Here is a 127,585-nt window from a genome sequence, read left to right as displayed (position 1 = left end):
GAGATAGTGGTGTGTGTAATAGAGAGAGAGAGATAGTGGTGTGTGTAATAGAGAGAGAGAGATAGTGGTGTGTGTAATAGAGAGAGGAGGTGGTGGGTAGGTGGTAATGTGTGTAATAGAGAGATAGCACTGTGTGTAGTAGAGATAGTGGTGTGTGTAATAGAGAGAGGAGGTGGGTAGGTAGTAATGTGTGTAATAGAGAGATAGTGGTGTGTGTAATAGAGAGATAGCACTGTGTGTAATAGAGAGATAGCACTGTGTGTAAAAGAGCGAGGAGGTGGGTAGGTGGTAATGTGTGTAATACTGAGGTAGCACTGTGTGTAATAGAGAGATAGCACTGTGTGTAATAGAGAGAGGAGGTGGGTAGGTGGTAATGTGTGTAATACTGAGGTAGCACTATGTGTAATAGAGTCAGAGGCGTGTTGTAGAGAGAGGAGCTGGTGGGTAGGTGGTAATGTGTGTAATAGAGAGATAGTGGTGTGTGTAATAGAGAGATAGTGGTGTCACTGGTGTGTGTAATAGAGAGAGGAGGTGGGTAGGTGGTAATGTGTGTAATACTGAGGTAGCACTGTGTGTAATAGAGAGAGGAGGTGGGTAGGTGGTAATGTGTGTAATACTGAGGTAGCACTGTGTGTAATAGAGAGAGGAGGTGGGTAGGTGGTAATGTGTGTAATAGAGAGATAGTTGTGTGTGTAATAGAGAGATAGCACTGCGTGTAATAGAGAGGTAGTGGTGTGTGTAATAGAGAGGTAGTGGTGTGTAGTAGAGAGAGGAGGTGGAGGGTAGGTGGTAATGTGTGTAATAGAGAGATAGCACTGTGTGTAGTAGAGATAGTGGTGTGTGTAATAGAGAGAGGAGGTGGGTAGGTGGTAATGTGTGAATAGAGAGATAGTGGTGTGTGTAAAAGAGCGATAGCACTGTGTGTAATAGAGAGATAGCACTGTGTGTAATAGAGAGAGGAGGTGGGTAGGTGGTAATGTGTGTAATACTGAGGAAGCACTGTGTGTAATAGAGAGATAGCACTGTGTGTAATAGAGAGAGGAGGTGGGTAGGTGGTAATGTGTGTAATACTGAGGTAGCACTATGTGTAATAGAGAGAGGAGGTGGGTAGGTGGTAATGTGTGTAATACTGAGGTAGCACTGTGTGTAATAGAGAGATAGCACTGTGTGTAATAGAGAGATAGCACTGTGTGTAATAGAGAGATAGCACTGTGTGTAATAGAGAGAGGAGGTGGGTAGGTGGTAATGTGTGTAATACTGAGGTAGCACTGTGTGTAATACTGAGGTAGCACTGTGTGTAATAGAGAGATAGCACTGTGTGTAATAGAGAGATAGCACTGTGTGTAATAGAGAGATAGCACTGTGTATAATAGAGAGATAGCACTGTGTATAATAGAGAGATAGCACTGTGTGTAATAGAGAGATAGCACTGTGTGTAATAGAGAGAGGAGGTGGGTAGGTGGTAATGTGTGTAATACTGAGGTAGCACTGTGTGTAATAGAGAGATAGCACTGTGTGTAATAGAGAGATAGCACTGTGTGTGATAGAGAGATAGCACTGTGTGTGATAGAGACATAGCACTGTGTGTAATAGAGTCAGAGGCGTGTTGTAGAGAGAGAGGGATGGGAGTGATTTGATGCCCGAGGAGGAAGCCATGTTCCCATGATGCAGCTTTGGTTACACCTGTCCTGTATGTATACATCTTCCTATAGGATCGCTCTGTGTACCACGCTCGGCCGCTGTTGTGCTATGACGCCCACGGAGCGAAGGCTCGATCACTGCGCTGATATGGAGCTTTTAGCATGATTCACCCCTGTACTGGGAGGTCACTGTTCTGCTGCTTAATAACACTCAGCAATCATCTATCTCCTGTGGCACTGGTAATTATGTGCTCCGGCGCCTCTTATCAGTATGTCACCCTCCACGCAGGTCACCATCATGGGAGTCACAAATTATCAGCACAGAACGCTGCGATGAGTGACGGCGCATGCACGGAGGAGTCAGCGGCCGCGGCGGAACACTGCGAGGAGAAACAAGAGCTCCACAGCCAACTCATCAGCTTAAAGGATAAGGGAAATCACAACAAAAAATAGGAAATCACCCCGATTGCTCCATAACCAGGGACTGATTTTCCATAAGGCACTGTAGGCTCATGCCTAAAGGCGACAGAGGGCGGAGAGGCAGCTCACTCCCTTCCCCAAGTGACCCCCACCTCTGACCACTGATGAGACGTCCCTTTAGCTGTGTGTCCAGCATCCCGTCTCCATGGTTACAGCGGCATCTCTCATCATGTAAGACGCCAGTACTTGCTGGCAGATCACATTAGGGGCTTGATTCACTAAACCGTGATAACTCAAATATTACACCTTATCAAAGCTCACACTTTATGAAAAGATATCACACCTTATGAAAAGATATCACACCTTATCAAAGATATCACGCCTTATCAAAGTTAACACGCCTTATCAGAGTAGCATAGCGAGCGCTACAAACTTATGCCTGCTAACTGGCAATGGCACTCGTCCTGCCCTGAGCCCCTGCGGGTTTGTATGCTACTCTGATAAGGTGTGTTAGCTTTGATAAGGTGTGATATCTTTCATAAGGTGTGATATCTTTGATAAGGTGTGATATCTTTGATAAGGTTGGATATCATTTATAAGGTGTGATATCTTTGATAAGGTGTGATAACTTTGATAAGGTGTGATATTTTTGATAAGATGTGATAACGTTGATAAGATGTGATATCTTTGATAAGGTGTGATATATTTGATAAGGTGTGATATCTTTGATAAGGTGTGATATATTTGATAAGGTGTGATATATTTGATAAGGTGTGATATCTTTGATAAGGTGTGATATATTTGATAAGGTGTGATATTTGAGTTACCATGGTTTAGTGAATCCAGCCCGTAGAGTGACACACTGTAGCCAAAGAGGGGATGCTGGATGTGAGTTTGCAGGGAGAGTCAGTGGAATGCCAAGAGACGGGTGGGTAACCTACATTTAAACTTTGCTGGATGACTCGGAATAGGGAGGGAGGGAAAGGCACATCTCTTAGGCCTTGTTTACACTATAGGTGCTGCCGTGTGGATTTCGGCAGCACGTATGGTGTGCGATCAGCAAGAACAACAGAAGTGCATAGACATCCCTTCTGACGTTCAGATTATGCGCGCTGATCAGCAGTGCGATGCGCTATCGCACTGCTGCACGCATTTTTGGCAAATTGCATTGCTTATCCCATTCACTGTAATGAATGGGATGAGCAGCGCAAAGCACAGCAACGCAAATGGCGTGCGATCAGGTGCGCTTGCATTGCCTAAAGTGAACGAGGCCTAACATATACTGGGGGGAACTGCCTAGAGACGCTTAATCTGCTACCTGTACCAAAAGAGGTGGGGGAGGGGAGGGCATGGGTGACTTAGAGGACAACCGAGGTGACATGTGACATGATGAGATGGACATGTGTATTTACAGTGCCAAGCACACTAATAGGTATCGAAGCTGAAAAAACAAAAACAAAAAACACCCGGACTCCGGGAGCCCGATCTGGTGTGATATCGTCTTGGTTGGTTTTGGGTGAAGAAAGTCTTGTGTGTTTATACTCACAAACAGGGGCGTTCCTAGGGTCCTTGGAGATCAGTGGCACCTGGGGGCACAAGGTGGGGGCTATGTGCGGCTCGCGTAGCGCGCCGCGGCAAAAATGGGCGTGGGCATGCAGTGAGTGGGCGTGGCCATGGGTGGGGCCAATCGTACATTAGATTAGGACAGTGGTGGTGAACTTTTTGAAGGCCCAAACTCCAACCCACAAGTCACTTATCTATCGCAAAGTGGCAACAGCAATTTAAACTAAATACTATACAAACGTTTTAACACATACATGAACATTATAGAAAATCCAAGTTGAAAAACTGAAAAGATAAACAATTTCATCCATCCGACTCCTGAAAAAATATATTCATTTTTTTAGAACCTCCCAGTTTTATTTTCTGTTTTAAAAAGCTAAAAAAGTAGGTTTAATGCTATTGTCTCATATGATGAGGATTCAGCTTTTCCTATAGTCTCGCAGTTACCAATCATGTGACCCCCAACAAGACAAATTCAGCAATCATGAGGCCCCTATCAAGACAAATTCACCAATCATGAGGCCTCCAACAAATCATGTGACCCCCAACAAGACAAATTCAGCAATCATGAGGCCTCCAACAAGACAAATTCAGCAGTCATGAGGCCCCCAACAAGACAAATTCAGCAGTCATGAGGCACATAAATAGACAGCATTTCACATAAATAGGCAGAATGCCCCCTTAATATGGTAGACACCTCTCACCTGGCTTCTGAATTCTCCTCTACTGGCTGCTGTGCCTGGCTGGCAATACTGGTTTTGGCTGGATTGGGGATGATGTGTGAGCTGAAAGGCCTGGCAGTGATGCTGTGGCCTGGCTGGCGGTGATGCTGTGGCCGATGTTGTGGCTGGGTTGGCTGGCGGTGATGCTGGGCTGTGCTTGGCTGGTTGAAGTAAATGCTGGCCTGACTGGTGATGATGCTGTGGCCTTTTTGATAGTGATTCTGGGCTGGTTGGCTGGTGGTGATGCTGGGCTGGCTGGCCTGGATAGTTTAGGTAGCGACAGGTGCCCCCTAGTTAAGGTAGCGGCAGGTGCCCCCTAGTTAAGGTAGCGACAGGTGCCCCCTAGTTAAGGTAGCGCCAGGAGTACCCCAATTTAGGTAGTGACAGGAGACCCCCAGTTCAGTTAGTGACAGGAGCCCCCCAGTGTAGGCAGTGACAGGCCCCCCCCAGTTAGGTAGTGACAGGGATCCCCAGTTAGGTAGTGACAGCAGGGACCCCCTAGTTGGGTAGTGAGTGACAGCAGGGACCCCCAGTTGGGTAGTGAGTGACAGCAGGGACCCCCAGTTGGGTAGTGAGTGACAGCAGGGACCCCCAGTTGGGTAGTGAGTGACAGCAGGGACCCCCAGTTGGGTAGTGAGTGACAGCAGGGACCCCCAGTTGGGTAGTGAGTGACAGCAGGGACCCCCAGTTGGGTAGTGAGTGACAGCAGGGACCCCCAGTTGGGTAGTGAGTGACAGCAGGGACCCCCAGTTGGGTAGTGAGTGACAGCAGGGACCCCCAGTTGGGTAGTGAGTGACAGCAGGGACTCCCAGTTGGGTAGTGAGTGACAGCAGGGACCCCCAGTTGGGTAGTGAGTGACAGCAGGGACCCCCGTTTAGATAGTGAGTGACAGCAGGGACTGCATACTTACCATAGGCAGCAATATAGGCTTCCAGTGGAGTGTGCACACTGCACACAACTGGTACATCCTCACACACTGGCACACATACTAGTATATTGGTCCCCAGCGAGCGTGGTCAAAGGCAGCCCAATAGGAAATACTGTGCATGACTGTCAACCAGGATATAAAAATAACAGGCAAACCAAGGACAACACCAGGCCACAGGAGGTGCGCAGTAAGTCTCATGCATACATCACCACACAGCATGACTTGTAATTCAAATAAGTGCTAAGGCATCCAATAAGCTGCTGCTGTACTAGTACCAGTGACCAGTCTATTGGCAAATCATGAATGGTGATATAGTAATGCTTAGGTGACAGACAGGTGTCTGAGACAGCACAGCAGGCAGGCCCAGCCAGTCTCAGGTGCTGTTTGGCTAGTGGCTACTACTACTGGGCTGGCTGTGTGTGACTACTAGTAGCCTTTCTTGGCACAGATTAATCACGAATAACCACAGTGGTTACTCGTGATTCAAATTAGCTTTAATTGCCACAGCGAAGCAGCTAGATGCGGTGGGGTTAACTATAATGCCGCTCTCCGCTCAGCATTTTAACGAGGTGCGAGCATCCAAATGAATGCGTTGCAAGCTTTGCTATGGAGCAAATTAGGTTTGCAATGAGTCCATTTGGACGCTTGCACCTTGTTGAAACGCTGAGCGGAGAGCAGCATTAAGTGTAATTAACCCCACTGCATCTAGCTGCTCAGCTGCAGGAATTAGAGCCAATTTGAATCAAGAGTAACCACTGGTTACTCATTAATCCGTAGAGAGCAAGGCTAGTGGCTAGCTGGCTCCACTCTTCCCTCCTCCACCCCAAACCCACCACCTGGCTAGTGGCTACTACTGGGCTGGCTGCGGGGTGGCTAGCTGGCTTCATTCTACCCTCCTCCACCCCAAACCACCCACCTGGCTAGTAGCAACTACTGGGCTGGCTGAAGGGTGGCTGTGTGTGGCTAAATGGCTCCACTCTCCCCTCCTCCACCCCAAACCCCCCACCTGGCTAGTGGCTACTGCTGGGCTGGCTTCAGGGTGGCTAGCTGGCTCCACTCTCCCCTCCACCCCAAACCCCCCACCTGGCTAGTGGCAACTACTGGGCTGCCTGAGGGGTGACTGTGTGTGGCTAAATGGCTCCACTCTCCCCTCCTCCACCCCAAACCCCCCACCTGGCTAGTGGCTACTGCCGGGCTGGCTTCAGGGTGGCTAGCTGGCTCTGGCTGCAGTGCTGCACCCTCTCATCTCCCCCCTCCCCACCAAACCCCCACCACTTGCATTTGCTGGGTGCACTGCTGCCACTTACTGTGTGAAGGAAGGTGTATGACTGGCTGCGGTGTTCTGCTGGGTGTTGGCTGCAGGGTGGGGTGGTCTCTCTGTCATCTGGCTGGCTGCAGGCTTGCTTCCTTCCTTGTCCTGTCCAGTCAGTCCACTGTCTGCTGCTCTGACTCTGGAACTTGAGAGGAGGCACTGTGGGGGGCACCGGCCGGGTGATGCAGACTGAGGCGGCAAAGTCTGAGGAGGCGGCGGCCAGATAGTGGTCTGCTCTGCTGCTGCTCTGTGGTGGAGGCGCGTGGAGCAGCCTGGTGGCGAGCGGATGCTTTGTTTGGCGGGTGGCCGGGTGCGGAAGCCGGCGCCGCCAATATGACGCCATGCCATGTGCTGCCTGGGTCAGGTCTGCGGGTCAGACTCCGTGCAGGGGGCGGAGCTAGTCACGCTCCATGGCTCCAGCCCCCTGCCTTTCAATGGATCACCACGCCCCCTGCCAGGTGCTCCTCCGCTTCTGATTGGAGCACGGGGCGGCAGGGGGCGGATCAAGGCAGCGTATGCTGCCTGTCACATATCAAGTTGATTTCGGGAGCCGGAAATGTGAGCGGCCGCCGTATCGAGCGAACGGCGGCCGCGCTGAGGCCCATAACGCTGTTCGGCTGTGCCCATACATTCGGGGCACCTGTGTTGGGCACCCCGTAATCGCAGATCAGGGGCACCTTACGCCAGGTTCGTGGCACGGGCCACGAATCTACAGCGCTAGGAACGCCCCTGCTCACAAAGGTGGGTTGCTTCAAAGAGGCAACCACTCATATACACGGATGGGGAAGTGCTGTCCCCACTCGGCCTTTTCTTGGATGGTCTTAGTCGCAGCTCCAAATGAAAGAAATATTTGACTCGCCAAATATGTGACGACGAATGCCCTACCAAGTAGGGTATAATAGGTAAATTTGGATGATAGGAGGCGCCCAATTCAATATAATAGATATATAATTTTTAAGATTTTTTTCCTGAACGGAATAAATAGTATTATGCCAAAAGTTAAAGGGAAGGTCCATGGTACTAAAAAAAACAAACTTCACTTACCTGGGGCTTCTTCAAGCTCCTGGCAGTCGATCGGTGCCCTCGGCGAAGCTCCTCTCCCTCCGGGCGTCCAGCGGTGAAGAAGCTGACCTCGCCAGGTCGGCTTCCGTGCGCTCTACGGCGGGGGGTCACATGGTGTAGAGACGTCATCGGGTCTCTACTGCGCAGGCGCAGAGACCCGATGATGTCACGTACATCACGTGACCCGCACCGTGGAACGCACATGACGCCGACCCGGAAGCCAACCTGGCGAGGTCGGCTTCTTCAGCGCTGGACGCCCGGAGGGAGAGGAGCTTCGCCGAGGGCACCGATCGACTGCCAGGAGCTTGAAGAAGCCCCAGGTGAGTGCAGTTTGCTTTTTTTTCAGATGCGCAGATCTTCCCTTTAAAATATAATTTCATTTATTAGTTGCGAACAGCACAGTGACAATGCGTTCCTCGGTGTAAGCTGCTTCCTCAGGTCAAGTGTGTGCCGGCTAACCGGTTTGGGGTATCCAGAGGTGCATCTGGATACTCCGATATTTCGCATGTGCGAAATTTTGCATTGAAATTCACAATTACGTATCGTACGCTCCCATACGTGTTATTGCTACCCAAATTGCTACATATGTTAAGCAGAATAGTGAGTATAAGTCACAAAAATAATTTTTCAAAAAGACCCTGTAGTTTTTGAGAAACTCGATTTTAAAAATGCAAAGAAAAATGGTTTTTAAACCCTCGTTTTTCTAAGTTTAAAGAACATTTTTTACTTGCATTTTTAAAATCGAGTTTCTCAAAAACTACAAGGTCTTTTTGCTAAATTCTTTTCTTGACTTCTACCCACGATTTTCCTTAACATATGTAGCAATTTTGGTGTCAATAGCATGAATGGGGGCTAACTATTGACTGCTACAATGGGCAAGAAATTACCCAAAATTACACACATTTTTTTGCGAATTTACGAATGACTACACAAAATCAATTGAATTTGCAAATCGTAATTACGTATAAGCATAATTGCGAAAATGTACGTGAAACTTAGCGACATCGTAATTTTTTGATTACTAAATCCCGGCCTGTCCATAGTGATTTGGAGGTGGCCACCAGGTCTATAGGAGGTGCTCCAATACTTGGCATGGGAAGACTGGACCCCCTCTCACACCAACTCTGGGACACAACATGAGTGCCCCGGTATTATTGAAAACTGGATTGATTTATGCCCCTATCCCTCGCACGACGGATCATTTTTAATAACATTAAATTGCAGGCGGACCCTTGCTGCAGCGATGCCAATTTTACATAGCGGGATTTTCTCGTAGCTGTTTTATGTTTATGGTGAGAGTTCAGCATCAATTAGCAGAAGACGTTGCATGAACGGTGTTGGCAGGATCGGCGTTTCTCTCCGGCACGAGATGAGCAATCCCTTTAATAAAACACGTTTAGGCTGTTGGGTTTGTTTTATGGAAAACACTTCGCTTGCCTCCTCCCGGTGTCGTAGACAAGGGCCTAATTAAACCCCATTCTCATTTATATTTCAATTTCGGCATCCATCCCCCCCTTCCCTGTGACTATGAGCGTATTAAAATTTAATTATATCACAAAATATCACGCAGATGGTTTAAAAATACAGAGATGGAATAATTAACCGTGCGATAGAAAGAATGCCAGCGAGCCAAGGTGGGAACGCTGCCTGCCGGTGGAAGAAGGTGGTAATGAAAGAGTAACTCCAACCATTTCTTTCACCACTGAGGGGTTTTAACCCTTATGGACCAGAGCAATTTTCACCTGTCAGTGCTCCTCCCATTCATTCGCCAATAATTGTATCACTATTTTTCACAACAAAGTGATCTACATCTTTTTTGTTACTTTTGTTTTTTCGCCATCAATTAGTCTTTCTTTGGCTCTCCACACGCCACAATTTCTTAAGACGCGGTTGGAAAAGGATGTCCAGGAGGTCGTTATAGTGGCAACTACGTTGTTATAGTTACTGTTATTATATGTTGTATTATGCAATTTAAAATGCTATATTCTACATGTTGTTAACTGCAAGATGTACTATACAGTATTTTTGAAAAACTCAACAAACATGATTGAAAACAAAATATGTCCATAGTACAATGTATGGCAACAATATTTTATGCGGAAATTAAGGTGAATTTTTTCAGTTTTGTGACCGCCACTAATTACATGCCTTTATTTCCAAAAATAACCGTAATAACAGTAATATACCCTCATGACATACATATTCAAAAAGTTGAGTCCCTAAGGTAACTATTTATCTATTTTTTTTAAATATCACTTTTTTTTTAAACTTTTTTTTTTTTTTATACAAGTGTTTTATTTTGTTAACTATGGGAGGGGAGGTAAGGGGATCGTTTTAAAGGGGCATTTATGTATTTGTATTAAATAAATGTGTTAGGGTGTAATTTACTCTTTGGCCTCAGGTTATGTGTAAACAGTACACAGAGGAAGTTATGCGAGTGTTACTTTCACTTTTGTCAATGACCGCCGGTATCTCATTGGTACAGATGGTCATTGAGACACAGGCAGTTAGATCGTTGAACGCATACTAACGGGCAGCGACATGAACGCGGAGCGGCGATCGTGGCGAGATATGTATATCTATGCCGCTGGAGGGGTGTAGATATGCTGTAGCATAAACATTAAGTGGTTAAGCTGGGCAGTATGGCCTGTAATATGACAGTATGGCTTGTTATCAGGGGCGTAACAATAGACCCTGCAAGGTGTGCAGCCGCAGGGGGGCCCAGAAGCCACAGGGGGCCCTGTGGGGGAAAAGTTTATTTTCCCTGTCCTGAGAGACAACTAAGGGCACAGAGAGAAAAAAACATTCTGTTCTCTGCACAATTGTTCTAATGACTGCATCTGCTCAGCCACTGATAAGGTATCATACAAAATTTTGCAGACAAATATTTGTAGGCAGTCCCTATTCAGTGTGCAGCAGGGTCTTGTGGTCTTGTGTACAGCGCCCAGTCCCCAACATCTCTACCCCTCCCCAAGTGCTGTGTACTGTAGTGATGCTGGAGGAGTCTGCAGAGCCCCGCCCCAAACCTCTCCACCCCTCCCCAACTGCTCTGTACTGTATAAATGCTGGAGGAGTCTGCAGAGCCCCCCCCCCCCCCCCAGCCTCTCCACCCCTCCCCAAGTGCTGTGTACTGTAGTGATGCTGGAGGAGTCTTCAGAGCCCCGCCCCAACCTCTCCACCCCTCTCCAAGTGCTGTGTACTGTAGTGATGCTGGAGGAGTCTGCAGAGCCAGTTCTGCTCCATCAGAGGTGGACAGAGTAAGTGTAATAAGCTGAGGCTGGGAGCTCGTCTGTTGGTTTTCTGTATGCGTTTTCTGCACACCATGTGTGTCTGTGTGTGTGACATGCACGTTTTAACACAATAGCTAATGTATTTGATAGAGAAAATTCTTCCAGTGCTTCACTGCTGTCTGTTTTTATCTGCATGGGGAAAACACATTTAAGTGTGCTCTAGCCAATTGAATAACATTGGTTCTCAGTTGTTATAATGACAGTATGGCTTATAATATGGAGTATGGCTTGTATGATGGTGCAAGGCTTGTAATATGGTGTATGACTTGTAATATGGCAGCATGGCTTGTAATATGACAGTATGGCTTGTAATATGGCAATATGGCAGCCAGTTTGGCTGAGTCACTTGCTGAAATTAAAATAGCTGGCAAGAATATTAACAATCTGAGATATGCCGATGATATCACTCTGATGGCTGAAACTGGGGAAGAATTGAAGAGCCTAGTCATGAGTGTCAAAGAAGAAAGTGACAAAGCTGGTCTACTGCTCAACATCAAGAAAACTAAAGTCATGTCATCTGCTCCAATGAACCATCTACAAATAAATGGGGAAAGTACTCGTAACAGATTTCATTGTCCTGGAATGGAAGATCTCTGCAGATGGAGACTGCAGCCACGAGATTAAAGTGGATCCGAGATAAACTTTTACTCATTGCAGAATTGTGTTCCTTTCATATAGTTTATAGGGCATTCCTCAAGCCAAATACTTTTTTTGTTTTGTTTTATTACTCTAATTCCCTATAAACTAAACAAGCCTCGCCCACAGCTCCTTTTGTGCCTTGGCACTGTAGCAAGGGCTTATGGGAGATCAGTCTGGGCAGGAGGAGGAGGAAGTTACTAGCCATTGATTTCAGAGACAGAGGGGAGGAGGGAGGAGGAGAGGGGACTGAATTTACACACAGGCAAGCTGATAGCATCTCCAGCCCTCAGCCTGTGACAAACAGAACATGGCTGCTGTCATTGTATCACAGGAATAAATAATCATAAACTTTTGAAACTGTTTGAAGCTAGATTTGATGTGTAAACTATCTAAACTTTAGATAAGACATATAGACAAGTTACTTATAGTTAGTTTTTCATCTCGGATCCGCTTTAAGAGACGCTTGTTACTTGGGAGAAAAGCTATGGCAAGTTTGGACAAGATACTAATGGATAGAGATGTCACTTTACCAACAAAGATCAGGATAGTTACAGCTCTGGTCTGCCCAGTAGTAACATATGGCTGCAAAAGTTGTACTATAAATAAGTTGTACTAGAAATAAGTCCCGTGCCCCCGTGGTGTCCCCCGGTAGCCCTGGGATCAGTGAACAGGAACATGGTTCCCGATCACCGATCCGTGTACCCAGCAGAAAAACTGAAGCGCTCTTACAAGAGGCTTCAGTCTTTCTGCACATAAAAATTTCCGCATCCCCCTTGTGCTTCCGCTTAGCGAGTAGCACAAGGAGGGAAAAAAAAACTCAAGGTGGCCATCTTGTGGCCAAATAGTAAAACTACATCTACATATTTTTTACATTACAATTTACACATATAATAACGTTAAAAATTAACTGTTTATTTCCCACACCAAAATATTACACAAATAAAATTTTTAATGGAAAAAAAATGACAATTAAAAAAAAAAAAAGACATAAATAGTTACCTAAGGGTCTGAACTTTTTATAATGTAAAGATATGGAGCCAGCACCATCCAGTTGTATCATGCTCTTTTATTGTAGATTTATAGCAGTCACAAAAACGACGTTTCGGGGCGCAGCCCCTTTCTCAAGTTAGTGACAGCCTAACTGCATAAAACTAGTATACACAATATATACCCCCTCCCAGATTCAAACTAAGCCAATCCTGGGCTGAATTCAATCTCAGCCAATCAGGAGTATCGGGATACAAATCGGACCTGATAGAGAACAAGTAAATTCTGGGGAGCCCCCAATAGTACACTAAGAAGCCTACCTGTGCATACATGTCAGCAAGGAACGGATTTGTCCGCTCACCGCGATGGACGCCACCATCTGGGCACGCCCCCTCTCCCAGCAGGCAAGGGGGACGCACACATTGGCCCGCCGCGGCCGGCGGCGTCACGCGGTCATGTGACCACGAGGCCGGAGAAGATATGACGCTAGAGCCAGCGTGCAGCGCAGATGGAAAAGCGCAAGTCACACGCCGGAACGTCAGTCTCCTCCCGCAAAACTCCGCCCGCTACAGCGTAGCCATGGGGACAGCCACCCCGAGAGCAGGATCCTCCCCCCCCCCCCAGCCGGCATGTAAACACAACAACGTGCCGCATCTAGATTCCAGGACCAGGGAGGAAATATAAATATATGCAGTATCACAACCCTTATATCTGCAGAGAGAGGTTTGCCATACTTGGTCACTTATATGGAACAAGGCCTCTTTTGACGCCATGGTGCTTACAATTAATCACATCCAAATTGAAGTCCCTAAAGTGATTAAACAACTTGATGAATTGACATTCAAACTTATCGAGAAAGCAGTCGCCAACCAGCTAGAAGCCAGGCTTACAGATAACAACATCTTTGATACTTTTCAGTCAGGATTCAGGAAAAGGCACAGCACTGAAACAGCATTAGTCCGAGTAATGAATGATCTACTTACTGCAAGGGACTAGTGTTGGGCGAACATCTAGATGTTCGGGTTCGGGCCGAACAGGCCGAACATGGCCGCGATGTTCGGGTGTTCGACCCGAACTCCGAACATAATGGAAGTCAATGGGGACCCGAACTTTTGTGCTTTGTAAAGCCTCCTTATATGCTACATACCCCAAATTTACAGGGTATGTGCACCTTGGGAGTGGGTACAAGAGGAAAAAAAAATTTAGCAAAAAGAGCTTATAGTTTTTGAGAAAATCGATTTTAAAGTTTCAAAGGGAAAACTGTCTTTTAAATGCGGGAAATGTCTGTTTTCTTTGCACAGGTAACATGCTTTTTGTCGGCATGCAGTCATAAATGTAATACATATAAGAGGTTCCAGGAAAAGGGACCGGTAATGCTAACCCAGCAGCAGCACACGTGATGGAACAGGAGGAGGGTGGCGCAGGAGGAGAAGGCCACGCTTTGAGACACAACAACCCAGGCCTTGCATGAGGACAAGAAGCGTGCGGATAGCATGCTTTGTACCACCATGCAGTCATAAATGTAATAAAGATAAGTGGTTCAATAAACAGGGACCACGCGGCAACGCTAACCCAGCAGCAGCACACGTGATGGAACAGGAGGAGGCGCAGGAGGAGAAGGCCACGCTTTGTGAGACACAACAACCCAGGCCTTGCATGAGGACAAAAAGCGTGCGGATAGCATGCTTTGTACCGCCATGTAGTCATAAATGTAATAAAGATAAGAGGTTCAATAAACAGGGACCACGCGGCAACGCTAACCCAGCAGCAGCAGCAGCAGCAGCACACGTGATGGAACAGGAGGAGGCGCAGGAGGAGAAGGCCACGCTTTGTGAGACACAACAACCCAGGCCTTGCATGAGGACAAAAAGCGTGCGGATATAGCAGCAATGCTTTTTGCCGCCATGCAGTCATAAATGTAATACAGATGAGAGGTTCAATAAACAGGGACCGGAAACGCTAAACCATCCCAGATGTTCATCGGTCATGTTACTTGGTTGGGGTCCAGGAGTGTTGCGTAGTCGTTTCCAATCCAGGATTGATTCATTTTAATTTGAGTCAGACGGTCTGCATTTTCTGTGGAGAGGCGGATACGCCGATCTGTGATGATGCCTCCGGCAGCACTGAAACAGCGTTCCGACATAACGCTGGCTGCCGGGCAAGCCAGCACCTCTATTGCGTACATTGCCAGTTCGTGCCAGGTGTCTAGCTTCATGCCCGGTTTCAGGTCCAGCGGTGCCAGCCACAAATCCGTCTGTTCCTTTATTCCCCTCCAAATTTCCTCCCCTGTGTGCTGCTTATCCCCAAGGCAGATCAGCTTCAGCAACGCTTGCTGACGCATGCCAACAGCTGTGCTGCACTGCTTCCACGATCCTACTGCTGCTGGTGCTGGGTTAGCATTTCCGGATGAGGTACAGCTTTGAGATGCGTTGGAGGAGAAGGAGTCAGAGAGGTAGGTGCTGCTGTTGTTATCCAGCTGTTTGCGGCGTGGGCAACACCCGCGCCGTAGCAGGTGAGGAATCGCTGCCAGGCTCCACAAGGTTCACCCAGTGCGCGGTAAGGGAGATGTATCGACCCTGGCCGAACGCACTCGTCCAGGTGTCAGTGGTGAGGTGAACCTTGCAGGCAACGGCATTCTTCAAGCTTCGGGTTATTTAGCTGACCACGTGCTCATGCAACTCAGGCACTGCAGAGCGCGCAAAGTGGTAGCGGCTGGGAACCACGTAACGTGGGATGGCCACTGACATCATGCCCTTGAAGCTGTTTGTCTCCACCACTCGATATGGCAGCATTTCGCAGGCCAGAAGCTTGGCTATGCTGGCTGGCTGTTACTGCCACGGCCCGGGGGTCATTTGCTGGCAATTTCCTCTTGTGCTCAAACATCTCAGAAACAGACAACTCAACCGTAGCGCTGCACACCGAAGGGCTGTTGGTTGTTGTGTTTGATGAACACTGGGAGACCTCAAGAGCACTAGTCCGGAAAGTGACAGTGTCAGCATCGTCTGATGTTTGTGAATGTTGTGAACCACGCAATGGCTGGGCTACTGCTGCTGCTGAGGCGGGTCTGGTGGTGAGTCTGGTGAACCCAAGGGAGGCAGTGTTGCTGGTGGTACCCTGTCCTGCCGCGTTTGCCCACAGAGTGGGATGTTTGGATAGAATGTGGCGGCTCATGCTGGTGGTGGAGAGGTTGTTAATACTTTTCCCCCTGCTCAGGCGGGTCTTGCACACCTTGCAAATCGCCATGGTAACATCCTCAGTGCAGTCTTCAAAGAAAGCCCAGACTTTAACTGGCTGAGGACTCGGACCTCGTGCGTGATGTGCTGGTGCTGCTTAACCCACTGCTGGACGCTTGAGAGGTCATCCAAGTAATTATCTGGTCCTGTTCTTTTGGATCTGTGAGGGTTGTTGTCCTGGACAACATGGGCAGTATTGAGTGGGTTTTCTTGGGTGCTCCCCTGTGGCCTGTACGTGAACCGTCAGGGGAAACACCTCTTCCCTTGCCCCTCCCTCTTTCACCGGATTTCTTCCTCATTTCACTTATCCTTAAAGTACACGCTGACTGGCAGCAGTACAGTGGCAGTACAGAAATGCTATACAGTGGTGGGTGAGCGGTGTACCACTATTGTCAGCAGTGACACAGAGCACAATGCTATACAGTGGCGGGTGAGCGGTGTACTACTGTTCCCAGCAGACACAGAGTGGAAGTAAACACAATGCTATATAGTGTGGCTGAGCCGTGTACACAGAGTGGCATTAAACACAATGCTATATAGTCTGCTATATAGTCACCCCGAACAGGGTGATGTTCTGCAGAACCCGAACAGTGGCAAACACTGTTCGCCCAACACTACTGGGAGGGAACGCAGATTTTAGTACCTAAACACACGATACAACATGTTTTCCGGGGTCGGACTCTGAGGCACATACAGATGGTCCCGATCATCATCCTCATCATACAACTCTTCTCCTGAGTCTGACCCACCCACCACCTCTGCCACCCCAACATCCCCAGACACAGACCCCTCATCGTCCTCAACATTAACTTGGGATGCTGGCCTGAGCCAGACCTCCTCCTCCACATCAGGCCCCATCATCTCCTCAATGGCAGCCCTCATTAATCGCTCTGGCGACGGACTGATGGACACAACGTTCTCCTCCGGGGAGGGCTGCTGCTGACCACTGGCTGCTGGGGTGGATGTTATAGCTTGCGTGGGGCGTTGGCTGTTGCTGTTGTTGGGAGTGCTGCTCACAGCGGAGGTCTCTGGGGAACTCATGTTGAGCTCATATAGTGGTTGACGGTGAGTGGAGTATTACTGATCCCAGCAATATACACACTGACTGGCAGAGTACGCAATGCTATATAGTGTGGCTGAGCGAGGTACACAGAGTGGCAGTAAACAGAATGCTATATAGTGTGGCTGAGCGAGCGGTGTACCACTATTCCCAGCAGACACAGAACAGTGAACAGAATGCTATATAGTGTGGCTGAGCGAGCGGTGTACCACTATTCCCAGCAGACACAGAACAGTGAACAGAATGCTATATAGTGTGGATGAGCGAGCGGTGTACCACTATTCCCAGCAGACACAGAACAGTAAACAGAATGCTATATAGTGTGGCTGAGCGAGCGGTGTACCACTATTCCCAGCAGACACAGAACAGTGAACAGAATGCTATATAGTGTGGCTGAGCGAGCGGTGTACCACTATTCCCAGCAGACACAGAACAGTGAACAGAATGCTATATAGTGTGGCTGAGCGAGCGGTGTACTACTGTTCCCAGCAGACACAGAACAGTACACAGAATGCTATATAGTGTGGCTGAACGAGCGGTGTACTACTGTTCCCAGCAGACACAGAACAGTACACAGAATGCTATATAGTGTGGCTGAACGAGCGGTGTACCACTATTCCAAGCAGACACAGAACAGTGAACAGAATGCTATATAGTGTGGCTGAGCGAGCGGTGTACCACTATTCCCAGCAGACACAGAGTGGCAGTAAACAGAATGCTATATAGTGTGGCTGAGCGAGGTACACAGAGTGGCAGTAAACAGAATGCTATATAGTGTGGCTGTGCAAGCGGTGTACTACTATTCCCAGCAGACACAGAGTGGCAGTAAACAGAATGCTATATAGTGTGGCTGAGCGAGGTACACAGAGTGGCAGTAAACAGAATGCTGAGCGAGCGGTGTACTACTATTCCCAGCAGCGACACACAATGACTGGGGGGGACCCTGGCTAGCGTGGCTGGAGCGCGAACTACCCTGCCTGCCTACCCAAAGCTAAACCCACAGACAAATGGCGGAGATATGACGTGGTTCGGGTATTTATTTACCCGAACCACGTGACAGTTCGGCCAATCAGAGCGCGTTCGGGTCCGAACCACGTGACCCGTTCGGCCAATCACAGCGCTAGCCGAACGTTCGGGGAACGTTCGGCCATGCGCTCTTAGTTCGGCCATATGGCCGAACGGTTTGGCCGAGCACCGTCAGGTGTTCGGCCGAACTCGAACATCACCCGAACAGGGTGATGTTCTGCAGAACCCGAACAGTGGCGAACACTGTTCGCCCAACACTACAAGGGACAAGGGTGATTGCTCAATTCTGATTCTTCTTGACTTGTCAGCAGCATTTGATACTGTGGATCATGAAATACTAATCCAGCGACTGAAGAATTACTGTGGCCTAAGGGGTACTGTTCTTAGCTGGTTTCAGACCTTCCTATCTGGCAGGACACAGCAAGTATGTCTGGGCACACACTACTCTAATCCAGTGCCACTTGCCTATGGAGTTCCACAGGGTTCTGTACTATCACCATTACTCTTTGCAGTCTACATGCTCCCACTGGGCAAAATAATCCAGAACTATGGCCTAGGATACCATTGTTATGCAGATGACACACAACTGTATCTGTCCTTCAAGCCTGGCACCCAAGACCCATCAGCATCCATAAATGCGTGTCTAGTGGATTTACAAAATTGGATGAACACCAGCTGGCTGAGGCTGAACTCTGACAAAACAGAGGTATTGGTGGTAGGTGGTCCACACATGATGGATAAAGTTCAAAACGCTCACCACTTCAAACTAGCAATTGGGGGAGATACTGTACAGTATAAAGACTCTGTGCGTAACCTTGGGGTGGTCCTGGGTGGAAATCGAAACCTCAGACAGCAGATATCAGCTGTCGTCAAGTCTTCCTTCTTCCATCTAAGAAATATAGCGAAAATCAGACACCTTATCCCAGCTGAAGACCTACCTGCCCTGGTTCATGCATTTGTATCCTCCCGCCTAGACTACTGCAACGCCCTGTTAATCGAATCTACAGATAAGGTTCTGCGCCCCTTACAGCTAGTACAGAATGCTGCAGCCAGACTTCTAGCCAATGCCCCCCGCAGCTCACACATCACCCCAGTACTGCAAACTCTTCACTGGTTGCCAGTAAAATGGAGAATCAATTTTAAGATCTGCCTGCTGACATTCAAGGCTCTACACCACATGGGACCCAAATACATAGCGGATGTATTGGAACTTTATGCCCCTCCACGCACCCTCCGCTCTGCCAACAAGATGAAGCTGGTTATTCCCAGGATACACTTAACATTTGGTGCTCGGGCCTTTTCCTATGCAGCCCCTACTCTATGGAACTCACTTCCACAATCAGTACGAGAGGCTTCTTCTCTGGACAGCTTTAAAAAAAGGCTAAAAACTCACCTCTTTTCCCGAGCCTTTGAGACTGCATAATGCAGGGTCACAGCGCTTTGAGTCCCCAGGGAGAAAAGCGCTATATAAATATTATTGTTATTGTTGTTATTGTTAAACTTCAAGAGCTGCTATCTGAGGATGAATTCCAAAAAGTTAATCATGAAATTGAGGACTTCAGAAAAACAATTAAGAGCAAAACGGAAGCCACTAAAAGGCAAAAGTTTCAACGTGATGCAGCAGACTATTCTACTGGTTACGTCTATGTTTGGCAACAACCATATAAGCGACCCACTCGACCCAGAGATCCAAAACCGGGTCCACGACAGGTCAAACCTGGCAAACCTAAACCTCCAGGTCCCACACCATCTGGAGATGGGTCTTCTGATTTTTTACCCACCAGTACTCCAGAGGAATCCGCGGATCAATCAAGCCAGGACGAACACGCCGTGACGGGCGCCGAAGGAAATATTCGAGACAGGCTGTGGCAGCGGCAGAAACCCAGGACATAGAGGCGGATAATATTGTGGTCAATATTTCTACAACAGAATTGACAGAGTTGCAAATACGAGTTCTAAACAAGGGACTTTCTTTTGCACCCACCCACTGGCCAGATCCATTGCAACTTGATATCGAACTGCAGCGGTTCTTTAGACAAATTAAATTGAAGCATTATTTTAGTCAACCTAGATTTATACCAACCCAACAGGAAGACACATCTCAATTAACTTTAGGCAACACTAATTCACGGTTGAAAAGTACATTCAACCCACCTTCCTGTCAAGCTATTGACAGTTATACCACAAAGGTTATGGCAGATGTTGAGCAAATGATGCGCAAGGATACGATCCAAGTTAGACACAATCTATCTAGGGAAGAACGCCAGGCGATTGTAGAATTAGAACACAACAATGCTATCACTATTAAACCAGCTGACAAGGGGGGAGCAGTGGTAGTGATGAACACTTCTGAGTATTTGTCTGAAGCATACAGACAACTACATGATATTAATACGTACAAAATACTACCCTGCGACCCCTATCAGATATTCAGAAACAGATTAGTACTATTCTAGATAGGGCTATTAGTCAGAATATTATAGATGACAGGTTGGCAAAATATCTGCGAATGGAACATCCAAGAACACCGACATTGTATCTTTGCCCTAAAATTCATAAGAGACTTCAGCAACCACCAGACCGACCGATAGTGTCGGGCATTGACTCTATTCTGTCTCCTTTGGAGAAATACCTGGATTATTTGCTTAGGCCTTTTGTTTCTGCTCAGAAATCTTACCTAAGCCATGTTTTTGGAGAATATCTCACAATTGCATCAATTGCCAGAGGATTGTTTTCTTGTTTCAATGGATGTGGAGAGCCTCTACACCTTCATCCCACACGATGGGATTTTTTGTGTTCCAGATGGCAACTTCCACCATTATCCTTGGTCTGCCGTGGTTTCGACTTCACGCCCCTCAGATTGATTGGGCCTCTGGTCAGCTAACGAGCTGGTCTACCCGCTGCTATCATCATTGTTTGGCAAAGGTAACCATGGGTAACACCAGTATTCAGGTGGAAGGATTGCCGGAGCAGTATAAAGATTATGCTGATGTTTTTTGTCCTAAATCAGCAGACAGACTGCCCCCCCATTGTCCCTTTGATTGTCCAATTGAATTAAGATCTGGTTGTATGCCTCCTAGGGGTCACCTTTATAACTTGTCCGGGCCAGAGAAGTTGGCAATGCAGGAGTACATCAAAGAAAATGTAGCTAAGGGTTTCATTCGCCCCTCCCGGTCACCTGCGGGCGCTGGGTTCTTTTTTGTAAAAAAAAAAAAGATGGAGGCCTCCGTCCCTGCATAGACTATAGGGGTTTGAATAAGATCACTGTGAAAAATCGCTACCCGTTGCCTCTGATAGACGATTTATTCTCCCAGATCACCAACGCTAAAATGTTCTCGAAATTTGACTTAAGGGGTGCATACAACCTAGTGCGCATCAGGGACGGTGACGAGTGGAAGACAGCCTTTTATACACCCGATGGGCATTACGAGTACTTAGTGATGCCCTTCGGGTTGTGCAACGCCCCGTCCGTCTTCCAAGAGCTGATTAACGAAGTTTTCAGACCAATTTTGGGTAAATTTGCATTGGTATATCTTGATGATATACTGGTCTTTTCAGCCACTTTGGCCGAGCATCGGAAACATGTTAAGTACGTGCTGGAAAGACTAAGACAGAATCAATTATATGCCAAACTGGAAAAGTGTATTTTTGAGGTGACCTCTGTGGCGTTTCTGGGGTATGTAATATCTACCTCGGGCCTCTCTATAGACCCTGGGAAAGTCTCTGCGGTACTGGACTGGCCACAGCCTGTAGGTCTGAAGGCCCTCCAGAGATTCCTAGGATTTGAGAATTACTACAGGAGATTTATTAAGGGGTACTCTACAGTGGTTGCGCCCCTCACCAGTCTCACTAAGAAAGGGGCTGATACTCACCACTGGTCCGAGGAAGCTCTCTCGGCTTTTGATACCCTAAAGAAACTGTTCTGTTCTGCCCCTATCCTGAGACATGTCGATGTCACCTTCCCATTCATAGTAGAGGTAGACGCCTCTGAGGTAGGGGTGGGGGCTGTGCTGTCTCAGCGTTCCGGTTTGCAGAGTAAGCTTCATCCTTGCGCTTACTTCTCCCGTAGGTTTTCCCCAGCAGAGACAAACTACGATATAGGCAACCGTGAACTCCTGGCCATCAAGTTAGCCTTTGAGGAATGGCGACATTGGTTAGAGGGTGCAGAACATGTCATTACAGTTTACACGGATCATAAAAACTTGGAGTACATAGAGAATGCTAAGAGACTCAGTCCTCGACAGGCCCGGTGGTCACTGTTCTTTTCCAGATTTTCCTTTATAATTACGTACACTCCTGGTAGCAAGAACGTTAAGGCTGATGCCTTGTCCAGGTGTTTTGAGCCCGAGATGGCACAGCCCTCGGCACCCGAGACTATTCTGCCTCGGAGGGTGGTGTTGGCAGCCACAAAGACCTGGGAGGATTGGGCTACCACTCTGGCCCCATATCAGCAGGATGTCCCAGAGGGAAAGCCCGAGGGAGTGTTGTTTGTGCCCCTGCCGTTTCGTCTAAAGCTCTTACAGCTGTTTCACTCCCATAAGAATGCTGGTCATCCCGGGGCCACCAGGACACAGGATCTCCTTGCCAGGTGTGCATGGTGGCCATCTTTGGCCACGGATTGTAAGGAGTTTGTGAGGGAGTGTGCTGTGTGTGCTAGGAGCCAACCTTCCCGACAGGCTCCAGTGGGGACCCTACAGCCTTTGCTGATTCCGAATGAACCGTGGACCCATCTGTCCAGGGCCGGGCCGAGGCATAGGCTGGAGAGGCTCCAGCCTCAGGGCGCAGTGTAGGAGGGGCGCACAATTCATTCAGCTGTCATTCCTAATTGTGTATGAAGCAGAAAGAAATAAGAAAAGGGGATACATAGCAGCGACTGCAAGCCAGATAACTAGATATTAAGGTGTTGGGGAGGTTGTGGGCCCTGTGGCCCTCTTAGTCTAATAGTAATCAGTGTGTGACAGCTGAGGTGGGAGGGATGGAGGGGCGCACTTTGGTGTCTCAGCCTTGGGTGCTGGAGGACCTTGTCCCTGCTCTGCATCTGTCCATGGATTTTGTGGGTGAACTCCCCAGGTCTGAGGGCATGACTGTCATCTGGGTGGTAGTAGACAGATTCAGCAAGATGGCCCATTTTATACCTCTGAAAGGACTCCCCTCCGCCCAAGAGCTGGCTAATCTCTTCATCCAGCACATTTTCCGGCTGCATGGCATTCCGGAGAATGTAGTGTCAGATAGGGGAGTCCGATTCATTTCTAAGTTCTGGAGGGCATTTTGTCATCTTATGGGCATGGATCTTTCGTTTTCATCAGGCTACCACCCACAGACAAATGGCCAGACCGAGAGGGTAAACCAATCCATGGAGCAGTTTCTCAGGTGTTATGTGGCTGATGCACAAACCGACTGGGTAAAATGTCTACCTTTTGCGGAGTTTGCGCACAACAACCTGAAAAGTTCTTCCTCTGGCGTCAAAAGAGGCCTTGTTCCATATAAGTGACCAAGTATGGCAAACCTCTCTCTGCAGATATAAGGGTTGTGATACTGCATATGTTTATATTTCCTCCCTGGTCCTGGAATCTAGATGCGGCACGTTGTTGTGTTTACATGCCGGCTGGGGGGGGGGGGAGGATCCTGCTCTCGGGGTGGCTGTCCCCATGGCTACGCTGTAGCGGGCGGAGTTTTGCGGGAGGAGACTGACGTTCCGGCGTGTGACTTGTGCTTTTCCATCTGTGCTCCACGCTGGCTCTAGCGTCATATCTCCTCCGGCCTCGTGGTCACATGACCGCGTGACGCCGCCGGCCGCGGCGGGCCAATGTGTGCGTCCCCCTTGCCTGCTGGGAGAGGGGGCGTGCCCAGATGGTGGCGTCCATCGCGGTGAGCGGACGAATCCGTTCCTTGCTGACATGTATGCACAGGTAGGCTTCTTAGTGTACTATTGGCTCCCCAGAACTTACTTGTTCTCTATCAGGTCCGATTTGTATCCCGATACTCCTGATTGGCTGAGATTGAATTCAGCCCAGGATTGGCTTAGTTTGAATCTGGGAGGGGGTATATATTGTGTATACTAGTTTTATGCAGTTAGGCTGTCACTAACTTGAGAAAGGGGCTGCGCCCCGAAACGTTGTTTTTGTGACTGCTATGAATCTACAATAAAAGAGCATGATACAACTGGATGGTGCTGGCTCCATATCTTTACATTAAGCATCTGATTGGTCACCGGACAGCCTTGGCACATCCCTCCTGTTTCTATTGACGGTGTGCTGCATTTTGCTTATATCATGGTCTGAACTTTTTAAATATGCCTGTGAAGGGGGTATACTACAAACATTTTTTAAATTATAAGCTTTTAAATAGTGATGGACGTAAAATGGAAAAAATGCACCTTTATTTCCAAATAAAATATTGGCGCCATACATTGTGATAGGGACAAAATTTAAATGGTGTCATAACAGAGACAAATGGGCAAATAAAATACATAGGTTTTAATTATGGTAGCTTGGATTATTTTAAAGCTATAATGGCCGAAAACTGAGAAATAACGATTTTTTTCCCATTTTTTTTTTCTTATTAATCCTGTTAAAATGCATTTATAAAAAAATAATTCTTAGCAAAATGTACCACCCAAAGAAAGCCTTATTAGTGGCGGAAAAAACAAGATATAGATCAATAAATTGTGATAAGTAGTGATAAAGTTATTAGCGATTGAATGGGAGGTGAAAATTGCTCTGATGCATAAGGTGAAAAATCCCCGCAGGCTGAAATGGTTAACTATGGTAGCATGTATTATTTTAAACATATAATGGCCAAAAACTGAGAAATAATGATTTTTTTTTCCATTTTTTTCGTATTATTCCCGTTAAAATGCAGTTAGAATAAAATAATTCTTAGCAAAAAAAGTGCCCCCTAAAGAGAGCCTAATTGGTGGCAAAAAAAACAAGATATAGATTGTTTCGTTGTAATAAGTAGTAATAAAGGGCCAGATAAGTAGTAATAAAGTTATAGGCGTATTCTTGCCGCTCTCGTCGCTCCCGCCGATCTCGCCGCTGTCTACCCGCCACAGCTCACTCACTCTGTTGTCTCTTTCTGTGAGCCAGTCAGGAGCCAGTTTCATTGGCTCCTGACCCTGTCTATCAATGTAAACAACTCCCAGGGCCAGTTCTCTCATGAAGCAAGGTGAAACATTTGCATCAGGCAGCAGAGATTACAGGGACAGCATGTTTGTACTGTGTTTACACTAACAGCATGCAGTCAGAGTAGGAGGAGAAGTGATAGGACAGCGAGGTAAAGAGGTCATCATTGGGAAAAAGCAGCTTGTTGTGCTGTGTGAGGAGTCTGACAGTGAGTGAGGAGCAGGGAGGCAGGAGAGCATCATTGGGGAAAAGCAGCTTGTAGTGCTGTGTGAGGAGCCTGACAGTGAGTGAGGAGGGGGGAGGCAGCAGAGCATCATTGGGGAAAAGCAGCTTGTTGTGCTGTGTGAGGAGTCTGACAGTGAGTGCGGAGGGGGGAGGCAGGAGAGCATCATTGGGGAAAAGCAGCTTGTTGTGCTGTGTGAGGAGTGTGACAGCGAGTGCGCAGGGGGGAGGCAGGAGAGCATCATTGGGGAAAAGCAGCTGGTTGTGCTGTGTGAGGAGTCTGACAGTGAGTGAGGAGGGGGGAGGCAGGAGAGCATCTTTGGGGAAAAGCAGCTTGTTGTGCTGTGTGAGGAGTCTGACAGTGAGTGAGGAGGGGGGAGGCAGGAGAGCATCATTGGGGAAAAACAGCTTGTTGTGCTGTGGGAGGAGTCTGACAGTGAGTGAGGAGGGGGGGGGGGAGGCAGGAGAGCATCATTGGGGAAAAGCAGCTTGTTGTGCTGTGGGAGGAGTCTGAGAGTAAGTGAGGAGGGGGGGGGGGCAGGAGAGCATCATTGGGGAATAGCAGCTTGTTGTGCTGTGTGAGGAGTCTGACAGTGAGTGAGGAGGGGGATGGAGAAGAGCATCATTGGGGAAAAGCAGCTTGTTGTGCTGTGTGAGGAGTCTGACAGTGAGTGATGAGGGGGATGGAGAAGAGCATCATTGGGGAAAAGCAGCTTGTTGTGCTGTGTGAGGAGTCTGACAGTGAGGAGGAGGGGGAGGCAGGAGAGCAGCAGTGTTTCATTGACTTGCACAGCAGAAGGGAGGAGGTGGCACTGCTGTCCTGACTGAGGAGGAATGGAGTGGCTGAGGGTGAGCAGTTTGTTTGGTCATCTGAGAACATTAAATGAAGCAGAATAAATTGTCGGGTGCTGTGCGATCTTTCCAAATGACCACTCCCTTTGGTTCCAGGCTCCCTGAGGTTCCCGGCCTGCGGCGTGGACTGCGGTTGCAGCAGGTATGCATGGCGATTCGTCGGTATTCCGCCGTTTCTTGTACCAGCGGTCTCTAGTGGGGCAGAGACCGCTGGTACTTAAGTGGTTAAATCCGCTTCCGCTTTGTTTTAAGGCAGAGAAGAGGTTAGTGTTCCAGGGGCGTTGTAGGTTTACGAGAATAGCTCTGTGCCAGTCTTTCTCCATGCAACGATTATTATACAACCCGTCTTCCTATTCCCCGTCTCCCCTGCATCCCAGCTGGGGCCGGAGGTAGGTCATAATGACCCGCTGCCACCTGCTCCCATGCTGCTCTGACACCTTTTAGCAGCTTGCGCTCTGTAGCTGTCTGTCTCCCTCTCCCCTGCTTGATTATTTAAGAGTCTGATCAGGTTTCTCTGGTGTAAGGTGATGGGAGGGGGGAGAGAGAGCTCAGCTCCCGAAATAGAAACAAACTCACACGACATGCTTTCCCGCTCTCGCCTGCCTCTCCCTCACTATTGTTATTGTCATCCAGCATGCTCAGGCCAAGCTAAGAGGACAAACCTGCAGCACGGGATTCTGGGAGATCAGCCTCTGGGGTGTCACATGACACAGGGCCTACTGCAACCTGTCAGGCCTGTTTAAAGGACACCCGAGGCGAAAATAAGCGAATGAATAAATGATTGTATCTATCTTCCTTCTCTTAAAAATGACTTTTTAAGATATTCCACAGTTTTATTTTATGTCTACTTTTTAGGTTTTAACTGTTTTATTGTTTTTGCTCAGTGACACATTCATTGAAGCATGCCAGAGCTAAAATCTATGAACTATTGATCTTTTTTATCTCTTTCTTTTTCTTTTCATTTTCTGCTAGGAAAGTGTTTTATAGTTGTAATTTCTTATCAGTGAGGGTCACACTGTGGTCACCTCCTGATATAAAAGAAAATACCCTCCCAAATTGGAATCAAAATCCAACAATACTTCCAGGTTCGTTCCACCCCCACTACGACCCCAGAAATACTGCGGCTGGCCCACAAAGCAACAATTAAAGGAGAACCCATAAAGATAGATTCGCATATCAAAAAACTGGAAACAAATCGCACGCTGTAACTTACGACACAAATGTAACTCTCTTGAACCAGATAAATACTTCACGATACTTCCTCAAACAAATCCAAATCTACAGATTCACCCTAAAGAGGAACTCCAGTGAAAATAATGTAATAAAAAATGTGCTTAATTTTTACAATAATTATGTATAAATTATTTAGTCAGTGTTTGCTCATTGTAAAATCTTTACTCTCCCTGATTTACATTCTGACATTTATCACATGGCGACATTTTTACTGCTGGCAGGTGATGTCACTGGAAGAAAATTCTGCTTGCTTTTTTGGCAGTTGGACGCAGCTGTAAACAGCTGTTATTTCCCACAATGCAATGAGGTTCACAGACAGGAAACTGTCAGGACCGTGCCTGACATCATACTGTGGGAGGGGTTTCACCACAATATCAGCCATACAGCGCCCCCTGATGATCCGTTTGTGAAAAGGAATAGATTTCTCATGTAAAAGGGGGTATCAGCTACTGATTGGGATAAGGTTCAATTCTTGGTCACGGTTTCTCTTTAACGTCTCCTTAAATGATCAGATAGAGAAAGCTCCTTGTTGGACTAAAGCGAGTGCACATAAATACTGTAATAAACCAGACAAGTGGCTAAGAGCGAAACTGAGAGGACAACAAGGAATTAATAGAGTAGCTTAAATAAGAGACGCCTACGGGACAAACACTTTTCAACCCAATGCAGTACATTCAATCTTTGGTGATTATTATCAGAAATTCAGTTTTTGGTAGTACTCGCATCCCGAGTTCTTCCGAAGATGAGCAGTTCCGCACTGCATACGAGCAAGCCTGGGCTCACACATGTGCAGTACGGTTGCACCCACCTTGAGACGTACTCGGAGGTACGAATACTTCTGAAGAGTCCCGAAGGTGCATGACTTCCCCGGGGGACAACGGTAGAACGAGAGGACCAAGAAAGGACCAGGAAGGCTCTATCGGATCCAGGGCCTTGCCTCTCCATAGTGGAGTATCATTTTTTTTTTTTTTGCACTGCTTCACAGTTACACCAGCCCTTCACAATTGAAGACGCTACTGCGGCTATCAAAATACTTCAAATTTCCAAGGGCTCTAGCTGGCTTCACAGCTAAGAAATGCCTAAGCAAAATAAGCCCATACCTTGTTGAGTTTTTCATTTAACTGTGTGAAGGCAAAACCCCTAAAACTGAATTTACACAAGCAACCATCACAGTCACCCCACCTTCACAGTCCCTCCTTAACATTGATTACAAACTTTGTATAGCTTTACTTGTGTCACAAGTGGTATTGCTTGCATTAGTCCACAAGGACCAAGTAGGATTCATGCCTCGGAATCAGGAAATTTGTGCGCCTGGGGATAATGGACTTATAGGCGTCCCATAGATGCTAATGCCAAATATTGGCAATTGGGTGCCAAAAGCAGAAATTTAGGCATTCGATAAATAGCAGGCGCTGGGCACGTTCCAAATGAAATTTTTAATTTTGAAAATAATCGTTTTGATATTCGTTTTGAGAATTATCATTTTTGTAAATTATCGTTTCACATTTTTTAAATCATTTTGAAATTTGTTTTGAGAATTATAATTTTGTAAATAATCATGAAATGTTTAGTCTTAGAAATGTATCTTTTTTTTTTTGGGTTATGTTATTTGCGGCGGAGGGAGGGGGTTTTAAGGTTAGGCGTCAGGAAGAGAGTTTTAGCGTTAGGTATCAGGAATTGGGAGTTTTAGGGTTAGGCAGGAGAGAGGAGGGTGTTAGGATTAGGCACCACTGGGGGAGGTCTTAGGGCTAGGCACCATCGAGTGGGGGGGCGTCTTAGGGTGAGGCACCACCCGGGGAGGTCTTAAGGTTAGGCACCACCGAGGGGGGGGGGCAATCTTAGGGTTAGGCACCACCGAGGGGGGGGGGGTGTCTTAGGGCGAGGCACCACCAGGGGAGGTCTAGGGTTAGTCACCACCGAGGGGGGGGGGGTGTCTTAGGGTTAGGCACCACCAGGGGGGTCTTAGGTTTAGGCACCACAAAGGGAGGTTAGGGTTAAGCATCAGTAGAGTGAGGGTTCTGTGTTAGAGTAGGGTAAGGTTTAGTTGCAGTCTGGCACCCTTGTTTAATGTATGCTCATTTCTCACTACCAAGCATTAGAGAACCTCTGAAAGATTATCACCCTCTAACTGTAAGGTCTGGTGGATCTCCGACCTTCTTTTCAGTCCCTACGCCCCAATCTCCACTGTCTGCAGGAAGGAAGAGGATCGTGGGCGCGCGGGCGCTGCGCGCCACAAGGAGGTCGGGACAGGAGGTCGGGACAGGAGGTCGGGAAAGAAGGTCTTCGGCTGTAGGTGAGTAAATGGGTTTTTCTTTTCTTTTTCAGGTGGTGCTTATTGGGGTCATATCTGCTACGGATTGTGCATATTGGGGTCATATCTGCTACGGATTGTGCATATTGGGGTCATATCTGCTACAGATTGTGCATATTGGGGTCATATCTGCTACGGATTGTGCATATTTGGGTCATATCTGCTACGGATTGTGCATATTGGGGTCATATCTGCTACGGATTGTGCATATTGGGGTCATTTCTGCTACGGATTGTGCATATTGGGGTCATATCTGCTACGGATTGTGCATATTGGGGTCATATCTGCTACGGATTGTGCATATTGGGGTCATATCTGCTACGGATTGTGCATATTGGGGTCATATCTGCTACCGATTGTGCATATTGGGGTAATTTCTGCTACCAATTGTGCATATTGGGGTCATTTCTGCTACCGATTGTGCATATTGGGGTCATTTCTGCTACGGATTGTGCATATTGGGGTCATTTCTGCTACCGATTGTGCATATTGGGGTCATTTCTGCTATCGATTGTGCATATTGGGGTCATATCTGCTACGGATTGTGCATATTGGGGTCATATCTGCTACGGATTGTGCATATTGGGGTCATATCTGCTACGGATTGTGCATATTGGGGTCATATCTGCTACCGATTGTGCATATTGGGGTCATTTCTGCTACCAATTGTGCATATTGGGGTCATTTCTGCTACCGATTGTGCATATTGGGGTCATTTCTGCTACGGATTGTGCATATTGGGGTCATTTCTGCTACCGATTGTGCATATTGGGGTCATTTCTGCTATCGATTGTGCATATTGGGGTCATATCTGCTACCGATTGTGCATATTGGGGCCATATCTGCTACCGATTGTGCATATTGGGGCCATATCTGCTACCGATTGTGCATATTGGGGCCATATCTGCTACCGATTGTGCATATTGGGGTCATTGGATGTGTTTTTTGTTAAAATCTGCTCACATTACATGTATTTTCTTGAGAAAACCTGCACAATTATGTGAATTTTCTGGGGAAAGGGTCACCAAAACTTGGGCCCTCTGTCTTTGCGTTGCACTTTTAAAGGGAACCCGAGGTGAGAATAATATTTATCTCCTTTTAAGTAATACCAGCTGCCTGGCTGCCGTGTTGGTCCTCTGCCTCTAATTCTTTCAACCATAGACCCTGAACAAGCATGCAGCAGGTCAGGGGTTTCTGACAATATTGTCAGAACTGACAAGATTAGCTGCATGCTTGTTTCTGGTGTAATTCAGTTCACTACTACAGCCAAATAGATCAGCAGGGCTGCCAGGCAACTAGAATTGTTTAAAAGGAAATAAATATGGCAACCACCGTATCACTCTCACCCTGGGTTCACTTTAAATTACAGTTAGCCCCGCCCTCATCCGGTCATGACCACGCCCATTTTTTCGCCGCGGCGCGCCGCAGGTTGTAGCCACACCCATTTTTGCTGCGGCGCGCGAAGGTCGTCAGCTCCCCCAGAAATTGGTCCAGCACCTGCATAGCACCCCCTAAAAAAATTTCCTGGAGCCGCCACTGTTGACACATCAACACGGGTGGTGAAACATTGAGTGGGCATACATTTATTGGGGCAGGGACCAATCAGGTGGGATTACAAGATCCATCAGAAACAGAATAGCCAATTGGACACTCATAGCACCTTGCTTTAAAGTGACTCCGAGCTCACCCAAAAAAAGAAAGTTGTACTCACCAGGGGCTTTCTTCAGCCCAGTGCTGGTCGGGAGGTCCCACGCCAGCGTCCTGGCTCCTCTCCTTCTCCCCGCTCCGGAATGGCGTATGACGCGGATTACGTCACACGCCGGCCGCCTCGCGTCATCACGGCGGCCGGCGTGAAAGTACTGCGCATGCGCGCTTTAATCGCGCATGCGCAGTACTTTCACGCCGGCCGCCGTGATGACGCGAGGCGGCCGGCGTGTGACGTAATCCGCGTCATACGCGGAAGCTGCAGCCCGACACTCTGCTGAGTGTCGCCCGGGCTGCGGCCTGTCAGCCATTCTGGAGCGGGGAGAAGGAGAGGAGCCAGGACGCCGTCGTGGGACCTCCCGACCAGCACTGGGCTGGAGAAAGCCCCTGGTGAGTACAACTTTCTTTTTTTGGCTGAGCTCGGAGTCCCTTTAAGCACGGGCACCCACCTAAAGGGATGTGGAACTGTGCATGTACAACCTCTGGAGATGCCATGATGGGCTTCAGAAGAAGCCAGCTGTTCAAGATTGATCTCGGAATAGCCAGATTTGTCACGTGAATGTCAGCAAGTTGAGTTTGTGACATTAGCATTATGCTATTAGACTCAAAACCCCATTAGCTAGATTATCACTTGACACTCTGGCTTGGCTCATCTCCACTGTGGACACTGAACACGGGCAAAAGTCGCATTAGGTGTGACACTAACAGCCCGTTGAAAACCACTGGGCTGTTTTTACCTAATGCGGGAAATCACACCTGTTCATTTCCTCCCCCAAATCGGACTTGCAGGATTTTCCTGGAGGAGGGGCGTGTTTCTCAATAAAGCAACATGGCACCGCCCCATGACACAGGCATATTTCACATTCATACATAAGCATTATCCGGAACACTGGCCCCTAATGGAAATGTAGGGTTTTGGGGGTTCCCTTTGGCTTTCTACAAAATCCCCATCGGTTCTGCTTCTCCATAACTTCAAGTGACTCTATGATGTCCCTTACCTGAGGTCACTCGCAACGGCAGACAGTAACGTTATTTATCAATAGCACCGTTCATATGCCAAACAGCAGATGTTATTGCGCACAGTAACATTATTTATCAATAGCGCCCTACATAAGCCAAACTGCAGACGTTATTTAACTGCAAAACGGTGAATGGATTTAATGTAACACTGTCAAGGTTAGGGTTAGGCACCACCAGGGGGGTGGTTAGGGTTAGGCACCTCCAGGGGGGTGGTTAGGGTTAGGCACCACCAGGGGGGTGGTTAGGGTTAGGCACCACCAGGGGGGTGCTTAGGGTTAGGCACCACCAGCGGGGTGCTTAGGGTTAGGCACCACCAGGGGGGTGCTTAGGGTTAGGCACCACCAGGGGGGTGCTTAGGGTTAGGCACCACCAGTGGGGTGGTTAGGGTTAGGCACCACCAGGGGGGTGGTTAGGGTTAGGCACCCCCAGGGAGGTGGTTAGGGTTAGGCACCACCAGGGGGGTGCTTAGGGTTAGGCACCACCAGGGGGGTGGTTAGGGTTAGGCACCACCAGGGAGGTCTTAGGTTTAGGCACCACAGGGGGGTGGTTAGTGTTAGGCACCACCAGGGGGGTGGTTAGGGTTAGGCACCACCAAGGAGGTGTTAGGGATAGGTACAGAGAGGGTTCTGTGTGTTAACGCTAAATAACGATAAGGCTTTAACATTAAATAGCGATAAGCGACAAACAGATTAGTAGCAACACCGTGCGCCATTATTCGCAGGCGCCATTTTCAGATGGATCCCTCTTCCCTGCCGCTTTATTTTTTGGGGAAAAAAAGAACTCAAACGGATCAAAAACGTTTCCTGCAAAAGAGCAGGACGGATCCGTTTTGCGTTCCAGTTTGCGAAAGCGGGAGCCCGGACTGCGGATTGCGGTTTGCCACGGGATAGCGGCATTTTAGCAGGGGCAAACATGCCCCTGTTGAATATAAGGTAAAAAGTGATTTTTGATCTCGCTTCAGAGTCTCCTTAAAGGAATACTTAAGTCATTTAAAAAAAATGACTTTTACTCACCTTGGGCTCCCCTCAGCCCCCTGCAGCTGAACGGTGCCCTCGCCGTGTCCCTCCGATGCGGCTGGTCTCGCCGGCGGCCACTTCCGGTTTGGCCGTCACCGGCCGACAGGCTGCGAACGCGGCTGATTATCCGCGTCCCCGGACGCAATAGCATTGTAGAAGCCGCTATTGCGTCCGGCGACGCGGATAATCAGCCGCGTTCACAGCCTGTCGGCCGGTGACGGCCAAACCGGAAGTGGCCACCGGCGAGTCCAGGTGTATTGGAGGGACACGGCGAGGGCACCGTTCAGCTGCAAGGGGCTGAGGGGAGCCCCAGGTGAGTAAAAGTCATTTTTTTTAAATGACTTAAGTATTCCTTTAAAGGGAAGGTGCAGGATGAATAAAAAGTAAACATCCACTTACCTGGGGCTTCCTCCAGCCCCTGGCAACCGTCCTGTGCCCTCGCCGCAGCTCCGGTGGTTCCCGATCCCCTCAGGTGCAGATGCCGGCCTTGCCAGGTCGGCATCTGCTTGCGCTTCAGCGTGCTGCTCACAGAGTCGCACTGATGTCATCTGAACTGTACTGAGCAGGCGCAGAACTACTATGCCTGCGCAGTACAGTCCGGATGATGTCAGCGTGACTACGTGTGCCGAATGTTTCAGCGCAAGTAGGCCTTTTGTACCAGAGGGGAGCGGACCTGCAGCAAGGGACAGATCGGCTGCCAGGGGCTGGAGGAAGCCCCAGGTAAGTAGATTTTTGTTTTTTAACCCACCTCTGACCTTCCCTTTAAAGTGGATCCGAGATAAACTTTTAGGCCTGGTGCACACCAAAAACCGCTAGCAGATCCGCAAAATGCTAGCAGATTTTGAAACGCTTTTTCTTCTTTTTCTGTAGCGTTTCACCTAGCATTTTGCGGTTTTGTGAAGCGTTTTTGGTGTAGTAGATTTCATGTATTGTTACAGTAAAGCTGTTACTGAACAGCTACTGTAACAAAAACACCTGCAAAACCGCTCTGAAGTGCCGCTTTTCAGAGCGGTTTGCATTTTTCCTATACTTAACATTGAGGCAGAAACGCATCCGCAATCCCAAATCTGCAGCAGCCCGGGAGTATGCGTTTCTGCAAAACGCCTCCCGCTCTGGTGTGCACCAGCCCATTGAAATACATTAACCAGGCGTATCCGCAGCCGCAAGCGGATCGCAAACCGCAGCTGAACCGCTCTGGTGTGCACTAGGCCATCCTCATTGCATATTGTGCCCCTTTCATATAGTTTATAGGGCATTCCTCAAGCCAAATCCTTTTTTTTGTTTTGTTTTAATACTCTAATTCCCTGTAAACTAAACAAGCCACACCCACAGCTCCTTTCGTGCCTTGGCACTGTAGCAAGGGCTTATGAGAGCTCAGTCTGGGCAGGAGGAGGAGGAGGAGGAGGTTACTAGCCATTGATTTCAGAGGCAGAGGGGAGGAGGGAGGGGGAGAGGGGACTGAATTTACACACAGGCAAGCTGATAGCATCTCCAGCCCTCAGCCTGTGACAATGTGACAAATAGAAAATGGCTGCCCTCATTGTATCACTGGAATAAATAATCATAAACTGTTGGAGCTATTTGCAGCTAGATTTGCTGTGTATCTAAACTTTAGATAAGTTATATAGACAAGTTACTTGTTATAGTTAGTATTTCATCTCGGATCCTCTTTAAGGGTTCATAAACCTGACCTGAACTCAGAACTTCCACTCTGCTGTAAAAGAAAAGCAATAGCATAATAACCTTTAAAGAAAAACATTTATCTGTTACAGCTGATACAAATCCTGCAATAAATCTGCACCGTTTCTACTTCCTGCTTTCATGGAAGCAGACATATTGTGAACATCCTGTGCTTCCAAACGAAATTCCTTATCTGCCGTGGCAGTCAGCTGACACAGGGGAGAGATCAAATTACAACTTGTGATTAGACACAGATGAGGGGGAGTTAGACAGGCTAAACTCTCTAAATACATACAGGGTGCATTTCTCTGTTTTCCTTCTGTCCTGTGCAAGAGTTCAGGTCCAGTTTAACTACTATACATCCCTATCTATCTCTATATAGCTATATATCTCTTTATATCGTGTATATATGCATGCACACGCGCTCACACATCCCTCTCTGACTCATATACCATGGGAGATGTATAGAGAGTGAGGATGGAGGCAGAGACACCTGGGGACAGCCTCTTCGTCGGACGCGCACATGCTCAGTCTGACTGCACTGCGGATGATTCAAACTCCTGTTGTCGCCCCGGCAACCGCTGTCACCTAGCAATGGCTGTCTCCCCAAGTAACACTAGTCTCCTGGCAACGGGATATCGTTGCCTTCTCCGGGGATGGCACAAGGAAGAGACGGAGAGGGGGGGAGGAGAGGAGGGGGTGGGGGGAGGGAGCAATAGATTTTGCCTCTATTTTTAGACACTCTCTTGGGGGAAGAAAGCTTATAGTGATAGATAAAATGGTGTAGATATAACATATACAGGTCACCAGGCAGAAGACGAGCTCGTTTAACCCTCTGTGCGCCCAGAACAGCTGGTGCTGGGAAGCCACACGAAGGATTTCCCCGCAACGACGCTAATTGCGTTGCTGTTCTCATCATCAGCTTCTCAGCGAGCTATGAGAGAAAATTCCTATCGGCCGTCGTCTGTAAGATTCCCTTCAACGCAGAGTGCCTCACGTTTAAATGCTGACGACATTCACAAAATCTGGCTAAAATTGGGGGGGGGGGGGGGGGGGGAGGTCATGCCTGGCCACACAGCTTACAATCTGATTAAGCAATCCTTGTTCTTAAAGTTCCCATTAAAGATACCGACAGACAATCAATCGTCCAATTTGATCGTGCCCATCAATGGAAGAAAAACTGATCAGATTGGTAGAATTGATCTGTAATTTCAATATAATCCTACTATGGTAGGATTAGAGTGTGAGCTCCTCTGAGGACAGTCAGTGACATGACTATGTACTCACTACTCTGTAATGTGCTGCAGAAGATGTCAGAGCTATATAAATACATAATAATAATATGATAGGACATTACACTATGACTATGGTAGGATTAGACTGTGAGCTCCTCAGAGGACAGTCAGTGACATGACTATGTACTCTGTAATGTGCTGCAGGAGATGTCAGTGCTATATAAATACATAATAATAATATGGTAGGATATTAGACTATGACTATGGTAGGATTATAGTGTGAGCTCCTCTGAGGGCAGTCAGTGACATGACTATGACTCTGTAATGTGCTGCAGGAGATGTCAGTGCTATATAAATACATAATAATAATATGGTAGGTCATTAGACTATGGCTATGGTAGGATTAGATTGTGAGCTCCACTGAGGACAGTCGGTGACATGACTATGTACTCTGTAAAGTGCTGCAGAAGATGTCAGTGCTATATAAATACATAATAATAATATGGTAGGACATTAGACTATGACTATGGTAGGATTCGATAGTGAGCTCCACTGAGGACAGTCAGTGACATGACTATGTACTCTGCAAAGAGCTGCAGAAGATGTCAGTGCTATATAAATACATAATAATAATATGGTAGGACATTAGACTATGACTATGGTAGGATTAGAGTGTGAGCTCCTCTGAGGACAGTCAGTGACATGACTATGTACTCTGTACAATGCTGCAGAAGTAGATGTAATGCTATCACAGTAAACCTTCGCTTCTCCTCGGTACATATTATTTTACCAATCGCTTGTGCTGGGGGTAAATTCTGCTCATCAGAGAAATATCTGCCAGATCAATCTGTTAGTATGTGGCCCACATCACACTTGAGCACAGCTGCACTGCAGTCTCACTTCTCTCTCCATCACTCGCCGTCAGACCTCTCTGGGGTACAGAACTCGCTGTCAGGCGTAACCGGCTTAATTACAACATGATATCACCGCCATTGCCATAGCATCGGTAAATAGCAAGCAGCAGGTCGACCGCCAGGAGCCCAGGTGATGCCAGCTCGCCTGAATAGCCCGATTGTTGGCATTTTTTCACGACTAAATTATTCATAACATTAATCCGGACCTTTCAATGCCGCGCCCCCATAGGGAGCCTTTGTTGGGGAGTTTCTGTAGACACTGACCCCCTCCGCCTCCCCGCAGAGACCGCTGAAAACCTCCATTCTATTGGAGTTTAATAGAGATAAGATGGTCACATGCGAGTTGTCACCATGTTCCTTAGCAGTAATATTATCCGCCAGCTCAGCGTGACGATAACGGACGCCGCGTGAACCGCTGTCCTGGGAACGCGCCATTGTTCGGAGCGAAGATTACAGCCAGAGCTCTGCGAGGCGTCGCTTGCGGCCTGGCCAAGATCGGTGGCGGGCTACGCCGGCTGAAAGAGCCAGACAATGAGCGGGCTTTGCCTACAGGGGCCGGCCATCACCCTGGCACAATAGTGCGCTGCCAAGAGCGGCTGAGAGGCGCTGACAAGTGTAAGCTCTTGGGCTCAGGGCCATACGGAGTCAGCTGTAGGAACGGATAATGAAAAGCTTGGCTTTGTCTGAGGGAGGTGATCTCTCACTTTAACCCTTTTGAGTATGACTTGAACTACATTGTTCAGAAGGCTTTCGAGGATTACTAAGATTACTTTAAACATTTTTTAATGTAAAATGTGCATACAGACACAGTATATCAGTAAGGCCTGAGACTCACTAGCAACAGTGGAACGAACATTATCCAGGACTTTTTCGGGACTTCTTATGAGCATCACCTATCCTTTGGAACTCTCTCCCATAGCCTGTCCATCTTGCTCCAAGCCTGGGAACTTTCAAAGATTTTCTTAAAGGGCAACTGAAGCAAGAGCGATATGGAAACTGACATATTTATTTCCTTTTTAAAACTGCACATTGCCTGTCTTGCTGATCCTCTGCCTCTAATACACTCAGTCATAGCCCCTGAACAAGCATGCAGCAGATCAGGTGTTTCTGACATTATTGTCAGATCTGAAAAGATTAGCTGCATGCTTGTTTCTGGTGTTATTCAGGTACTACTGCAGCCAAATAGATCAGCAGGACAGCCAGGCAACTGGTATTGTTTAACAGGAAATAAATATGGCAGTCTACATATTCTTCTCACTTCAGTTCCCCTTTAAAAAACACCTCTTCAAACAAGCCTGTAATTTGCTATAGGTAGCACTGGAGGTTCACTGCCTCATCCATTAAACCCTGTGTCTCCTACCCTAATGTCATACCTACCAACTTTTTGAGATAAGAAAACCCCTGCTTCACCCCCAATGACAGCACACCCCTAATCACACCCCGTCATGCCCCTAGTCACACATACGATAAAGTTTTCATAAGAAAAATATGTTGTTTTCTAATTCAAACCACACTGGTCCTTTCTATCCTGGTGCATTTTCCTTCATATTAACGTTTGAAAATAAGAAATGTATAAATTTAAAGAGACACTGAAGCGAAAAAAAAAATGATATAATGAATTGGTTGTGTACTATGAATAATTACTAGAAGATTAGCAGCAAAGAAAATATTCTTATATTTTTATTTTCAGGTATATAGTGTGTTTTCTAACATTGCATCATTCTATAATATGTGCAGATTACACAACACTCAGCATTCAAAATTATTCTTTTAGAGCAGTCTGTGAATTAATGACCTTTCCTCTGCCAGAGAAAAAGTAAATAGATCAATAGCAGTTGAGATAATAAAAGTCAGATAACAGCCCTCTCCACGACTTTGAAAGTCGTAGAGCTTGATGGCTTGTTTGCATAGAGATAACAACTGGAATGTCTTAACTCTTCCTGTACTGGAAACAATTAGACTGATGTATCTGATCTTAACCTATTTTGGTTCCTGGACATAGAAACTACGTCTAAGAATCATGCGCACTCCTTGCCCGCGGTTCGTTAGCCAGGCAATCAGTGAATCGGGCTATGGTGCCCGATCACTGATTCCTCTCCCCCGCTGAAAAAGCGAAAGCTTCTCTCGGAAGCTTCACTTTTTTTCTGGCTGTAACGTACCCCATACGTCGCTCTAAGCGTGTGTTATGCTTAGAGTGACATCATGTAAACAAACTCATGGCCGCCATCTTGTGGCCAAAAAGTACAACTACAACTAAAAGTAAAAAAAATAAAATTCAAACACACATTTACATTATAAATCACATGTTTACATCCCACCCTCTCAAAACTACCCAAATAAAATGTTTAATATAAAAAAAAAAAACATTACAATAAAAAAACAAAAAACATGTAAATATTTACATAAGGGTCTAAACTTTTTAAATATCAATGTAAAGATGAAATACTTCTATATTTTTTTTATTTTAAACTTGTAAATAGTGATAGATGCAAAATGGAAAAAATGCACCTTTATTTCCAAATAAAATATTGTCGCCATACATTGTGATAGGGACATAATTTTAACTGTGTAATAACCGGAACATATGGGCAAATACGATACGTGAGTTTTAATTATGGAGGCATGTATTATTTTAAAACTACCGTCTTTCCCCTAATTTAAGACCTACCCCGAAAGTAAGGCCTCCCTTATATTTCAAGCATGCTTGAAATATAAGGCCTACCCCGAAAATAAGGCCTAGCTGGGGGGGGGGGGGGGGGGGGCGCTGTGTGTATGGGGAGGTGCGTGGACTCTTACCGCACCTCCCTTGTGGCTGCGTCCCCCTCCGTTCCTGGTAATTCCTCCGGTGGCAGCGGCATTGCAATGGATCTGTGAGGGCGCCCTTTGATCTTCACGCAGTACGCCAGGCCAGCTCTGCGCTGGCGCTCTCTTCCTGTCATCATGTGCGCCCGGCAGATGCGTCCCAGGCGCACATTGCGCTGCCACCGGAGGAATTACCAGGAACGGAGGGGGACGCAGCCACAAGGTAGGTGCGGTAAGAGACCACGCACCTGCCCATACACAAAGCGTCTAGCCCCTCCCACCCCCGAAAATAAACCCTAGCACACATTTCCTCCCCAAAAAGAATATAAGACAGTGTCTTATATTCGGGGAAAGACGGTATAATGGCTGAAAACTGAGAAATAATGAATTTTTTCCGTTTTTTCCCTATTCTTCCTGTTAAAATACATTTACAGTAAAGTGGCTCTTAGCAAAATGTACCCTCCAAAGAAAGCCTAATTGGTGGCGAAAAAAACAAGATATAGATCAGTTCATTCTGATAAGTAGTGATAAAGTTATAGGCTAATGAATGGGAGGTAAACATTTCTCAAGTGAAAACGACGGAACACGAATGGGTTAATGTTTTATTTCTTAGCTGTACTACACATACAAATCATAATATCATCATTTTTTTTTCACTTCAGTGTCTCTTTAAAGGATGGGAATAAAGTTTAGAGTCAATTAAACAAATTTTTCAGTAGATAAAATACATATATTTACATAGATCTGTACAGGAGTCCTGAAAGAGGGACACATGAGGAGGAAAGAGGGACAGGGCTCCCAAAGAGGGACTGTCCCTCCGCAAGTAGAACACTTGGGAGCTGTGACTATGTACAACGCTATAGAAGATGTCAGAGCTATATAAATTAAAAAAAAAATAATATTGACCCTCTGAGGGTAGTTCCTTTGTAGCGTTGCAATTGCAGAAAGATGCTGCATGCAGCCTTTTGGAGCGATCACAGAACGATCGCGCTGCAGGAATGTGGGGCAGATCCCATTCCTTCAAGATCGCTCTGGGAATTGCAATCAAAATTGTGACGTTTAGCGATTACAACAATCTCGAGTGTTTTCCAATTTTGGAAAAGTGCTTTCAGTGCATCTCGGGGCCCAAGGCGCACTGGCAGCGCTTACTAAATGCGGGGAGTGGTTAGAGGTGTTGCAGGGGGCGTGTCTTAAAATGTCCCTCTTTCTTTTTTTCAAAAAGTTGGGAGCTATGTATTCAGCGGCATAGGAATCACCACAGCAGCCATAGTGATTAGCATGAGGCCCGACGCCTGGTGGTTGTAAGGCAATTCATGGCATGCGACCTGCCCCCTCGTACATCGTATTCCACAGCATCTCCCCGCCTCTATTTCGCCTTATCCCGCTCTCTCTTGGCCATGCCTAGTGTGTCGGGCTGTGACTGGCTGACAGCGGTCAGCTGACTGAGACCTGGCCAGTTCTCTCATGAAGCAAGGTGAAACATTTGCATCAGGCGCAGAGATTACAGGGGCACCATGTTTGTACTGTGTTTATATTAACAGCATGCAGTCAGAGTAGGAGGAGAAGAGAGAGGAGAGCGAGGTGAAGAGGTCATCATTGGGGAAAAGCAGCTTGTTGTGCTGTGTGAGGAGTCTGACAGTGAGTGAGGGGGGGGGGGGGGGGGGAGGAAGGAGAGCAGCATTGGGGAAAAGCAGCTTGTTGTGCTGTGTGAGGAGTCTGACAGTGAGTGAGGTGGGGGGAGGCAGGAGAGCAGCATTGGGAAAAGCAGCTTGTTGTGCTGTGTGAGGATTCTGACAGTGAGTGAGGAGGAGGAGGCAGGAGAGCAGCATTGGGGAAAAGCAGCTTGTTGTGCTGTGTGAGGAGACTGACAGTGAGTGAGGAGGGGGGAGGCAGGAGAGCAGCATTGGGGAAAAGCAGCTTGTTGTGGTGTGTGAGGAGTCTGACAGTGAGTGAGGAGAGGGGAGGCAGGAGAGCAGCATTGGGGAAAAGCAGCTTGTTGTGCTGTGTGACGAGTTTGACAGTGAGTGAGGAGGGGGGAGGCAGGAGAGCAGCATTGGGGAAAAGCAGCTTGTTGTGCTGTGTGAGGAGTCTGACAGTGAGTGAGGAGGGGGAGGCAGGAGAGCAGCATTGGGGAAAAGCAGCTTGTTGTGCTGTGTGAGGAGTCTGATAGTGAGTGAGGAGGGGGGAGGCAGGAGAGCAGCATTGAGGAAAAGCAGCTTGTTGTGCTGTGTGATGAGTATGGCAGTAAGTGAGGAGGTGGAGGCAGGAGAGCATCATTGGGGATAGCAGCTTGTGCTGTGTGAGGAGTCTGACAGTGAGTGAGTAGGGGGGAGGCAGGAGAGCATCATTGGGGAAAAGCAGCTTGTTGTGCTGTGTGAGGAGTCTGACAGTGAATGAGGAGGGGGGAGGCAGGAGAGCAGCATTGGGGAAAAGCAGCTTGTTGTGCTGTGTGAGGAGTCTGACAGTGAGTGAGGAGGAGGAGGCAGGAGAGCATCATTGGGGAAAAGCAGCTTGTTGTGCTGTGTGAGGAGTCTGACAGTGAGTGAGGAGGGGGGAGGCAGGAGAGCATCAATGGGGAAAAGCAGCTTGTTGTGCTGTGTGAGGAGTCTGACAGTGAGTGAGGAGGGGGGAGGCACTAAATTGTCGGGTGCTGTGCGATCATTCCTCAGCAAGGAGTCTAGAACCGTCCCTGACTGACACCATTACAAACCATCATGAGCCATTGCTTCAGCCCGCTGTACGTTTGCCATCTATAATGGAGGTGAACCCCTATCAGTAGCAGTTGCCGCACAGTTTGGGAAATGCGGCACTGCAGGATCTCATTAAGCCATATAGCGGTTTTTCCCAGAGCTTCTTCTATTAGATTATGATTGGCACTTCTCTGAATAAGGTCTGGCTATTTTTAAGCAGCCGCGATTATTTCCTGACAGTTGCCAGATAGAGAGATGTAAAAAGCTGCGGTTGTGTGACTGACGTGAGATTAAACACCCACCCTGTCATTAGACGCCCCCTCACAATATAGCGGGCAGATTTAGCAGAGTCGCACAATCTCATGGTTGCTAGGCAAACTTGTACCCGGCAACCCAGCTTATTAGTGAGAGGGGCCACATACTACCAAGGCTAGACCTCGGCTACAGGCTACAAGCGGCTCTAAAGAGGACCTGTCACAGAGCTTGGCATCAGCCTCCTCCCAATTCATGGGCAGCCCCCTCTTCTATGTGTAATGTCCATGCACAGAAGCCCCCTCCCATTCCATGTGCAGCCCCCCCTTCTGCGTGTAACATGCATGCACAGAAGCCCCCTCCCATTCCATGCGCTGTCCCTTCTTCCTTGGGTAATATCCATGCATTGCAGGCCCACTCGTGATGTCACAGCATCTAATGCTGGTGGGCAGGGCAATGACAGCCTCTGCTTGAGATGTTTGAAGCTGGAAGCCCTCCCCCGACTAGCTTAATCCTTGCCCCCAGGGAGCCAGAAGCTCCGCCTCTTGTCTGCCTCTACCGTCTTTGGGTAGACAGAGTTATTTAGAACTGTTGATTGTGGAAGAACTGGCTTGTAATGGGTGGATCTCTGGATCCAGACATCCTGGGCACTGGGTCCAACTTAGTTTTCTGATGCACTTTGGCATCAGAATGAGTTGAAGGCGGGAGTGAGCCTGATGAGGGGGAGGGAGTTCCAGAGAGTAGGGGTCACCCTGGAGAAGTCCTGAGCTTCACAAGGGATGCTAATTGACATTTGTGTAATGCACAAACATTTTTCACATAGAAAAGCGAAAAGTATACACTGAGCATGCACAAGGGAGGTGAATGCGAAAACTCTGTGTGCAGAAGGTAAGCAAAATTGCAACCTACTGTGAGCACATATATGGGGCATGTCGGCCAGCGGGAATCTGAACCAATGCCTTGGGTAACACTGCAAGGCCGACACTGTACAGATGCACAATGAAGTTGTGGACAATAGGGTGGTGTGGTTACACACACCCTGGTCCGTGGAGTGCTACTCTTTAGGAGGATGGTTGCCCCTTGATATCATTCAGTAATATACAATTATCTGAGTATTTGAATGACAGTGAAGACATTTTCCTTATGCTATGCGGTCCAGGGGTCTCTGATGGTCCATCTAACTTTGTTATGGCTAGCTTTAAAATAAGTTGGATATGCTTTATGAAATGACCAGTGATATAATGCATACGATGGATTGGGATTGGTCCTAACCTAAGTGGCATTGAATTGAGGTCCTTAATCCTATGCATTTCATATGAAATACTATTAATTACCTATTGATGTGTTTTTTGTTGCTAGCTGGGATAGTGTCTGGTTTACAATGTTTTAATGAATTGCATGATATGCTTGTTGTTTCTGGTGATCGCTTGCTCCTCCCTCCAATGTTTCTCCTCCCTCCCCCTCCCGTCTTCCCGTCCCTATGTCTCTTTTCCTTCCCTGTTTTTTCCCCCCCTCTTCCCCTTTCCCCATTAGCTTTTCCCTTATTGTTTCTACCCCTCTCTCCTTCTCCTTACTTCCCCCTTTAAGATGGGCTGGAGTGATTAAAAACAGTCCAGTAGCAGTGTTACAGTGAGCCCCCAAAAAATCCAGTACTTGTAATATAGTTGTTGGCCACAGGATGGAGTCCTAGTGGGCTTGATATATTCTGGCTGGTGTGAGGGATAAGGCGGTGCGGGAGGATCACAGGTTGAGTCGTGCGCATGCGTGTAGACCACGTGAGGTGTATACAGATCACTGCTGGAGCGCATAGAGAGACGGGTGGAGCGCATTGGGAAGCTGGGGATGAAACGCACGCCAAGGAAATCATGCGCATGCGTGTAGATCACGTAAAGTGCACGTAGATCACTGCTGGAGCGCATAGAGAGACGGGTGGAACGCACTGGGAAGTAGGGGATGGAACGCACGCCAAGGAAGTAGATGCTCGGACCGGAAGTGATGGAGTATCAGTGTGGGGAAGCGTAGCTGAGGAATCAGCCTGATTAGACGATAGTGTACAGGTGAGGTGGGGGGTTTGGGGGTGGGTGGACGGGGGGAGGAGCGGGCGATACATAAGGGGAACAGCGCAGAGGGGTCGACCAGTCTTGATAAAGCCTCGATAGAGGCGAAACGATCGTCGACTCAGCACCTCCGCACCTCTCTGTGTCTGACACCCCTGTTGCTGCAATGTGATCCTTGGTGATAAGTACAATTTTATTATACTGCTTTGTGTGAATACGCAATTTTAAAGAAGATGTTGGAATAAAAGTTTGAAGTTTTATATGACAGCGCAGATGCTCCTGGAATCTTTGTTCTTGTTGATATTGTGAATAATCTAGCCTTTATCCGGAATGTGCACCGCTGTGCAGAGTACTAATGTGAAGCAAATGTGGTGTGCACTCACTCATAAATCTTCCTGCCTACATTGATCACATTGTTTTTTTTTTTTTTTCTGTTGGTGGGTTGCACCCTGTTGAAAAGTTATAGATTAATATGGCACATGCAGCACTAGAAGAGGGTCGTAGAGACACTGCTCCATTATTTGAAAGAAAAATGGACGTTTGTTGGCAGGCATTTGAAGTTCCTGTCTTAGAAAGAAAATTGTTTAAAGCTATGGAACGTGAAGTTAAAAAATACTGGACCATAGTATTTCTCAAACAATATGATGAGGTGCGGAGGGCCCCTCGGGGCATACGTGTAATTAAGAAGCTTGCTCAGGCTAGAACAAGACCCACATCGAAGGTGAAATGTGATCAACTCATGCAAGAGTTCACATTGAGATTTCAAGAATTTGTATTGGAGGAGAATGAGGAGGACTACAAGGAGATAGAAGAGGAAATTTCCAACATAAAAGCAGCCATTGTTGCAAAAATGAGTGAGTCATACCTGGAAGATTGTTTGCAGCGGTTTGCAAAACAACTAATTAGTATTCAGGAACAAGTGAAAAAGGAGAAAAATGAGAAGTTCCTCCGGGATAAGAATGACTATGAACACAAATGTGAATTCGACTGGAGACGAGGTGGTGAAGATGATAACAGACCAAGGTGGGGGTACGGGTTCAGTCCAAAAAATCCACCAAGAGGTAACCCAAAGAACCCGAGTAAACCCAGGAGACCTAGGAAAAAGAAGAACCCCCAGGAAAAACCAAAGCCCCCGAAGGAACAAGGGAAGGGGTCAGGAGATTCCTCGCCTCAATCCTGCTGGCTAGACAGCCCTAATTCTAGTGACAACAATCAGGTGTCCTCTGATGAGGAGGTCCCTTTAGAGGAAGCAGGTATGTCCGGCGGAGCAAAAGGAAAAGGAAATCCAAAGGGGGTACAAGGTGGCCGACAGGGCAAGAGTATCCTGAAGAAAAATCAAATATCTTGGGAACAAGAAGCAGTGAGGCGGTCACAGAGGAACAAAATCAAATAGGTCTTGAAATCATCAACTTATCCAATCTAGAATTGGACGAGTCGTGTGTTTCTCTTCTATGTAAGGGTCTAAATTTCTGTCCCAGTATGGAGTTTGATGAGGTGGAATTTCAAATCGAACTATTCAAAAACATTCGAAAAATAGCGTGTCATCGCCATTTTGAGTTACAAAAGAAATTGGGCTGCTATAAGGATCCACTACCCCCGACACTGATTTCTGTTCCAATGATCTTGAGTGAAGAATTTACAAATGAAGAGCAAGAATGGATAAGAGATGTGTGCGAAATGGATAATGTGAGGGCCAACATACATTCAAGAAAGGGATTGGAAGTCCCGGCCAATATAGGATCAAAATCTCGATTCAATCCTCAAGTGCCAGTGGGATCGACACTAGAAGTTTTCTACAATAAAGTAAAGAGTGAAGTGGAGGCTCTTATTTATCCAAAAGCTCGTTCAAATCTCACGTCTGGTGAACTTGCAGCATTGAAATGGTTAAAAAATCAGAAGGAAGTTTTAATAAAACCTTCAGATAAGGGGGGAAATATAGTAATATGGCCAATTGACATGTATTTGAGGGAATGTTATAGTCAGTTGGAGGATGGGGTTACATATAGACCTTTAAGAGCTGATCCAACGGAAGCGCATATGAGGAAGTTAAAGAACATCTTGAGAGTAGCAGTTGAAGAAGGGGTGATGAGTAGATCATCAGCTAACAAATTGATTCCAGAAAACCCAAGAAAGCCAGTGTGGTATTGTATACCGAAAGTGCATAAGGATATGAAATGCCCCCCAGGGAGACCCATTTGCTCAGCAATAGGCTCAGTATATGAGAACTTATCACAATTTCTTGATTACAAATTGCGGCCGTTAGTGGAAGCACTTCCATCGTTTGTCTTGGATTCGACACATGTGATCAACAAACTAAGAAATATTGAAATCAGGGAGGGATGGTCATTAGCCAGTATAGATGTAACTTCCCTATATAGTAGAATCAGACATACAGATGGCTTAAGAGCAGTGGAATCCTTCTTGCCTTTTCTACAAGAAAGTCCTGAGGAGAATCGGTTTGTGTTGTCTGGCCTGGAGGCGGTGCTGACGGGCAACTCCTTCCTCTTCGACGGTCGCTGGTACCATCAGGAGGTTGGCACGGCGATGGGAACCCCTGTGGCCCCTACCTTTGCCAACCTCTTTATGGGAAGGTGGGAACTGGAGCAGGTTTTTTCCGGGAGGGGAGGAGTTGCGCCCTTGGTCCGCCTCTGGGCCAGATACATAGACGATGTCCTAATATTATGGGCGGGAACCAGTGGCGTTCTGTTAATAGGGCGGCAGGGGGCGTGGCGCACCGGGTGTCAGCCTACAAAGGGGTGTCAAAAAGGCCAGCCCAGAGACTAGTTCATAACAGGGCTGCCAACCATCCAAATGACACTAAATTGTGTCACTCTGCGCCCCGCAGTACAGGGAGGCTGATCCACGAGCGGCTGAGCCAGAAAAAGTTCCAGGCATCCTCCTCTGTTTGTCCCTCCCTCTCTCTCTCCCGCCCTCCAATCAGCATAAGGCTCTTTTGCACAGGCACCTCTCTCCTGCCAATGAAAGAGAGGGAGACTGTGGAGTGAGCCCGCCCACTCATCCCTTACAACTTTCAGCAGCGGCAGCCAGAGAGAGTGTGTGAGCTGAGCTCCGTGGGGTCCACTATGGTGCAGTGACAGATCACCCTGTATCCTCACTAGATCACATGACTCCAGAGCAGGTATCCAGCTAACATTAATTAAAAATAGGAGGGTAAGAGTTGCCTGTAGCCTGATACATCTGGCAGAGGAACAGACTGAGAAGGAGAGGTCATTACAGGGGCTGCAGAGTTCTGCACTTTCTTACATTATGGAAGCAGAGGAAACAAAGTAGTGCAGGCTATGATCAGCTTATACATGAGTCACAGCCCTGTGAACGTCTCTGCTTCAGGTGACTTCCCTTCCCGGGTCTCCTAGTTTAAAGTTTGTTGCTGTGAGGATCAGACACGTGCTTATGTGTCTGATTACAGAAGCACAGAGAGCTGTCCTGCCAGTGCTCAGCACTGTGTAGTGAGCCATGTCCCCTCTATATGGGCAGCTTGTCACACATCCTAGCTGCAGGGAGATCTGAGCTCTGCAGGAAGGCTGCTATCTGATACTGCAGTGACCACCTGAGCTGGCCATGTGAGCAAGGACTGAATAGCTGTAATTAATGTAACCTGACTTGGGGGATGGAGACTGCTGAGTGTTCTGTATCAGCCTGGCCTGCTAGATAGCCTATACAGTCTCTCCAATCTTCCATCTTTTCCTCACTCCCCTATCCCCCTCAGCTTTCTTCTCTCTGTTTATTTTCTGGCCCCCCTAAAAATACTATGTGCCATAATAATTGTTATTGTGCTGGCATTTACGTCGAACTTTAGTCCCCTTTCACACTTATGCCGCTGCATCCTGTCACAAAAGCAGTGATAGTCCTATGTGACTATCAAACTGATTGCGGTGTAGTGTGTTGTGGCGAGTCTCATTGGGGTGACACAATAACTGCAGTGCGTCATGCGCGCAGCGCGCTTAACCTGGTGGTGAGGCATACTTTTATTGTAAAGTACGCGACACTGTATGGTCATACCGCAACAGTACCATGCGATGCAACCTTTTGGGACCATTGTGGTGCGATTGCTCTGCAGTTGTGGTGTAATTGCACCGTAACAGATTGTGCTAAGTGTAAAAGGGTCCTTACTAAGTCCCGTCCCTTACTATGCTCAGAAGAGCTCACAATCTAATCCCCACCATAGTCATAGTGTAATGCTAGGCATACACGGTGCGTTTCTTTCTTATCAATCGAGCCGCTGATGTGCTCGATTGATAATATCCGACAGGTCCGATCACGAATGGATCGATTCCTGCGGGCGGACAATGGCAGGGAATAGAGCGGAAGATAAGCGGGATGAGCAGTAATCGATTCGGGCACACGAGCGGACGCGCTGGGACGTGCCGGGAGTCGATCCGGTGACTAATCGAGCCACCGGAACGCACCGTGTATGCCTAGCATTTTTCCCTACCTTATTATCATTATGTATTTATATAGCACTGACATCTTCTGCAGCACTTTTCAAAGTACATAGTTATGTCACTAAATGTCCTCAGAGGAGCTCACACTCTAATCCTGCCATAGACTATGGCCTCAATTCACTAAGATTATCTCCTGTCTTTAATAACTCTTCTACAGTTGTTACCATGGTGATAAGGCATGTAGTACTCAGGAAACATTTTACCTCAGGCAAACCTAAAGTTAACTCTTCTGTCTTTAAGTTAACTCTTCAATCCTTAAAATAACTCCAGAGTTAAAGACAGGCTGTTAATTAACTGCATGTGAAAATAACTACAGAGGAGGTAAATTAACTACAGAGGAGGTAAATTAACTACAGAGGAGGTAAATTAACTACAGAGGAGGTAACTTAAGGAACTCTCTTGCCTTATTATCTCCAGCATGATCTTAGTGAATTGAGGCCTAGTGTAATGTCCTACCATATTATTATTATGTATTTATATAGCACTGACATCTTATGCAGAACGTTACAGAGTATATAGTCATGTCACTGACTGTCCTCAGAGGAGCTAACAATCTAATCATACCATAATCATAGTCTAATGTCCTACCATATTATTATTATGTATTTATATAGCACTGACATCTTCTGCAGCACTTTACAGAGTATATAGCCATGTCCCTGACTGTCCTCAGAGGAGCTCACAATCTAATCCTACCATAGTCCTAGTCTTATTTCCTACCATATTATTATTATGTATTTATATAGCACTGACATCTTCTGCAGCACTTTACAGAGTACATAGTCATGTCATTGACTGTCCTCAGAGGAGCTCACAATCTAATCCTACCATAGTCCTAGTCTTATGTCCTACCATATTATTATGTATTTATATAGCACTGACATCTTCTGCAGCACTTTACAGAGTACATAGTCATGTCACTGACTGTCCTCAGAGGAGCTCACAATCTAATCCTACCATAGTCTAATGTGCTTCCATATTATTATGTATTTATATAGCACTGACCTCTTCTGCAGCATTTTATAGAGTACATAGTCATGTCTATCCTCAGAAGAGCTAACAATCTAATCATACCATAGTCATAGTCCAATGTCCTACCATATTCTTATAATGTATTTATATAGCACTGACATCTTCTGCAGCGCTGTACAAGGTACATAGTCATGTCACTGACTGTCCTCAGGGGATCGTACAAGCTAATCCTACCACTGTCTAGCTGTCACGCTCACTACTTTACCTTTTTTATTTGGGGGGGGGGGGGGGGGTGTCTGTAGATATCCAGCACCGGGTGTCAAATACCCTAGGTACGCCACTGGCGGGAACACAGAGCCAGTTTGAAGATTGGGTAATACAGTTAAATGAGAATGAAATGAATTTACATTTGACCTCTAAATGGGGGGGAAAGTCACTGGAATTCCTGGACTTGAGGATCAGTTTAGAAGGTAATATGATAACCACCACAACGTATAAAAAGGATAACGCCTCGGATATGGTCCTGCATGGAGACAGTTACCATCCAAAAAAATTGAAGGACAGTCTACCATATAGCCAGATGATCCGTATGAAAAGAAACAATACACACAAGGAGGAGGGTATAAAACAAATGATGGAGGTTGGAGACAGATTCCTGAGGCGTGGTTACAATCACAATGTGGTGTTGAATTCCATGAGGAGGGCAGAGGGAAGGGAGAGAGAGCAATTACTATGTCCAAAGGTAAAGACCAAGAAGGAGGGCTTTTTTATGCACTTCACCTACTCACCGCTTAGTGAGCATATAGCAGGATCTATTAGAAGGAACTGGCCCCTCTTGCAGTCTGATCCCTTGTTGAAGGACAAGTGTACTGTGCCTCCCTGCATCTCCTTTAAAAGGTGTAGAAACCTAAAAGATAGTCTAGTTAAGAGTGAGTTTAAGAGACCGGAAACTAGGACATGGCTCAACAAAACCAAGATAAACGGGAATTACAGATGTGGTACATGTAACCACTGTCATCAGCTGCAAACTGGCAAAACCTTCTACCATCTTGGTGAACAGTACACAATTAACCACTTCTTTAATTGCAGAACGGAAATGTTAGTATATATGGTTAGCTGTCCTTGTAATTATGTATACATAGGGAAAACTACCAGGCCTATGAGGGAGAGATTCCATGAACACTATAAATCGATTGAAAAAGGCAAGGGAGCCAAGAGGCTGATTGAACATATAAGGGAAAAACATGGATCTGATCCGGAATGCCTTAGATTCTGTGGAATTGACAAAATAGTGGAGAATAGTCGAGGGGGTATTAATAAAGATTTGAAATTGCTACAGGTGGAAAATAGGTGGATTTTGAGGCTTAAGGCGGATGGTCCATCGGGATTCAATGACCGGATAGATATGGGCATCTTCCTCGGATGAGATGCACAATGAAGTTGTGGACAATAGGGTGGTGTGGTTACACACACCCTGGTCCGTGGAGTGCTACTCTTTAGGAGGATGGTTGCCCCTTGATATCATTCAGTAATATACAATTATCTGAGTATTTGAATGACAGTGAAGACATTTTCCTTATGCTATGCGGTCCAGGGGTCTCTGATGGTCCATCTAACTTTGTTATGGCTAGCTTTAAAATAAGTTGGATATGCTTTATGAAATGACCAGTGATATAATGCATACGATGGATTGGGATTGGTCCTAACCTAAGTGGCATTGAATTGAGGTCCTTAATCCTATGCATTTCATATGAAATACTATTAATTACCTATTGATGTGTTTTTTGTTGCTAGCTGGGATAGTGTCTGGTTTACAATGTTTTAATGAATTGCATGATATGCTTGTTGTTTCTGGTGATCGCTTGCTCCTCCCTCCAATGTTTCTCCTCCCTCCCCCTCCCGTCTTCCCGTCCCTATGTCTCTTTTCCTTCCCTGTTTTTCCCCCCCTCTTCCCCTTTCCCCATTAGCTTTTCCCTTATTGTTTCTACCCCTCTCTCCTTCTCCTTACTTCCCCCTTTAAGATGGGCTGGAGTGATTAAAAACAGTCCAGTAGCAGTGTTACAGTGAGCCCCCAAAAAATCCAGTACTTGTAATATAGTTGTTGGCCACAGGATGGAGTCCTAGTGGGCTTGATATATTCTGGCTGGTGTGAGGGATAAGGCGGTGCGGGAGGATCACAGGTTGAGTTGTGCGCATGCGTGTAGACCACGTGAGGTGTATACAGATCACTGCTGGAGCGCATAGAGAGACGGGTGGAGCGCATTGGGAAGCTGGGGATGAAACGCACGCCAAGGAAATCATGCGCATGCGTGTAGATCACGTAAAGTGCACGTAGATCACTGCTGGAGCGCATAGAGAGACGGGTGGAACGCACTGGGAAGTAGGGGATGGAACGCACGCCAAGGAAGTAGATGCTCGGACCGGAAGTGATGGAGTATCAGTGTGGGGAAGCGTAGCTGAGGAATCAGCCTGATTAGACGATAGTGTACAGGTGAGGTGGGGGGTTTGGGGGTGGGTGGACGGGGGGAGGAGCGGGCGATACATAAGGGGAACAGCGCAGAGGGGTCGACCAGTCTTGATAAAGCCTCGATAGAGGCGAAACGATCGTCGACTCAGCACCTCCGCACCTCTCTGTGTCTGACACCCCTGTTGCTGCAATGTGATCCTTGGTGATAAGTACAATTTTATTATACTGCTTTGTGTGAATACGCAATTTTAAAGAAGATGTTGGAATAAAAGTTTGAAGTTTTATATGACAGCGCAGATGCTCCTGGAATCTTTGTTCTTGTTGATATTGTGAATAATCTAGCCTTTATCCGGAATGTGCACCGCTGTGCAGAGTACTAATGTGAAGCAAATGTGGTGTGCACTCACTCATAAATCTTCCTGCCTACACTGTACAGACACGTTGCTAGCCTGTACTGTTGCTGTGTGGGTGGAGGGCGTGACGAAGCGTCGCGGAAGTGACGTCACGCAGCGGGTGGGCTCAGTGGGGAGAACATTACTTTCCACCAGCACTTAGCCGAATCAATCTGCCAGACAATCGGTGGCCGATTTCGTGATTTTACAGCTCGAACTCGGAATCCGCAAAATCTGGACTTCTGTACGAAATGACTGAATATGCCAATTTTGGCTATCGCTAATAATGACTATGTTTCTGTTTATTTACTTTACTGCAAAATCTGAACTGAATAAGAATCTGGCATGCTGCCCTGGATGTAGCTCATAGTCACAATTATGAGTCAGCTCCTTCGTGAAGCTAGTAAAGTATAAAATATATTAAAAAACAGTTAAAAAAAAGGGGGGGATAGTGGTGGACTTTCCTCCTTAAAGAAGACTCGATAGAGTAATTTTTAGGAACAATCGTTTATTTCTTACTCTAAAAATTGCGGCGACGCGTTTCGCTGGTCGCACACTGGCTTCCTCAGGCAAAATTCGAAAGGAGCAACTTTCATTTCGTCAGGACAAATGGAGCCCTTTGTGAAGCTATTCTGCTCTGTGTTCTGTTCAGTATTTTAGCCCGCTCTGGAGTAAACAGCGCCGCAGTGTAAGTTCCCTCTGTAGCCACTCCCTCATCCTCCCGCTTCTCTCCGCCCATTCTTTTGCATTCTTAGAGCATGCTCAGGGAAGGCTGGATTACGGTATACGTGTTTGAAAATGTATTGGGTCTAAATCGCACAAAATTGAGTTGTGAAAACTAAAACGCAGGTACTGATATGTAAACTGGGGAAAAATTGACCCATAGAAAAAATTGTAAAAATCATCATTCTTTAGAGCATAATTTTAAAGGAAATGACAAGAAGTCAAAATAAGAGAAATGATGCAAAACTTGGATAATTAAACAAAAAATTCCTTGTCCACTCTTAAAGGACACCGGTAGCCACCTAAATAAAATAATAACATAGTCACCTATGTGACTTTGCTGAAGCTCACCCAGATCATCACTGATCCTCCACCATATTTTACAGTTGGTGTAGGACACTGAAGCCCCTTTCACACTGGTGCATTTTCATTGCATTGTGTTTCCTGTTATTACCACAAGGTAACGCTAAAGCAATGAAAGTCTATGGGACATTTCATACCTGATGCAGTGCGATGTAGCGGAAATATCCGATTTGACACAAAAGCATCAGCGCGTTATGGATCAACATCCGCGGCGATGTGCGGCGACCGGGAGTCATGTGAGTCAAGTTATGTAAGTCAATGGCGCCGCAGATATTTTGAAATGTTTTGCGTTGCAGTGCGCACGCGCGGTTAAGTTTTATCAACAAAATTCTTTGCAATTCTGATTTCCACCACAGGAAGTGAGCGTTAGAGAGTCTCACTTATAGTTGGCTTGCCGCCAGGAATTACATGAAGGGTCCTTACCGCGCGTTAGTACAGGGAAATATAAAGCCTGTTTTCAGCAGTGCGACTAAAACCCCAACTAAAACGCTGGTTGCTGGTGTGAAACCGGCCCGAGGGTTATTGCATAACTCACAACTGTCCCTTTTTTGGAGGGACAGTCCCTTTTTGGAAACCAAATTTTCTGTCCCTCTTTCTCCCTCATTTGTCCCTCTTTCAGGACTCATGTACAGATCTGTGTAAATATATGTATTTTTCTACTTTATTCCCAGCCTTTAAATAGATATATTTACAAATGTTACTCTGAAGGAAAATGAACCAGGATAGAAAGGAGAAGTGAGGATTACATTATAAAACAACATATTTCTCTCATTAAAGGGGCACTACAGCGAAAAACTGTAAAATGTAAAATATGAGCAAACATATACAAATAAGAAGTATATTTTTTCCGGAGTAAAATGAGTCATAAATTACTTTTCTCCTATGTTGCTGTCACTATTACAGTAGGTAGTACAAATCTGACAGAAGTGACAGGTTTTGGACTAGTCCATCTCTTTATAGGGGATTCTCAGGGATATATTTATTTTCAAAACCACTTAGTGAATGGCAGTTGCTCTGTCCAACTGCCAAAAAACTGTGTAGGGAGCAGGGAAGCTGGCCAGCATCATTGTTTAAATCATTTTTAGGTAATATCTTTATAAAGAATAAAAGCCTTGCTGAGAATCCCCTATGAGGAGATGGACTAGTCCAAAACCTGTCACTTCTGTCAGATTTGTACTACCTACTGTAAGTGACAGCATTATAGGAGAAAAGTAATTTATGGCTCATTTTATTCTGGAAAAAAATGTACTTCTTAATTGTATGTTTGCACATACTTTAAATTTTACAGTTTTTTGCTGTAATGCCCCTTTAAATCTTTATAGGATGCGTGACTAGGGGTGTGTCAGGGTGTGGTTGGAGGTGTGGCAGGGGTGTGGCTTAAGTGTCCCTCTTTCTGATCTGAAAAAGTTGGTAGGCGTGGTTATAGGCTTCCCCAGGTCTCCATCTGACCATAAGATGAACAGATGTTGGACTGACCTGAAAAATGGATTCATCAGAGAGGCTGACCTTATGCAAGTCCGCTACTGTCGACTTCCTGCGGTTTATAACAACCTGACTCTTCTTTGCTACTCGCTGATGAGGGGCTTTTTCTGGCTTTCCATGACTTCAGCCCTGCCTGTAGGACCCTGTTTTGAACTCTTCTTGCCAGGCACGTTACCCCAATCTCAGTATGCCGCTGTGTCTGAAGCAGGTGCGGGTCTGCCATGACGCAGCCTGAGGCGCATCATTCAGGCGGCAGATTGGCTGGGGGCGGTACCAAGCACAATACTACTGGAAGACACCCACCCACCGCTATGAAGGAGGAGGACCCGGCGCTGGAGGAAGTGAGACCAGGACCTGCTGCCGGGAGAGCCACAGACACTGACACTGGAGACAGAGGGAGGTAAGTGGCGATCTGGCTGTCTACCTATACTGGAGGCACCTATACTTGGCTACCTATACTGGGGACTCCTATGCCAGGCTACCTATACTGGGGACACCTATGCCTGGCCACCTAGAATGGGGGCGCCTATGCCTGGCTAACCAATACTGAAGGCACCTGTACCTGGCTTCCTATACTTGGGGCACCTATACTTCGCTATCTATAATAGGGGCACGTACACCTGGCTACCTATACTGTGGACACCTATGCCTGGCCACCTATAATGGGGGCACCTATGCCTGGCCACCTATAATGGGGGCACCTATGCCTGACTACCTATACTGGGGGCACCTATGCCTGGTCACCTACGCCTGGCTACCTATACTGGGGGCACCTATACTTGGCTACCTATACTGGGGGCACCTATACTTGGCTACCTATACTGGGGGCACCTATGCCTGGCTACCGATACTGGGGGCACCTATACTTGGCTACCTATACTGGGGGCACCTATGCCTGGCTACCGATACTGGGGGCACCTATGCCTTGCCACCTATACAAGGGGCACCTATGCCTGGCTACCTATACTGGGGGCACCTATACTTGGCTACCCATACTGGGGGCACATACACCTGGATACCTATACTAGGGGGCACCTATACCTGGCTACCTATACTGGGGGCACCTATGCCTGGCCACCTATACTGGGGGCAACTATACCTAGCTACTTATACGGGGGCAACTATATCTGGCTACCTCTACAGGGGCACCAATACTTTAACACTGTAGTTTGTCATTCTGAAATTAGGCTCATCTTCACCATATTACCTTTGAGGAGCCTCCACATTTCACAGTTTTGCTCATTACCCTTTACACTACTCATGCCTGTGCAGCAGAGTGGACCCAATCGGGCTCACCTATCCCTGCCGCTAGGCCCGCTACAGCGCCTGCCCTGGTGCCGGGGTAGGCAAATATTACAGGCGATACTGCTGCACCTGCGCCCCAGCATCAGGCTTGTTGGATGTATTTCAGGGGCTGCCAACACTGGATCCCTGAGGCTTAGGAGGATGGGGGAAGCCTCAATAGGCAATCCCGAGGTACGTATCCCTCCGGGGAGGGGGGGGGGGGGTATTTTTCTTACAGATCCTCTTTAAAAAAATAAATCAATAAAAAATAAACATTGGATAAGAGAATCTGATTTGTGCTGATGTTACCCATTCCTCAAGCAATCGGTGAGACAATGCCTCTGGGATGGGATAGTCTGTGATATTTTTGCCGAGCAATGCTGGGATTTGTAGTTCTCCAGCAGCCGATGGGTGTCTAGTCCCATTCCCTGTAATTAGAATAGGAGATGTCTGGCCAGCACCTTCCCCCCCATGCCAGCAGCACGGTGACCCCGCTATGAATAGCCAGGGCTGGCTGGCGTCATGGTGACGCAGGAAGAGCAGCAGTCTGCACTGACTAGAATAACAATGCCCTGGGCACTGCCTGACGTCACTGCAGCCCCCGCAGCCAATCAGAGGCCTGAGCAAGAAGACTCAGCTACCGCAGCCAATCAGAGGCCTGAGCAAGAAGACTCAGCTACCGCAGCCAATCAGAGGCCTGAGCAAGAAGACTCAGCAACCGCAGCCAAAGGCCTGAGCAAGAAGACTCAGCAACCATCTTTATTCCTGGCAATCTGACTGCAAGCATGGCCCAGCAATACATAGCCTGATGTGCAGCACAGGCATACAGCTCTGGAGATAGCCTTGTAAATCATCTGAATGTTTAAAGGATACCCGAAGTGACATGATGAGATAGTCATGTGTATGTACAGTGCCTAGCACACAAATAACTAGGCTGTGTTCCTTTTTTTCTTTCTCTGCCTGAAAGAGTTAAAGTGATCCTTAAGTGTATTAAAAACAATGAGGAGGCCGCAGGATGCCGCAATAGCAGCATAGGGGGCGATATTATGGCTGGGAACGCGAAGAATCACTCGCGTTCCCATGCCTGTCGGCCTGTGACGGCCAAACCTGAAGTGGTCGCCGGTGCGTCCTGGAGCATCGGAGCGGGGCTGCGAGGGCACTGATCAGCTGCAGGGGGCTGAGGGAAGACCCAGGTAAGTAAATCTCATTTTTTTTTTAATACACTTAAGAATCACTTTAAACATCAGGTGTGCAAGTGGCTGACTCAGTCCTGACTCAAACAGGAAGTGACTCAGCGTGACCCTCACCGATAAGAAATTCCAACTATAAAACAGTTTCCTAGCAGAAAATGGCTTCTGAGAGCAAGAAAGAGGTAAAATACAATACAATACAATAACATTTCTATAGCGCTTTTCTCCCATAGGACTCAAAGGGGGAATTTCTTATTAGTGAGGGTCACACTGTATGTGAGTCAGGACTGAGTCAGCCACTTGCATACCTGATATATAACTTCTGCCTTCAGGCAAAGAAAGAAAAAAAGGAACACAGCATAGTTATTAGTGTGCTAGGCACTGTACATACACATGTCTATCTCATCATGTCACATGTCACCTCGGGTATCCTTTAACCACTTCACCCCAAGAGCAATTTTCGCCTTTCAGTGCTCATCCCTTTCATTTGCCAATAGCTTACAACAACAACAACAACAAATAACATTTGCAAAGCGCTTTTCTCCCGTGGGACTCAAAGCGCATAAGCATGGCTCAGACCATTGTGGTACAGAGGAAGAATTTTATAAGTCCGGAAATGCCAGGCTAAACAGGTGGCTTTTCAATCTGGATTTGAATACCTTCAGGGATGGTGTTGTCTTTACTGGGTGTGGCAGAGAGTTCCAAAGAGTAGCGGCAGCATAACAGAAGGCTCTGTCTCCAGATTTTTTGAGGTGCACTCTGGGAGTGACCAAGTTTATAGAACTTGCTGATCTGAGGTTGTGAGAGGTGTGGTGCAGCTTCAGCAAGTCCTTCGTGTATCCAGGGCCCAGATTGTGCAGGGATTTGAATGTCAGCAGTCCAATCTTGAAGACTATTCTCCATTCTACTGGTAGCCAGTGCAGTGAGCGAAGGATCGGTGTAATGTGACAGTGGCGAGGCTGGTTTGTTAGCAATCTGGCAGCAGCATTCTGCACTAATTGCAGGCGACGCAGGTCCTTTTTGGGGAGGCCAGCATAAAGGGCATTGCAGTAGTCCAGCCGTGATATGATAAAGGGATCCATCTGAAAATGGCGCCTGCGAATAATGGCGCACGGTGTTGCCGCTAATCCGTTTGCCGCTTATCGCTATTTAACGTTAAAGCCTTATTGTTATTTAACGTTAAAGCCTTATTGCTATTTAGCGTTAACACACAGAACACTCTCTGTACCTATCCCTAACCCCTAAAGCCCCCCCTGGTGGTGCCTAACACTAAGACCCCCCTGGTGGTGCCTAACCCTAAGACCCCCCTGGTGGTGCCTAACCTCTAAGACCCCCCCGGTTGGTGCCTAACCCTAAGACCCCCCTGGTGGTGCCTAACCCTAACCACCCCCCCGGGTGGTGCCTAACCCTAAGACCCCCCCCTGGTGGTGCCTAACCCTAAGACCCCCTGGTGGTGCCTAAGCCTAACCTCCCCCCTGGTGGTGCCTAACCCTAACCACCCCCCTGGAGGTGCCTAACCCTAACCACCCCCCTGGTGGTGCCTAACCCTAAGCACCCCCCCCAGTGGCGCCTAACCCTAACCATCCCCCTGGTGGTGCCTAACCCTAACCACCCCCCTGGAGGTGCCTAACCCTAACCATCCCCCTGGTGGTGCCTAACCCTAATCACCCCCCTGGTGGTGCCTAACCCTAACCACCCCCCTGGTGGTGCCTAACCCTAACCACCCCCCTGGTGGTGCCTAACCCTAACAACCCCCCCAGTAACGCCTAACCCTAACCACCCCCCTGGAGGTGCCTAACCCTAACCACCCCCCTGGTGGTGCCTAACCCTAACCACCCCCCTGGTGGTGTCTAACCCTAACCACCCCCCTGGTGGTGCCTAACCCTAACCTTGACAGCGTTACATTAAATCCATTCACCATTTTGCAGTTAAATAACGTCTGCAGTTTGGCTTATGTAGGGCGCCATTGATAAATAACGTTACTGTGGGCAATAACGTCTGCTGTTTGGCATATGAACGGCACTATTGATAAATATTGTTAGTGAGTGCCGTTTTTCTTCTTTTTTCCCTGAGCGCCATTATTATGCAGTACTAACGATAAATAGCGATAAGCGTATCTTTTTAATGCGGCGCCATTTCTATGCATAGGCGCTGTGCGCTATTATTCAATGATCCGGTGATGGAGGCGTGGACTAGGGTTGGAAGATCCTCTGGGGGAATCAGATGTTTAATCTTTGCAATGTTCTTCAGATGAAAGAAGGAAGATTTAACTACAGATGAAATTTTGTTTCTGAAACTCAATTCCCCATCGAATAGTACGCCAAGGCTGCGCACAAGGTTGGAGCTGTTTATGTCTGAATTCCCAATCCTGATTGGTGTTGCTTTAGGATAGAGCTGCTTAATCATTACTAATCACAATGAAATGATCTATATCTTGTTTTTTTTCACCACCAATTGGGCTTTTTGGGGTTGATATTTGTTTTTAATTACCGTATTTTTCGGAATATAAGACGCACTTTTTCTTCCCCAAAACTAGGGGGAAAAAGTGGGTGCGTCTTATATTCTAAAGGTACGGTATTTGGGCCCCAAAACATACTTACCGGTTCCTGCAGCCGCGATCCTGTCCTCCTCCGTCTGACTGCCGCCATCCAAGGGTCATCCGAGGGTCCCAGCTGTGGTCATCTGAGGGTCCCAGCCATCCCATCCAGAATCCCGGCTCTTCAGTGTCCCAGTCGCCAGATCGTCTTCACTGCAGACAGCAGCCATGCGGTAATCACGCGCTGCTGCCTCGCCGACATCCTCCATGGTAACGGCGTCCTCTTCCTAGTTACGGTGCCCCCTTCTGTGTGACGAGCGGCGCATGTGCGCCGGGTCACGCATGACTTCAGGCGCACGTGCGCCGGGGTCACGCATGACGTCAGGCGCACATGCGCTGCTCGTCACACAGAAGGGGGCACCGTAACTAGGAAGAGGACGCCGTTACCATGGAGGATGTCGGCGAGGCAGCAGCGCGTGATTACCGCATGGCTGCTGTCTGCAGTGAAGACGATCTGGCGACTGGGACACTGAAGAGCCGGGATTCTGGATGGGATGGCTGGGACCCTCAGATGACCACAGTTGGGACCCTCAGATGACCCTTGGAAGTCGGCAGTCAGGCGGAGGAGGACAGGATCGCGGCAGCAGGATCAGGTGAGATGCTGCAGGGGCAAAGTGTAGTGTAGTTTGTGTTGGGTGCAGGATTTAGTTAGTGTAGTGTAGTGTAGTTTGGGTTGGCTGCAGGGGTTAGTTAGTGAAGTGTAGTGTAGTAGTGTAGTGTAGTTTGGGTTTCTACAGGGGTTACTTAGTGAAGTGTAGTGTAGTTTGGGTTGGCTGCAGGGGTTAGTTCGTGTAGTGTAGTGTAGTGTAGTTGGTGGGGGCAGCAGGGGTAAGTGAAGTGTAGTGTAGCAGGATTTAGTGTAGATAAGCAGTTAGCTTAGATAGAGACAGTTTTGGGGGGTTTAAAGGTCCATAAGACACCCCTGCAACATAGACGCACCTAGGTTTCGTTTTTTTTTTTTTCCTGATTTTTGCCTTCTAAATCTAGGTGCGTCTTATATGCCGGAGCGTCTTATATTCCGCAAAATACGGTACTTTATTTTCTATGCATTTTAAATGGAAATATAAGGAAAAAATGAAAAAATACACTATTTCTCCAATGTTATCCCCTATGGTTTTAATATAAATACTGCTACTGTGCATAAAACCCACATATTTTATCTGCCTATTTGTCCTGGTTATCTAAAGATTTTAATTATGTCCCCTAGTACAAAGTATGGTGACAATATATCATTTGGAAATTAAGATGTATTTTTTCTTTGGGTTTTTTTTTTCACTATTTGCACGTGCACGGGAATGCACGGGAGCGCGCATAGCAGCAGCAGCAGCACTGTCTAACTTATAAAAACGCCCTGAGCCATTAGGAGGCTCTAGCAGGACATTTTTATAAGTCAGCTTGTCATTAAGTAGTTAATGGAGCCACAATAAAACATACTTTTTATATTAGGCTACTACTGAAAAAGAAAGAACAGAATTTTAGGGAAAGTCTTAGGCCCTGTTTGCACTTATAACTATTATGTATTTATAATCTCCTGCAGCACATTACAGAGTACATAGTCATTTCACTGACTGTCCTCAGAGGAGCTCACACTCTAATCCTACCATAGTCATAGCCTAATGTCCTACCATATTATTATTATGTATTTATATAGCAGTGACATCTCCTGCAGCACATTACAGAGTACATAGTCATGTCACTGACTGTCCTCAAAGGAGCTCACAATCTAATCCTACCATAGTCATAGTCTAATGTCCTACCATATTATTATGTATTTATATAGCACTGACATCTTCTGCAGCACATTACAGAGTACATAGTCATGTCACTGACTGTCCTCAGAGGAGCTCACAATCTAATCCTGCCATAGTCATAGTCTAATGTCCTACCATATTATTATTATGTATTTATATAGCAGTGACATCTCCTGCAGCACATTACAGAGTACATAGTCATGTCACTGACTGTCCTCAGAGGAGCTCACACTCTAATCCTACCATAGTCATAGTGTAATGCCCTACCATATTATTATTATGTATTTATACAGCACTGACATCTTCTGCAGCACATTACAGAGTACATAGTCATGTCACTGACTGTCCTCAGAGAAGCTCACACTCTAATCCTACCATATTATTATTATTATGTATTTATATAGCAGTGACATCTCCTGCAGCACATTACAGAGTACATAGTCATGTCACTGACTGTCCTCAGAGGAGCGCACAATCTAATCCTACCATAGTCATAGTCTAATGTCCCACCATATTATTATTATGTATTTATATAGCACTGACACCTTCTGCAGCACATTACAGAGTACATAGTCATGTCACTGACTGTCCTCAGAGGAGCTCACAATCTAATCCTACCATAATCATAGTGTAATGTCCTGCCATATTATTATTATGTATTTATGTAGCACTGACATCTGCAGCACATTACAGAGTACATAGTCATGTCACTGGCTGTCCTCAGAGAAGCTCACAAATCTAATACCTACCACTATTTTGTGGGAGAACATGCTGGCTAATGTGTGTTTATGGTGGGAACTCCATCTTGCTCTCTCTCCACCACCCTTTGTTTTCTCCTCACTCCATATTGCATTCTCTCCACCACCCTGCATTTTCTCCTCACTCCATTTTGCTCTCTCTCCACCACCTTGCACTTTCTCTTCAATCCATCTTGCTCTCTCTCCACCACCTTGCGTTTTCTCCTCACTCCATCTTGCTCTCTCTCCACCACCCTGTGTTTTCTCCTCACTCCATATTACTCTCTCCACCACCTTGGATTTTCTCTTCACTCCATCTTGCGCTCTCTCCACCACCTTGCACTTTGCCTTCCCTTCATCTTGTTCTCTCTCCACGACCCTGCACTTTCTCTTTACTCCATATTGCCCTCTCTCCACCACCCTGCGTTTTCTCCTCACTTCATCTTGCTCTCTCTCCACCACCCTGCATTTTCTCCTCACTCCATCTTGCTCTCTCTCCACCACCCTGCATTTTTTCCTCACTCCATATTGCTCTCTCTCTACCACCTTGCGTTTTCTCCTCACTCCATCTTGCTCTCTCTCCACCACCTTGAATTTTCTCTTCACTCTATCTTGCGCTCTCTCCACCACCTTGCGCTTTCTCTTCCCTCCATCTTGTTCTCTCTCCACCACCCTGCACTTTCTCTTCACTCCATATTGCCGTCTCTCCCCCACCCTGCGTTTTCTCCTCACTCCATCTTGCTCTCTCTCCACCACCTTGCGTTTTCTCCTCACTCCATCATGCACTCTCTCTACCACCTTGCGTTTTCTCCTCACTCCATCTTGCTCTCTCTCCACCACCTTGCGCTTTCTCCTCACTCCATCTTGCTCTCTCTCCACCACCTTGCATTTCCTCTTCTCTCCATTTTGCTCTCTCTCCACCACCTTGCATTTTCTCTTCACTCCATCTTGCTCTCTCTCCACCACCTTGCGCTTTCTCTTCACTCCATCTTGCTCTCTCTCCACCACCTTGCATTTTCTCCTCACTCCATCTTGCACTCTCTCCACCACCTTGCGCTTTCGCTTCGATCCATCTTGCTCTCTCTCCACCACCTTGCGTTTTCTCCTCACTCCATATTGCTCTCTCTCCACCACCTTGCGCTTTCTCTTCACTCCATCTTGCTCTCTCTCCACCATCTTGCGTTTTCTCCTCACTCCATCTTGCTCTCTCTCCACCACCTTGCGTTTTCTCCTCACTCCATCTTGCTCTCTCTCCACCACCTTGCATTTTTTCTTCCCTCCATCTTGCTCTCTCTCCACCACCTTGCGTTTTCTCCTCGCTCCATCTTGCTCTCTCTCCACCACCCTGTGTTTTCTCCTCGCTCCATCTTGCTCTCTCTCCACCACCTTGCATTTTCTCTTCACTCCATCTTGCTCTCTCTCCACCACCTTGCGCTTTCTCTTCGCTCCATCTTGCTCTCTCTCCACCGCCTTGCATTTTCTCCTCATTCCATCTTGCACTCTCTCCACCACCTTGCGTTTTCTCCTCACTCCATCTTGCTCGCTCTCCACCACCTTGCGTTTTCTCCTCACTCCATCTTGCACTCTCTCCACCACCTTGCGTTTTCTCCTCACTCCATCTTGCTCTCTCTCCACCACCTTGCATTTCCTCTTCTCTCCATCTTGCTCTCTCTCCACCACCTTGCGTTTTCTCCTCACTCCATCTTGCACTCTCTCCACCACCTTGCGTTTTCTCCTCACTCCATCTTGCTCTCTCTCCACCACCTTGCATTTCCTCTTCACTCCATCTTGCTCTCTCTCCACCACCTTGCGTTTTCTCATCACTCCATCTTGCAGTCTTTCCACCGCCTTGTGCTTTCTCCTCACTCCATCTTGCTCTCTCTCCACCACCCTGCATTTCCTCTTCACTCCATCTTGCACTCTCTCCACCACCTTGTGCTTTCTCTTCACTCCATCTTGCTCTCTCTCCACCACCTTGCATTTTCTCCTCACTCCATCTTGCACTCTCTCCACCACCTTGCGCTTTCGCTTCGCTCCATCTTGCTCTCTCTCCACCACCTTGCGTTTTCTCCTCACTCCATCTTGCTCTCTCTCCACCACCTTGCGCTTTCTCTTCACTCCATCTTGCTCTCTCTCCACCACCTTGCGTTTTCTCCTCACTCCATCTTGCTCTCTCTCCACCACCTTGCGTTTTCTCCTCACTCCATCTTGCTCTCTCTCCACCACCTTGCATTTTTTCTTCCCTCCATCTTGCTCTCTCTCCACCACCTTGCGTTTTCTCCTCGCTCCATCTTGCTCTCTCTCCACCACCCTGTGTTTTCTCCTCGCTCCATCTTGCTCTCTCTCCACCACCTTGCATTTTCTCTTCACTCCATCTTGCTCTCTCTCCACCACCTTGCGCTTTCTCTTCGCTCCATCTTGCTCTCTCTCCACCGCCTTGCGTTTTCTCCACATTCCATCTTGCACTCTCTCCACCACCTTGCGTTTTCTCCTCACTCCATCTTGCTCTCTCTCCACCACCTTGCGTTTTCTCCTCACTCCATCTTGCACTCTCTCCACCACCTTGCGTTTTCTCCTCACTCCATCTTGCTCTCTCTCCACCACCTTGCATTTCCTCTTCTCTCCATCTTGCTCTCTCTCCACCACCTTGCGTTTTCTCCTCACTCCATCTTGCACTCTCTCCACCACCTTGCGTTTTCTCCTCACTCCATCTTGCTCTCTCTCCACCACCCTGCGTTTCCTCTTCACTCCATCTTGCACTCTCTCCACCACCTTGCGTTTTCTCCTCACTCCATCTTGCTCTCTCTCCACCACCTTGCATTTCCTCTTCACTCCATCTTGCTCTCTCTCCACCACCTTGCGTTTTCTCATCACTCCATCTTGCAGTCTTTCCACCGCCTTGTGCTTTCTCCTCACTCCATCTTGCTCTCTCTCCACCACCCTGCGTTTCCTCTTCACTCCATCTTGCACTCTCTCCACCACCTTGCGCTTCCTCCTCACTCCATCTTGCACTCTCTCCACCACCGTGTTTTCTTTTCCCTCCATCTTGCTCTCTCTCCACCACCTTGCATTTTCTTTTCCCTCCATCTTGTTCTCTCTCCACCACCTTGTGTTTTCTACTCACTCCATCTTGCACTCTCTCCACCACCCTGCGCTTTCTCATAATCTCCATCTTGCTCTCTCTCTTTTTCCACCACCTTGAGCTCTCTCCACTCTCTTGCACTCTTTCCTTCTCTCTCCATCACCTTACATCTCTCTTTCTGTTTTCACCACCATCTTCTTCTCTTTCAGCCCCTTGCGCTCTCTCTCTCTCTCTCTTTCTCTCTCTCTGCCTCTTTGCTCTGTCTTTCTTTCTCCTCCGTCACTTTGCTGTCTCTCCGTCAGTTTGCTGTCACATGGTTGTCTCTCTCACCCTCACTTGCTCTGCACCCTCCGCATGTCACAAACTACAGCGCAGATTTCTCGTGAGCAGAAACAGGTACTCTTTTTCTAGTACACATGAAACTATGTATCCTGGGCTGGTGTTTCCTGGAGAGCGCCTGAGTTTGTGAATTCCCTGATGACTCTCTCCTCTCTCCGAGTGTGTCGCCCATCTGGCAGCAGCCCCCACAGGTGACAGACGTCTGGGGGACACAGAGCTGGGAGAACAGGTCATTTCCTGCCCCCCCACCCGGTGTTCCCCCAGCAGCAGTGCTGCGACTCTCAGCCCCTTGTCACGACGTGGATGACTCACTATTAGCTGAACCTGACAATGTCTTCGAGAAGCGTGACTAACGGCGCAGTATTTCTGGCTGCATGAAAGGCATTTCTATCTGTTTCACCCAACAAACTGTTCCCGGTAATTATTTTTCCCATCGCCTATCTGAGAATGCGTGAAAGGCTTCTGACAGGCTCAGGTCTACCGCCCAGTATACATATTTCACCATCCTCACGATTCATTAGGGATCTCCAGGGTTGGAGATCACCTTAAAGGAAACTATACACACAGTTTTTAACTTCTTAATTGAACCTCCCCCTAAGCCAGGGTTGCCCAAACTTTTTAGGCCAAGGGCCGCCGTTCTTCAGAGTTCTAGGGGGCCGAACTAGAGAAATGAAACACAGTTTTTGCTGATTGCAGTTAGGTACACTATGCCTGTGACATTTTGTCAAAAAAATTCCATGGGAAATAATAACCCATCTACCGTGTGCAGTTAGCACAGTGGCTGCTGCTAATCAGTGGCTGTTACTGCGGCTGGCACGGTGGCAGCTGCTAATCAGTGGCTGCTACTGCTGCTGACATAGTGGCGGCTGCTAATCAGTGGCTGTTACTGTTGCTGGCATAGTGGCAGCTGCTAATCAGTGACTGTTACTGCTGCTGGCACAGTGGCGGCTGCTAATCAGCGGCTGTTACTGCGGCTGGCACAGTGGCTGCTGCTAATCAGTGGCTGTTACTGCTGCTGGCATAGTGGCAGCCACTAATCAGTGGCTGTTACTGCTGCTGGCACAGTGGTGGCTGCTAATCAGTGGCTGTTACTGCTGCTGGCACAGTGGTGGCTGCTAATCAGTGGCTGTTACTGTTGCTGGCATAGTGGCAGCTGCTAATCAGTGGCTGTTACTGCTGCTGGCACAGTGGCGGCTGCTAATCAGCGGCTGTTACTGCTGCTGGCACAGTGGTAGTTGCTAATCAGTGGCTGTTAGGCTGGGTCCACACTAGACACAGTTGCAGGACGGACACTGCAGTCCGGATCCGGGGAAGATTAGGGGAAGTACCCACGTACTGCAAACTGATGAAAGTGCATCAGTTTTGCATCAGTTTCCGTTCAGTTTCCGTTCAGTTTTTCCCTGACAGAAAACGTCTCTATCATTAGGAAGGAGTGGGAGGATTTTTTTGGGCCAATCAAAGCTCAGGCTATCCGTTTTCACATCCGTTGTTTGCCTGTGGAGCTGGAGATGCGTTTTCTCATTGCTTTTCACTACCCCTGCAGGTATCCGTGGTCCTGATCCGTTGCGTGAAAATGCAGCAGGTCCGGACCTTCCGTACAGGTTTTGAAGACGGGTCCCCGCAAACGCAGACGGATCCGTTTTTTACTTAGGCGAGGCTGGCTGCTATTTTAAACATTAGTATCCGGGACTCCGTTTTTCATCAGGTTTGAAAAACGCAGCCACGGATACGTTTCCGGACCTAGTGTGGACCAGCTCTTACTGCTGCTGGCACAGTGGTGACTGCTAATCAGTGGCTGTTACTGCTGCTGGCACAGTGGCAGCTGCTAATCAGTGGCTGTTACTGCTGCTGGCACAGTGGTAGTTGCTAATCAGTGGCGGTTACTGCTGCTGGCATAGTGGCAGCTGCTAATCAGTGACTGTTACTGCTGCTGGCACAGTGGCAGCTGCTAATCAGTGGCTGTTACTGCTGCTGGCACAGTGGTAGTTGCTAATCAGTGGCTGTTACTGCTGCTGGCACAGTGGTGACTGCTAATCAGTGGCTGTTACTGCTGCTGGCATAGTGGCAGCCACTAATCAGTGGCTGTTACTGCTGCTGGCACAGTGGTGACTGCTAATCAGTGGCTGTTACTGCTGCTGGCACAGTGGCGGCTGCTAATCAGTGGATATTACTGCTGCTGGCACAGTGGTGGCTGCTAATTAGTGGCTGTTACTTCTGCTGGCACGGTGCCAGCCAGTGCTGGGCCGAAATTACGCATGAACGTAATTACGCATCGTAATTCAATGTAAATTTACGCGTAAGCGCTACGCGTAAATTACGGTCTTTCGCGTAATTATTTACGCGTAAGCAGTAGAGTGGTATCGTAATTACACTGTCTACCGTAATTGCTAGGTATGCGTAATTTTACGAACACTTACGCGTAATTTTACGCGTAATTACTAACGTAAAAACTCCCCTTTTCTAAGAGTAGCCAATCAGTCAACATCCTAAGCAACCAATAGTATCTTCTCCCGCCCTTCAGTATAAGCGTACGTTTTGACGCATACGAATGATATGTACGCAATAACTGTCACATTGACGGCTATTGCGTACATATCGTCTGTATGCGTAAAAAAATACGCATTAATGGGTATTACAGCACTACGCATAACATCGTAGTGTAAGCGCCTACATTACAGTATCCTTACGCGTAACTGCGTAAGTTTACGCGTAATTACAGTGATGTACCGTAGATAATTTCCTACGCCGTAACCGTAATTGCGTAATAGCGTAAAATTACGCGTAATGATCCGTAAGCATAGATTTTTCCATTACGACCAGCACTGGTGGCAGCTGCTAATCGGTGGCTGTTACTGCTGCTGGCACAGTGGCAGCTGCTAATCAGTGGCTGTTACTGTTGCTTGCATAGTGGTTGCTGCTAATCAGTGGCTGTTACTGCTGCTGGCACAGTGGTTGCTGCTAATCAGTGCCTGTTACTGCTGCTGGCACAGTGGCAGCTGCTAATCAGTGCCTGCTACTGCTGCTGGCACAGTGGCAGCTGCTAATCAGTGCCTGTTACTGCTGCTGGCACAGTGGCGTCTGCTAATCAGTGGCTGTTACTGTTGCTTGCATAGTGGTTGCTGCTAATCAGTGGCTGTTACTGCTGCTGGCACAGTGGTTGCTGCTAATCAGTGCCTGTTACTGCTGCTGGCGCAGTGGCAGCTGCTAATCAGTGCCTGTTACTGCTGCTGGCACAGTGGCAGCTGCTAATCAGTGCCTGTTACTGCTGCTGGCACAGTGGCGGCTGCTAATCAGTGCCTGTTACTGCTGCTGGCACAGTGGTTGCTGCTAATCAGTGCCTGTTACTGCTGCTGGCACAGTGGCAGCTGCTAATCAGTGCCTGTTACTGCTGCTGGCACAGTGGCGGCTGCTAATCAGTGGCTGTTACTGCTGCTGGCACAGTGGCGGCTGCTAATCAGTGGCTGTTACTGTTGCTGGCACAGTGGTTGCTGCTAATCAGTGGCTGCTACTGCTGCTGGCACAGTGGTTGCTGCTAATCAGTGTCTGCTACTGCAGCTCGCATAGTGGCTGCTGCTAATCAGTGTCTGCTACTGCTGCTGGCACAGTGGCGGCTGCTAATCAGTGGCTGTTACTGCTGCTGGCACAGTGGCGGCTGCTAATCAGTGGCTGTTACTGCTGCTGGCAAAGTGGTTGCTGCTAATCAGTGTCTGCTACTGCTGCTGGCACAGTGGCGGCTGCTAATCAGTGCCTGTTACTGCTGCTGGCACAGTGGCGGCTGCTAATCAGTGCCTGTTACTGCTGCTGGCACAGTGGTTGCTGCTAATCAGTGCCTGCTACTGCTGCTGGCACAGTGGCAGCTGCTAATCAGTGCCTGTTACTGCTGCTGGCACAGTGGCGGCTGCTAATCAGTGGCTGTTACTGCTGCTGGCACAGTGGCGGCTGCTAATCAGTGGCTGTTACTGTTGCTGGCACAGTGGTTGCTGCTAATCAGTGGCTGCTACTGCTGCTGGCACAGTGGTTGCTGCTAATCAGTGTCTGCTACTGCAGCTCGCATAGTGGCTGCTGCTAATCAGTGCCTGCTACTGCTGCTGGCACAGTGGCGGCTGCTAATCAGTGGCTGTTACTGCTGCTGGCACAGTGGTTGCTGCTAATCAGTGGCTGCTACTGCTGCTGGCACAGTGGTTGCTGCTAATCAGTGCCTGTTACTGCTGCTGGCACAGTGGCAGCTGCTAATCAGTGCCTGTTACTGCTACTGGCACAGTGACAGCTGCTAATCAGTGGCTGTCACTGCTGCTGGCACAGTGGCTGCTGCTAATCAGTGGCTGTTACTGCTGCTGGCACAGTGGTTGCTGCTAATCAGTGGCTGTTACTGCTGCTGGCACAGTGGTTGCTGCTAATCAGTGGCTGTTACTGCTGCTGGCACAGTGGCGGCTGCTAATCAGTGGCTGTTACTGCTGCTGGCACAGTGGTTGCTGCTAATCAGTGGCTGCTACTGCTGCTGGCACAGTGGCAACTGCTAATCAGTGGCTGTTACTGCTGCTCGCACAGTGGCGGCTGCTAACCAGTGGCTGTTACTGTTGCTGGCACAGTGGTTGCTGCTAATCAGTGGCTGTTACTGCTGCTGGCACAGTGGCAGCTGCTAATCAGTGACTGTTTCTGCTGCTGGCACAGTGGTTGCTGCTAATCAGTGGCTGTTACTGCTGCTGGCACAGTGGCGGCTGCTAATGAGTGATTGTTACTGCTGCTGGCACAGTGGCAGCTGCTAATTAGTAGCTGTTACTACTGCTGGCACAGTGGCAGCTGCTAATCAGTGGCTGTTACTGCGGCTGGCATAGTGGCAGCTGCTAATCAGTGGCTGTTACTGCAGCTGGCATAGTGGTGACTGCTAATCAGTGGCTGTTACTGCTGCTGGCCCAGTGGCAGCTGCTAATCAGTGACTGTTACTGCTGCTGGCACAGTGGCAGCTGCTAATCAGTAGCTGTTACTACTGCTGGCACAGTGGCAGCTGCTAATCAGTGGCTGTTACTGCAGCTGGCATAGTGGTGACTGCTAATCAGTGGCTGTTACTGCTGCTGGCACAGTGGCAGCTGCTAATCAGTGGCTGTTACTGCTGCTGGCACAGTGGCAGCTGCTAATCAGTGACTGTTACTGCTGATGGCACAGTGGCAGCTGCTAATCAGTGCCTGTTACTGATGCTGGCACAGTGGCAGTTGCTAATCAGTGCCTGTTACTGATGCTGGCACAGTGGCAGATGCTAATCAGTGCCTGTTACTGCTGCTGGCACAGTGGCAGCTGCTAATCAGTGCCTGTTACTGCTGCTGGCACAGTGGCTGGCCTTACCTCCTTCAATTGTGTTTGTGTATGCCCCCCTCATTCGTGTCATTGCTCCTCCTCTTGCCACTATCTTGGTTCCCACAAAATACAATTAAGCAGCTGACATTTTCATGGCAACCCCTCCCCGCCACAAAAAAAAATCACATTCTTACAACTCTCTAAGGGCCCTTTTCCACCAGCGCGTTTGCGCTGGCTGAATCGCAAAAACGCAAACCGCTAGCGATTTTACAATCGCTACGGTTTGGTTTTTAACATAGGAATCGCGGTAGGTCATTTCCACTACCGCGATTTGTTTTTGTCAGGAACGCGAACGCGCGGCGGAGCGATATTTGCCGCGATTTTGCTATGCAGTGCATAGCATAGCAAAATTGCGGCGGCGAACGTCGGGGAATCGCCGGTAATTGCGATTCAGCAATCGCTAGCGTTCAGCGTGAACGCTACCGATTGCAAGTGGAAAAGGGCCCTTAGGGTCCTGCGATGCCCAATGCAATTAGTGCAATTCGACTGTGAATTTTTAACTGACCCAATTGTCAACCTGCTGCATTTTTGCTGCGATCGAGCTACTATAATTTGCTATAGGAATGCAGGAAAATTGCATAGCAATTGCACAGAGGTACCGCGATTTTCCCCGTGATTCAATATTATTGCCGTTTTTATTTTTCTTTCTACAAAAGCAAAACAGACCGCAATCGTGATGTACACCCGGCGGAATTGTGCTACTGAAAAAAATTAGAGAAAAAATGCGCAATTGCGATTCACATTTCCTGTTCAGTAAGCCAACACCTATTTAGTAAGGAGACCTTGGGCAAGACCCCCTAACACTGCTACTGCCTATAGAGCGCCCCCTAGTGGCTGCAGCTCTGGCGCTTTGAGTCCGACAGGAGAAAAATGCCATATAAATGTTCTGTGTCTTGTCTTGTGGAAAAGATCCCTTATTGCAAAATGCAACCTGCGCTGTACCCGAGTGTCCTCATAAATCCAGGCCTACATTTAGAGACTCTGATTTCTAAACCGCCCACAGCGTGTTCATTTTACATTAAAATAACGCTCAGATTATTATTTGTTGTTGTTGTATTGCTTCCTTGGTCCAACCAGATGTCCAACCAGGACCCTGAACAGAAGGGAACAGACAACTCATGCCTGGAAAAGAAAAAACAACAGCACGTAAATATGGCTTCAGCAGTGAGTAACGATGATTAACAAACTGCGTATTTTTCCAAGTTCGCCTCCGATCTGAGCTTACAGGAGAAGGACAAGGTAGGGTGACCAAACGCGCTAAAAAAGAAAAGCAGAGAGACAACTGGCGCACAAATGGTGCAGTATGTCACAAGAAGAGTGGTAAAAAACAAAAAGCATTAGGCCCCTCTTACACTTAAAGAGAAACTCCGACCAAGAATTGAGCTTTATTCCAATCAGTAGCTGATACCAACTTTTACATGAGAAATCTATTCCTTTTCACAAACAGACCATCAGGGGGCGCTGTATGGCTGATATTGTGGTAAAACCCCTCCCACAAAGAAATTCTGAGTACGTCTTGGCAGTTTCCTGTCTGTGGACCCTGTTGCATTGTGGGAAATAGCTGTTTACAGCTGTTTCCAACTGCCAAAACAGCAAGCAGCAGTTACATCACCTGCCAACAGTAAAAATGTCACCGTGTGATAAATGTCAGAATATAAATCAGTGATTTAAAAGATTTTACAATGGGCAAACACTGACTAAATCATTTATACTGTACATAATTATTGTGAAAATGAAGCACTTTTTTATTACATTATTTTCACTGGAGTTCCTCTTTAAAGAGGAGCTGTCAGCCATACTATCTCAAAAAAAAACCCACACATATATAAGTAGATAAATACTTGCTCTACTTACATAACATATATTGCATTATCCTAGTTTTGATTTTAGTGATTTTTCTATAGTAAAAAAAGAGAAAAGCCTTCTTAGGATTCATCATTTTAACTGTGTCTATCTTGAAGCCAATCCTGATGTAATTTCCTCCCTAACTCTCCTCCTCTGCCTGATTGTGTATGGATTGCCTCTTACCCGTCTTCAGGCACTCCCACCCAGCTCTGCAATAGAAACTGCATCGTCTCAGCATGAGAAATATTGGCCAATCAGAGAGGAACAGAGGTGTGGGAGGGGAAAACAGGAGGGAAAGAGGCTTCAGCCAATCAGGCTGCATTAGTTAAGTCTGAGGGGAAATAAAGAAGCAAAAAAAAAGACAACCCAGCATGCCCTACAACTTCCTTTGTGCGGCAATGTACCAAATAAGAGTCAGGTAAACTGGGGAATGATCCTTAATGAACAAGAAAAGTAATATTGATTTTAACTTTTGGATTGCCTGGTTAGCAGCCTTATTACTTGTTTACCAGATAAAAATAAAGAATTGATTTTTGATTTTATGCCCGACAGTTACACTTTCATCAGTTGCTCTCAGTTATAACTAAAAGAAAATTGATTTTCAAAGTAATGCCCATGTTTTCCTATGGTACAGTTCGCACTATACACGTTTTAACTGAAAGCGTTTTCACAATGCATTGCTATGGAAAAAACGTGTACAAATGCATTAAGTGTAAAAGGACCCTTAGGGTTCTCACACAGGAAGGTTGCACAAGGGGAATCCAACCGATGAAAGCAGGTGGGGGTCTATAAACCTGACTCTACTCAGGTGTCCGGCTGGAGCTGGATGCGGTCGCACTCTTGGGAAAAACATCAAAAGGTCCCATCGAAGGCAAAGCCGCTAAGTACCAACGTACACCCCTCCCAAAAGAGGGTGGAAAGCACACGGGGTAAGAGGCACCCAGGGGTAGATAAAACAGGGTTAAAAACAGCTAAAATAGAAAAATAGATGCAACTTACCTCAATAATGACAGGTTCATTTAAATATGAAATTTAATGGTGGCTGGATAGTGTACGTGGTGGCTGGATAGTGTACTGGTTAAGGGCTCTGCCTTTGACGTGGGAGACCAGAGTTCAAATCCTGGCTAGGTCAAGTACCTATTCAGTAAGGAGTTAAAGACAAGACTCCCTAACAGTGGCGTTCTGTTAATAGGGCGGCAGGGGGCGTGGCGCACCGGGTGTCAGCCTACAAAGGGGTGTCAAAAAGGCCAGCCCAGAGACTAGTTCATAACAGGGCTGCCAACCATCCAAATGACACTAAATTGTGTCACTCTGCGCCCCGCAGTACAGGGAGGCTGATCCACGAGCGGCTGAGCCAGAAAAAGTTCCAGGCATCCTCCTCTGTTTGTCCCTCCCTCTCTCTCTCCCGCCCTCCAATCAGCATAAGGCTCTTTTGCACAGGCACCTCTCTCCTGCCAATGAAAGAGAGGGAGACTGTGGAGTGAGCCCGCCCACTCATCCCTTACAACTTTCAGCAGCGGCAGCCAGAGAGAGTGTGTGAGCTGAGCTCCGTGGGGTCCACTATGGTGCAGTGACAGATCACCCTGTATCCTCACTAGATCACATGACTCCAGAGCAGGTATCCAGCTAACATTAATTAAAAATAGGAGGGTAAGAGTTGCCTGTAGCCTGATACATCTGGCAGAGGAACAGACTGAGAAGGAGAGGTCATTACAGGGGCTGCAGAGTTCTGCACTTTCTTACATTATGGAAGCAGAGGAAACAAAGTAGTGCAGGCTATGATCAGCTTATACATGAGTCACAGCCCTGTGAACGTCTCTGCTTCAGGTGACTTCCCTTCCCGGGTCTCCTAGTTTAAAGTTTGTTGCTGTGAGGATCAGACACGTGCTTATGTGTCTGATTACAGAAGCACAGAGAGCTGTCCTGCCAGTGCTCAGCACTGTGTAGTGAGCCATGTCCCCTCTATATGGGCAGCTTGTCACACATCCTAGCTGCAGGGAGATCTGAGCTCTGCAGGAAGGCTGCTATCTGATACTGCAGTGACCACCTGAGCTGGCCATGTGAGCAAGGACTGAATAGCTGTAATTAATGTAACCTGACTTGGGGGATGGAGACTGCTGAGTGTTCTGTATCAGCCTGGCCTGCTAGATAGCCTATACAGTCTCTCCAATCTTCCATCTTTTCCTCACTCCCCTATCCCCCTCAGCTTTCTTCTCTCTGTTTATTTTCTGGCCCCCCTAAAAATACTATGTGCCATAATAATTGTTATTGTGCTGGCATTTACGTCGAACTTTAGTCCCCTTTCACACTTATGCCGCTGCATCCTGTCACAAAAGCAGTGATAGTCCTATGTGACTATCAAACTGATTGCGGTGTAGTGTGTTGTGGCGAGTCTCATTGGGGTGACACAATAACTGCAGTGCGTCATGCGCGCAGCGCGCTTAACCTGGTGGTGAGGCATACTTTTATTGTAAAGTACGCGACACTGTATGGTCATACCGCAACAGTACCATGCGATGCAACCTTTTGGGACAATTGTGGTGCGATTGCTCTGCAGTTGTGGTGTAATTGCACCGTAACAGATTGTGCTAAGTGTAAAAGGGTCCTTACTAAGTCCCGTCCCTTACTATGCTCAGAAGAGCTCACAATCTAATCCCCACCATAGTCATAGTGTAATGCTAGGCATACACGGTGCGTTTCTTTCTTATCAATCGAGCCGCTGATGTGCTCGATTGATAATATCCGACAGGTCCGATCACGAATGGATCGATTCCTGCGGGCGGACAATGGCAGGGAATAGAGCGGAAGATAAGCGGGATGAGCAGTAATCGATTCGGGCACACGAGCGGACGCGCTGGGACGTGCCGGGAGTCGATCCGGTGACTAATCGAGCCACCGGAACGCACCGTGTATGCCTAGCATTTTTCCCTACCTTATTATCATTATGTATTTATATAGCACTGACATCTTCTGCAGCACTTTTCAAAGTACATAGTTATGTCACTAAATGTCCTCAGAGGAGCTCACACTCTAATCCTGCCATAGACTATGGCCTCAATTCACTAAGATTATCTCCTGTCTTTAATAACTCTTCTACAGTTGTTACCATGGTGATAAGGCATGTAGTACTCAGGAAACATTTTACCTCAGGCAAACCTAAAGTTAACTCTTCTGTCTTTAAGTTAACTCTTCAATCCTTAAAATAACTCCAGAGTTAAAGACAGGCTGTTAATTAACTGCATGTGAAAATAACTACAGAGGAGGTAAATTAACTACAGAGGAGGTAAATTAACTACAGAGGAGGTAAATTAACTACAGAGGAGGTAACTTAAGGAACTCTCTTGCCTTATTATCTCCAGCATGATCTTAGTGAATTGAGGCCTAGTGTAATGTCCTACCATATTATTATTATGTATTTATATAGCACTGACATCTTATGCAGAACGTTACAGAGTATATAGTCATGTCACTGACTGTCCTCAGAGGAGCTAACAATCTAATCATACCATAATCATAGTCTAATGTCCTACCATATTATTATTATGTATTTATATAGCACTGACATCTTCTGCAGCACTTTACAGAGTATATAGCCATGTCCCTGACTGTCCTCAGAGGAGCTCACAATCTAATCCTACCATAGTCCTAGTCTTATTTCCTACCATATTATTATTATGTATTTATATAGCACTGACATCTTCTGCAGCACTTTACAGAGTACATAGTCATGTCATTGACTGTCCTCAGAGGAGCTCACAATCTAATCCTACCATAGTCCTAGTCTTATGTCCTACCATATTATTATGTATTTATATAGCACTGACATCTTCTGCAGCACTTTACAGAGTACATAGTCATGTCACTGACTGTCCTCAGAGGAGCTCACAATCTAATCCTACCATAGTCTAATGTGCTTCCATATTATTATGTATTTATATAGCACTGACCTCTTCTGCAGCATTTTATAGAGTACATAGTCATGTCTATCCTCAGAAGAGCTAACAATCTAATCATACCATAGTCATAGTCCAATGTCCTACCATATTCTTATAATGTATTTATATAGCACTGACATCTTCTGCAGCGCTGTACAAGGTACATAGTCATGTCACTGACTGTCCTCAGGGGATCGTACAAGCTAATCCTACCACTGTCTAGCTGTCACGCTCACTACTTTACCTTTTTTATTTGGGGGGGGGGGGGGGGGGGGTGTCTGTAGATATCCAGCACCGGGTGTCAAATACCCTAGGTACGCCACTGCTCCCTAACACTGCAGGGTGTCCTCTTGAGCGCGTCCCAGTGGCTGCAGCTCTTGAGCGCTTTGAGTCCGACAGGAGAAAAGCGCTATACAAATGTTCAGATTATTATAGATTATTAATAAGCCCAGGCAATGTGTTTCGTGGATCCGCACCCACTTCCTCTGGCCAAATAAAGTGCCAGAGTTCTATCAGAGCCAAGTACTGAGACCAGGGTGTGCTCTGATTCCCCCAACACCAGAAGGGTTGGAGATGAAATCACAAGCATAACCCCTCCCCCCCAACAAAACGTCAGTTGGGCTACCCCCCTCCCAAATGACCAGAGCAGCAGCAGTGCCTGAACTCACCTGTCTGATCCCACCTTGACGGGATTCCGTTGGTCTGTTTTCTAGCTGCATACATAATTTGCATAGAGAATCTGCATAGTCCTGCACCAACTCAGAATTTATTTTTACTGAATAAAATGGGTGTGCTGAATAATTTAACTTCCAGCTATGCGCCATTCATGTTCCTTAGGCTAAAGTGGACCTCCGTTGTGAAATCAAAAGTGAAAAAGAGCCAGAACAACACCAACTAGGACTTTTACCCCTCCTGTTTCTACCCAAAGCAACAATGGCTGACTGCAGGGCAGCACTGTGGCAGCTCTGAAATGCAACAGTGGCTGGTGCTGCACTACTACCTCCCAGAAGTCAGTTAAAAAACAAAACGTTACATACTTACCCCAGTAGGGGAAGCCACTGGATGGTCTCCCTACACCCCTCCTGCGCTGCGCTGGGACCCTCAAAATAATCTTTGACATTAAAGCGGTATTAAACTCTGACATAATATTCAATAAAAATGTGTTTTTATATTCCATACAGTTATCATATTCGCTTTTGTGCAGTTTGTGCACAAGTATTATTAGTCATTTAGAAATGACAAGTTCCCAAAGTACCGTTTGCTCTGAAAGCTGCCATTGCATTTTATTCAAAACTGGTGTATTTATATTGTAATGTACCCAGTAGTGATTTCTGAGCTGCTGTCTGTGTTCTGGACACATAAAGGTGGCCATACATTGAACGATTGTGGGCAGATTCGACCAAGAGACAAATTTATCACTAATCTAATCTGATTAGAGATAAATTTGTCTGTAGTCGAATCTGCCCATACACTGCAAGCCGATTTCAGCATGAATTCATCCAGGAATCGGCTGAGCCGCCGCGTCCGCCCCGCCGCTGCCCCCAAAATGTATAAATCTGTGTAGTGTAGTGCATTTATACATTACCTGGCCTGAAGCAGCTCGCCGGGTCCATCCGCCCATCTCGCCAGTAAGCTGCATACACGCTAACGGCGCATAGCGTCTCACGTCAGACGCTATGCGCCTTTGTGATGTCAGACATAGCGCCGCCGGCGTGTATGCGGAACCCGGCGAGATGAACGGAAACTGTGTGGAGGCTGACACCGGACAGGTAATGTATAAATGCACTACACTACATACATTTATACATTGCGGCGGGGGTTTTGTCGTCTCGTCGCTCGTTCGTAATTTGGCTGCCGTACCGCCGCACTTGGCAGCACCAATTTTCATCCAATTCGATTATAATAATCGAATTGGATGGTCGATTGGTTGGTTGGTCGGCTAATGTATGGCCCCCCTTTAGAAGGCGTTTCTGCACAATCAGGGAATGTTTACATTCCTCTCTGCTACAATTAAGTAAACACAAGATAACATTATCACCAGCTTGGATGTGGATCTCCCTGCAGGGAGCATTCTATTGAAAAAGTAAGTCCTTTGTTTTAACCCTTTGAATGCTGCTCTGCTAAAAAAAAAAAATATGGTAGTATATTATATGCTGTAAATAATATATATATGTATATGCTGTAAATAATCTTTTAGAGCATAGAAGAAGTGTTGGGTTTTATACCACTTTATTGTGTAAGATTGCTCATGGCTGTGCTCCCCGTGCCTATTAGTATGGGCGCACAGCGTGGCGCATACACGGCTCGCTCCTGCGCAGTAGTATGGAGCTGCTCGTGCACGGCTTTCTTCTCTGTGCACAAGTGGCTTTGTGTTACTGCGCATGCGCAAACTCACTGGCACCTGTGCAGTGCAGTCACACTTGTACAAGGCAAGACTTTAGGGCCGGTTCAGACGGACGCTTGCGGAGCGTTTACCGCAAGCGTTCGGAACATCGTGTTAAACGCTCCCATTCAAGTGAATGGGAGCGTTTACACTGAGCTTTTACACGAACGCGGCGTTCGGGTCCCGATTTTCGCTTGCGTTCGTGGCCGTCCTGAAGCTACATGTAGCTTCCAGAGGCGGCCAACCGCGATGGCTAGTGTCCTCCTAGGGGAATAAAAACGCCGACCGCATCCGGTTGCGATGCGAAGGCAACTGAAAGCCCGACCGCGCAGCAGCCCCCGCACATCATCAAACGCGACGCCGGCCAGACATCCGACTGAACCGGCCCTTACACACAAGTAAACAGGTGTACTTCAAAAAAAAAATTGGATGCTTACCTAAGTAGATGGAAGTCTCTGGCTGTACCACTCTGCAGCTGGCTGCACGGCCAGCGATGGTCACCTCAGTGTACAAGCGAGGCAGTACTGCGCATGTGTAAGTATGAACACACCCGCTCAGTCGCAAGTATCTGCTCATTCACACAGGGCCGTTTATGCCCATTTGGCTCCCCAGGCAAGGCACCTTTTGTCTCCCTACCCCAATCTTGAGAATAGGAAGATAACTTACATCAATTTGTTTTCTGAGAACCAATAAGAAATTGATAGTTAACTTAGAAACAACGTTGTTTCTCAAAATAAGTAATAACCGTTTTGAGGGGTATGTATCCACTTTATAAAAATTATGCTGTTTACAGAGCACCCAACCGCCCCGTTTTCGGCGGGATCGTCACGATTTTGGGGGGCCGTCCCGCTGTCCCGCGCTACCCTCCCTTTGTCCTGGCCGCTGGGGAGAGAGGGGGAAAAAAAACGATCGAGGCACCAGCCCGGGATGCGTACGCGGCATGGATGGCAGCCACCATTAAACTTCTCCCTCCCTCCCTCCTAATATGCCCCCCAGTGTCACCTTCCCCCCGCAGAGTAAACAAATGTGCAGCGGAGCAGGCTGTAACTCTTACCATTGCCTCTCTGCTGCGTACCGGGATCCCATCTGGTCTTCTTGCTTCCTGTGGTCTTGCTTCCTGTGGTCACAGGAAGCGAGAAGACCAGATGGGATCCCGGTACGCAGCGGAGAGGCAATGGTAAGAGTTACAGCCTGCTCCGCTGCACATTTGTTTACTCTGCGGTGGGAGGGGGACACTGGGGGGCATAATAGGAGGGAGGGAGGGAGAAGTTTAATGGCGGCGGCCATCCATGCCGCGTACGCATCCCCGGCCTGGTGCCTCGATCGGTTCCCCCCCCCTTCTCTGGCCACCCTCACCCTCCTCCTCCCCACCCACTGGCACCCTCATGCGCCTCCCTTTCGGGAGTAATTAATTAAAAATATTTAGTTTAAAAAATGTGGTGGGCGTGACTAGGGGGTTGGGGGTGTGGCCAGGGGTGTGGCCTAAGTGTCCCACTTTCAACACTTAAAATGTTGGGAGGTATGTGTTTATGTACAGCCTGGGTGTTTACAGGTAGGAATATTGTCCTGGAAATCCAAACCGTGTTGTAACAATCAAAACAGCAGTGCCTTTTTAGATGTTAAAAGTACTAGTCATCTCTTTCTTAATGAACCTAGCAGTTGGCTATAAGAATTCCACAAAGTACAATGTGCTGAGACGAGCTCTGTGGCACCCCCACCTACAGTGTCATCCCCAGGCATTTGCCTGGCTTGCCTATGCGTAAAAACGGCCCTGCATATACAGAAGGGAGCACTTCTACAAGACCATATGCGACAAGCTCTTGTCCAATATGTTCAGAAGGACCCTGCACATGAACGAGAGATTGGTGGTTGGATCAGGGTCATATCCATCGGCTTGCCTCTTTTTCAGTATAGGTCTTGTGTACAACCGGTATATTACTTTTTATTTCAGGCTGAGAAGAAATGATTGTGTTTGTCTGCCACCTTGTGTATATCGGGAGAACTGCAGTCAGGAATGTACATTTCCTTGCACTCATATGATTAAGAAGGCAAACTTTTTGTTTTGCATGATCAAAGAAAGTGAGAGCAGGGCCACAATCAGAAATTTTGGGGCCCCTAGCACATCATCAGGCCTGGCCCACCCACTGGTTACTGTGCCCGCCCACTAGTCACCCCACCTCGGTGTCGTGCGCTGCGGCGAAAAATGTGCATGGCTCCGACACTGAAGAAAGCGGCATGCACAGTGTGATGCGGCAAAAAGTGGGCGTGACCATGGCATGTTGTGGGTGGAGCCAAATACTAGCAAAGTACAGGTAGTCCCCGGATAACAAATGAGATAGGGACTTGTAGGTCCGTTCTTACCCTTTATCTGTTCTCTTTTGTCCCCCTCTTTTCTTCCTGTACCTCTTTTGTCCCCCTCTGTCTCACCTCAGTTTGTGCCTCTTTTGTGTCCCTCTGTGTGACCTCATGTTCCCGTCTCAACTCCTTTCTCCATGTTCCACTTTTGTCCGCCTCTATTCCCCGTGTCTCTTTTATCCCCCTGTGTTACCTCTTGTCTCCTTCTGTCTCAGTTTGTCCCCCTGCCCTAGCCAGGTATAGATGCCCCCAGTATAGGTATCCAGGCTAGGTCAGGTGCCCCCAGTATAGGTAGCCAGGTATAGATTCCCCCAGTATAAGTAGCCAGCTATAGGTGGTGCCCCAGTATAGGTAGCCTGGTGTAGATGTCCCCAGCATAGGTAGCCTGGTATAGCTGGTGCCCCAGTATAGGCCAGCAAGATACAGGTGCCCCAGTATAGGTATCAACTATAGGTGGTGCCCTGGTATACATAGCCTGGTATAGTTGTCCCCAGTATAGGTAGCCTGGTATGGGTGGATTACCAGTATAGGTTAGCCATGTACAGGTGCCCCCAGTATAGGCAGCAAACTATAGGCGCCCCAGTATAGGTAGCCAAGTATAGGTGGTGCCCTCAGTAAAGGTAGCAAAGTATAGATGGTACCCCAGTATAGGTAGCCAAGTTTATAGGTGTCCCAGTATAGGTAGCCAGGTATAGGTGGTGGCCCAGTATAGGTAGCCTGTAGCCAGATATAGGTGGTGCCCCAGTATAGGTAGCTAGGTATAGGTAGTTCCAGCCTCAGTATAGGTAGCCAGGTATAGGTGGTGCCCCAGTATAGGTAGCCAGATATAGGTGGTGCCCCAGTATAGGTAGCTAGGTATAGGTAGTTCCAGCCTCAGTATAGGTAGCCAGGTATAGGTGGTTCCAGCCCCAGTATAGGTAGCCAGGTAGAGGTGGTGCCCCAGCATAGGTAGCCAGGTATTGGTGGTGGCCCAGTATAGGTAGCCTATAGCCAGATATAGGTGGTGCCCCAGTATAGAAAGTCCGCTGTAGCGGGCTCACTCATCTGCTCCCCATGTTCAAGCGCTGATGTCACTCTCCTCTCAGTGCTGGAACGCGGTGTGCTGGTTAGTGAGCCACAGCCAGCACATGTGGCCCTTCCAGCGCTTTAGGGGGCCCGGGGCCTCTCACTGCAGTGTCAGTTGCCCCCCCCACCCCCGATGGCTGCCCTGTGTGAGAGAGACACATTTGGCGAAGCCATTATTATAAAAAGATCACGAAGAAAAGTGTCCTTTTTTACACTTTGGTAGAAAAAATCATATGATGCATGTCATCAGTAATCAAGCCAATTTGTAATTGTCCCTTTTCTGGCACATAGTGGCCGTACTGCACCCGCACAAACACAGCCACAAATGAGCAGAAGTACAGAGGCGCTCCTGCACAATCATCTCTGGCTTACTACATAGGCAGTATGGCTGAGTTTGTGGCTGGATAGTGTAAAAGTTAAAGGGAACCAGAGACTAAGTAATACAACTAATCGATACTTACCCGGGGCTTCCTCCCGCTTCATAAACACAAGCGAGTCCCTCGCTGTCCTCCCGCGGTCTGCCAGAATCAGAATCATCAGAATCATATTTATTTCGCTGAGTACAACGGGGGTTGTACCCGGAATTATTTTTGGCTCATACAGGGTCGGAGATGTTACAAACACATGCATGCAATCAACACCTACAATCAGATACAGTAGTACAAGTAAGCATATACCTATATATACATATCCCTATGACCGTAGTGAAGGACGCGTGGGGAATCTGGAGTGCTATGTGAGGGGAGTAGCCTGCCAACTACTGACGGCGCTCGCTCGCTCCACAGCAGTTCCAGCTGCCCCGCAGTGTGTCCAGGAAGAGAGTGGATAGAGAAAGAGAGAGATAAAGGATAGCTAAGAGAGACAAGAGAAGAACCAAGGCAAGAAGAGAGGGACAGAGGCAGGGACCTTTGGGGCTGCAGATCAAAAAAGACACCCCTGGGTCCGACAATCAGTCCAACTGATGTGCGTGGATCTCCCCGAGGCCGCGGCAGTGAAAGGGATCCCTCGATGGAGAAATGGGCCGAGAGTCCGCCTGGATGGCGGCCGCAAAAACCCCGACAGCCGAAGCACACAGAGCCAGGACTGGTGGAGAGAAAACCAAGCTCTCCAGGGCCCATGGGGATCCAGGGCTGCCATGTGAAAAGAAGGATCCTCCGGCCTTGGTGGACGATGCCTGCCATGTCGTATCCCACGTGCAGTGAGAGGCTAATAGCAGCAGCGGAGCCATTGAGCCGCGATCAGCCCCGGTAACAGGCTTGTCAGTCCGGGTCTACTGCGCATGTGCGGGAGGTCCGTGCATGCGCTGAAGACCCAGACTGGACCCGACTGAGCCTGTTACCGAGGCTGATCGCGGCTGAACGGTTCTGAGAACCACGGTCTGAGTTCAGGTGTGCTTTAAGGTCATGATAAAAACCGCATGCGTTGATGCGCGTTTCATAATGCGTTTCAATGTGTTGCGGTGCTTTTTTTTTTTTTTAACCGGAGCCATGCGTTTTACATGCACTTAAAAGTGTTTTTGTTCAGCATGCGTTTTGCTTATTTGATGTAGCAATTGTCAATAAAGATTTTTTTCATTTAATTTTTTTTAAATTAGGGTTTAAAAAACACATCTCTATTCGCTTGCATTGCTGTGCGCTTCACAGCTCACCGCACAGCTCACCGCACAGAAATGCCTGCAACACCACGTTTCTCAAACGGATAGTAACGCAACGCATAGATATGAATGTGGTACATTAGAATCAATGTAAAAAGCTGTACTTAGAAAAGCGCACAGGCAGGGATGAGCGGCGGATTAAAAACCGGATGAAATCCGAATAGGTTTCATTCGGATTTCATCCTCCTAATTACTGCAGCTGAGCGGCTGTGTAGGGGGGGCGGGGGTGTTAAACTTACCCAGCATACATCTTCTTTCATCCGTCCCACGGCGCCTCCTATGCTGCATTTCCAAGCCGCGTCACATGACTACAAACACTTCCTCCTTCAACCCGGAAGGAGGTATGGTGACCATACGTCCTGCTTTATCCGGGACAGGTCCTGGATTTAGTGGTCCCCTGTCCCAGGCTGCGCTATGTCCCAGGAAACGTCCCGCTTTTAGCCGCGGGACATCCCGGACTCTAATAGACGCCGCGCCAGTTCATGGCCCGCAAAGTCTTCCGACAGGCAGAGCTACGGGAAGATGGCGTCCGAAGCCCTGTACTGGAGACTATTTGTGTCTCCAGTACAGGGCTTCGAGCGCCATCTTCCCGTAGCCCTGCTATTCCTCTCAGCGCGGGAGACTGCAGGAGGATCGTCCGGTGAGCTGCGCGCCAGAGGCCGGCCGGGAGAGCAGACTTCTGTGAAAAGCGTACAGCAACGCCCCTAGTGTGAATGACACCTTAGTATGGAGACCAACGCTCTCACCGTCACGTCGCCAGCGATCCGCGAAGACGGTCAGCAGCCGAGCAGCGAAGGAGGATTATCAGCTGCCTCAGCAGAGTTTCATCTACTATATGAGCACAGAGCTTTAGAGCTTGGCAGGGAAGTGTGCCCAGTTCTTGTCAGGACCGGAAGTGTGGGAAATAAGCCCCCCACACCTTCACTCTCCTCCACTCTCAGTATCTGGCAGAGGATTCCCCCCCCGCACTGGGGCCGCTTGCTGTGATCTGCACCCACCCTGGGCAGTATCAGAGGAGACAGGGCCCGCCTGGCCGCCATCCCGGGGGAGCAGCTCGCTGTGGCGCCCCCAGCAGGGCGGGCGGAACCTCTCACAGCGGAACTATATGTGCAGTGCACAGCGGCGGGGGCGCCATAGAGGCACGGAACGCTCCAGCGCAGCAGCTTCCGGTCGCAGTGCTGATCATCTGGCGATGGTGGCCGGGGAGGGTCCGGTGTAGTGCTGGGCGCTGAGCTGTCCGAGCTCCGCCACTGTCACTGCGGGGAGTTCAGGTGTGTGACGGGGGGCCCCTGTGCTGCTGGGGAGAGGGGGGAACCTGTGCTGCTAGGGAGACCCTGTGCTGCTGGGGAGGGGGAGCTCTTCCTGTGCTGCTGGGGAGACCCTGTGCTGCTGGAGGGATCCTGTGCTCAGGAGAGGAGCCCCTGGGAGTGGAGCCCCTGTTCTGCTGGGGAGGGGGAGACCCTGTGCTGCTGGGGAGGGGGGGCCTGTGCTCAGGAGAGGAGCCCCTGTACTGCTGGGGAGGGGAGACCCTGTGCCTAGGAGGGGAGCCACTGTTCTGCTGGTGAGGGGGAGACCCTGTGCTAAGGAGAGGATCCCCGGTGCTTGCTGGGAAGGGGGATATTTTCCTGTGCTGAGGAGGGGAGACTATATGCTGCTGAGAAGGGGAGCTCCTGTGGTGGGGAGGGGGAGCTCTTGTGCTGAGGGGGGACACTCATTCGCCAAACACTTCTACAACCTTATCTTCTCTTTCCCCTTGACCTTACCTGTCCCCCGATGCTTCCCATAACCTTACCTGTCTCCCAATGCTTCCCCTAACCTTACCTGTCTCCCAATGCTTCCCCTAACCTTACCTGTCCCCAATGCTTCCCCTAACCTTACCTGTCCCCAATGCTTCCCCTAACCTTACCTGTCCCCAATGCTTCCCCTAACCTTACCTGTCCCCAATGCTTCCCCTAACCTTACCTGTCCCCAATGCTTCCCATAACCTTACCTGTCCCCAATGCTTCCCATAACCTTACCTGTCCCCCGATGCTTCCCATAACCTTACCTGTTTTCCCCGATGCTTCCCATAACCTTACCTGTTTTCCCCGATGCTTCCCATAACCTTACCTGTCCCCCGATGCTTCCCATAACCTTACCTGTCCCCCGATGCTTCCCATAACCTTACCTGCTCCCAATCCTTCCTGGTCAATGTGATGCAAACAATTCAGAGTTGTTGCAGGATTATTTAAATTTTTACTGAATTCAATAGGTCCACTTTCCAGCCGCACAAATTTCCCTACAAAATGTTCTGAATCCTACATCAACTCAGAATTATTTATATCTTATTGATCATATATAGCGGTAAACCACTGATTTTTGGAACCGGTTTGGAAACTTTAAATCTACGTATGGCTTTAGTTTGTATGATGTAAAACATTTTAACTATTTTTATTTTGTCTTGTTCTTCCCCAGTCTTGATGTTTGGCATGTATTGAAACTTGGCTGAGGCCATTCATCGGACCGGTACCTCGCAGTGTCGCACGACACATGTAGGGGCTTTCTGGAAGGAACGTGTGTGGGCCGCCCGCCTATCGGAGTCTTTGTCCTCTTTTTCCTTATTGGCTTGCAGAAACCGCTCTTTTGGAGACCTTCAGCGGAGTCTGGAAGGGGGCCGGTGGCCGGGTGCCCGCCATGGAGAAAATGGCGAGAGTCACCACGGCCCTGGGCGGCAACACCCTGACAGGCCGCACCATGTATTGCCATCTCGACGCCCCTGCAAACGCCATCAGCGTCTGCAGGGACGCCGCCCAAGTGGTGGTGGCCGGACGCAACATCTTCAAGATTTACTCCATGGAGGAGGATCACTTCGCGGAGAAGCTAAACTTGCGGGTAGGCCGGAGGCCTTCCCTGAACTTCAGCTGCGCCGACGTAGTGTGGCACCAGATGGACGAGAATCTTTTAGCCACGGCGGCCACCAATGGCGTGGTGGTGACGTGGAACTTGGGGAAACCGTCCAGGAACAAGCAAGACCAGCTGTTTACGGAACATAAGAGGACAGTAAACAAAGTCTGCTTTCACCCTACTGAAGTCTACATGCTGCTCAGCGGATCCCAAGATGGCTACATGAAGTGCTTCGATCTGCGGAAAAAGGACTCCGTCAGCACCTTTTCAGGTGACCTCTATTTCTTTGCGACCTCGATACTTCACAAGCGCGGCCGCTACTACATTAATTAACAGATGGCCCTACCTGCAGCCTCAGTCTTGTTTGTGTGTGTCTAGGTATCAAGATAAGGTACACAGAACACAACAGGGGGAGGGGGAACTTTATCACTGGAGTCTGCAAGAGAGCTAAGCAAGCAATGACTGATTCAACAGACCAGACAGCTGAGTACACATGCACAACTACTGTAATGCTGGCCATACACGGTGAGGTTTTCTTGGGCAGATTTACTTTCTGATCGTTTTTCACTTCTGTGGGAAAATCGATCAGAAAAATTATTGAAATCAGATCGGACCTGTCGGAAATTATCTAGTGAGCCATTTATCTGCCGAAAAAACTCATGTGGCATTCCCAGCATTATGCCTCTTACACACATGAGAAGTATCTCTAGAGCAGTGATGGCTAACCTTGGCACTCCAGCCGTGACAAAACTACAAATCCCATCATGCCTCTGTCTCCCCGAGTAATGCGTAGAGCTGTCAGAGTATTGCAGTGCCTCATGGGACTTGTAGTTCCACCACAGCCGGAGTGCAGAGGTTAGCCATCACTGCTCTAGAGCGATCAGGATTCGATCCCACAGTTGACAGTCGCTAGCCTGCAGTCTAGTGACACGTTCTGTGAGGCCCTGTTCACATCATGAAGCACGGATGGCTGTGCGTTCGGAACGCAACGCGTACTAACTCACGGCATCTGCGTTTCTATGCGTGGCTGAAAGTGAATGGGACAGCCGCGCGTTTTGTTAAAAAATGCGTGCAGCATGCGTTTCGCTGACCGCCCTGGTCCGGAACGCATGCAGTGTGAACATCAGGCAGTGCAGTCTATGCACTTTCTGATATCGTATATGTCTGCCTCTTGCACGCGTTCCTGAAATCCGGACGGCAATGCGTGCAGTGTGAACGGGGCCTTAATCGCTCTATGAAAAATCAAGCAATGTATGGGCATTTTAGACCATAAAAGTAATTGTAAGGCGGTGGGTAAAAATTAATCAGTGATATCCACCTGATTACCCCAACAGCAGCTTCAGTAGAGTTATCTCGTGTGAGATAAGTGCTCTGCTTTTGACCTTAAGTCGGCAGAACTCGTGCTGTAAATTCTTGGAATGCTTTTATCTCTCTCTACTAGCAGAATATATAGAACCTGAAAGCAGAAGTCCTCTGTTATTGTCTCACACTGCCCCCTAGTGACAAATGGCCATAAATACATATTACATCAGTACTAATTAGAAGCAAAGGAAATGTAACAAATAAGAAATAAAATAAAAAAAAAGTTCTAAAATAAATTGTCTTTGAGCACTTGCAAGCCTCTAAATAAATTACTGCTAAAGGTTTACAAATGGGAGGGACTGAAAATAATAAATACTATTTTTAATGCTCTGTTGTCTTCCATCCTGGTCACCAATGTAGCGTTCCATATGTGTAGAGATGCAGTGTAAACGGTCTAGCTGTCATTATTGCTTGCCTTACCGTATAATGCTATTTACAGGTCAGTCGGAGAGCGTCAGAGACGTACAGTTCAGCATCCGCGATTATTTCACCTTCGCGGCTTCCTTCGAGAACGGCAATGTACAGTTGTGGGACATCCGCAGGCCGGACCGCTATGAGCGAATGTTCACCGCGCACAATGGACCCGTGTTCTGCTGCGACTGGCACCCCGAGGACAGGCAAGTATACCCATGAGTCTCCTTTTGTGCTTACATCCAGCGTTTAAAGCAGTGGTCCTCAAATTAAGGCCCGCTGTCCGAATGTGGCCCCCTGAGGCTTTTTTACCAGCCCCCACACACAAAAATGTATTACATATAGATGCGGCAAGCTACATCTTTAAATATTGGTGGTCCACATATAGAATAGCAGTGCTGGCACCACCCATCCACATGGAAGCCAGAAAGCAGTCATTCGCTGGTTTCCAATCACATTGCACATCAGATGACACTGCTGTCCACTGCAGGTTGTTGTCACCTGGGTATGCTTCACTGTCTGGCCCACAAAGCCTTCTACATCATTTTATCTGTACTCCGGCCCCCCAGCAGTCTGAAGGATGTTGACCCGGCCCTTGGCCAAAATGTTTGGGGACCCCTGGTTTAAAGGGTACCTGAAGTGAGAGGGGCTGCCATATTTCTGTTTTTTGGCTGCCCTGCTGATCTTTTTGGCTGCGGTAGTGTCTGAATTACACACCTGAAACAAGCATGCAGCAAATCTAGCCTGACTTCTGCATGCTTGTTGAGGGGCTGTGGCTAAATTATTCTTGATTATTACTGGCAGAGGATCAGCAGGACAGCCAGGCAACTTACCTTGTTTAAAGTAAAACCGAGGTGAGAGTAAAATGGAGGCTGCCATATTTATTTTCTTATGAGCAATACCAGTTCCTGGCTATCCTGCTGATCCTCTGCCTGTAATACTTTTAGCCATAGCCCCTGAACAAGCATGCAGCAGTCTAGGTGTTTCTGATATTATTGTCAGATCTGGCAAGATTAGCTGCATGCTTGTTTCTGGTGTGATTCAGACACTACTGCAGCCAAATAGACCAGCAGGGCTGCCAGGCAACTGGTATTGTTTAACAGGAAATAAATATGGCAGCCTCCATGTACCTCTCACCTCGGGTTCCCCTTTAACCGGTTTAGAACCACCGATGGTGAAAACTACACCGCATTTGTGTCTGTCTAATGGTGCCTAATGGTGCCCATACACGGTACAGTAAAAATGTTAGATTTTCCTGTACATTCGACCAAAACGATCAAATTGAATAAAAGTAGAAAATAATATTTTTATTTTTTTTTTTTCAATAAAGAAAAACAAACGATTATCCCGTTTTTTTTTTTTTTTTTTTTTAATTAAAATCCGATCAAATTTGTTGGAAAAATCTTTATTTGATCTAATGGAATAATTGAACAAAATAATCTGAATTTTTTTTTTAGCAAATTGTAATATGTATGGGCACCATTCGCCTGATGTGGCGCAGTTTTAACGCCGGCATGGGATGCGATCACACTATCCCGCCGGCACTGAACTCACGTGTAAAGACAGCGGAGTTCTGTACATTGGTCAGGGGCAGTTTTCCTTGGTCCCAGGCCTCCTGATCACTGTGACCCAATCGCAAAAATGCAGAATTAAAAAAAGGTTCTGGTACTTGAAGGGGCCAGAGCCTGCCACCCCCAATCCGTTTTAGTGCTGAGAATTAGGAAAGAAACAACCCTGAAATATGGATGAAAAATGACAAATACTTTATTTTTGTCCACAATCTGTACAAGCAACAACTACAAGGGCCACAAGTCTAAAAACGTGTAAAATGAGTGCTCAGTCTGCCTCCGGCCCCACATCACGGTCTCTGAAATGATGCTCAATAGCCGTAAAAATAGAACAGTTTTGGGGGCCTTGTAATCAGCGTACGTGTTTTTGCGCTTCCGGTGAACCAAATGACGTCTCTCTCTGCTACCGCTCAGATTCCCGGCGGCGTTAAATACTACTCCGCCTCCAAGTGTTGCAACTCGGAGGGAGATGTAATTCGAGGTCCAGCGATCGCTGTAACTCCAAATTATCCTTATGCGCCCCATAGTGGAACCCAGCTTCGGCATTAAAGAACAAGCGACACCCATGCTAACCTAGAAATAAAAAACACATATATAAGTAGATAAATACTTCTTCTACTTACATAACAGATGTATTGTCCTATCCACGTAATGATTCCTGTGAATTTTATAAAGGAAAAGCAGAAAGTCCTATTCTAGGCAGTGGCCATCTTGCCAAGCTAATGCTGACATCATATCCTCCCTGAATCTTGTTCCCTCCTCCCTTCTCTTGCTCATTGTGTATTCATTAGCTGCCCTCCTCCCAGAGTCTTCAGACACTCCCACTGAGGTGTATACTAACAACTGCACTGTCTTATCCTCCAATCCCTGAGTCACCTCAGCCTTGCTTGTAAACACAAGTAATCAGAGGGTGTTTCAGATAAGCAGCTAGGCAGGGAAATAAATGGAAGAGGAGGAATATATTATAGATAAAAAGAACTCCCAGCATTCAACTCTTTGGCACTGTTTGGCACTAGGGCCAGTGCTCCTAAAGTATGTGATCACTACAAACCATAACAGCAGAAACTGTTTTGCAAGTTTTGAATGCAGGATTAGCATCTTTATCACTTAATACACTCAGACCAGTTGCTGTTGAAATTTGATTTTTATGGTGACAATGTCGCTTTAAATTGCTTCCTTATCTATCTTGTCATCCACACGGGCACATTTTTCTTTTCTTTCTTTAACTAGTTTAACTTGATTAAGGTACTAAAATTGAAATAGAAATTGATGCAATATAAGCTCCTCCATCTGTTCCGTTGTATGGAAAAAAAAAGTAAAAAATAAACATTGAGGATATTATGCTTAGAATATTTTGACTACACTTTGTATGGTAAATTCTTCCTGATATGTCATGTATGATTCTGGTATGTGTAACGTATCCTCAATAAAAAAAAAAATGTTGTACCCCCCCAAAAAAATGCAGAAACCACCAGCTTTGTTCTAATCCCCTCCCTCCTCCAGACGCAGAGAAATGCAGTAAAGCAGTATCTTACCTGTTCCAGTGCCGGGTCCGATCTGCTACCCTCCTTCTCCATCCTGGTCTTCAGTCATCACGCAATGTGCAGAAGACCAGGGCTGAAGTGAGGGAGATTGAGGCACTTCAGTAGAGGACTGATTGGTCGAGCAGTTAGTATTTTACCTATTCCAGCGCTGGGTCCACTCTGTCCTCTCCTGCAGCTGCCCTCCTCTATTCTGGTCTTCAGTCATCACGCAATGTGCAGAAGACAAGGGCTGAATAGAGGTAGACAGAGGGAATTCTGTAAGGGACTGATTAGACGAGCAGTTAGTATTTTACCTATTCCAGCGCTGGGTCCAGTCTGTCCTCTCCTGCAGCTGCCCTCCTCTATCCTGGTCTTCGGTCATCATGCAATGTGCAGAAGACCAGGGCTGAAGTGAGGGAGATTGAGGCACTTCAGTAGAGGACTGATTGGACGAGCAGTTAGTATTTTACCTATTCCAGTGCTGGGTCCAGTCTGTCCTCTCCTGCAGCTGCCCTCCTTCTCCATCCTGGTCTTCAGTCATCACGCAATGTGCAGAAGACCAGGGCTGAAGTAAGGGAGACAGAGGGGATTCAGTAGGGGACTGATTGGACGAGCAGTTAGTATTTTACCTATTCCAGCACTGGGTCCAGTCTGTCCTCTCCTGCAGCTGCCCTCCTCTATTCTGGTCTTCAGTCATCACGCAATGTGCAGAAGACAAGGGCTGAATAGAGGGAGACAGAGGGGATTCTGTAAGGGACTGATTAGACGAGCAGTTAGTATTTTACCTATTCCAGCGCTGGGTCCAGTCTGTCCTCTCCTGCAGCTGCCCTCCTTCTCTATCCTGGTCTTCAGTCCTCACGCAGTGTGCAGAAGACCAGGGCTGAAGTGAGGAAGATTGAGGCACTTCAGCAGGGGACTGATTGGACGAGCAGTTAGTATTTTACCTATTCCAGCGCTGGGTCCAGTCTGTCCTCTCCTGCAGCTGCCCTCCTCTATTCTGGTCTTCAGTCATCACGCAGTGTGCAGAAGACCAGGGCTGAATAGAGGGAGACAGAGGGGATTCAGTAGGGGACTGATTGGACGAGCAGTTAGTATTTTACCTATTCCAGCACTGGGTCCAGTCTGTCCTCTCCTGCAGCTGCCCTCCTTCTCTATCCTGGTCTTCCGTCATCACGCAGTGTGCAGAAGACCAGGGCTGAAGTGAGGAAGATTGAGGCACTTCAGTAGGGGACTGATTGGACGAGCAGTTAGTATTTTACCTATTCCAGCGCTGGGTCCAGTCTGTCCTCTCCTGCAGCTGCCCTCCTCTATTCTGGTCTTCAGTCATCACGCAATGTGCAGAAGACAAGGGCTGAATAGAGGGAGACAGAGGGGATTCAGTAGGGGACTGATTGGACAAGCAGTTAGTATATTACCTATTCCAGCGCTGGGTCCAGTCTGTCCTCTCCTGCAGCTGCCCTCCTTCTCTATCCTGGTCTTCAGTCATCATGCAATGTGCAGAAGACCAGGGCTGAAGTAAGGGAGACAGAGGGGATTCAGTAGAGGACTGATTGGACGAGCAGTTAGTATTTTACCTATTCCAGCACTGGGTCCAGTCTGTCCTCTCCTGCAGCTGCCCTCCTCTATTCTGGTCTTCAGTCATCACGCAATGTGCAGAAGACCAGGGCTGAAGCGAGGAAGATTGAGGCACTTCAGTAGAGGACTGATTGGACGAGCAGTTGGTATTTTACCTATTCCAGTGCTGGGTCTACTCTGTCCTCGCCTACAGCTGCCCTTCTCCTTCTCTATTCTGGTCTCCAGTCATCACGCAGTGTGCAGAAGACCACTGCTGAAGAGGGAGACAGAGGGGATTCAGTAGGGGACTGATTAGACGAGCAGTTAGTATTTTACCTATTCCAGCGCTGGGTCCAGTCTGTCCTCTCCTGCAGCTGCCCTCCTCCTTCATCCTGGTCTTCAGTCATCATGCAATGTGCAGAAGACCAGGGCTGAATAGAGGGAGACAGAGGGGATTCTGTAAGGGACTGATTAGACGAGCAGTTAGTATTTTACCTATTCCAGTGCTGGGTCCACTCTGTCCTCGCCTACAGCTGCCCTTCTCCTTCTCTATTCTGGTCTCCAGTCATCACGCAGTGTGCAGAAGACCACTGCTGAAGAGGGAGACAGAGGGGATTCTGTAAGGGACTAATTAGACGAGCAGTTAGTATTTTACCTATTCCAGTGCTGGGTCCAGTCTGTCCTCTCCTGCAGCTGCCCTCCTTCTCCATCCTGATCTTCAGTCATCACGCAATGTGCAGAAGACCAGGGCTGAAGTGAGGGAGGTCGCGGGGCTTCAGGAGGGGACTGATTGGACCCAGCGCCGAAGCAGGTAAAATGCTTACTGCGCTGCTGCTGTACTTTGCAGTCCCTGCTGTCATTCACAAATAAACTAGCTGTGAGGCTGGGCGCTGTACCGGGTGCACAGCGGTGAGAGGATACACTGTGCCCTGCCGTGTGCCTGTCGGCCTGTTCCCACTAATCACCGCTGTGCATACGTTCCCCTGTCATTGTGGTCCTGTGTGTTGCTGCTACCACCATCCCCTGGCTTTACTGCATGGGACACTCGGCCGGTGTATAGATCTGAGTCCCGGCAGAAGCTGGCTACCATTGGACTGCAGTGAGAATCCTGCCTAGCTACAGGGAGGGTTCCTCATTGGTCCGCCACTCGGTAAAACAGTGAGAATCCTCCCTGTTGTTAAAGTGGACCCAAATTAAAAATACAACATTTCAGAAATAAAATCTATTTTCTAACTTATAATAATCAATAGCAGCCTTTTTTCAGCTGCATGACGACAAATATAAAATATTTTACATTTATTGGAGGAACCCCTCCCTTCCTTTCATATTGCCGGGACAGAATCCGGCAGACTGGTGGAGGAGATAAAAAAACAAAAACAAAACACAGGCTGCTACTGATGTCACAGGGGAGGTGATCTCAGCTTGTGTGAGATTTCACATAGACGACGCCCATGAGGGAGGGTAGCGGATGACAGACACACCCATGATCTAAAACCTCCTACTAAGCTCAGAAGAAATGGCTGCCACCTGTATAACCCTAGTTATGAAAAGGGAAGGGTGAAAAGCATGCACTGAAATGCTCATCTTTGTATGTGTCAGAGTGGTGCAACTAAATATATTGAATAAAAAAAAAGTTTGGTTTGTGTCCGCTTTAAAGAGGAACTCCAGTGAAAATAATGTAGTAAAAAAAGTGCTTCATTTTTACAATAATTACGTATAAATGATTTAGTCAGTGTTTTCTCATTGTAAAATCTTTCCTCTCCCCGATTTACATTCTGACATTTATTACATGGTGACATTCTTACTGTGGGCAGGTTATGTAGCTGCTGCTAGCTGTTTTGGCTGTTAGAGACAGCTGTAAACAGCTAATTCCTGTCTGTGAACATTGTTACATTGTGGCAGTTTGCCCAGAGTACCGCGGTACTCAGAGCTGCTTGTGGGAGGGGTTTCAGCACAAAATCAGTCATACAGCGCCCCCTGATGGTCTGTTTGTGAAAAGCATTATTTTTCTCATGTGAAAGGGGGTATCAGCTACTTATTGGGATAAAGTTCAATTCTAGGTTGGAGTTTCTCTTTAAAGCGGACCCAAACCAAACATTTTTTTTAATTCAAAATACTAAGTTGCAGCACTCTGACACATACAAAGATAAATATACACTCCTTCAAGCCTATGAGCATTTCAGTGCATGCTTTTCACCCTTCTCTTTTTATATCTAGGGTTATACTGGGGGCAGCCATTAGCAATTCCTCCTTTGCTGGACACCATCTACTCCACCAGTTTGCCGGAAAAATCCCGGCAATATGAAAGGAAGGGAGGGGTTCCTCCAATAAATGTAAAATATGTTATATTTGCCATCATGCGGCTGGAAAAAGGCTGCTATTTATTATTATAATTTAGAAAATAGATTTTATTTCTGAAATATTGTATTTTTAATTTGGGTCCACTTTAAGCAGGATTCTTATTGTTTTTTTCCAATCCAATGGAAGCCTGTTTCTGCCGGGTCTCCGAGTTGACTGTCCCATGCAGTGGAGCCGGGCGCAATGACAGCAGCGGCGCAGGACCCGAGATATCCGAAGATCCAGGCGTCTATCCTTGTAGGCTGTCATTGATCCCATCAGCTTTGTCTGCAATCTGGGAAAAATCGCGCAGGTTCTAGATTTGCGTTCCGTTTGCCACAACTGATTGGTTGCAGACTGACAGGTGCTCAATGATCCTATAGATCACATAGAGCTCACTAAGATCAGCACTGTTGAGAGAGGTAAGCAATCATAACATGGAGAATTACCTTAAAGGACAACTGAAGTCAGAAGAATATAGAAGCTGCCATATGTATTTACTTCTAAACAATACTAGTTACATGGCAGCCCTGCTGATCTATTTGGCTGCAGTATTGTCTGAATAACACCTGAAACAAGCATGCAGCTAATCAAGATCTGACAATGTCAGAAACACCTGATCTACTGCATGCTTGTTCAGGGGCTATGGCTAAAAGTATTAGAGGCAGAGGAACAGCAAGATAGTTTGGCAACTGGAATTGTTCAAAAGGAATACATATGGCAGCCTCCATATCCCTCTCACTACAATTGTTCTTTAAACGACAACTATTTTTTTTTTTAATTCTCTGTATTAGGGTGCCAGGGGCACTGTATTTATTACCTCAGTTCTGTCTCATCCTTCACTGCTAACACAGCTCACAAATACTGCACTGTGTTCTCCTCACAGCAGCCAGGAGAGGCTGAGGAGGAAAGCTGATCAGAGGAGGTAACCGGTAGCTAGATGTGCAGTAATATTCATGTAATATAACTAGCAGCCAGGGAGACATGTATACACCACTCCTGACTGACTGCTTGTGAGGTTTCACTTCTGGCTCTGCAGCATGTAACAAAGCTCTGGCTGCTCCGTGCTGTCCATGCTGGGAGGGAAATATTGATAAAGATATACTGATAATGGCTTTCTGAACAGTCAGTTAAGACAATAAACACACATTGCTGAAAATGTAACCCCTTATCACCACCTGAGTAAGATTCTTTCAACTGGGCGATTACTAGACTATATTCGGAGGAGTTGAAAGCAACCCCCCCAGTGCAGGAACATGGTCCAGTCCTGCAGAGCCCGATAGGTTTTGTACCTGGAGGTGTCAGGATGATTTTACAGCAGAGAGGCAGAGCTATGTGAGGAAAGAAATTTCTCCTAGTACTCGTGGTAATGTGTGCCCTAGCATACAACTCCCCAAAAAAAGTTGCTGTAATTAATACTTGTCCTTTTACGTCGCCACTTTACCAAGCTTCTTTGCGGTACAGTTCTGCTGAAAATAAAGTGTTGCATAATAATAAAAAAAAAAAAAATCCTGACACTTTTTGTTTCCTACAGGGGGTGGTTGGCAACCGGTGGACGTGACAAGATGGTCAAAGTGTGGGACATGAACACCAACCGAGCCAAAGAGATCTATTGCGTTCAGACCATTGCCTCCGTGGCTCGGGTGAAGTGGCGGCCCGAGAGGAAGTACCACATAGGGACCTGCTCCATGATGGTGGACCACAACATCTACGTGTGGGACGTCCGGCGGCCTTTTATCCCCTTTGCCACGTTTGAAGACCACAAGGATGTGACGACAGGCATTGTATGGAGACACTCCCATGACCCCTACTTCCTGCTCTCCGGGTCTAAAGACAGCACCTTGTACCAGCACATTTTCAGGGACGCCAAAAGGCCCATCGACCGGGCCAACCCCGAAGGCCTCTGCTATGGCCTCTTCGGAGATCTGGCCTTCGCGGCCAAAGAGAGTCTCATGTCTTCGTCTTCATCCTCTAGCGACTCTAACCGGAAGATCTATGACAAGCGGCACCCCATCTTCTTCCTGAGGAAGCCGGACCCCATGGAGCAGTTTGAGAACATTTCCAGCGTGCTGAGCGTTTTCGAGGCAGTCGGGGGAGACATGGGCTCATTTGTGGCCACGGCGGAGCGATATATACTGGCGGGGCGACCCCTAGCCGAACTCTGCGATCACAATGCCAAGGTGGCCAGGGAGCTCAACCGATGCCAGGTAAGCTTCAGCAGACATGTTAGAGAGGAAGTATTTATACAGCGCTGACATCGTCCACAGCGCTTTTCAAAGTATATAGTTGCTTAAAGGGATACTGTAGGGGGTCGAGGGGAAAATGAGTTGAACTTACCCGGGGCTTCTAATGGTCCCCCACAGACATCCTGTGTTGGCGCAGCCACTCACCGATGCTTCGGCCCCGCCTCCAGTTCACTTCTGGAATTTCTGACTTTAAAGTGAACCAGAGACGAAGCACCCTTGTGTATTTTACCATAGAAATCAGTGGGAACATTAGAGAAAACATTTACCATGCTCTCTGTTCCATCCTCACTGCTAAAAGTGTCTGTTATCTAGCTGAGATAAGAATCCCGGACTGAGCATTGATTCTGGCTTTGCTATAATGACTCAGCTATAATGATTTCTGAGCAAAGCCAGCAGGGGGCAGGCTTGGACTTGAAGACAGCAAAGAACACAGTCTCAGCTATAATTATTCTGTAGCAAAGCCAGACCGACTGCTTAGTCGGGATTCTTATCTTAGAGGTGATAACAGGCAAATTAAACAGAGAACAATGTAACAAAGAGCAGATTAGGTGTTTACTGTCATGTTCCCACTGATTTATAAGGTAAAATACATGAGGTTGCTTCATCTCTGGTTCTCTTTAAAGTCAGAAAACCACTGCGCCTGTGTTGCCGTGTCCTCGCTCCCGCTGATGTCACCAGGAGTGTACTGCGCAGACACAGACCATACTGGGCCTGCGCTGTGCGCTCTTGGTGACATCAGCGGGATCGAGGACACGGCAACGCAGGCGCAGTGCTTTTCTGACTTTAAAGTCAGAAATTCCAGAAGTGAACCGGAGGCGGGGCCGGAGCATTGGGGAGTGGCTGCGCCAACACAGGATGTCTACGGGGGACCATTAGAAGCCCCGGGTAAGTTCAGCTCATTTTCCCCCGACCCCCCTACAGTATTCCTTTAAAGAGCGTCTGAAGCGTCCTAAAAAAACCTTGCTTTTACTTTAACAGACCTCTTTAGAATTAACTTCATACCTGAAATGCTGCATCCCCGCGGCTGAACGTTCACTTAATAGCCCCGAAATCCCCGGGGGAAGATTTGGGGCTCCTTCCGAGTAGAGGCAGAGCTTTGGGCAGTAGCTCTCTCTACTCCCGTCAATCTGCGCTGATCTCTGCCTCTCTCCATCCCTATCAGTCTTCTTTCACTGAGAGGGGCGGGGAGAGGCGGTGTTCAGCGCTGATTGACTGTACTGGAGGCAGAGCTACTGCCCAAAGCTCTGCCTCCCCTGGCAGCAAAATCCAAGACTTTGAAAGTTGTGGATTTTTGCCCCGGGATTTCAGGGGTTTTAATGGAGAGTTCAGCCGCGGGGATGCTGCGTTTCAGGTACAACATTAATTCTAAAGAGGACTGTAGTAAAAATATTTTTTTATGACGCTTCAGACTCTCTTTAACTGTCTCTCAGAGGAGCTCACAATCTTATCCGTACCATAATCATCTGTTCATCATAGTGTAGAACAATTTTATGGGGAAGCCAATTAACTTTATCTGTGTGTTTTTGGGATGTGGGATGAAACTGGAGTGCTGGGAGGAAACCCACGCAGACACGGGGAGAACATACAAGCTGCATGCATATAGTGCCCTGGCTGGGATTTAAACCGGGGACCCAGCGCTGCAAGGCCACTACGCCACCCTACTGCCTACTTTGGACTTAAACTCCCTAACAATCCAGGCCCTTTCTTACCAAATGAAGTTTTTTTCCATCCTGATAGCAACCTACCGGTATTTATCTAAGGTCAGCTCCTTGTTTCATAGATCATAAAAGATCATCTCACCCTCATTTAACCTGCTGAGCGGTCTGGACGAGCTCAGCTCGTCCATCACCGCCGGAGGTCGCCGCTCAGGCCCTGCTGGGCCGATTTTAATGAAATAAAAAGCAGCACACGCAGCCGGCACTTTGCCAGCCGCGTGTGCTGCCTGATCGCCGCCGCTCTGCGGCGATTCGCCGCGAGCAGCGGCGAAAGAGGGTCCCCCCAGCCGCCTGAGCCCAGCGTAGCCGGAACAAAAAGTTCCGGCCAGCGCTAAGGGCTGGATCGGAGGCGGCTGACGTCAGGACGTCGGCTGACGTCGATGACGTCACTCCGCTCGTCGCTATGGCGACGATATAAGCAAAACAAGGAAGGCCGCTCATTGCTTGTTTATTCTGGGCGCCGGAGGCGATCGGAAGATCGCCTCCGGAGCGCCCTCTAGTGGGCTTTCATGCAGCCAACTTTCAGTTGGCTGCATGAAATAGTTTTTTTTTTATTTAAAAAAAACCCTCCCGCAGCCACCCTGGCGATTTAATCAGAACGCCAGGGTGGTTAAGCAGTATCTAAGTAATAAGGTAGATAGAATTCCACATGTTGGATGTCCATAGACCTACCTCAACAGAACTCCATCCTGGAGAAGATCGAATCCATCCTTTTCTCTCCATTGTCAAAGCTATGAAATCCAAGTAACGAGGTACAGAGAATTCCACATGTTGGATGTCCATAGGGCTGTCTAGACCTACCTTAAAGTGGATTTGAGGTGAACTTTTACTCATTGCATAATTGTGTTCCTTTCCTATTGTTTGTAGGGCATTCCTCAAGCCAAATACTTTTTTTGTTTTTGTTTTAATACTCTTAATTCCCTATAAACTAAAAAAGCCACGCCCACAGGTTTTTCAGAGAACCAAGGCACTTTCAGACAGTAAGGGCTCATGGGAGATCAGTCTGGGCAGAAGGAGGGGGAGGTATTACTAGCCAGAGACTTCAGAGGCAGAGGGGAGGAGGAGGGGGATTAGGTTTTTTTTTGCTCAAGATGCAGATAAGCCTGCCCCTGTGTAATGTTTACAAACAACATGGCTGCTGTCATTGTATCACAGGAAGAAATAATTATATTCTATTAAAGCTTTTTGCAGCTAGATTTGCTGTGTAAACCATCTAAACTTTAGATAAGCTATATAGACAAGTTACTTGTTAGTTAGTTTTTCATCTCGGATACGCTTTAACAGGACTCCATCCTAGAGCAGATCGAATCCATCTTCTCCTCTCCATTGTCAAAGCTATGAAATCCAAGTAATGAGGTAGAGAGAATTCCACATGTTGGATGTCCATAGGGCTGTCTAGGCCTACCTCAACAGGACTCCATCCTAGAGAAGAACGAATCCATCTTTCCCTCTCCATTGTCAAAGCTAGGAACCCAAGTAAGGAAGGAGAGGGAATTCCACATGTTGGATGTCTGTAGGGCTGTCCAGGCTTACCTCAGCAGGACACCATCCTGGAGAACATTGAGTCCATCTATTCCTCTCCGTTGTCAAAGCTATGGAACCTTATGAAGGAGAGAGAATTTCACACCTTGGATGTCCATAGGGCTGGCTGGGCTGACCTCGTCCTGGAGAAGATAACGTCTATCTATTCCTCTCCATTACCAAGTCATGGAAGCAATTAATAAGGGAGAGAGAATTTTATACGTTGGATCTATTCCTCTCCATTGTCAAAGCTATGGAACCTAATGAAGGAGAATTTCACATGTTGGATGTTCATAGGACTGTCTAAGCTTACCGGGCTCCATCCTGGAGAAGATAAAATGAATCTCTTCCTCTACATTACCAAAGTCATGGAACCCAAGCAATGAGGGAGAAAAAATTCCTCATGTTGGATGTCCATAGAGTTGTCTAGGATTACCTGAACAAGTTTTAATTGTGGAGAAGACCTACTCTCATCTATTCCTCCCCATTGCCAAAACTAATTGGAGTCTGCAACCCTCTAGAAGTTCTATAGCAAGATTGATTAGATACCACGGCTTGTCGCTATAAGTTGGCTGATGTACTTTCACCAGCGTGGTTGAAGCTCGTTAACTACAATGTATGACCACCCCCAGGGCTGAAAGAGCTGATGGTTTAGTTAAAAAAAACAAAAGCAAAAACTGCCACCTGGTCCTGCACACTGCTATCTATCAAAAGGACATCCACTTTGTAATGCCTGCCAAACGTTAGTCAGAATTTCACTTCGATCTAATCAGTCCATGGAGCCGACCTACCTTGTGTCAGCAGTCCAGACTGGGGGTGGCTTGTGATATGGTAGGACCAGAGGCTGAATACGCAGCTGGCAAATCTGCATACGTGACATGGCGTGATGCAATCATATCTCTACGGAGCAGAATTTCAAAAGAATGCTTGTAACATCTTGTGGAACCCATGCCATGAAGACCTGAAGCTGTTCTGATGGTAAATGGAGGCCCTACTCTGTAATGGTGTTAGCACAGGGTTCCTAATAAAGTTATCAGTGTATCTGCTTTCCCACAGATACTTTATAAAAATCCTGAATTACGTTTTGTGATCATTTAAACAAAAACACCTCAAACACCTACAAGTCTAGATATCGCAACATTTACTAAAAGTTTAGTACAGGTGACACTTGCGGATCATTTAGGGGATGACCCGAGGTCTGATCGTCCGCAAGACTTGGCACAAGGAGAAGATCATGTAGGAGAAGAGACAAACGCCCAGAACAACAAGGATGAGTTCCATGATGGTGAAACCCTTCTCCTCTTCCTCTTTCTTCACCTCTGGGAACATGACCTGAAAACTCTTGACCAGATTCCGTTCCATGTAACAGTGGTAGGTCCCAGCTGTTGTTCCGTCTAGTTGGTGAATGTAGAGGGTGCCACCTCCAGTGGAGTTGTCCAGGGTGTACGAGGAGGTGCTGGTGAGTATCTGGAGCCTTGTGATGGGGGAGCTATCATGCTCCCAGTATACAGGCCTGTGGATGAAGAAACATCTTGTTAGGTCAGGATGACAGCATTATTGTGGATGGATGCATTATTACAATAGCTCATCACCAGAACTTCAATATGGGCCATCAGCAATGCCAGTGATGTTTTATATACAAGCAAACCTTGGTTTTTGGATTACAATACAATAACATTTGTAAAGCGCTGTTCTCCCATAGGACTCAAACAAACCATTCTCCCAGGTTTAGGACAGTGTTTCTCAACATATTATCAGGGCGTTTGAGTCGGAGCAATTTTGGGTACCTGTAGTCGGAGTTGGAGTCAGAGTCGGTAGTTTCCTAAACTGAGTCGGATAATTTTTGTACCAAATCCACAGCCCTGCATATTATTGGTATGTACCGCTTTTAAAACCATGTACTCCCCAAGTACCCCCTAGCATAATGAAGATTATCACAAGTATCCCTTGACAAATAAATATATATTTAATCATAGTGCATAATTGGTTTTAAACAATTTCCAAGCATTTACTGTTGCTTTTTAATTAGCTAAAACACTAATTTGGTGTTTAAAATACGTTTTTATCATTTTCTAAAACTCTAAATGTGTTCTTGGTTAAGTATATCAAGCCCGAGTACCCCCTGGGGTATGAGTACAACACCTTGAGAACCCAATAGGTTTAGGATTTTTGTTTGGTCTGAGTCTAGGCACAGAGCCATTCCTCCATTTGGCATTACTCCCCTCTATCCCCCTGGAGATATGTACCCTCAAAAACCACCTACATACTTGCCTGCCATTGTATCTGGACTGGGCATGCCAGAAGTACGGTCTACATATCCAGTGCAATGAGACTACTTGTCCGTGCCTTCTTTCCTCCATGCAGGAGTGCTTTGTTCTATGGGACATGCGTAGACTTTTCTGGACCTTAGTCCTGTAAGTCCTGGATGCGCACTCGTCCACATCCAGGAGCTCAGGAAGTATATATGGACCCTGTACTAGAACTGTGGGCTGTAGGGGTCCAGGAAGCTTCTGGACCATCCCAGAGGCTTGCGGATCTAACTTCACTTCAGGTACCCTTTACACCTAGAATGCTCCACATCAGGGAGGTTCGTAAGTGGTCTGTGCCTTAGGGGCTGGTTCAGGTGGGCTTCTGCAGGTTGGCTAGTTTAGCCGATGCTTTTTTTCTGCAACCGAGGAGAAAAGCGATCGGCATCAGTTCCTGGCGGTAATGCTTCTCAGGCCGGGCAGCGTCCATAGCGGCTTCTGCACGCCCAAACCGGGCAGTGTCGGCACGCGCTCAACCAGGAGCCTTTTTCTCTTTGCAAAAGTGTGTTACACGATGCACGAACAGATGCTTGTGAGGTGGTCTTCTTTTGGCGCCAGATTAAAATGCCTGCCCCTATAAAGGTCGTCCTCTCCACACTGGCAGTGGTGTTCATCCTGACAGCTTAAAGAGAAACTCCGACCAAGAATTGATCTTTATCCCAATCAGTAGCTGATACCCCCTTTTTTACATGAGAAATCTATTCCTTTTCACAAACAGACCATAGGGGCGCGGTGTGGCTGATAGTGTGGGGAAACCCCGCCCACAAAGAAATTCTGAGTATGTATTCTTGGCAGTTTCCTGTCTGTGAGCCAGATTTATCAAAGCATTACCGACCGCTTTTTCTTAATCTGTGCTTACCAGCAGGGGGTAGTGTTCTGCACGTATGCAAGAAGCTCCCCAATGCTTTTTGCGGCAGTTCTGAGTGTTGTCTTTAGATTAAGGACAGCGCAGAACTGTCTCTGCTTAACCACTTAACCCATCGCGTACGAATTTCTCCGTCCCTTTTTCCATCCTTTCACCCTCAGGGACGGAGAAATCCGTACTTTCTGCGCTCCCGCTCGCTCTAGCGCACACTCCTGCTCGTAAACACGCCGCCGGCCGCTCGCCCGGAGATCAATGAACGGGAAAATCCATTCCCGTTCGTTGATCTAAGCCCCGCAATGGTCCGCTGTTTCTCCGCTAAGCAGCGCGATCATTGTGGGAAAAAAAAAAACTTTCTCAGCCTCCTAGTACTTCCTGCAAGCCTCCTTCCGGACGCTTGGAGGTTGCATTAAACAAAAAGTTACTGTTGCCATCTTGTGGCCAAATAGTAAAACTACACCCTATAGCATTTTTTACATACAAATAAATTAGTTTTACACAAAAAAATTAATTCCTTACCTCCTACACTCCCCAATTATTTTTTTTTTTTTTTTTTTTTGTAATTAAAAAAAAAAAAATTACAATTAAAAAAAAAAAACCTTACGGACTGAACTTTTTAAATGTTTATGTCAAGAGGGTATAACACTGTTACTTTATAAACTATGGGCTTGTAATTAGGGATGGACGCAAAACTGAAAAAAATGCACCTTTATTTCCAAATAAAATATTGGCGCCAAACATTGTGATAGGGACATAATTTAAACGGTTTTATAACCGGGACAAATGGGCAAATACATTTCATGGGTTTTAATTACAGTAGCATGCATTATTTAAAAACTATAAAGGCCGAAAATTGAAAAATAATTAAAAAAAAAAAAAAAATCCCACATTTTTTCCTATTTTCCCATTAAAAAACATTTAGAATAAAATAATTCTTGGCATAATGTCCCACCTAAAGAAAGCCTAATTGGTGGTAAAAAAAAACAAGATATAGTTCATTTCATTGTGATATAGTAATGATAAAGTTATAGACGAATGAATGGAAGGAGCGCTGAAAGGTGAAAATTGCTCTGGTGGTCAAGGGGTAAAACCCCTCAGTTAGGAAGTGGTTAAGAAGTGGCTGATACCACTTCTTAAAGGGAAGGTTCAGGGTGGCTGTTAAAAAAATAAAAATGCCCATCCACTTACCTGGGGCTTCCTCCAGCCCGTGGCAGCCAGGACGTGCCCTCGGCGCCGCTCCGCAGGCTCCCGGTGGCCGACCCGACCTGGCCAGGCCGGCTGCCAGGTCGGGCTCTTCTGCGTTTCAAAATGCGCCTCACGGGGGCGCGCTGACGTCATCGGACGTCCTCCGGGCTGTACTGCGCAGGTGAAGTAGTTCTGCGCCTGCGCAGTACAGCCCGGAGGACGTCCGATGACGTCAGCGCCCCCCCCCCGTGAGGCGCATTTTGAAACGCAGAAGAGCCCGACCTGGCAGCCGGCCTGGCCAGGTCGGGTCGGCCACCGGAGGGGACCGGGAGCCTGCGGAGCGGCACCGAGGGCACGTCCTGGCTGCCACGGGCTGGAGGAAGCCCCAGGTAAGTGGATGGGCAGTTTTATTTTTTTAACAGCCACCCTGAACCTTCCCTTTAAGCAGTCCTTGAGCAGGTTAGCTCTGTCTCTTCAAAGCTTCCAGTTTAATCATTCACTGCTCATATGTTTTGTTACGATGGTGAACTCCCCTTCACCCTGACAATGTTTATTTGTTGATGAAAAGGAGGAGGGAAGTTTTGGACTAGTGTATGTAAACACCAGAGCAGACATTGGAATTTTTTACAATTGAAGCTTATCTATCTGGAAATTTTGTCCCAGATAGTTAAAGAAACAAGTTATACACTTGTGTGTTCAGCTGACAGCAGGTGTGTTGGTTACCTCAGCAACAGCAATTCCCCTCACACACTGCACTTTCTGAGAGACCTTCCTAGCTCCTTCTAGTCCTTACAGTTTCCAACTGCCAAAAAAACATGCAGCAGCTACATCACCTGCCAACAGTAAACATATCACCATGTAATAAATGTCAGAATGTAAATCAGAGATTTAAAAGACTTTACAATGGCCAAACACTGACTAAATCATTTATACATAATTATTGTAAAAATGAAGCACTTTTTTTATTACATTATTTTCACTGGAGTTCCTTTTTAAGCTAGCCAGTGTGGTGAACCTTGCTCTGAACCTGTGTTCCACTCATCCGTGTTTGACCTGGCTTGTGTTCTTTGACCTTCTGCTGATCTCCACCTGCACCGATCTGTGGCTTGTAACCTCGACTTCTGCTGTATTACTGCCCACCCAGACCCTTGGCTAGTGTTCCGGAATCCGATTCCTCAAGTTGTCCGCCACTACCATCCAGACATCTCCATAATAGAGTCTCCTGTTCTCCTTGGCTACCGATGGGGCAATTCGGGGGAATGGTGACCTGGTGGCCACGAAGCATCAAAGTAGTCCTCTGCCCTCTAGGGGTAGCAGCCCATCATGCCTTGTGGGGTGCTCCGGTGAAGACCTGTGGCCACTTAGACTCGACGCCCTGGGAGAGCCCATGCTAACGACTTGTAGCTGGATCAACAGGTCTTGTCCTGAGGTTCTGAGAGAGTTTTGAGCCCCAGATCCTCTTACAGCCTACTGTTCCAGCGCTCTCTAATTATTTGACTCCATGCGAGTGAAGTAGGTTCTGGTCTCAAAGAGCTCATCTGATCTGTGTATGTATAAGTAAAGTCTGCGAATGCCCAGCTGAATGAAGCATAAGCATCTTCGTTTACTGGGCATGTGTGGACTTTATATGCAGATGCCCAGACTCTGCCCGGAAGCACAACCAGAAGATGAAGATGAGGGAGCCTGCGGTGGAACGGTGGGCTGTTGGAAGATCTATACTAAGATACAGGGCATCCGGAAAGAATTCACAGCGCATCACTTTTCCCACATATCGTTCTGTTACACCCTTATTCCAAATTGATTAAATTCATCATTGTCCTCAGAATTCTACACACAACACCCCACAATAACAACGTGAAGAAGGTCCACTTGAGGTTTTGGCAAAAGTATTAAAAATAAAAAAAAATGAGAAAATATATATCTATCTATATCTATCTATATATCTATATATATATCTATCTATCTATATATATATATATATATATATATATATATATATATATATATATATATATATATATATATATATATATATATATATATATATATATATATATATATATATATATATATATATAATTATTCACAGCCGTTGCTCAATACTTTTCTTTTTGAATATGATGCCTCAAGCTTGGAAAACCTATCCTTGGCCAGTTTCACCCATTCCTCTTTGCAGCATCTATCAAGCTCCTGGTGATGAGTGGTGCTTGGTTTCCTTCAAACATGTATTTCGTCTGGGCTCTCTAGCATACAGGCCTGATTGGTGGATTGCTGCAGAAATGGTTGTCCTTCTGGCAGTTCTCTCTCCACATAGGACCTCTGGAGTTCTGACGGAGTGACCATCTGGTTCATGGTCAGCTTCCTGACTAAGGCCCCTCTCTCCCGATCTCTCAGTTTAGAATGAAGGCCAGCTCCAAAAAGTCCTGGTGGATTTGAACTTCTTCCACTTACAGATAATGGAGGCCAATGTACTCACTGGGACCTTCAAAGCAGCAGAAATTTTTCTGTAACCTTTCCCAGATTTGTGCCACAAGACAATCCTGTCGCAGAGGTCTACAAGACAAATCCTTTGACTTCATGCTTGGTTTGTGCTCTGACATGACCTGTCAACTGTGGGACATTTATATAAAACATTTATATACCACTGCTACGCTGATGACGCACAGCTATACCTGTCCTTCAAACCAGGTGGAACAGACCCTACTCCAAAAATAAATTCTTGCTTAACCGAGCTACAGGCGTGGATGAATAACTGGTTAAAACTGAATGCTGACAAAACTGAGGTCCTCTTTGTCCAAAGCCAGCACTCGCCATCAAAACAGCTCTATCCTAAATCAACACCTATCAGGATTGGGAGTTCAGACATAAACAGCTCCAATCTTGTGCACAGCCTTGGCGTACTAATCGATGGGGAACTGAGTTTCAGAAACGAATTTCATCCGTAGTCAAATCTTCCTACTTCCATCTGAAGAACATTGCAAAAATTAAACATCTGATTCCCCCAGAGGATCTTCCAACCCTAGTCCACGCCTTCATCACATCACGGCTGGACTACTGCAATGCCCTTTATGCTGGCCTCCACAAAAAGGACCTGCTCCGCCTGCAATTAGTGCAGAATGCTGCTGCCAGATTGCTAACAAACCAGCCTCGCCACTGTCACATTACACCGATCCTTTGCTCACTGCACTGGCTACCAGTAAGATGGAGAATACTCTTCAAGATTGGACTGCTGACATTCAAATCACTGCACAACTTAGGCCCTGGATACATGAAGGACTTGCTGAAGCTGCACCACACCTCTCACAACCTCAGATCAGCAGGATCCATAAACTTGGTCACCCCAAGAGTGCACCTCTGGAGACAGAGCCTTTTGTCATGCTGCCCCTTTTCTTTGGAACTCCCTACCACCTGTTTAGCCCGGCTTTTCCGGACTTATAGAATTCTTCCTCTGTACCGTGATTTCCCAATTAACCAATAATTGGTCTGAGCCATGCTTATGCGCTTTGAGTCCTACAGGAGAAAAGCGCTTTACAAATGTTATTTGTTGTTGTGTGTGTCTTTTTCAAATCACATCCAATCAACTGAATTTACCCCAGTAGGACTCCAATTAAGCTGCAGAAACATCTCAAGGATGATCAGGGGAAATTTAGATGCACTTGAGCTCAATTTTGAGCTTCATGGAAAAGGCTGCGAATACTTATGTACATGTGCTCTCTCCATATTTTTTTTTTTTTTTAATCAGCCAAGAATGGAGGAAGTTAAAGGACAAGTTAGGAAATTGACTTTAGATCGGACGTAATGGCAATAAAACAGCACTCAGGCTACAGTTGGTAATCTTTTCTTACCGATAGATTGAAGACCGAGGACATGTAAGCACGGCATCCATAAGCTGATAGGTATGAATGTTCTCTACCAGCTCTATCAAGCTTTCCTGTTTCCTGGTAGACGGGTCCTGTTTGCAGTCCTCTTGGCACATCTCTATCCTGAGTTCCACAGGGTGGTTTATCTGGACATCTCTGAAAGTTGTCCTCAGGAGTCCACATGGTTGGGGCCTACTGACCAGCAGGGCATCTCGTGAGATTTCTGCATAACAGAAGCCCACCTTCTTCCTCTCACCCTGGGCTCCACATCGGTCGCAGGCTTGCCACTGACTCCAGACGGTGTAAATTTCCACCGTGTTTTCATTTCCAACGTCCATGGCTGAGCTGGAAAGAGGGTTCTGTCTTAAACCAGCATGAGTGATGTGAAGGGTCGTCACGTCTTGCACATCCACTTCATATCGAGCCGGGATCCCCCAGCCAGCCTTGCAGATGTACAAGCCAGTGTCCTCTACTTTCGGAGACAAGATCTTGAGGTGGCCCGAGTTCAGACTGGAGCGGGAGGCAAGGCTCTTGATCTTCATCTGCAGGTGATAATCCAGGTCGTCTTCTTCTGATCGCAACGAGCCACTGCTCTGTAAGAACGTCACTGGACGTGTGTGAGTATTAGAAGTATCCACGTACTGCCAGTACACGGAAGCATTCTCAGACTGGTTTCCGCATTTCAGGGTAAAGGTGTTGTCCGATGCAATGGGGACCCTGCAGGGGGCATCTGACCGACATTCAAAGGTGTCTCCTTCCAGGTATCCAGCAGATGTTGTCCCACACAGTACCGGTAATTGTAATAGCACAGTAAGTATCACCATTTCCATAGTTCTGCGGAGGGACAACCACAAAGTTTCAGGAAATTTTGCCAGACTTGGCAGAAGCAAACCACCTCCGTCTGCTGTTGTGGCTGATTGTGGTGGGTTAACGTCCTCCTAAAATGACCGGTAAAAGTGGGTGTGGCTGAATTCAGAGACTACTGCAAAGATAACTGGAGCAGAATTGGAGTAGTTGGCCAACGCAACCAATCAGGATCATTGTTTGACTCAGCAGCTGATCAGTTGCCCACGGCGGTTGGTACAGGTTTGCTCCAGTTTCCTATTAGGGTCTTCATAAATCATCCTTATGGTGCCCATACATGGTAGAATTAAAACGTTTGACTTTCCCGGTTTATTCAACCAAAACAGACTAATAGAGTGAAAATCGAAAATCTTTTTTTTTTGCAATTGAGGAAAAAAAATGAACGATTCCGATAGGACATGTTGGAAAAATCTGGGGGATTGTGAAATTGTATAGTGTATGGTGGGTTATGTAAGAAAATACAACTTTTTTCATATTTGACCGGTTTTCTCAGATTTTTGGAAAAATCGAACGTTCGTGTATGGTACCTCAAAGAGTTTTAAAAACTATTCAAGCAAACTGAATATTTGATAGAATTTCTCTGATGGAAAAAGTTGTACCGTGTATGAGCACCATTGCCGATGTCTCCACATAATCAGATGAGGCTTGAGGAGCATAAAACTAGATTAAACTATGACAATGGTAGGATTAGATTGTGAGCTCCTCTGAGGACAGTCAGTGACATGACTGTGCTCTCTAATGTGCTGCAGAAGATGTCAGTGCTATATAAATACATAATAACAATATGGTAGGACATTACACTATGACTATGGTAGGATTAGAGTGTCAGCTCCTCTGAGGACAGTCAGTGACATGACTATGTGCTCTGTAATGTGCTGCAGAAGTTGTCAGAGCTATATAAATACATAATAATAATAATAATAATATGGTAGGACATTAGACTATGACTATGGTAGGATTAGAGTGTGAGCTCCTCTGAGGACAGTCAGTGACATGACTATGTACTGTGTAATGTGCTGCAGAAGATGTCAGTGCTATATAAATACATAATAATAATATGGTAGGACATTAGACTATGACTATGGTAGGATTAGAGTGTGAGCTCCTCTGAGGACAGTCAGTGACATGACTATGTACTCTGCAATGTGCTGCAGGGGATGTCAGTGCTATATAAATACATAATAATAATATGGTAGGACATTAGACTATGACTATGGTAGGATTAGATTGTGAGCTCCTCTGAGGACAGTCAGTGATATGACTATGTGCTCTGTAATGTGCTGCAGAAGATGTCAGTGCTATATAAATACATAATAATAACAATATGGTAGGACATTACACTATGACTATGGTAGGATTAGAGTGTCAGCTCCTCTGAGGACAGTCAGTGACATGACTATGTACTCTGTAATGTGCTGCAGAAGATGTCAGTGCTATATAAATACATAATAATAATAATAATATGATGGTAGGACATTAGACTATGACTATGGTAGGATTAGAGTGTGAGCTCCTCTGAGGACAGTCAGTGACATGACTATGTGCTCTGTAATGTGCTGCAGAAGATGTCAGTGCTATATAAATACATAATAATAATATGGTAGGACATTAGACTATGACTATGGTAGGATTAGTGTGTGAGCTCTTCTGAGGACAGTCAGTGACATGACTATGTACTCTGTAATGTGCTGCAGGAGATGTCAGTGCTATATAAATACATAATAATAATATGGTAGGACATTAGACAATGACTATGGTAGGATTAGATTGTGAGCTCCTCTGAGGAGAGTCAGTGACATGACTATGTACTCTGTAAAGTGCTGCAGGAGATGTCAGTGCTATATAAATAAATAATAATAATATGGTAGGACATTAGACTATGATTATGGTAGTGATATGCATCACAGTATGGAATCCCTATCACAAGCAGTCTGCTGTTTCCAGTGCTATCGGACCAGCAGGGGGAGCTGTGCACTAAGCTCATCTCTGAGTTGATGATTTTAATTTCAGGAGGGTTTTAGTGTTTATAAATCGGGTGATTGGTATTTGTAACGTTTGTATCTTGCGTGTGTGTTCCAGGTCGCTCAGACGTGGATGATGCTGAGGATCATCTATTGCAGCCCGGGTAGTGTGCCGCCTGCCAATCTGAACCACAGCATGGGGAAAAGCGGGACCGCTATGCCGCTGCTCAACAGGTGAGTATAGAACAGCAAGGGGCTCGTTTCACATCATTTATAAAAAAAAAAAAATCACGTCAGGTGAATTGCCTCATGTGGTAAATGTTTTTCTTTTAAGTAAACTTAAAATGACTTCATGACCATTTACTAAGGTTTTTACCTCTTGCGGTATTTCATTCAGTATCTTAAAGGGAAGGTTCAGGGAGGGTGGCTAAAAATAAAAATCAATTTCCACTTACCTGGGGCTTCCTCCAGCCCGTGGCAGGCAGGAGGTGCCCTCGCCGCCGCTCCGCAGGCTCCCGGTGGTCTCCGGTGGCCGACCCGACCTGGCCAGGCCGGCTGCCAGGTCGGGCTCTTCTGCGCTCCAAGGGCCTGGTACTTTTGCGTCCCACGCCGGCGCGCTGACGTCATCGGACGTCCTCTGGGCTGTACTGCGCATGCGCAGTAGTTCTGCGCCTGCGCAGTACAGCCCGGCGGACGTCTGATGACGTCAGCGCGCCGGCGTGGGACGCAGAAGTGCCGGGCCTTGGAGCGCAGAAGAGCCCGACCTGGCAGCCGGCCAGGTCGGGTCGGCCACCGGAGACCACCGGGAGCCTGCGGAGCGGCGGCGAGGGCACCTCCTGCCTGCCACAGGCTGGAGGAAGCCCCAGGTAAGTGGAAATTGATTTTTATTTTTTAGCCACCCTCCCTGAACCTTCCCTTTAAAGAACACCTAAAGTGAGAGGTATGTGGAGGCTGCCATATTTATTTCTTTTTAAGCAATTCTAGCTGCAGTAGTGTCTGAATCGCACACCAGAAACAAGCATGCAGCTAATCCAGTCTCACTTCAGTCAGAGCACCTTATCTGCTGCATGCTTGTTCAGGGGCTATGGCTAAAAGTATTAGAGGCAGAGGATCAGCAGGACTGCCAGGCAACTGGTATTGTTTAACAGGAAATAAATATGGCAGCCTCCATATCCCTCTCACTTCAGTTGTCCTTTAACCACTTGTAGACCAGGCTGCTTAAAATCTACACCCTTTTGGGACCCGTTATCCCTGCCAGGGCATAGATTTTAGTCTCTAAACGCGCATTCTACCACCAATTGCACTCTCGCCCTGCCGTCGCTATGACAGCAGAGCTCTGAGAGACGGTCAGGAGCTGATTTCATTGGCTCCTGACCCTGTGATCACTGTGAGCCAATCACATGACAAGTGCAGAAATACAGGATATCAAACTAGTTTTACCTCACAGGTTTACTTACCTCACAGGTTTACTTACCTGACAGGTTTACTTACCTCGCAGGTTTACTTACCTCGCAGGTTTACTTACCTCGCAGGTTTACTTACCTCGCAGGTTTACTTACCTGACAGGTTTACTTACCTCACAGGTTTACTTACCTCACAGGTTTACTTACCTCACAGGACGGAATATCTCACTTGTTTACTTACCTCACAGGACGGAATATCTCACTTGTTTACTTACCTCACAGGACGGAATATCTCACTTGTTTACTTACCTCACAGGACAGAATATCTCACTTGTTTACTTACCTCACAGGACAGAATATCTCACTTGTTTACTTACCTCACAGGACAGAATATCTCACTTGTTTACTTACCTCACAGGACAGAATATCTCACTTGTTTACTTACCTCACAGGACAGAATATCTCACTTGTTTCCTTACCTCACAGGACAGATTATCTCACTTGTTTACTTACCTCATGTGACAGAATATCTCACTTGTTTACTTACCTCACAGGACAGAATATCTCACTTGTTTCCTTACCTCACAGGACAGATTATCTCACTTGTTTACTTACCTCACAGGACAGATTATCTCACTTGTTTACTTACCTCACAGGACAGAATATCTCACTTGTTTACTTACCTCACAGGACAGAATATCTCACTTGTTTACTTACCTCATGTGACAGAATATCTCACTTGTTTACTTACCTCACAGGACAGAATATCTCACTTGTTTACTTACTTCCCTGACACGTTTGGCATTTTAGCCATTGTGGTAACGGCCTTAGGCTGGGTTCGCATAAATCGGTACATTTCCGGTCCTGTCAGGACTGGACACCTTTTTTATGTGTGAACGTAGCCTCATGCTGGGCATACACGGCTCGATTCTCCTGCTCAATCGATTTCCCCGCTCTATTCCGCAGGCGATTCTCTTATCTTCCGCTCGTTTTTCTTATCTTTTTTTCATTGTGTTCAATGCGGAATCGAGAGGCGAAACAATCAGGTGGGAGATCGGAGGTGTCGGAAATCATCTATCGAGCCATCTAAATGACTCAGAATCGAGCTGTGTATTCCCAGCATTAAGGTGACCACACACCATACAATCTGACTGTACAATTTGTATACAATCTTACCAACATACATGTAGTATAAAGCACTTGGTGATTGATCGTACAGCCAGATTGCATGAAAATTGTGTTGTGTGTGGCCACTTTTAGAAAATTGGTATTTGACACATGTTCAGTAAAATCAGCGGTTTTCTACTTCGCTGCATGTGGTAATGCTATGAGGATTTAACAGGAAGCTTGAACAGGAAGTGTCCTCTGTAACCCTTTCCCTCTCTTTCTCTCTGTTCAGCTTTGCCATGAAGGAGATGCAGCCTGGGATGGCGAACGAGGCCAGACTGGAGCACAGCAAAGGAGACAGCCGAGCGGACAGCATCCTCATGGACTCGGCAGCCATCAATAATGACGGTAAGGAGGAGGGAGGGTTGTACAGACGTCCCCTGGAGATCCTGTGTACCTGTAGTGCAGGTATACTGCAGTACTGATCACAAGCACCTATTAAGACATTTTAAAGAACAAATGCCACCCATGCTAACCAATAAACGCATATATAAGTAGATAAATACTAGTTCTACTTACATAACAGATGTATTGCACTGTCCACGTTATGATTCCTGTGAATTTTATAAAGGAAAAGCAGAGAATCCTATTCTAGGCAGTTTCCATCTTGGTTACCCTTGAATGGAGCTAATCCTGACATCATTTCCTGCCTCACTCTTGTTTCTCTTCTTGCTAATTGTGTATTTGTTACCCGCCCTCCTCCCAGAGTCTTCAGACACTCCCACTGAGGTGTATACTAGGAAGTGCACTGTCTTATGTCATTAGAAGGAGGGAGAAATAAAGGGAAGAGGAGGAATGTATTATAAAGACCCCCAGCATGCAACTGTTTGGCACTGACTACTAAAGGGCCAGTGCTCCTAAAGTATGTGATAACTCCAAACCATACCAGCAGAAAAAGTTTTGAATGCAGGATTAGCATATTTATCCCTTAATACACTCAGATCTGTTGCTGTTGAAATTTGATTTTTATGTTGACAATTCCGCTTTAACCACAGTTAGGCCCGGGACCCACTTAAAAACCGCGGATTGCAATCACTGAGCACTTTTAGTAGAGTTGTTTTGCTGTTTTTCAGAGCAATTTCCAGCTCTTTTGAAACAATTCTTTAATTTTAGTGCTAGTGATTGTACAGCGATTTGCGTTTTAGTGGAAGCTCAGAACTGGGTACCAGGAAGACTGCCTTTCCTTATTCGTTATGGTTCTGGGGCAGTCTCCCAGGGTCCCCTCTGTAGCAGCCGCCTCTGCTCGAGCACATGGGGCGTCGCTAATGATTGCACTCCTGGCCAATGGATCGCGGTCGTGCATGCTATGGAGGGGACCCTGGGAGACTGCCCGAGAGCGGAGCTGCGGAGAGGGACAGATAATTTAAGCATATTGAATCATATTTAAAAAAAAATGTAAAGTCTGTAGATGAGCAGTAGCTGTTCTGTGTGTAAATGTATTTTCCATTGATGGGATGGCTGCTGCTTTTCCCGCAGACAATGAGGAGACAGAAGGCAGCGACGTCCCTGCGGACTATCTTCTCGGAGACGTGGAGGTGGACGAGGACGAGCTGTATATGGTGGACCACGAACATCCACACCGTGAGTGTCACTGCTCTGTATGGTGATGGGAACCGTGTGACCGGCTGTTTCCTGTGGTGATGGGAACCGTGTGACCGGCTGTTTCGTGTGGTGATGGGAACCACGTGACCAGCTGTGTGGTGTGGTGATGGGAACCATGTGACCGGCTGTGTTGTGTGGTGATGGAAACTTGTGACTGGCTGATTCCTGTGGTGATGGGAACCGTGTGACTGGCTGATTCCTGTGGTGATGGGAACAGTGTGATCGGCTGTTTCCTGTGGTGATGGGAACCGTGTGACCGGCTGATTCGTGTGGTGATGGGATCCGTGTGACCGGCTGTGTTGTGTGGTGATGGGAACTGTGTGACCGGCTAATTCATGTGGTGATCAAAACGTGTGACTGGCTGATTCATGTGGGAATGGGAACTGTGTGACCGGCTGTTTCCTGTGGTGATGGGAACGGTGTGACCGGCTGTTTCCTGCGGTGATGGGAACCGTGTGATCGGATGTTTCCTGCGGTGATGGGAACCGTGTAATCTGCTTTTTCCTGTGGTGATGGGAACCGTGTAACCGGCTGATTTGTGTGGTGATGGGAGCCATGTGACCGGCTGTTTTGTGTGGTGAAGGGAACTGTGTGACCGGCTGTTTCCTGTGATGATGGGAACTGTGGCCGGCTGTTTCCTGTGGTGATGGGAACCATGTGACCGGCTGTGTTGTGTAGTGATGGGAACTGTGTGACCAGCTGTTTCCTGTGGTGATGGGAACCATGTGACCGGCTGTTTCCTGTGGTGATGGGAACAGTGTGAGCGGCTTTTTCCTGTGGTGATGTGAACAGTGTGACCGGCTGGTTTGTGTTGTGATGAGAACCGTGTGACCGGCTGTTTCCTGTGGTGATGGGAACCGTGTGACCGGCTGGTTTGTGTGGTGATGGGAACCGTGTGACCGGCTGGTTTGTGTTGTGATGAGAACCGTGTGACCGGCTGTTTCCTGTGGTGACGGGAACCGTGTGACCGGCTGTTTCCTGTGGTGATGGGAACCGTGTGACCGGCTGTTTCCTGTGGTGATGGGAACCGTGTGACCGGCTGTTTCATGTGGTGATGGGAACCGTGTGACCGGCTGTTTCCTGTGGTGATGGGAACCGTGTGACCGGCTGTTTCCTGTGGTGATGGGAACCGTGTGACCGGCTGTTTCCTGTGGTGATGGGAACCGTGTGACCGGCTGTTTCCTGTGGTGATGGGAACCGTGTGACCGGCTGTTTCCTGTGGTGATGGGAACCGTGTGACCGGCTGTTTCATGTGGTGATGGGAACCGTGTGACCGGCTGTTTCATGTGGTGATGTGAACCGTGTGAACTGCAGGCCTGTTTAGTATCACGGATTTACCTTCCGTACTGGGACTAGTTTGCTGTATGTGTTGTCGATGGCCCGAATTCCCCTCGTGTAACTATCAATCGTCTTGTATAGCGGAGGAGCATGAATACATCCTACCCCAGGAGGCCTTCCCCCTGCGTCATGAGATCACGGACAACCCCTCCGCCCTGGACCACCTTCAGGACAAGGCAGACTCTCCTCACGTCAGCGGTAACGAGGCGGAGACCATGTCCCTCACCCCGGTGGAGTCCTTCTCTCTCATCTCCATCTCTCATGCCTTGTATGAGAACCGCCTTCCCCACGACTTCTTCAACCCCATTGTGCGGGACATGCTGTCCTATTACGCCGAGCAGGGGGATGTGCAGATGGCGGCGTCCGTCCTCATCGTGCTGGGAGACCGGATACGCAAGGAGATAGACGAGCAGACGCAGGTAAGGGGCAGCGCATGTTTGTGGAAGACTCCAACCACCCAAGATTGGGGTGCTCCTGTCACCCGTCTAGTGTCCACAGAATAATAGGTCTGCATGTTTAGGAATATAACCGATGGGGAGGAGGTAGGCGATCTGGCCACGGCTGCATTCACTAAAGGGCTATCTTTGCCTCAGATGTTCCCTTACCAATAGTCTCTTTACACTAGAGCAGGGGCATCTACACTTTTTTTTAGACCAAGGGCCATTTCACCATTCTTGAGATTGCCAGGGGACCGAACTAATGAAATCAAACATTTTCCTGTTTGCCCCAGGTACACATGTGGGAGAAGTTCAGTAATTTACCGAAAATGATACTGCCAGAGGCAGTTTAACAAACCGTATAACAAAACGGGTACATCTAAAGGGATATCTGGATGCCTCTTACTATTTTAATGCAGTCACTGCACGGAGAACAGCATCTAACAACAGAGATTCTTCAGCTGTTGCTGAACAGGTTTTTGTCAATGGGCTTCAGTAAATTACTGAACTTCTTACCGTACCTGGGAAAATATTGTTGAGTTAGCAAAAAAAGTCAAATACTGAAAGCGGTATTTTCCTGACTTGTGTTTTTGTGGTTTTATTTTTTATCGAACAGCCTTTGATGAATTGAAGCCTTATTGAGGTATTTACCTCACAAGTTGGTAATTTACCTCACAAGTTGGTAATTTACCTCACAAGTTGGTAATTTACCTCACAAGTTGGTAATTTACCTCACAAGTTGGTAATTTACCTCACAAGTTGGTAATTTACCACACAAGTTGGTAATTTACCACACAAGTTGGTAATTTACCACACAAGTTGGTAATTTACCACACAAGTTGGTAATTTACCACACAAGTTGGTAATTTACCACACAAGTTGGTAATTTACCACACAAGTTGGTAATTTACCACACAAGTTGGTAATTTACCACACAAGTTGGTAATTTACCACACAAGTTGGTAATTTACCACACAAGTTGGTAATTTACCTCACAAGTCGGTAATTTACCTCACAAGTTGGTCATTTTAGATTTCCATGTGATAACCACCTTTGTGAATTGACATTTGACAAAAATGTTTGGTAAAATCTGCTGTATTCGTCTTCACTGAATGTGGTTCTGCTTTGTGAGTTGAGTCCTTTGTCTGTTTCTGACATTTTATGTATCCCTTCCGCTTTAGGAACATTGGTTCACCTCCTACATCGACCTCCTCCAGAGATTCAAGCTTTGGAACGTCTCCAACCAGGTGATCAAACTGAGCATGTGCAGCGCCATCAACTGCCTGAACCAGGCCTCCACCACACTCCACATCAACTGCACCAACTGCAAGAGGCCCATGAGCAACAAGGGCTGGATCTGTGACCGGTGAGGCCCTGCGGCATTGCTGTTATATGGGGTTCTAGTGAGGCGGGACGAGAAACCATCAGACCAGGCCAGGCAATGCCTCCTGATATACTATAGCACAGGGGTGTCAAACTCAAATACATTGGCTATCATTCATAAAGCATTTCCGCTTGCGGAAATGCTTAAAACAGCTGACTTTTCCGACCACGAAGCTAAATCTGCATTCATAAAGGCTCTTTCCGCATGAAAAGCTGACATTACCGAGCAGAGCGATAAATCACCGCCTTGTGCGGTGATTATCAAAAAAATGTAACAAAATGTTAATTCATAAAGATTAGAGCAAGCGGTGTGAGGTCGGGAAATTCCGCTCCCTCTGATGTGGCGATAACAATGTAAGTGAATGGAGACACACAGACCTCCCAGGCAGCTGCAGCAGAGCGGAACATGGAGAAATGTATCAACTCGGCAGCTTCCTGTGTCTCCGCAAGCCTACCGCCAGCCTAGTTCGGGGAATCTCCACACTGCTTCCGCACCTGGATACATTTTTATGAATGAGCAGCCAGAAGTCTAAAACACCGACATCGGTGTTTTCCCGCACAGATTCTCTTTACCGACAACAGGTTTATGAATGATAGCCAAAGTGGGCAAAAATTGAAAACTAGGACCAAGTGGCAGCCAACCTTGATTTCTTGTGGCCGTCTCACTTACACAGTTCCCTGGGGTCTAGGCCCCCCCATACAGTTCCCTGGTATCTAGTTGCCACCCCCCTTCCCGATACAGTTTCCTGGCGTCTAGTGGCCCCTTCCATTCGTAAAGTTCCCTGGTGTTTTGTGACCAACCTCCCTCCCCTATACAGTTCCCTGGTGTCTAGTGCTTTCCCCTCCCATATGGCTTCCCTGGTGACCTAGGCCTTCACACCCAGTATAGCTTCCCTAGCGTTCCTGAGTGGGCCAAACATAATGCAAAGTGGGGAAATCACTTGCGGGTCATGTGATGTCTGTGCTGGCCAGATTTGGCCCATGGGCCAGCTTAACATCTATGCTATAGCATATGCTTATCTTCAACCCAGCAGGTGGAAGAAACTCAAACTTTTCAGGGACAAAATAAGCAGGTTTTTTTTTTAATTGAGAAAAAGTGGAGAGAGGGTGTTTACTTCCACTTTAAGAAATGGCAAACATAGTTTTTAAGACTTTAAAGGGAAGGTTCAAGCAAAATAATAAAATGAGTTTCACTTACCTGGGGCTTCTACCAGCCCCATGCAGCCATCCTGTGCCCTCGTAGTCACTCACTGCTGCTCCAGTCCCCCACCACCAGCTAGTTCTGCTTCTACCAGCCCCATGCAGCCATCCTGTGCCCTCGTAGTCACTCACTGCTGCTCCAGTCCCCCGCCACCAGCTAGTTCTGCTTCTACCAGCCCCATGCAGCCATCCTGTGCCCTCGTAGTCACTCACTGCTGCTCCAGTCCCCCTCCACCAGCTAGTTCTGCTTCTACCAGCCCCATGCAGCCGTCCTGTGCCCTCGTAGTCACTGCTGCTCCAGTCCCCCGCTGGCAGCTTGCCGACCTCGGAGGTCGGCGGGACGCATTGCGTACATTTTTACGCATTCCCGCTGGTGCAGGAACATTAAGGCTCCCTGCACACTGCAAATCCGTTTTTCGATTCAGTTTCCGATTCCGTTTCCGATTTTCAATTCCGATTTTCCCTAAATACATTCAACAGAAAAACGGATCAAAAAACACAGCATGCAGTAAACATTAAAAATCTGAATCGGGATCGGATGTAAAAACAGATTAAAATCGGAATCGGAAATGTATGCAGTGTGCAAGAGGCCTAACACATACATTTTTACGCGTTACTGGTTCAGTGCGTACATTTTTACGTGTTGCACCTGTAATGCGTAAAAATGTATGTGTTAATGTTCCTGCACTAGCGGGAATGCGTAAAAATGTACGCAATGCGTCCCGCCGACCTCTGGGGTCGGGAAGCGGCCAGCAGGGGACTGGAGCAGCAGTGAGTGACTACGAGGGCACAGGATGGCTGCATGGGGCTGGTAGAAGCAGAACTAGCTGGTGGCGGGGGACTGGAGCAGCAGTGAGTGACTACGAGGGCACAGGATGGCTGCATGGGGCTGGTAGAAGCAGAACTAGCTGGTGGCGGGGGACCAGAGCAGCAGTGAGTGACTACGAGGGCACAGGATGGCTGCAGGGGGCTGGTAGAAGCAGAACTAGCTGGTGGCGGGGGACTGGAGAAGCAGTGAGTGACTACGAGGGCACAGGATGGCTGCAGGGGGCTGGTAGAAGCAGAACTAGCTGCCAGCGGGGGACTGGAGCAGCAGTGAGTGACTACGAGGGCACAGGATGGCTGCATTGGGCTGGTAGAAGCCCCAGGTAAGTGAAACTCATTTTTTTATTTTGCTTGGACATTCCCTTTTAAAAATCATTTTTTTTTTTTAATAGTAAATTATTAGAAACTAAATTTTGGAAGAAAATCTTTAATTTGGGGAGAAGTTATGATACTCTGGTTTGCAAAGCAGTCTGGACTTAATAAGAAAGCCCTGTCTGCCTGCCTGAAGAGTAGACAGGCAGGGAGTGTCTTGTTGATCTGGAAAGGTAGGAGAGGTGTGTCTTCCTCCCATGAGTCTGCAGTCTGTGATCATTTTTCAGGTCTGTAAAACGACAGAAAATTATAAAACTGGGAAAAGCGCAGCATTGGCTTAAAACCAAACCTGAGCTGAAAATAACGTGATGTGATAAGCAATGCATCTATTCTCCTAAAAATTACAGTATTATTTTCTGTTTTAAAGCTGAAAAAGTAGGTTAAAAATTTTATTTTCTGAGCTGAATGACACGTCTTTTGCACGGTCTGACAGAGTTTAAGGCCACAATCTACCAGCTATTGACCTTTTTTTTAATGTATCCCCTGTACTTCGAAGCTGTTTTCTGCCAGGAAAGAGTTTAATGGCTGCAATTCTTTATCAGTGATGGTTACACTTTAGTCTAAGTAGAGAGAAACTGTCACTTGCCTGCCTGAATGTTCACCCTCTTTCAGGTGCACAGCCGAGTTATATGTATGTTTGCCACTGTACAAACACATGCTTATTTCATTAAGTATTCCAAAAACATACGGATAAGTTAATTGGCTCCCCCTAAATTGGCCCTAGACTACAGTACTTACACTACATAATATAGACATATGGCAATGGCAGGGATTAGATTGTGAGCTCCTTTGAGGGACAGTTAGTGACAAGACAATATATATATACTCTGTACAGCGCTGCGTAATATGTCGGCGCTATATAAATACTAAATAATAATAATAATAATAATAATAAAAGGGCCTGTTGCATGTAAGGCCTGTCTTGTTGGCGTGCGCAAGCAATCTAGGGCAATGTTACCAGTCTATACGCCAGGGGACCCCCACCCTTTGTGCATTACTAGGATAACATGTACATTGCTATAGCAACATAGGTCTCCATAGCACCGCTCACTACTAATAGAGTAATATTGGCCCTCTGGCATTAGGATATGTAAAATTGCTGTGTGCAGCCTGGGTACGCCGAAATTACCGGTCTTGCGAGCGTCTGGTCACATTTCACCTCAAGTACCCTTTTAAAATGGGTTAAAACTCCATATGAACTGACATTTTTTTTATTTTTATTTTTTTTTTTTAAAGATCATCAAATAAGAAATTACTTATTACCTATTCTATTGTTTCTTAGTGTTCACTGTTACATTTAGAAGAAATGCAATATGAAATAAAAAAAATATATATTTCTGCTGGTTTCCATCTTTACTGCTATTCTGCGATACCAAAAGTGACTTCTGCCTTTTTTTTTTTTTTAATCCCAGCTCAGTGTTAATTTTCCCTTTCACAGCAAACCTCACCTAGACCACAGACTAAAATAAACTATTCGGGGAAGGGGGGTTCAGTTACCTTCTGCTCATGGTGTCCCTATCTTATCGGAAATAGGAAACTTTCTGTTAATTGCATGCTGAGATAAGCTTGTTACGGCAGCAAAAAAAAAAAAAATCCCACAATCCTGCTGGCACTGCAGTTAGGCTAAGGTACCCAGACAAGGTAAAAAAATGGGGGGTATATTTTAGAAGGAAAAAAAAGTTTACATATATTTTGGGGGTGCAATTTTTGGCAGATTTTTATTTTTGTATGTAACAACCCCCTTTTAAAAAGCAATAATTCCTTTCCTAGTAACGCCCTGATGTAATGCTGTCTGTCTCTGATTCTCTCCACCAGGTGTCGCCAGTGTGCCAGCATGTGTGCGGTATGCCACCACGTGGTGAAAGGGCTCTTCGTCTGGTGCCAGGGCTGCGGGCACGGCGGACATCTGCAGCACATGATGAACTGGATGCAGACAAGCTGCCATTGCCCGGCCGGCTGCGGCCACCTGTGTGAATACAGCTGAACATTGTATAGACGTGTTACACCATTGAGACGCAGCGCCATCTGGTGCGAGGAGGGTGCACCAGCAGCACAGGAAGTCATTTCAACTTCCTGCTTTTACTGGAAAATGTGATTCGCCTATGGTTTTTTTCTTCTTTAAAAATCCTCAAGCTGCTCTGAGGTCTCACCTTCTGCCACACAAGGCAGACCTCACGGACGAAAGTCTGTAACGACCAATCAAATCCTTTCTTTCTCCATCAAACTACGCTTGACAGGGAGGTTCTGATTGGCTGCTCTTGCCGACGGAGGTGATTTCTTATTCATCAGTCGTTTTTATGCACGTCGTAACCTTTTTCTAATGTCCATTAGCTGCCAAAAACGAAATGTACAGATGACCTCACACTTCATATTAGAATATCCGCCTTCCTTCTGTCACCTTATTTCTACTACAGACCCATCAGTCACATGCCCGGAAAGCTGAGCAATATAGTGAAAAATGCATAACTGAGGGTTATTGTGCGTTGAAACTGCATGTCAGAATCAGAGCCGGGTCACCCACAGGGCAACGTAGGCAAGTGCTTAGGGCCTGGTTCAGGGAAACCCAATCGGTGATTCCAGAGAGGTTGGCTGCTGAAGTTTATTCAGGTCTCAGAGCTTGGCCCAACGCTTCCACCAACAAAGCCTCCCTCCAGGGCCCTTTAGAGAATCCCTTTAAACTATTGACAGCACCCTTTAAAGTGAACAAGTCAGTCCTTCTCCATTACCGTAACCCCCGCATGTAATCATGTATTACAAGATGTGATCTTGGCTGTGTGCCGACTCGGCCCCTCCCACAACTTAAAAGTCAAAGCCACTGTAATGACGCCTACAATGTAGTGGCTGATGGTGGCCATGAGTTAAAGTGAAGGAGGTGCTGATGGGGTGTTTCTGGCTAATGAAGAGCTGCCATTCTCCACCTCCTCCCTGAGCTGCTGAGAGATGAACCTCCTTGTGGCCAGCATTGCAGCTCAGCAAGTTATAAGACTGAGATCTAGCTGTAGTGCGGGCTACAAAGTATTAATGTCTCACCAGCACAGGGAGAAGGTGGGTGGGTCAAGGAGTAGACTGGCTCTCTCCCAGATTTTTCCGGCTACTACCTCGTTGGGGAGGAGTCTGGAGGGCTTTACTGTCCAGTAAAATACGACCTTTGTTTCAACAGTAAGAGAAGCTACAGGATGCAGCCAGCCAGGTATTTTCAATATATTAATTGCAAGAAGTGCGGAGTTGCATTGCACAAAATGTTCTGCATTGCTTACAAGGTGCATTTCTTATAGATTGAATAAGGGATAGGGATTAAAGATTTGGGGGTTTGGCAATCCCTTTTCTAAAGGACAACTGAAGTGAGAGCGATGTGAGGGCCGACCTATTTAGTTTTAAACAATGCACATTGCCTGGCTGCCCTGCTGATGCTCTGCCTTTAAAGAGAACCCGAGGTGTGTTTAAAGAATATTATCTGCATACAGAGGCTGGATCTACCTATACTGCCCAGCCTCTGTTGCTATCCCAAACCCCACTAAGGTCCCCCTGCACTCTGCAATCCCTCATAAATCACAGCCGTGCTGTGTTTACATCTGTAGTGTCAGTCTCAGCTGCTCCCCCGCCCCCTGCATAGCTCAGGTCCCTGCCCCGTCCCTTCCCTCCAATCAGCAGGGAGGGAAGGGATGCAGGCGGGGACTGGAGTTCTGCAGGAGGCGGGGAGAGCAGCAGACTGACACTATAGAGATAAACACAGCCAGCTCTGACAAGCTGTTTGTCAGCAGCACGGCTGTGATTTATGAGGGATTGCAGAGTGCAGGGGGACCTTAGGGGGGTTTGGGATAGCAACAGAGGCTGGGCTGTATAGGCAGATCCAGCCTCTGTATGCAGATAATATTCTTCAAACCCACCTCGGGTTCTCTTTAATACGTTTAGCCATAGACCCTGAACAAGCATGCAGCAGATCAGAGGTTTCTGATATTATTGTCATATCTGACAAGCTGAATGCTGGTTTCTGCTGTTAATCAGACAGAACTGAAGCCAAATAGATCAGCAGGACAGCCAGGCAACTGGTATTGCTTAAAAGGAAATAAATATGGCAGCCTCCATATCCCTCTCACTTCAGGTGTTCTTTAAAGGAGTACTGTAGGGGGGGTCAGGGGAAAATGAGTTGAACTTACCCGGGGCTTCTAATGGTCCCCTGCAGGCTTCCTGTGCCCACGCAGCCACTCACCGATGCTCCGGCCCCGCCTCCGGTTCACTTCTGGAATTTCAGACTTTAAAGTCAGAAAACCACTGC

At 47.2% G+C, this 127,585-nt stretch overlaps 3 protein-coding genes across 3 annotated transcripts; 1 reads left to right on the top strand and 2 right to left on the bottom strand.

Annotated features, from left to right (window-relative positions):
- Nucleotides 1-63,384: 63,384 nt before the first annotated feature.
- Nucleotides 63,385-66,459, bottom strand: LOC137525336 (trichohyalin-like). The gene has a single exon (XM_068246390.1). The coding sequence runs from the start codon at nucleotides 66,457-66,459 to the stop codon at nucleotides 63,385-63,387; it is 3,075 nt and encodes a 1,024-aa protein (XP_068102491.1).
- A 20,115-nt stretch (nucleotides 66,460-86,574) lies between these two features.
- WDR24 (WD repeat domain 24) lies at nucleotides 86,575-126,740 on the top strand. The gene is made up of 10 exons (XM_068246438.1): nucleotides 86,575-86,695; nucleotides 87,879-88,578; nucleotides 90,109-90,286; nucleotides 98,597-99,269; nucleotides 113,701-113,816; nucleotides 116,385-116,500; nucleotides 117,629-117,733; nucleotides 119,174-119,511; nucleotides 120,711-120,895; nucleotides 125,125-126,740. Exons 2-10 carry the CDS (start codon nucleotides 88,098-88,100, stop codon nucleotides 125,291-125,293), a joined length of 2,361 nt encoding a protein of 786 aa, XP_068102539.1. The 5' UTR covers nucleotides 86,575-86,695; nucleotides 87,879-88,097; the 3' UTR covers nucleotides 125,294-126,740.
- FAM187B (family with sequence similarity 187 member B) lies at nucleotides 103,669-111,723 on the bottom strand. The gene is made up of 2 exons (XM_068246437.1): nucleotides 110,743-111,723; nucleotides 103,669-104,057 (listed from the first exon to the last, which is right to left on the bottom strand). The coding sequence occupies exons 1-2, from the start codon at nucleotides 111,585-111,587 to the stop codon at nucleotides 103,724-103,726; spliced, it is 1,179 nt and encodes a 392-aa protein (XP_068102538.1). The 5' UTR covers nucleotides 111,588-111,723; the 3' UTR covers nucleotides 103,669-103,723.
- Nucleotides 126,741-127,585: the final 845 nt, after the last annotated feature.

The sequence above is a fragment of the Hyperolius riggenbachi genome, chromosome 7, assembly GCF_040937935.1.
Source record: "Hyperolius riggenbachi isolate aHypRig1 chromosome 7, aHypRig1.pri, whole genome shotgun sequence".
NCBI classification, from domain to species: domain Eukaryota; kingdom Metazoa; phylum Chordata; class Amphibia; order Anura; family Hyperoliidae; genus Hyperolius; species Hyperolius riggenbachi.
This window is presented reverse-complemented; position numbering and strand designations above follow the sequence as displayed.

Bases quoted from the DNA above. Each gene is read 5' to 3' on its own strand.
- FAM187B (XM_068246437.1), bottom strand. From the start codon at position 111,587: ATGGAAATGGTGATACTTACTGTGCTATTACAATTACCGGTACTGTGT. The intron at 104,058-110,742 runs GTAAGAAAAGAT...CTTCATCCACAG, and splicing joins CCTCGGTCTTCAATCTATCG to GCCTGTATACTGGGAGCATG.
- WDR24 (XM_068246438.1), top strand. From the start codon at position 88,098: ATGGAGAAAATGGCGAGAGTCACCACGGCCCTGGGCGGCAACACCCTG. The intron at 113,817-116,384 runs GTGAGTATAGAA...CTCTCTGTTCAG, and splicing joins GCTATGCCGCTGCTCAACAG to CTTTGCCATGAAGGAGATGC. The intron at 119,512-120,710 runs GTAAGGGGCAGC...CTTCCGCTTTAG, and splicing joins AGATAGACGAGCAGACGCAG to GAACATTGGTTCACCTCCTA.
- LOC137525336 (XM_068246390.1), bottom strand. From the start codon at position 66,459: ATGGAGGGAAAAGAAAACACGGTGGTGGAGAGAGTGCAAGATGGAGTG.